The 144,179-nt window shown below is 37.7% G+C and overlaps 4 protein-coding genes and 1 long non-coding RNA gene across 7 annotated transcripts in view; all 5 read left to right on the top strand.

Annotated features, from left to right (window-relative positions):
• The window catches only part of LOC140334261 (phospholipid-transporting ATPase IC-like), a 50,486-nt gene extending 30,070 nt beyond the window's left edge, over window positions 1-20,416 (top strand). For both annotated transcript variants that reach the window (XM_072416523.1, XM_072416524.1), the window contains 21 exons: window positions 1,069-1,139; window positions 2,457-2,539; window positions 5,244-5,402; window positions 5,720-5,808; window positions 5,986-6,182; window positions 6,603-6,811; window positions 7,841-7,884; window positions 8,341-8,497; window positions 9,374-9,565; window positions 11,406-11,518; window positions 12,041-12,205; window positions 12,844-12,955; window positions 14,258-14,333; window positions 14,607-14,739; window positions 15,077-15,365; window positions 15,719-15,942; window positions 16,347-16,430; window positions 16,513-16,758; window positions 17,557-17,695; window positions 19,089-19,219; window positions 19,615-20,416. In XM_072416523.1, the coding sequence (XP_072272624.1) occupies window positions 1,069-1,139; window positions 2,457-2,539; window positions 5,244-5,402; window positions 5,720-5,808; window positions 5,986-6,182; window positions 6,603-6,811; window positions 7,841-7,884; window positions 8,341-8,497; window positions 9,374-9,565; window positions 11,406-11,518; window positions 12,041-12,205; window positions 12,844-12,955; window positions 14,258-14,333; window positions 14,607-14,739; window positions 15,077-15,365; window positions 15,719-15,942; window positions 16,347-16,430; window positions 16,513-16,758; window positions 17,557-17,695; window positions 19,089-19,219; window positions 19,615-19,848 (3,147 nt within the window). In that variant the 3' untranslated portion in view covers window positions 19,849-20,416. The remainder of the gene's footprint in view (window positions 1-1,068; window positions 1,140-2,456; window positions 2,540-5,243; window positions 5,403-5,719; window positions 5,809-5,985; window positions 6,183-6,602; window positions 6,812-7,840; window positions 7,885-8,340; window positions 8,498-9,373; window positions 9,566-11,405; window positions 11,519-12,040; window positions 12,206-12,843; window positions 12,956-14,257; window positions 14,334-14,606; window positions 14,740-15,076; window positions 15,366-15,718; window positions 15,943-16,346; window positions 16,431-16,512; window positions 16,759-17,556; window positions 17,696-19,088; window positions 19,220-19,614) is intronic.
• Window positions 20,417-24,995: 4,579 nt separating this feature from the next.
• LOC140334260 (phospholipid-transporting ATPase IC-like) lies at window positions 24,996-74,667 on the top strand. Its single transcript, XM_072416522.1, has 28 exons — window positions 24,996-25,317; window positions 36,019-36,185; window positions 37,250-37,347; window positions 40,427-40,540; window positions 40,898-40,996; window positions 41,080-41,141; window positions 43,248-43,320; window positions 44,251-44,321; window positions 44,828-44,910; window positions 45,857-46,015; window positions 46,859-46,947; window positions 48,119-48,312; window positions 50,484-50,692; window positions 52,737-52,780; window positions 54,137-54,293; window positions 56,377-56,568; window positions 57,553-57,665; window positions 59,101-59,265; window positions 61,503-61,614; window positions 62,363-62,438; window positions 62,876-63,002; window positions 64,424-64,712; window positions 65,297-65,520; window positions 66,223-66,306; window positions 68,253-68,498; window positions 69,269-69,407; window positions 71,002-71,132; window positions 72,686-74,667. The coding sequence occupies exons 2-28, from the start codon at window positions 36,020-36,022 to the stop codon at window positions 72,911-72,913; spliced, it is 3,744 nt and encodes a 1,247-aa protein (XP_072272623.1). The 5' UTR covers window positions 24,996-25,317; window position 36,019; the 3' UTR covers window positions 72,914-74,667.
• A 4,953-nt stretch (window positions 74,668-79,620) lies between these two features.
• NARS1 (asparaginyl-tRNA synthetase 1) lies at window positions 79,621-97,561 on the top strand. The gene is made up of 15 exons (XM_072416521.1): window positions 79,621-79,735; window positions 82,010-82,092; window positions 85,006-85,071; window positions 86,797-86,889; window positions 87,322-87,411; window positions 90,084-90,162; window positions 90,997-91,067; window positions 91,202-91,288; window positions 92,025-92,246; window positions 92,990-93,189; window positions 93,807-93,942; window positions 94,149-94,262; window positions 94,382-94,513; window positions 96,437-96,568; window positions 97,128-97,561. The coding sequence occupies exons 1-15, from the start codon at window positions 79,696-79,698 to the stop codon at window positions 97,257-97,259; spliced, it is 1,677 nt and encodes a 558-aa protein (XP_072272622.1). The 5' UTR covers window positions 79,621-79,695; the 3' UTR covers window positions 97,260-97,561.
• A 4,869-nt stretch (window positions 97,562-102,430) lies between these two features.
• On the top strand, window positions 102,431-122,983 carry FECH (ferrochelatase). 2 transcript variants are annotated; one of them, XM_072416519.1, is made up of 11 exons: window positions 102,431-102,572; window positions 106,095-106,200; window positions 107,218-107,337; window positions 108,729-108,877; window positions 110,230-110,364; window positions 111,529-111,635; window positions 112,204-112,302; window positions 113,294-113,401; window positions 115,973-116,137; window positions 118,927-118,986; window positions 119,397-122,983. In XM_072416519.1, the coding sequence occupies exons 1-11, from the start codon at window positions 102,509-102,511 to the stop codon at window positions 119,529-119,531; spliced, it is 1,248 nt and encodes a 415-aa protein (XP_072272620.1). In that variant the 5' UTR covers window positions 102,431-102,508; the 3' UTR covers window positions 119,532-122,983. The 2 variants fall into 2 exon arrangements, with proteins under 2 accessions (XP_072272620.1, XP_072272621.1); XM_072416520.1 differs by lacking the exon at window positions 102,431-102,572 and adding an exon at window positions 103,840-103,951.
• Window positions 122,984-136,990: 14,007 nt separating this feature from the next.
• Window positions 136,991-144,179, top strand: part of LOC140334257 (uncharacterized) — a 38,865-nt gene continuing 31,676 nt past the window's right edge. Inside the window, exon 1 of the long non-coding RNA XR_011921498.1 lies at window positions 136,991-137,231. This is a non-coding gene — a long non-coding RNA (uncharacterized lncRNA). The remainder of the gene's footprint in view (window positions 137,232-144,179) is intronic.

The raw sequence follows: 144,179 nt of genomic DNA, 5'->3' as shown, positions 1-144,179 counted from the left end.
GCTTCAGTGGGCACAGGATCCATAAAACTGGACCGTTGGTCTGAATAATCTTACTTTCTCATTAGTATGCACATGGTAGGCCAATCACCAGATCTGAATCCCAAAAAACACCTTTGAGAGTTGGTGAAACGAGAGGTTTGAAGCATGAATGTGCAGCTGATAAATCTTTAGAAGTTATGTGATGCAATCATGTTAACATGAACAAGATTTAAGGAATGTTTTGATATGTGGAATCCAGGCCACATTGAGTTGAGGCTGTTTCAAGAGCAGGAGGCGGCTTTACCCTATGCTAGTATATTGTTAATGAATTGCTCAGAGTGTAAATATAGAACCAGTGCAATTATATTGTAGTTACTAAATCATTTCGAAAGGATAACATCTGACTCCTAATAATATGTCCTACTTATTATGGCTATTCCTTTCACAGCTAACTAATAACATATAGAATACATCATAATAGTCAAAGAGCCAATACAAGTTTGTAATATCTGAGTGTAGGAGAAGTTGCAGTAATGACTGTGAAAATGGGACTCTGCAGATTGAGCGCTGCATGGCTTTCAAAGAAAGCTTTTCCTTTAAATACATAGGCAGCCATTGCTGATTTCTCTTTCTAAGAGTGTTTGCTTGTCTGGCTGCCATGTTTTTTTTTTAAATATATTTCCAGTCCTGTTTGTTACTGACCTTGATCAAGCATGCAGAACAGGAGTATGTTATGCTGCTTGCATGTGCCAAGGTGATGACTGGGAATGTGTTAAGTGCAATTCTGCTAAGCTACTAGAATTTCCAGATGTCGGCTATGGTATTGGTTTCAAGTCCATTCAGAGATTATAGGACGTGAGCCTAGAATATAAGTAATAGAAGGTAAGATAGAAGAGACACTCGGCAGGTAGGCAGTGTACTCTGAGCAAGTTTTATATGCTGATTCTTCCTGTCTGACCAGTGTTGTGTTCTTTATCGCAAGATGATATAAAAAAATAAAGATCCCATCCTGTTAATGTATGTGCCTAACCATCGAACCATCACTTGCTTAACCCTTCCAAATATCTGATTGTATTTTTAATTCCATAGGCGGATGTGCTACTTTTGTCCAGCTCCGACCCAAACAGCTTGTGCTACGTAGAGACAGCAGAACTGGATGGGTATGAATATTTTAATTGAGCCAGTGAAAGTTATGTGAATAGTTTGCCTATTTGAAATGTATGTCTGTCCTAACTGTGCTGCCCAGACATGCTCTGTTAGTTTTTATCCCTTTAATATGCCAATGATAAAGGGAACCTGCTACTGCTGAAATGTTTTCAAAGGTGCAAGTCGCAGTGAACGAATGCTTGTTCCAGGTCAGTAATTCATAAAAGGAGATGACATCTAGAGGATCTTGCTTCTTTGAAAACATGGCAGCTGCCAGTGATGACATCTTATCAGAGTTTATAAAAGTGGTATAATAAATAAAGTATAGCAGTTTGAAGTTGGCACCATATCCTATAGTACACTTATCAGAGGTTCCCAGGAGATCTGAAAGCTAAAGTGCGCTACTGTGGAAATACTAACTCAAGGAACTAAAGTTCCATCTTTCCGTGGTAGCAATGAATCAACAAGAAGACATGAGGCCAGCCTGAGGATAGGTTTAGTCCTTAGACAGTAATTTCATTACAATAACGTGGATTTCGGTGCACCTTTAGCTTTTTGAAAGTTAAGTATCCAAAGCCTTTTATGTACAGAGAGCTGGCAGGTGATAAGACACTGCTCATTTTCATTTCCACTGGGATAAGTTACACTGTACCCTGTTACTTGGTCTAGGAAGCATACACATGTACTGTATGTCTAATTTACCTTATTTTCTCGTTGAGAATGGGACCTTAGAGCCTAATATTTACCAGTATGGGCAGTATGGTGGTTTAGAGGTTAGCACTCTGGCCTTTGCAGCGCTAGGTCCCAGATTCGAATCCCAGGCAGGGCTCCATCTGCATGGAGTTGGCAGATTCTCCCCGTGTGGATTGCCTCTGGGAACACCGATATCCTCCCACATTCCAAAATATGCAGTTAGGTTTATTGCTCCCCCCAATAAAATTGCCTTTAGAATCTACTAAAGACATGTGGCTATAGTAGGGACATTAGGGTAGTAGGGACATTAGATTGTGAGTGCCTTCAAGGGACAGCTAGTGACATGACTATAGACTTTGTACAGCACTGTGTAATATGTCAGCACTATATAAATACTGTAATAATAAATTGTAAAAAATGTATTAAAGAACATAAAATAATAAATACTGTGTAATATTAATATGGAGCCTTATGGGGCATGGCCCTCGCCCAGTTAGCCTGATTTTGGTCACCTAAGTAGTTGCCCATATGCATTATTTTTAAGACTATTTTTATATACAAGTTTGTACATGGACTTTTTCAATTTCTGACGTATTTGACAATGTTAATAAGATGATTCTTTTTTTTTTGTGTTATAGAGAAACAAACCTAAAGTTTAGAATGTCTCTTGAAGTGACTGACAAGCTGCTGCAGGATGAGAAATCGCTCGCTGAGTTTGATGGTAAGGCTTCAGGAACTTGACTACACTAGACTAGTAAAGGACAAAGTAATCCATAAGTGACCCAATCCAGACCCTTCTCTGCAATACTAGGCTATGCTGGGTTCTTTTGTGTAGAGGGGTGTGCCTATTGTTTGGTTCTTGGCAAAGAACACAAGGAAGCAACATTTTCATTTCACAAACTTTAGAAAAAAAGTTTGAAACCTTTACACATATATTAGTCATGAATTATAATTTTGGGGTGGGAGTATAAAGAGATAAGTGGTGTTAGACATCAACCAGACTTTAATGCAGACACATATGCAGCTTACATGGTAATAAAATATGTTAAGTAGCTGTATTTAATTTGATACAATAACTGTAACTTTTTTGCTGGTGTTCCTTTAAAAATGTGTTTTGGATAACAAGTAATATTGGAAACAATGCGTTAATCCGTTGAGTGTGAAGGAATGCAGGGGTAACGGTGTGCATGCTGACCAGGTCATGCTGTGTAGGAACAATGGGCACTGTGCCATAGTTAGTCAGGGAGGAAAATCATTGCAGCCTGAGACCAGGAGGATAACAGACAGGTCTGTCACTTCCACTTGTCATGAATTCAAGCCCAGCCATATTGAGGTCTGCTAAAAAAAAAAAAAAAAACAACCTTTCTCTTTTGAAATGCTTTATCAGTCATTCCGAGCAAACTATCACAACTTCCAATGCCGCTTCAAAGTGACCACTTTCCAAGAGAGCTGTCGTGCCTTTGATGTTCATTATGACTTTGGCTTTGCTCTACAGATCTTTCTTCCAAAATTCCTCATATCCCTAGCTCTTTCTCTGTGTTTGAAACATTAAGCTCTTTTATTCTACTTTTAAATGGAGCAAGAAAAGTTAGAATGTCATGTTTTTCTTGCTGCCTCCATGGTTAAAAGACACAATCTAATTTAGTGATTTAGGGGCTCCTCCCAAATGTCACATTACCAGAAAAAGTGGACAAAGGAACCCCCCCCCCCAGTGGGAAAAAGGACATCAATAAAATCCTAACTGCTTGTAAAGTAAACAGCAAGTCGGCCAGACTAGGTTTTTACCTTGTTCTACTGAACAACCATTGAGGCGAGACAAATGGTCCTGCAGCACTTCAGCTATGTACACCTTGGCTGGTTTTAAAAGTTTAAAGAAAGAGTGTGAAGAAAGATTTTTAAACATTGTGTGTGCTTGGTTTTAGAATACTTGTATGCAAGAAGGGACTATATTAAAACTAAAGGAGCCTCACCTGTCTGGATGGGTTTGAACCCCTTAAATAAATTTTATAGCCAAATTTACTACAGTCAACACAGCTTTTACCTTTTTAAAGTGTAACTATAGTTATTTTTGAGTCATTTTTACCTTTTTATATTACTAGCTCTTTTGTAACTATTTTATATACTTTTTACATTTTATTTTACATAAATTTATACAGGGTTTATCTATGACCCATGGCCAATTCATGCTTTGTATAGACAGAACACGTCAGATGAATGTAGTACTGTGTTTGCACAGTTAATAAAATAAGTTCATATGCAGTTTTTTGTTTTTGTTTTTTTTAGTTATTTAAAAAGTGTTTTTGTTAAATCTTTTAAGTCTTGAGCATGATAAATAATCCATAAACTACTGTATATATGTAAAATACTATTGTTTTACTAATAATGTGTTACTACTGATCAGGTTTTTCCACCCAGCCCCTTTTTTTGGCCAATTATAGAACTGGCCTGCAGATATGACTCATGGCAACTCTTCTTTTGTCCCCAGACATGTCAAATTATTATAGCGGCAGACCTAAAACCAATTAAATTTGCCATTCAAAGCAGCCTATTAATAATAAGCGTGCAGAAAAAAGTAAATGATTGTCCTTGTGCCAAAAGGCAGGAAACCTAAGCTACACATGACATTAGTTATAAGTACTGGGTGGTGCAGAAATGGTTTCTGTTATTTTTGCTTACATTAATAAAAATAGATTATTTTTCCATGATATTATTAAATTTTTCTATGTGAACCAACAATAAATGTTGATTAAAATGCAATTGCATATTCCCATCATGGTCAGCCTTGATTACTGTAGAATTCTGTGGCAGCTTGACTCCCCCAGCTGTCTTCTAGTTCCTCAACTGTTTTGTTTACCCCTTCCTTTCTAAACTCTTCACTGGCTGCCCATTACTCAGATCCATACTCTAACTCTAAACGTCAAAGCTCTCCATGATCGGCCTTTTACATACATCACCTCTATACTTTTCAGACACCAACCTAACACTAATCCCCGTTCTGCAAACAACCTTCTTCTGTTCCACTAGAATAGACTTCTTCTAAATCTCTCCCCTCCTTTGGAAATCCATTCAGAACACATTCATCACTCGTCAACCCTTGAAACCTTTAAACAAACCCTTAAAACGTACCTTTTTAGGAAACATTCAATCTAACCCAGATCATTCCCTTCATTTACCATGAACTGCTTCTTGCAGAATCTTATCAACTCCAGATACTGTTTGCTTACTCATAGCCTTACTTTTCGTTTCCTTCCTATAACTTTAGATTTAAAGCTTACAAGTGCTATTGTTCCTTGTGTTTGCCGTCTGTGACATTGATGTTATTGGGCATCCCTTTACTATGTACTAATGTTTGTTTCATACTTGGTAGAGTGGCATGGAAAATGATAATAAATAAATAAACATGTTATATCAATTTCTCTTTCTAGGACTGGTAATATGTGAAGAGCCCAACAATCGCTTGGATAAGTTTGTGGGGACTCTGTGTTGGAGGGGAATGAGTTACCCGCTAGATGCTGATAAAATCCTCCTGCGTGGCTGCACCATTCGCAATACATCCTACTGCCACGGGCTGGTCCTGTTTGCAGGTAGAATGCTTCCTTTGGCCCTATAAGACCTTATATGAGATCTTGTGTTTGTATATGTTCTGGGCCCTATAGAAGACTCCCATTGGCTCTTTCATAATCTCAAAATAATTTATATAAAAATAATCTATGGCCTTCCTAATCTAATTTTCCCCACTACAATCATCCACAGCATGACGCTGGTTTGGGGGGAAGCCAGTAATCCTATCAATATGGGATTTAGTGCAAACTGAAATGATGAATTTACACAAACACAGGGTGACTATACAGATCATGTCCATTTCAAAAAATTAATATGCACTTTTGTATATATATTTCAGGTGCTGACACAAAAATAATGAGGAACAGTGGAAAGACCAGATTAAAAAGAACAAAAATAGATTACTTGATGAACTACATGGTGTACACGGTAAAGCAACTCTTTCTATTAGCTAAATCCATTCATAAATGGTTTTCAGTACTGCTTGTTGCTTAACTGATTTTGTAACAGTAATATAAAATGTATTTCAAACTCCCTGAATACATGTATACATCTCCTTGAACAAATGCTTAATACAAGTTTTAATAATTCTTTTTTCCCCCTTAGATATTTGTTCTGCTCATTCTGGCATCAGCGGGCCTTGCTATTGGTCAGACGTTCTGGGAAGCTAATTTAGGACCAGCAAATGTATCCTGGTACCTCTACGATGGGAATGATTACCCTCCCTCTTATCGAGGATTTTTGGCATTTTGGGGGTACATTATTGTCCTAAACACCATGGTGCCTATTTCTCTGTATGTGAGGTAAGCAACACCTCAAGAAAACATTTTCGTTCAAGTTTTGTTTGTTTGGTGCATGTCCGGTAGTAAAAAAGAAAAGACATATTTTACCCATGCTTTGTCCCTTGAAAAACTCCTAAAATTTGGCTCAATCTGCATCCAAGCTTGATAAAGGGAGGGGGTAGGTGTGGTGGCACATTTTTTTTTAATTAAATCCCAGTGTTCGGCTTAAGGGTGTTTCTATAAACATAAATGTTGTAGGAGGTGATTAGAAATCTTGTGTGATGTAAGTTTGGCTGATCCTAAAGTAACTTTCTGCTTTATTCTGCATGGACAAATTCACTTTCTAACACTTAGATATAGTGGGGACATTGGATATTCCAATGAAAGGTTAGGCACTTGTGCCAAACAGTATTAAATGTTTTTTTTTTTTCTTTTTACTAGTGTTGAAGTGATACGTCTGGGTCAGAGTTACTTCATTAACTGGGATCTGCAGATGTACCACGTGGAGAAAGACACACCGGCCAAAGCCAGAACTACAACACTAAATGAGCAACTGGGACAAATCCAGTATATCTTCTCCGATAAGACCGGCACACTGACACAGAATATAATGACCTTCAAAAAGTGCACAATTAATGGGGAGACCTATGGTGAGTTCAGTGATGCACATTGGATGTCCTGTGCTATTTCTTATATCTCATGTTCATCCCATGTAGTAGTAGTAGTAGTATTATTTTTTATAATAATACACATTATTCATATAGCGCATGTAGCACACTGTACAAAGTCCATAGTCATCTCACTAGCTGTCCCTCAATGGGGCTCACAATCTAACGTCCCTACCATAGTCATATGTCATTAATACAATCTAAGGTCAATTTTGGAGGAAGCCAATTAACCTAACAGCACATTTTTGGAATGTGGGAGCAAACCGAAGTACCACGGAGGAAACCCACACAAACATGGGGAGAACCTGCAAACTCCATGCAGATAGTGTCCTGGGCAAGATTCAAACCTGGGACCCAGCGCTGCAAAGGCCAGAGAGCTAACCACTGAGCCACCATGCTGTATTTTCTGTGTTCCTGACTTATGGTGACATCATCCAGTCAAATTAGTATTAAAGAACTTTATCAAGACCAATTGATATGCTACAAAATGTGCCTATCTGATGTCTAGCATGTGTTCTTAAAATTGATCCAACGCCCTGCCAAAATGAAATGAAATTAAATGAAATGGAGGTGGTGATCCTTCTTCAACTCAACTGATGCTGCATATCTTAGTTAGGCACGCTTGTTCCTTTTACTAAAATGTAGGCTTTGAAGATGCCTATTTAAACTGCCCTTTCACGCACAATAATCCCACTGTGTTGCAATGACACGTTATGTCTCACATGCTGTATTAAGGCAGCTCATTCAAATCAAATCAAAATCAGACATACACTATATTTTCTCTCAGCAGTATGCACTAAACTCACAATAGTGTGTTACTGTGCTTTGTAACCCCCTAAGGTGCATAATGGTAATGTGTGCCTTCCCCCAATGTAATGTACTGGAAAATGTAAATGTGATGTAAGTGATCATGCTATGCTTTTTCATACTCGTTGGTTTCTTTCAGTATACCTTGTAAATTGGCTTTTAATACTTGAACGTTGTTTTAAAAATGAATCCTTATTTTTGCAGGTGAGCAGAGGCACGTTGCTGGAGAGAAGTCTAGTTATAGCGAGGTGAGTAGATATATTCTTTGTGTGTTTCTGTGGTTGTATGCAAAGGTTTGGACAAATATTATTTTAGAAAAGTGACTTATATAAATAAAATAAAAAAATAAAATTGAAATAGATTTATGTAAGGTATAAAAAAAATCATAATCTCAAATTTGCTGGGGAGCTTTCACAAATCGAGCTTTATTGAAGTACAATAGTCTGTATGTGCAGGTACTGTACTATGGGATAACAAGAAGAATGGCATTACTGTGCCACCTGCTGCTCAAATATCAAACTGTAGTTGAACCCAAGTGAGACGTTTACCCAGCACTGCAAATAGCAAGATGTGAAGGAGAAGGGGGAGTATGAGTTGTATCCGAGAGGTCATTATAGGCTTAAAATGTCCTAGGGGTGTGTAAATATAAAGTACTTTACATGACGTGCAGGGATTTTATACTCATCTGATCTTTCTATTTGCAGCTGGTAGACTTTGGCTGGAATCCATTAGCAGACCCAAAGTTTACATTTACTGACCATTACTTAATAGAACAGATCCGATCAGGGAAAGATCCAAATGTCCGTCTGTTCTTCAAGCTGCTGTCTCTGTGCCACACCGTCATGGTGGAGAAGACGGATGGTAAGTGTTTACCTTAATAAAATGTTTGAGTACTTCATATTATACAGTACTAATGATCAATAGATGTATATAGTTGTAATTTAAAGGGAAATTTGTAAAACAAAAAATACCTGATGCACACACATGGTAGCAAGGTGTTTCAGTAGCTATTTCACTTTGTAGCACCAGTGTCCCAGATACAAATCTTAGGCAGAGCACTGTCTGCATGAAATCGATATGTTCTCCTTATGTTTGTCTGTTTTTTATGGGCATTTAAGGAAACCTATGTATTCCTCCCACTTCCCAAAAACATACTGGTATATCAAATAGCTTCTCCCCAAAAACTTACTCTGTAAGGCCCTAATCTGGGTTAGTGGATTTTGTAGGTTCTTTTGAGATGGTTATATCTGTATAGGGTTCAAGTGTGCAATACAAATTTGTATTGTTATAAAGGTTAGGGGCTGATGTAGAGCAGTGTGTGATTACTTTCCCAGCACAGCTCGGTACCCTGCAAGAATATTAAACTCTGCACCTGTGTTTTCATTATAAAATACAGTGTACATGATTTATTACAGCTCTCCAAATAGCAAATTACTTTAGAGAAATCCATTCCAGGTTTGCTGCATCACCCAGCTTCATTGATGAAAGTGTATCCTCTCCAGCCTTGGAGAGCTTTAAGCACTTAGGCCCAATGAGTGTTAAAGATTTTTTTTGTTCTGTGCATGCTTCTGTAGACAACAATTGTAGATAGGAGGAGAGACTCCTGCCATGGGACCCTTTCCTCTTTTAGCTAACTAATGAATAATTCCATTTGCTGGGATTTTCCAATCACCATTTTGCACATGGTACTATATATGTCTCGGCTGGATTGATTTGAAGTTCATGTTTGATTTATAGATGGTGAAATCATCTACCAAGCGGCATCGCCAGATGAAGGTGCCCTGGTGACAGCAGCAAGGAATTTCGGTTTTGTGTTTCTATCGAGAACTCAGAGCACCATCACTGTTAGCGAGCTGGAGAAAGAAATCACATATGAAGTGCTCGGAATCCTGGACTTTAATAGTGATCGCAAGCGTATGTCTATAATAGGTAAGAGGCTCTTCCTAAATCATATCATGCTTTAAAAAATTATGTTTAAATGGTTTTGTGCACACATATCATGTATAATTAAAGGATCTCCTGCTAGGGTGCTGGTGCCAGAGGACAGAACATAATATTTGGAGGTCTTGTGGAGGCATATGAGGCACAAGGGGACCTACAAAATTCTACATTCCTATAATTGTATTTTTCAATGCAATAAATGAGTGATTGCTTATCGATATTGATTGTCCCATCTATTGGCTGATCTACAAATATCTTATTTTTAAAATACAGTATTAATAAAAGCATGGAGATAAAAATATGAAAGTCATGAAAAATGCAACAGTAATCAATAGATTTCTACTATAGATGCACATTGCTTACCAAGGCTGGCTGAACTCCATTGCTCATACATCTTCAGCGCCTGACACCATTGAGTTGGTTGCCTTCCTAAATGAGATAAGAGGAGTTTTGAGGATTATGGAGACAATCCCTCTCCCTCATATACTAAACAATATTTAAATTAGAAACTCAGTAACATGTTCATGTACTTTCAAATGTTAAAAAATCTTTTGAACTTGTCAGTTTTTAATCAATGATCAGTGAACCTGCCATTAGGTTTTGGGCACTTATTGTTATACGGTTCTGTCCCCGTCTTACAATGTAGCTCCAGTGCTGTCACCCGGTCATACACACTGGAGATAACAAATAAACTTTTATACACACATTAAGCCGATCTAATCCACTGTAGTGAATACCAAGAAGCCGATCCAGAGCCTCATGCAGTTATTTGTATGTAGAAATTTTCTCAACCTATATTTTCAGATCGTCAGGGAACCCCCACTATGATTACTATATCCACAGCTCATGGTATTTTAGTGTGATGTTCAGGGTAGGAATGCTTCTTAAATTTCTGGCAATTGGGAAGGCTGCCACCCTTGCAGATAGCCAAAACCTTCATTGGTATTTGTTAAACTGAAGTGAGAGTCAAAACATGTTCATTGCTCAAGGAACCCCTAGCAACCTCTGGAGGAACCCTGGTTAAGAAATCTTTATAATGTGTACATTCAGACAGGAATTGGATCAAAGAGGCAGCTGGAGCACTGAAATGCAAAAATAGATTTGAAAAAAGTGCCACATGGCATATCAAATGTTAGCCTTGCTCTACATGCCAGAAGCTGATAGAAAGTATATTGTTTTTACAATGCTTAAAGTTAATCAAAGGCATATTTTTGGGGGGGGAATTCCTATCTTTAATTAGTTGTCACTGGAATACTTGCCATGCCATGGTGACAACTGTAATTTGCATTTCCTTAGGTTTTCCCCCAAAACAATGGTTTCTAGCAAAATAAAGCACGAATGTAGTCAAATTGGGCATAGACCGCAATAAAAACTTGTAATGCCTTGCCACGGTATACAAGATTGAAAAACAAAAGCTTTTGATTTTACATGCATCTTAATTCTGTAGCCATGCAGTGTTGGGGTGCAGAGTTCAGTTCCCAGCAGGAACTCCATTTTCACAAAGCTTATAATAGTAACATTATTATGTTTTTTCATAACAACTTACCAAAGTTTTTTTGTGTTAGTGTAATAGCGGGCTTACAGTTTCTCCAACCCTTTACATTTCCTGTTCCCCTGTACCGCTTGGCATGCAGGGGGCACTTCACTTAGATGCCAGGTAACCGACCAGATTGTTTTGGGTGTGAAAGAAAGCAAGCGCTGAAGGTGCTCAATGCTGCGAGGCTGAAGTGCTTTCCACCATATTAAAGATTTTCTTTGTTTATGCGAAATGTTTATTGGACCATTGAATTTGTGTTGATGTTGATATAATATTTTTTGCCCCCCTTAGTACGAGAGCCCAGTGGTAATATTAGACTGTATTGTAAGGGGGCAGACACCGTCATATACGAACGTCTTCATCCTAACAACCATATTAGCGAGGAAACTCAGGAAGCATTGGATGTGAGTACAGATATGTTATTTTTCATGTAATTATTTTAAATGAATGTCTGAATGTCTTGACTTCTCCCAGAACTAACTTGTTTTTCTGTTTCAGTTAAAAAATTGCATGTCCAAGCAAAACAAAAAAAATATTCAGGGCTGCATAAAGCTAGCACTGTAATATAGCCAATCCGTCTTCATTCATAGCTTGGAAATCTGTGTTGGGTCACTTGGCTTTTACCATTACATGATGTACAGCTAATGATTAATAATACACTGATATTTAATAATTACTCCAACAAAGAATTCCAAAATAAATTGCATTGGTTTTGAACTACTAGATAGTTACCAAGTTTCCTTCAAACTAATCAAAAATCACTCAAATAGGACTGTGTTTTTATTAAAAAATAAGTGTTTTTTTTTTTGGAATATTGCCATGACATGTCAAGAGCTCAACCTAAAATTCAATTATACAAAAATCATTATAGTTTTATAATTTTTTTAAAATTATATATTATAAGTGTTAATTGTTTACCTCCCTAGGTGTTTGCCAATGAGACTCTTAGGACTTTATGTCTCTGCTACAAGGACATCAGTGAAGAAGAGTTTGAGATGTGGAATAAGAAGTATATGGCTGCCAGTTTGTCCATGGTTAACCGGGATGAAGCTCTGGATAAAGTCTACGAAGAGATTGAAACAAACCTAGTGGTGAGTTTGAGGACAGATAATGGAGACGATCTTTAGGAATAGAGCAGCATTTCTGTAGGATGAACCCAATGCTAATTCTTTCATAAGGCAAGGTGAGAAATTGTCCTTATGTGTCCTGTATCTGTAGCCATTACCAATGTATGGGGAAAACCTACCTTGTGTGCTGTCCCCTTGGAGGTCAATATGCCAAGATTAGTAACTATATTTTAGGAATTGCCAAAGAGAAGAGTGATTTCACTTATGTCTTGGGCCAAACAAAGGGGCAGAATGGTCTATGCTGGGCTAGACCAATTTGCAAAATATCAAATTACTATATACTAGTGAAACCAACATGTCACTGAATGACTTGATCCTAAGTAATTTAAAGTCTTAATCTTTTCATCCCTCATCCATAAATCTTTGTTGTCTGTCTATGCTTGCAAAGTTAGAAGTAGCTTGCAAAGTTCGAAACATGTGAAGCAGTACTTCTAACTTGCGTTGTAGTGCTATTCTGTCTGTGTGCCTTTTTATTTCCGTTTGCACTGACGTAAGTGTTTATACTTTCTTTGTTTTGAACCTAATAAAAACATTTGTACCAGAAGTACTGCATCACTTCATGTCAATGTGACATATTTGCTATTCTTCCTTCTCTTGTCTAGCTGCTGGGAGCCACAGCAATTGAAGACAAGCTTCAAGATGGCGTACCTTACACAATCTCCAAATTGGCCAAAGCAGACATAAAGATCTGGGTACTGACAGGTGACAAAAAAGGTAGGTACAAGAAGTAACAGCAATGTCCAAGAAAGCCCTTACCCCACCAACCTTTTATTATTGTTTTGAGTGAAAACCCAGTGTATAGAGTTCCTTTTACATCAGGCATGGGCAAACTACTGCCCACAGGCCTGTTGGGCTTTTTATTCTGGCCCATCATATATTGGTACAAAATTGTCCACTGGTGAATAAAAGGGTGACCAACCACACTGTTCACACTGAAAATGAAAACTTTATGCATTCCCCCATCCCGAGTTTCCTAAAGGACAGGCAGCTGATAACCAGCCCTGTTTTTGGATTAAGCATGGAAGGTTTAAAACCCTTGTCTGAGTATATTTAGTACTAGAAATGCAACCAGAAAGGGGGAACCCTTCAATCAAAGCAAAGGGAATACTCGCCTAGGCAGGCATTTTTGGAAAATGCATCTCCATTGGAAGATTGTTTTTCCACAATTGGAGACGACTGTCAAATTATGGATTACCCATTACAATTGGTCTCCATAACAAGGATCACTAGGACAAATAGTGGAGTGAATCTCTAGAGTGAAAACACCAACACAATAACAACTTGACACGTGTTCTAATCCTAACTTCTACTGCCCAAAACTTAAAAAATTTTTTTAAATATACATACATTTTTAACCATTTCATCTTCCATGCCTTTACAACCCTGGGACAGAGTTTATTACCTGATTTGTCATTACTTAAAGCAGAACTAAATGAACAATTTAAAAAAATACTAGTTCTATTATTTATCCTGTTGAAAAACATGGCAAAATTATTAAAAATGTCATTTTTATGGCATTTGGTTGTCATGCACCACTAAAAAAAATAAACAAAATCATTAAAATTGGTAGAAAAAAATGATTGATGGTAAAAAAAAAAAAAATTTACATTAAATTCTGCTGTTCAAAGTTGTCATTCAGAGGCTTAAATAGCTTAAAATCTCAGTGTCCTGAATATACTGTGCGCTGACATGCCAAATGGTTAATCGCCTTTAATATATATATATATATATATATATATATATATATATATATATATTTAATTGCAAATTTCCAGGCTACGCATCAGCCAGTATTTACTTTCTGCCTGTGCTGGATGTACATTCCATTACCTCTGTTTAAAAAATTAGATCCTCATAGATCCCCTGACACCCTTGAGGGGTGGGGTGGGGGAGGTGGTAAAAATGGAAACTTTTTTTACATTGGTTCAAGAATTAGATGATTTGTGCATAAACTGCATACAACCCAGATTTCATGTGCAGTTTTCAATACAAACAGAAATTTTCTCTTTCCTCTAGAAACTGCAGAGAACATTGGGTTTGCTTGTGAACTCCTAACAGAAGACACCAAAATTTGCTATGGGGAGGACATCAAGTAAGCAAAGATGATACATTATATTTTATTAAGATGCGTTTTTTTTTTACCTTTTTTTTTTTACCTTGCTTTATGGCATTACATTTTAACTGCACAATATAAAATTAACACTTATATGAAAAATATTCAAGCTGCAATATTACAGAAGGAATACCAAAAGAAAACTTCTTGTCTTCTAAAGAACATTAAAATTGTTGGGGATAAAATTAGGACAGAGGTTTGCAAATGATACACGCTCATCTAATTGCAGATATCTGTCCCCTTTATCTTCAGTGCCCTCCTACAGACAAGGATGGAAAATCAGAAAAACCGAACAGCAGGCAATCCTGATGCAGCTCAAGATAACTCGGAACCGTACTTTCACACTCACCAGAAATGTTCCTTAATCATCACTGGTTCATGGCTGGTACGTAGGTCACCTTTCTTTTGTCACATTTCTAAGATACCTGAAGCAAACTTTGTCAAGAACTTTCTTGGGACAGGAATCTTCCTTCTTCTTTTAAGCTCCAAGTTCATTACTTCAAGGCTTATGCTAGTAAGTGCCCTGCTTGCAGTGTAGCAATGTTGGCCATCCTGTAGCTCTGCCCAGCTAGTGCCCACCCTTTGGTTGACAGTGGCGCTGGAAGGGAGCATACCTAACTTTGTGTAACCCCCTGCCAGCCCTTTATTGTGCTAGTAAGTAAAAAAATTACTTAAATGTCAAGAATATCATTTATTCCTTATGGTTTGCTTGTCTCTAACAGAATGAAATCCTTCTGGAAAAGAAAAAGAAGAAGAAGAAACGTCTGAAGCTTAAATTTCCCAGAACAGCAGAAGAGAAGCAGAAAGACCTGGCAGATAAACAGAAAGCGTATGCCCTTAAAGAGCAGAGACAGAAAAACTTTGTGGACCTGGCATGTGAATGCAGTTCAGTCATCTGCTGTAGAGTGACCCCCAAGCAAAAGGCCATGGTGGTTGAGTTGGTGAAGAAGTACAAGAAGGCCATCACCTTGGCCATTGGTGATGGTGCCAATGATGTCAATATGATTAAAAGTAAGTAAGAAATGGAATTGGAGGAGAGTATAGAAGTGTGTCAAAGTGGTAAACCATATTCCAGAATTATTAACTTTCAACCAAAGCTAGTCATACATGGCTCAGTAATAGCGTGCAAAGTACCCGATTTAGCCATTGCTTCTTAGAATTGCTCCACACTAACATCTTTCTTGCCAAGACTTCACAAAATGATTAGTGGTTGTTGCCCTTTTCTGATCTATATTCTTACAGTGTTTACTATATATTATGTCAATTGTATGCAAACCACAGTACATTCTCTTTAGGTCAAAAATGCTGTGAAGAACATATTGGTGTGGTCCTTAGTCTTTTAATTTCTTTTTCCTTTGTCTCAGCTGCTCATATAGGTGTTGGTATCAGTGGACAGGAGGGCATGCAAGCTGTTATGTCCAGCGACTACTCCTTCGCTCAGTTCCGATATCTGCAGAGGTTGATCCTGGTCCATGGTCGCTGGTCTTACATCCGCATGTGCAAGTTCCTCAGCTTTTTCTTCTACAAGAACTTTGCGTTCACGTTAGTTCACTTCTGGTACTCCTTCTTTAATGGATTTTCTGCTCAGGTAAGCAACCTGTATGGCAAGCTGGGTTACCAGGGCTGAATGATTGGTTGGGCATTTTGGTCAAATTTATAATACAATGAACAACATTATAGACCAATAAGTTGCTAGTTCTAAAAGCCTATAGATACCTTAGAGAATTAAACAGAATGGTATACGATATAGGAGCTATGTCACTCATCGATTTCTTTTTACTCAAAGTGTAGATCAAGATTTTTGTATGGAGAGAGTAAAGAATGGTTATAACCCCTGTTTGGGTTGGTTTTTATTTAATTTGGTTTTCTATGTCCCATTGGAGATTTTCTTTTAATTACTGTCCCAGAGATAAATCAAGAAGAGTAGATCCAGAATTTATATGGGAATAAAAACACAAGTATAGAATATTAACTTTTATTTGGACATTTCAGACGGTGTATGAAGACTGGTTTATCGCCTTGTACAATGTCCTGTATTCCAGCTTGCCTGTTCTCCTTGTTGGTCTCTTAGATCAGGTAAGTGCCTCCAAAACATTACCATTCAAGAAATCTAGCTTGGATTTGTATTTATCTTCCTGATTTATAATCTTCTTTCCAGGATGTCAGTGACAAGCTGAGCCTTCGCTTTCCACGTTTATATATTCCCGGCCAGAAAGATCTGCTTTTTAACTACAAGAAATTCTTCTTGAGTTTGTTCCATGGTATAGTGACCTCTCTGATAATCTTCTTCATACCGTATGGAGCATTCTTGTTAACCATGGGGCAAGATGGAGAAGCCCCATCAGATTACCAGTCGTTTGCTGTAACAACGGCCACTGCACTCATCATTACCGTCAATTTCCAGGTAAGTTGAGCTCCTACTGACCTACTCTTTTGTAGTCCTTTCTCTTTAAAATTGATGAACCATATCCTAAACATGTTGGTTATAGACTGTCTGAAGTGTATTCATAGAACAAAGCCATTTTACCCTCTCAAAGTGGATATAAGAAACCTAGCAATGGAATGATTTATTGGTAAAATCGTAGCCTATTTACACTATACTCACCCCTGAAAATAGGACAGTATACACTTTCTAGGGAAGTTCTATAAAAGGGAACCTATGGATATGAATATTTTTTTTCCTGATCTGACCTCTTTGTTAAAGTTGGCTGCTAATTGATTTATATGAGCCATGCAATAGAACATTTATTGGAAGATATTGTATTCTTGACAAAAAAAAAAAGAAAACTGACTCAAACCTCTATCGTATCTATAACAAACAATAATCAGTAATCAAAGATCAATTCAAAGTTCAATTCAAAGATGTATCATTTCATGTCTTTATTATTTGGATGATTATGCTCATATACAGTATATGAATCAATGCTTTCCTGCAATTCCTATTACATGTTTTTTAATTTAGATTGTCCCCATTCTGCTTGTCTAAAGCGGATCCACCTTAAAGACCTTCGGACCTTACGAAGTTTTCCCTGCTCTATCCATTTATTAACCCTTAAAACCTTTGTCATAGTTCTGCAGTAGTTTTTGGTATGATTGGGAAAGAATTCAGTGTTGCTGACATTGGTTATGGGATTTATGTGGCTGAGCACGTAAAGAATTGTGTTCCTTTTAAGATAAAGATTTTTCCTCTGTGTTCTGACAGATTGGGCTGGATACATCTTACTGGACATTTGTGAATGCGTTCTCTGTGTTTGGAAGCATTGCCATCTACTTTGGAATTATGTTTGACCTGCACAGTGCTGGAATTCACGTCCTCTTTCCTTCCAAATTCATATTTACAGGTAAGTGGTTATTTTGGGGAAAACTGGCAAGATGAAATTTTTACTCCACCGAATTGTTTATAATGTAATGGCTAACCCCCTTTTGATTTTTGGAAAAAATACATAATTTTATTTGAAAATACTATAAACTATATTAGAAAATGTCACCCTCCACCACCATCCTGACCCTTTTATTTGCATTTATCTACTCACTTCTACCACTGTTGTTGCTGGTACACAAATACTGATGTCAGCTGATGTGGGAGAGCAGATGGAAGGTTAATAGCACCCCTTTAGTCATGTGCCAGTGCTAAGGCATAGTGATTGGCTACTAGGCTCCCATATAACATCATATGGTAAGGTCACATGCTCCCATACCGCTCAGTACTGGGTATTTGGAAGGATCAGCAGGAGAGGGATGAAGTGGGGACTATAAAGTGATCTCTCATGGAGCTTTAAAGACACTGTCACTTTGCCTTTACTAGAAATGGTGACAATATCATATAAGGATTCTTCATTCTAATTGTGGTTTACCTATAATTTTAGTTTCATTCAAATGTAAACACATTCAAATGCAAAAGGCAATATCCAAAATAGCAATGGTCAACACAAGCCAAAAAACTGTTAAACAGAACTACAATTTAGCCACTTTGCACCTTTATAATCAAGTCCGTAGATTTCTGTATGCCTTATTCTGGTAGGAACTAAAGAACAAATTAAAGTCTTTATTTAATTTTGTGCCATGGGAGCACTTTATATAAAGGAGGGCCTGGAGCCTGAGAAAGGAGGCAGCTAGGCGTAGGGCCAGCATGACTGGGCGGGAAGGCCAAGCTAGGCAGGATGGGGTTTTAAAGAGGTGTGGAAATGTGAAAGAGAGGTTAAGGCAGAGTTCTAGTCAGAAGATTCCCACCTCCCCTCCCTGTTTTGGGGTGTTGGGGTTTTTGTGATGGTCTGGAGAGCTATCTATGGTATGTGATCTCCTAAAATGGTGTAATTTGTCAGCAGTGGGTGGTATGTTGGTTGGGAATAGTTTGTGTAATTGATATGTCCCGGAGGCGATGGAGCTGCACCTGTATACCAATACAGGTCCCTGTATTGGGGCACAGATCCCTGGTTGATGATGGTGAAGGAATTAATGCGTGTTAAAATGTTTAAAAAAGTGGGAATAAACAGACGTGAGGCCATTTGCACCATACCCACAGGTGTCTTTATTGAGTTGGGTATTAAAAGGGTTGGGGTTTAAAGGGGGGTGTGGGGGGCAGGCCAGCAAAAGATCTTACCTACCACAGTCAAGACTTTATTTGGTTTTTAGTTTTGCTTTTTAATCAGTTTATGTAATCTTTTACTAACAGAAAGTGATGGTTTATAGTATTATTCCTATAAAATAAATTATGATTCTGGTTCTTCCCTGCAGGAGCGGCGCCAAATGCATTACGCCAGCCATATCTTTGGTTGACCATAATCCTGACCGTGGCGGTGTGTCTGCTTCCGGTTGTTGCCATTAGATTCCTATGCAAAACTACAAGGCCTTCAGAGAGTGACAAGGTAAAGTGACCTTTTTTCTTTATTGTGTGAAAATGTTACATGTTCAGGGCTAAAAAATAAATTAATTAGTGAAAGCTAACATTACATATAGCTACATACATGAACGATAAAAGTGACCCCCCCAAAGGGCTAAAGCTTTATACTTTTCAAATAAAGAGTCTGAAAGCAAACAAATTTCTCCGTTATTAATAGGTGGAATCCCTGTTCTTGAAAGTTCTTGAAATATAAATTTTTTCAATATAAGTATAACATATATATATGGCTCATGTTGTGATATGCCAGGAGCCCTGGGGGGTCATATACAATCAGCTGGAATTTGCAGAGTGGGAAATACAGGAAAGTGTTGGAATCTTTGATATCCTGTTCCTACATTTGTATTATTTTTCCGCTTCCAGATACAAAAGAATAGAAAGAAGTTCAAGGCAGAAGAGGCTCAGTGGAGACCACGGGTCAGTACAATGAGACGTGGCGCTTCTGGCAGGCGCTCAGCTTATGCCTTCTCCCACCAGCGAGGATACGCCGACCTCATCTCTACCGGACGCAGCATCGGTGCCAGAAAACGGGCACCCCTTGACGCTGTACTAGGAGGTAACGCGTCTGAAATTATTCACGCGGCAGGAACTTCATGATTAGACGTTCATTGTTGCCTTTTAATGCAAATACTTGCACATAAAAGTTACAATTTATATTTTTTTAAATGTTTCCCCTTCTCAGGGTTTTTTATACAGAGATAAATTTATTCTTACAATCTACGGTACTGGAAGATTGTGGAGATTATGTACACAAGACTGTATTTTTTTAAAGGGTTTTTCACTAAGCCTACATCTTTCTGTGGCCAGTAGGGAGCACCAATCATCTGTATGAACTTTTGTATTGTAAAGACTTGATCTTAAAAAAGACATTGGCGGCTGTGTAGGAATGTGTACAGAACAGACTGGACTTTTTGGCAATGTTAGAAACACGGTTATGTAATGGATTTTTTTTTTTTATGACACTTTTATTTTGATCGCAGCAATCTGTGAATTGTTTACGTTTTAGCTTTTGTCTTATTTAATGCAAATAAACTAGTAAATGTTTAAACTTGACTTTCCCTAAAATCTAACTTTTTTAATTTAAGGCTTTCCAGCCTTCACTCACCCCTGGTCTATAACAGAACAATAAACAAGAACACCCAATAAAGAGTATAAAAATTTTAAATCTGTCTCTGTATATTTGGTAAAACACATTACTGTATATAGAATTTGTGGGCTTGTTTGGGTCCCAACACCCTTGCAGTGAACAGTACTTCAGTTGGCCATTGGGTTGCCTATCTGTTTAAGCAACCCCATGATCAACAGAAGAAGCCCATATGGCAGGCTAAAATTACTGTCCCAGCCTGCCACATTGGCTCCTTCAGTTGATCGTTTGGTTGCTTACCCAGGATAGGAAACCCAATGGCCAAATGAAGAAGTGCTAATAATTATAACTATTAATTGCAAATTCAAAAAAAACTATTTGCTTTAGAAGTGCATAAAGTGAAGCATGATGACAAACATACTGAAAATAGGTTAAGGGTTTGCATACAATTTAAAAGATAATTGTACTTTAAAAGCTTGTGAACTAATCCAAATTTAATCTAATCTAAAAAAATCATATATATATATATATATATATATATATATATATATATATATATATATATATATATAATATATATATATATTCCTATACATGTACCTTTTAGTTGGCTAGAATCACATAGGAAGAATAATGGGCAGCTCTTTACTAAATGTGTGCTTCTAGGACTTCTGGTATGGAGTTATAGGAGTACATGGAATCAAATAGGTATATATGTCCAGTCCTTGTTGCAGAAAGACAACATAAATATAAACAATGCAATGTTTACAGCAGTCTCCTCCGCAGCAGTGAGAAGGAAAGTATTTAATTAGACAGATTGTAAGCCTTGTGTAAAGTCTCACTCCTCTGTTGCATTAACCTCCTGAGCAGTAACCCCAAGTGTAGCTCGGGGTAAAAAAATATATAAATTATTTTGTATTGCATTCAATACAAAATAACTGTATTGAATGCAATACACTGGATTTATATGTCTAAAAAAGGTACATTGTCTTTCATGAAAATTTATTTTACAGTATAATATAATAGTATAAGTGTAATAATCATGTCAAGGTTAATTATTAATTAAATGTATTTTTTTTATTTAATTTACTATATTTTGACCTGATTTTGTGTTTCAAACTTTATTATACTCATACTATTATAATATACTGTAAAATAAATTTTCATGAAAGACAATGTACTGCTTTTAGACATATAAATCCGGACAGAAATGAATTGCCCAGGAGGTAATGCATAGTTAGCAGCACATTACAATAATGTACAGGTATATTCTGGTCCCTTTATTCTACATGGCAACCCAACTTACATATAGAGTAAGGAAAACATGGCTGCACTACAGAATACAGTTTTGATTTGGAGGCTGATGGATCAATCACCTAATGGCAGTGGGCACTCAGGAATCTAACATGCCCAGAAATGGCAGATTATTAAGCTATGTTTGCTTCATTTTCACATTCACTAAACTTAGTAGAGAATTAAATGTCTCCTTTGCAGATTTCTGTTGTTTTAGACATTTTATTTTAGTGACTCAAATATTTGCCATTTTTGCCATGTAATGTAAGCCACTCTTGAATGGTGTGCCAGTACCTGCTGCTCTATTTTCACCCTTTAGCCAATATATTCTTTGCCTGCACAGGTAATCCCAGACCTTTTAAGAGATGCATCCAGAGGATGTAGAGTAAGTGAAAGGTAAGTTTTAAATTTATCACGATGGGTGTGACTACTCACAAATTTCCACTGTACTAATTTTCCAGTGCCAGCTGTGAATATGTAGATTACCTATATTATCTTTGGTGATGCCAGCAGTCCTCAGGATGGAATGGGATTGTAAATCTCCAAAAATGAGACAGTAAATAGCAATAACCTGCAACACTTCCCCAATCTGTTAAATAAATCCGTTTTTGCAGGCAAGTTATGTATATGGGTTGTTTTTGCAAACAAACATGTTCAACTTTTTGTGCTACATTTAACAGCTTGCATGACAACTTGCTGGACAAGATTTTTGTGAAGTTCTCTTAGGACTCGTGCTATGACAACAGGTTTGTCACGGAATGGAACCTTCTTCTGAATGTATGAACTGTATACATAATGACATGGATAAGGCAGAGAAAGAAAGAAAGAAAAATCCTGCTCATTCCACCTGATTTTGTGCAGTTCACTATGGGTACCTGTGTGCAGTGTACACTTGGAGTCCAGGGGAACCTTCTCTGTACCGGAATCTGCTATTACAAATCTGTTCTAATAATAATAATAGTCACCTGGCTGACGACAATGCAAATGTTGCTGATAATCACGTCAGATTTGAGCCTTGCAATGACAGGTTTGTAGATTGCCCTGCCCTGAAGGTAAATTTCACCAGCGCATGCTGGCTAATTATTGATTATAAGTGTTAATAATCAGATATAGTACCTGCTGCCCATCCCAAAACGAACTCCAAATCCACCCGTAAAGTCATGTGCCATTCACACCTAAAACATCACAGCAACAATAAAATACCTTTCAATCACTGTGCAGTGATGATTTGTCTGCAGGATTATCAGACCAGAGCAATATTATGTATATATCTATATTTCTCAGTAAATATGTTTAATGGGGCGATTGATACAAAATCAACACCAGATGTCTGTAACAACCCAAGTAATCCAAAAATATGTCTGTAAATTAAGCTAAGTGTAATAAAGTGGAAGAGTACAGGGAATGAGTATTGAAAACAAGAAGAAAAGGAGGTGCAAAGAGGCATGGAAACCTGCTGAAATTTGCCAGTATTGAGAAATCAGTGCTAATTATAATCAGCTGGTTTAAACCTAATCAATGGCTTCTCAAGACCTTTGAAGTCTTATTGATGTAAAACAGGGTTTGGCAAACTCTGACCTTTATGCCAGATATGGCCTAGCCGGTAGTTCGTTCAGGCCTAATTCCCCCAGGCTGATCCAGCCTAATGCCAGCTGTATCTGGCAGGGGGCATTAGAAACTACCGGAGCTCCGGAGACGCCTCCTTGCTTTTGCTCCCCTTTATAAAATAGGGAAGGCTCCCTGAAGGTAAATCCCTCTCCTCCACAATCCATACGGAGGAGAGGGATTTCACTTCAGGGGGCGTTCCCTGGTGGTGGGCGGAGCCATTAGGGTGGGACTCAGAGTCCGGACTAGTGTACTCCCGCCCACCCCATAAACGGCCTAGTGGCCATAAAAGTTTTCTGACCCCTGTTGTAAAACATACTGATGGCATTGGTTACAGACATATTTCTAAGCTTCTGAATGTTCCAGTGAGCAACACTGGGGACAAAATCCGGAAGTGCAAAGAACATCATTTCACCCTAAAACAGCCATGATGAGGTGCTCCAAAAGAATAATCAGAGGTGTCCAAGAACAAAGGATTGCTCGCGGAGTTCAGAAAGACTTGAAATCCAGGCCAGTTTTTTTCTAAGAAAACAAATCATGCACTCAATTGACATGGCCTATATGCATGCCGACCATTGCTGAAGATAAAAGCATGATGAAGCTTGTTTAAAGTTTGCTGCACAACATTTGGGCAAGCCAGTGAAATACTGGGAGAATATAGTCTGGTCAGATGAGACCCAAATTGAACTCTTTGGATGTCATTACACACCATGTTTAAAAACTGAAGATCAAGACTTTGAGCCTGATATACACTTTCATCAGTAAAGCTGGGTGATCCAGAAAACCTGGAATGGATTTCTTTAAAGTAACTTTCTCTCTCTGTCTCATTGTGTTTTAGAGGAACTGAGATTGAAATAACAGCAAACAATGTAAAGTATGACTTAAGAATTAAATATTAAAAAAAAACAGCAAACACTGATTTGCATTAGATACATCTTTGCACATAGACTACATTTTCATTACAATATTGCTGAAAGCACAATCAGATGATACCAAAAAGAAATCTGTTTACAAATGATCAATTATGCCCCCAATGCCTTCCTCTCTTACTGGACCTGATTTATTAAAGCTCTCCAAGATTGGAGAAGATAGACCATCATAGAAGACCTGGGTGATCTCACAAACCTGGAATGGATCTGGCCCTGGATTGAAAACATTTGCCAACTAATCGCAAAAAAATTTAAAATATTAAAATCCATTCCCGGTTGCTGGATCATTTAGCTTGTCCCATAATTGTCTATCTTCCCGAGTATTTTAGAACTTTAATAAAACAAGCCCAATATGTCCATTCTTCCTTTCAAGTCATATCAGACAGTCTTTTGTGATTTAGAGTATGCACTGGGTTAAAGTTATTTCTTAATTATTGTCAGAAATAAACTTTAAACACATTCTTTGCAACATCAATACAGGTTTGCTATTATGATTGATCTCTCGTCATATACAATGTTAATGTTTTACTAAAAGAATAGTTGCATTACATATTTGTAGGTGTTGACTGTTGTGATTGTACAGCATAAATACGGTTGGGTAAATAGAAGTTGTTAGGTTCCTAGTCACCTGTTGGGTGCATAGTGTATAATACAATGGGAATATAGACAATATAGACTGGGGGAATGAGGGGAAGCATATACAAGTACAAGTAAAAGTCATGTTCTTTTTAATTTGCATGCACATGATTGGGTATTCTCTGCAACAGTCACTAAGCTAAGTAAAATATATCCCTTGCAAGGTGATTATTCACTTAAGCGTTTGAAATGTTCTTGGCAGTCACACAAATTGAGTGGTGGCAAATATAATAAGTAGTATTTAAAAAAAAAATAGAAATGTTACCATCTTCCAGCTGCCCTGAGCTGATGGGATGGTAAAGAAGATGAAGAATGTTCTCTTACCTGTTAAAGGAGATCTATTTCCTTCATCTTCGGGAACGTATAATGAGCTGTGGAACTTGTTTGTGTCAATGTAACTACTTTTATCTGACCAATCACCTGCACACTGTAAAGTCACAGAGCCCAGCCACACCTTCCAGTATAGATATGACTGCAGGTTATTCATACCTGGACGCTTAACACCTACAGACATACAAGGTAAGCAATGGAGGACTGCGATGGTGGGGGGTGAGGAACAAAGCCATGGAAGTTGATTTGATGAATGTTACTATGTGGCGCTTCTGATTTATTGTCAAGATGGATGGATAGAAGTGAGATCAGTCTAACCAACACTGATATTTCAGATCTAGTCTGACGCTGGTAGGCTGAGTATTTCCTGTGAGTTAGAACGAAGAGATCTCCTTGTTTTCTTTCTTGGCTCTGCCTTTTGCCATGGAGTCTAATTATTCTTGATGTAGTAGAGGAACCTCAATACTTCTACATTATCTGGCATTCCAAATAAGATGAGATAAAAAGTCTACTAACTAATGATGGGATGTGGGCAACATTTGCATTCCCTGCTTCCCTGTGGCCCTCTCCTCTTCTGTCATTGCTTTTATCTGTCCCTTGTAACCCCTATTTAAGTACTGCGTAATCTGTTGGTGCTATATAAATACTGTTTAATATTATTAATTATAAAAAATATTTTTTAATAATTCCAAACCATTCCCTACGAGGAGGGAGAACCTTTGCCTTGTTGCTATTGGTTGCCCCACGTTAGCACCAGAGATATCACTAGGTCTGCCTTTTCCGCCTCCCTTCACCCAAATGGCACTCATAACCTTAGCAGAACCCTGGATTCAATACTTTCACAATACCAACTTTCCATCCCAGAAAGAATTAGCTTTAGGTTAATTTATATGTAAGCCAATATCTACTTTTTAGTATGTTTGACATCATGCCTCAAAGTATACAGTGTTTATTAAGGCACCATGTATATGTATTTAGTGCAAAGTTTCTTATCTGGAGGTCTTGTCAGTGATAACACTTCCTAATACATGTGTGCTTAGTTGCCCATTGTCTATTAGGTCTTTAAGACAAGCAGTCCAGCAGCCAATTTAAGGAGCACGGCAAGCTGATGCTGTGTACAAGGTGTCAGCCTTTAGCAGTCTAGATAATGAGAGGAAGTAGCAGTACAAGAAGAGAGAAGAGATCATCACTGAACTGCTTCTACTTTCACCCTCCATTCACAGGCTGGGGTAAACTGCACTTGAGAAAATGGTTGAAAAAATATTGGACTTCAAAATGGGGACAGAAAAAAAAATCATGAATGGGAAATCCCAAGAAATTAAATCTTTAGTTTGAGGTGAACATCAGGAAAAAAGCTTGGCAAGTCCTGTAAGTGTTACCTAACTGTAGCTGATAACAATCAAGATCAAACCCTCCTCTGTCAGACAGGGCTGTGCTGCATGCCAAAGCTAATAATTCTTAGGACCATATGGACAGAAGTACAATTCATCTTGGCAGATAAAACTTCTCCCTTATTTATATTTTATAGCTGTTTGCCTGCAGTTAAATTTTAACGTATTCTTGAAATGTAACCCTTATTCTAACCCTAAAACTAACCATAATCCTAAAATGTAACCGGATACTTCATTTCAGTGTTTATCAACCAGAGGTTCCTCCGGTGGTTCATTGTTTAAAGGGTTCCTTGAGCAATGAAAAATATGTAACTCTCAGGTCAGTGGAACTAACACCAATGATCCTTTTGGATATCTATAAGGGGGACATTCTTCAATGGCCAGCAATGTAAGAGGCATTATTCTCAAGACCACCACTCAATACACATATACTGTGCGCAATGGATATTGTAATTCTAGCAGGGGTTCCCTGAATACCTAAAATTTATTTTGAGGGTTCCCCCATGTTAAAAAGATTGATTTTAGCCTTTATTTATAATCCTTGGCCATAATCCCAACCTTAACCCAACACTCATTTGCCAGGGCATTGTATGCTATAAACTATTTCCCCTTCTCTTTTATTCCAGTTTTGCACAGTACTGCTGTTCTCCTCAATCACCTTTCAGCCACTTTCAGCCACTGGAGAACTGTAATGCGCCTGGGCACACAAACCACAGCCAACTCCAAATGTCCTTTTATTGAGTTTTATTGTAGACATAAAACAAGACAGGGTATTTCACAGAAATCAAGTCCGTAGTACAGGAGGGTAAGGCAAAGGCAGGTCAGGAACAATCCGAGGTCAGGGCAGGCAGCAGGCAAGAGAGGTCACAAACAATCCCAGGTCAGGACAGGCAGAGTTCAGGCAAGAGTCAGGTATCAGACCAGGTCACTATTATAATGACAATTAGAGAAACGTTAACCAACACAAAGAATGCACCCAAGCACACTGTGTACACAGAGGCTTATAGCGGGCAATGGTGGTCAAGACAGGTTCTCCTTAAATGGCCAGAGTGACCAATGACCTCGCACCACCTGGGGTCATTTGATTGTCCTGCCCCGCGGTGAGGCAGCCAAGTGGCACGCCCTCGGGGGGGGGGGTACAAGAGGCACACGTGGTAGCACGCACACCTCTTCCCACAGCACCCCTGGGACGTGCACTACTTTGCACAGCCAAAGGAGTGCTGAGAACAGGACTTTCTGTAAACACATTCATAGAGATGCAAGGGATGCCGCCTGGCTGAACAGTAGTTTGGCCAGAACGGATCCCTCCGCCTGCAGAGAGAGACACGCTGCGAGCAGGGCAGCAGCCTCGGCCATGCTGCCTGCTGCAGCGGCGTCTCTCTCTGCGGCTGGGATCCCCAGGGACACCGCGGGCTCGCAGGACAGGTAAGTTCCTTACAAGAACAGGCTTAAAGATCGCATCCAGAGAGTTGTAATTATATAATTCATACTCTGAATAGTCTAAGGTTTTTAGTGGTGTACCCCAGGGTTGAGTGTTGGGATCTTTACTGTTTAACATCTTCATAAAGGATATAGAGTTTGGGATTAAAATAACAATTTCTATGTTTGCCGATGACACCAAACTATGTAATGGAATTAGGTCCATACAGGTCTATAATCTACAAGCAGACCTGAATGTACTGTTTGATTGGGCAGCCAAGTGGCAAATGACATTTAATATAGATAAATGTAAAATTATGCACTTGGGCGCTAACAACATGCATGCTTCATACTGTCTAGGGGGAATACATTTGGGGGAGTCAGAAATGAAAAAGGATCTGGGGGTTCGGGTAGATCATAGACTTAATAACAACATGCAATGCCAAGCTGCAATATCTAAAGCTAGTAAAGTATTTTCTTGTATTAAAAGAGGAATAGACTGCAGAGATGGAGACATAACCCTGTCCCTGTACAAAGCATTGGACAGACCTCCCCTGGAATATACAGTCCAGTTTTGGGCACCAGTTCACAAAAAGGACATTGTGGAATTGGAGAGAGTGCAGAGAAGAGCAACTAAACTAATAAAAGGAATGGAGGAGCTCAGCTATGAGGAGAGACTAACTGAACTGAATCTATTCTCCGTTGAGAAGAGACGTATAAGGGGGGATATGATCACCCTGTATAAATATATAAATAGTCCATATAGAGAACTTCCTTCACCATTATTCACTTTGCGATCATTACAAAGAACAAGAGGACACTCTTTGCATCTGGAGGAAAAGAAGTTTAAGCTCCGGATAAGGAAGGGATTCTTCACTGTAAGGTCTGTGAAAATGTGGAATGTAGTTTCAGCAACTACTATAGATTACTTAAAGTAAAAGCTGGATGATTTCTAGAAGCACAGAATATTACTGGGTATTAAGCCTTTAAAGTAAAAATACCAGTGACTGTTGATCCTGGGAACATCCGATTGCCTCATGGAATCAGGAAGGAACTTTTTTCCCCTGTTGAAGCAAATTGTACCAGGGTTTGTTTGCCTTTCTCTGAATCAACTATGTCTTAAGCTGCGTACACACTTGCAATTTTTGTCGTTGGAAAGGATCTTTCACGATCCTTTCCAACGACAAGGGAGTGCACGATGCATGAACGGTGTTGTACATACAGCACCGTTCATGCTCTATGGAGAGGGGAGGGGGGAGAGCGACGGAGCGGCACCCTGCTGCGCGCTCTCCCCTTCCCTTTCATTACGATCGGCTGTCGTCCATCGTCCGTGGATCCGGCAGGTCGGTCGTCCGGACGATGGACGACACCGACTGTACACACGGAAGATTTTCGCCCGATAATTGGCCGATGCCGATTATCGGGCGATAAAAATCTGCCGTGTGTACGTAGCTTTACAGGGTTTTATATCTGGAATATGTTTATTTCCCTAGTGGTTAAACTTGATGGACTTATGTCTTTTTTCAACCTAACCTACTATGTAACTGTAACTTTCTGTCCACATGCACTCACTCAAATGGTGACTGCATGATGTTGCTCAGTGTGCACTTCCTGGAGATAAAATAGAAGAACAAACCTGTAAAATGAGCATCTTCACTGGGTGTAGGTAACAGGTTGACAACATAAGAGAACAATTGGTAAATAGTGACAGAACGTTCTCACCAAAAAAGGCCCTTCATGATAATATCTCTAGGTAAAATTTGTATGAAAGCTATAGATTCAAAAATAAAATTATTTTTGAAATTACATTATACAATATGGTAAAGACTATAAAAAAAATTTATTTACTGAGTTAAGATCTTCAAACGTTGGCTGAGATTTAAATTTAGATGTAAGTCTGTGTCCTGTTGAAAAGATTTACCCTCACTTCCTACACAGGGATGCAACTGTAAAACAGGAAAAGTCTATAAAAATTTGGGAAAATTACCCTCGTAGACTATCATCACTGGAAGAATTGTCCCGACTGGAAGATTTCCTCTCAGTTATGGTGACTTCTTTGAAGTTCTGATTTTCCATCCCAGTAACAATGGTCACTCAGAAAAAAAAAAAAAATAAATATCCCCCAAGGGAGACAGAAATACAAACCAAATAGGTTCCAATGGATCAACAAAATTTTAAAAGTTTACACATAATGTTTTGGGGTTAGATTGAGATTTAGGGTTTGGCTAAGGGTTACGTTGATGGTGTGTAGATGAGATAGCTTTTCAAATACAATAAATTAATATTTTAGGTATAAAATATACCTAAAATAGCAGACTGCAATAAAGGACAAGACTCTACATCAGAAAATGACAAAAATTAATTTACAATTTAAAAATAATATTCTGAAGATCTACAGAAGCTAAAGAGCAATTTTTGTTGCAACTTTTAGCAACTGTAGCCGCCATCAGGGGCCAATGAATAAGGTGATTTCTGTATCTAAAGGGGTTGCAGGGTTTAGGACAGCAAAGTCCCCATGATTGGCTGAAATGCTGAGGATTGTAGTTCTTTAGCTACAGGCTACCCAGCTCTAACTATAGTCTCTGACGGATTTTCCATTGATGGGTTTATGGTGTTTGACACGTTTTTCCACATGATGATGATGCAGTCTGTAGAACATCAACAAGGGCCTTAAGTCAATTTTACCAACCAGTCTTTCTCGTTTCACATACTGTGGACAAAGTTCATTTTCTCTTGTTCTAGTACAGAAATAGTCTATTTACAGCCTTTGAATGCAAACAATGTGACACTGAAAAGACAGGGACTAAGTAAATATTTTACATTTAGTGTGCTATAACAAAGAGCTGAGGTTATGGGTAGGGTCTTCGTAACCCCTGACTCAATCCCGAGTTCCGTGTACTGCGTCATTTCATGTGATGGCAATGGTGTGCTTTCTTCACTTTCTTAAAAGAGCAAAATCATTGAAAATCCCAAGTTTAGAAGTAAAAATTAATTTTTTGAAATTATGTGCCACTGTGTTAAACTTAGTCACAAGAAGCTCACACTGATCCATAATTTTGTATTCATAACTTTGCTTATGTGAACAGAGAACTAAGGCGGTGGATATTTTTTTGTAACCTTCGACTCTGGGCATCAATACTTGCAATGTACTCAAACTATGTCATGTCATGTGATAAGTTGGTGGTAGACTTTGTGTACTTTCACTAAAGGGAAAACAATTGTGATGTTGTTAGACATCCTATTTGAAAACCATGGGCATGAATATAGTTCCCTTCATATCCCTATTTTTGGCTATAAGTGCCTCCTCTGGGGAATAAGTTGAGGGTTGCTCATTTGTACCCATACAATGGAAGGAGCATGTGTGAAGTCAGATACTGATATTGAATAATAGGAGTTCACCCCAATGGTTATAAGTAGAGTTGGTAGCTTTGGACTCTATTTAAGCTGCTCATATTTAGTAAATTACTAAAATAAATTAAATAATGATGTTCTTATAAAGCTGAGATTCTGCACGGGGAAAAAGTCATGCTGCAACAAAAAGGAACCTTCTGGAAAGTGGAACCAAAAAGTTGGAAGCACAAAATTTTATATATATATATATATATATATATATATATATATATATATATATATATATATATTTTTTACAATATTATATATGCATGATTTGCTTACTACAACCCAAAAAGTTGGAAGCACAAAATTTTATATATATATATATATATATATATATATATATATATATATATATATATATATATATTTTTTACAATATTATATATGCATGATTTGCTTACTACAACATCAGAGTTTGCTGTAAATAAAAATGTTTATCATATTTTTGACTAGGCTCAATTTTAGCAGACTTACTGGATATATTTGAAAAGAAGAATGTTTTTTTAAATAATCACCATTTGGTAATATTGTTATGTGCTCTAATAGTTGATTGTGAAGTGTGAAGTTTCATAAAGGTTCATATTTAAGTAGGACACACCTCATTCTAAGATATTACAGTTATGCTGTAACAAAATACCAAGTCTGACTGCTATAACAATGTGTTCTTGACTTTCCCATTATGAAATAAGATGTATTCAGTGTACTTATGATATGTGGTTACAGGTCAGTAGTAAAAGATAACCATGGACTACATGAAATCATATTATGTTTCTAACTTCCGCATATAAAAATGTATCTTCTTTATATTTCTACTAGAAACACGAACACAGGTCAACAAAAAATTAGTTTGGATACTCATCAGAAATCACAGCAAACTTTTGTAAATCAGTTTTTCGAGCAGATTTCAGATCTGTTTTCAGTTTTTCCCTAACACGTGCGGTTCCTGAGTTATGAGTACTTTTATAGTTAACATTGTATGTGCATGTATTTTGTAGTAAAACATAAGCACCATTGAAGTGAATGTTAATACATCTTTTCTTGTGTACTTTTTGTCTGGATTGTTGCGGTCCAGCATCCAGCAGTAGTCAGCCATCATACTTTCATTCCAGAAACCTTGGTAGCGGTGGTCCATTAACTGAATGTCCTGGTGAAAACATTCTCCTTGTTCCTCACTCACCATACCAAGATTTTACTGGAAGAATTCTAGATGTATTTTTTATGACATGCGACAACCCAGTTTCTGGTATGAATGAAGCAGATTCTGAACTCCGTATGCAGGAGACTTATGGCTGCCCAGGAAATTTTCACACAGCCACTTGAATACATCCCAAGCTTCTAGCTCAGCTGCTGAGAGAGATTGTTTGAAAACATCATCCTGCAAAACAGACTTGATCTTTGGCCCTAAAAATATTCCTTCCTTCAAATTTGCAGTGCTTACGTTTGGAAAGTTCTCAACAAGGTACTGAAAACCCATGGAGTTTGATTTACCCATGGCCTTTACAAGGTTCTTCATCAAGCCTAACTCGATATGGAGGATTTTATGCGGATCAACCAGAGGCAGAAACTTGACACTACTGGACTACTTCAAGTAGTAACTTCATGTTGTCACAGGTCTCCTTTAGGTTAACGGAATTGGCAATTGGTAAACTTGGTTTGGAATTACCATTATGCAGTAAGACTGCTTTTAAGATTCTTTTGGAGGAATCAATGAAGTTACCTCATTTAGATGGAACATGCTCTTGTGACAAACTGTTTGATGCATTTATATCATGACAGTAGCACACTGAGCCATCACTAGTGAAGAATGTTGTCAAGTTATGATTTTGTTTTCTGTAGAGTTACAGTTACACCCTTTGCAAGCAAGTGCTTCTGTTTAAGCCTTGATGCAAAAAGTTCTGCTTTGTCTTTGGAGAGATTTAGATCACTAACTAGATCATTCCACTCTTGTGTACTGCTCCACTCTTTACACTGCTTGTGTAAAGGTCTCTGGTTCTGAATCTTCAATCGGCCAAGTAGTCAGGATCAGATGATTTGGGGTTGTAACTGGCTGCAACTCCAGCGCAATTCTCATCAACTTCTACAGAAGCAAGTCCATCATTGGCGGTACCGGACCTGGCAACGAATCATTATGGGGAACAGGCCTAATTGCAGAATCGAGGCTGGCATATACAATTTTGTGCTTAGTTTTACCTGAGAACCCACCTTTGTTAACACAGCAAAAATAGCAGTCAACTAAATGGTCTCACGGTTCTTTCCACACCATCAGGATTGCAAATGGCATTGCTGCTTTACGACGATTTAGCCAGTCACGCAGTCTGTTGGAACAACTGGTACAGATGACATGTGGAGCCCAAGATTTATCCCGGTCACCAAGTGGACAGCCGAAATATAACTTGTATATCTTTTTAAGTTTTGTGGTAATTTGGCCACGTTGTGCTTTTGTCATGAATGAACCACACACGTAACAGAAACTGGATCATTAAGGCAATTTCTAGGCATGATGACAAATGAAATCAATCGCAGTTAGTGCAGTCTCTATCCTTAACAAAAGAAAACTGTTGTTAAATGTTGTAATATGTTAGGGCTAATTATAATGCATTTCACACAATATATAATTAGCTGCATCACAAAAACTAGATGTGCTAGAGAAAAACTCAACACAGATTTGAAATCCGCAAAAATACTACAAAACCCACATAAATTTATATCTGATAAAAATGACATGTTGACCTGTGTAATAGGTGTAATATTACTGAAGGGAAAATGTCTGCAGAAGATAGAACCAGAATAATCTGCTCACATTTGAGTCAGATTAGTCAAATACTTTGTGGGGACTCTGAAGCCTGATTCTTGGGATTCACCGGATTCACCATAAATGTAATGACTCACTATGGACTTAAATATGTCGGAAATTCAGACTAATCAGAATTCATACCTACTCAGAGTACCCGCTTTTTCTCATCTTTAGATGTAGAACATTTAGGGTCTATATCCATAATGATCATAATGTGGTAGGATCATAGAGATTCTTCCACCACTGGACAACGTACAAAATATTAAAACAACTGTAAGAATTCAAGTGAATTGAATCCCATGACATTTTACGTTTAAATCCCTAAACAGTTCTTTAATTTACACAAGGCAGTTCCATACCCTGATAGCTACATTCTGAACATTTTGTTCCATAGTTCCAATGATACCACTGAATCCACTGCAGCCTCACCAACATACAATGAAACACAGAAGGGAGCATAAACACAACTGAATCCACCATTATTATTTAGTCTTTTTTTTATCATTTATTACTTTTATACAGATTTTTTTTCAGTGTCCCATTAAAGAAATGCACAATTTTTTATTGTTAAGAAAAGTCCTTTTATTTCCGCTATGAATCTGCTGGGTTGACGGATTTGATATAGTTGACTGACAACAATAATACCACAAAATGTTTAAAAAATCCTAAATCGAATAAAATTCCTTGTCTCTACAATGTCTTATTTAAAAAGAATTATTTAGAAATAGAAAGGAAAAATTGAATTAAAAAAGTTAGCATAAAAATAACAACTAATGAGAGGTGGGAGTTAGTAAGTGCTGACTACTATTAATTAAGGTATAATTAGGGGTTAAATAGGAACAAAAAAAAAGAAAAAAAGGAAAAAAATCCCTAATGGTGAAGTTGTTTTAGCTGATGTTATATGTAGAGCAAAGTTCATCTTTTTATTCTACACATATGTAGAGGAGTAACTACAATAAAACAATATCTGTTTTACAGTTTACAACATTACATTTACAGAAGCTTCATTTAACTCACCATAAATGCAGCTGATCCTGTGATACAGAACAATACCAGTCTAGATTTAGTGGTGGTGGTGCAAGGGACAAGAAGCTAAGACCCGGTTTGTAACTGGATGGCCATAGTAGGATACACACATTACCATGCATTGTGCCAGGCATGGTGCCACACCGCGCTGTGTGTGCATCCATGTACAGACACTGTTAATGCTACATTATAGGAAAATTTATTATGCTCACTATAAATTACAATTAGACTACACAGTCTTTTATTTAAGACCAGAGACTCTGTAGAACATCTACAGATTTATCGTTTTGTTTAGGTAGATCATATTATTACATTTACGTACATTTTGTTACATCTAAAAAAAGATTGTATAATCAAACTGGATCATTCATGGTGAGCAAAAAACAATTATGTTCTTTCAATCCTTGAAAAACTGTTTGGGGAAAGTTTTTTTCTGTTCCAATATGACTGTATCCCTGTGCACAAAGCAAGGCCATACATCATTTGATGAGTTTGGTGTTGAGGAAATAGGATTCCCTGCTCTAACCTCCACTGAACACCATGGGATGGGATGGATTAGATCACTGATTCTAAACAGGGTATTCTTTTGTAATATCAGTCCCTGATCTCCCAAAGGCTTTTTTGGCTTCTAAAATTTGTAGATTGTATTGCCAGAATTGGGGGGACTTATAGCAGCTAAGTGGGTAAGGTGGAAAGTCAACATGTTTTTGGATTGGGATGTCCAACAAGCTCATTTAGGCATGATGGTTAGGTGTCCACAAGCTTTTGGGTATATATTGTATAAAACCAGACAGTACTTGGTCCTGAAATATTGATTGTGTGTGTATTGTATCAACATGGTAATTTTCCTATATTGGTTAGCAGCATGGAAAGAGATGGACAACTGTCCAGTGAGATCTCAGAAGATCCTAACGATGAGGATCTACCATATTCTGATGATGAGACAGATGATGATCTAGACAGTCCCCAGGCCCTGGAACCAGAAGAAAATGAAATCACGAGAGGACCGACACAGGAACAGACATCCAAAAGCAAGTGTTCCTTCTATATGATTTCCATTTTATCAGTTTGTATAAACAAACAAAATATTTTTCACATAACAACATGCCTATAAAGCTTAGCTAAAGCTGTGCAAACTATGATGTCATTAATCAGTAATCCCCAACCTTTTGGAGCTCACGGACCACTAATCTCACTGACTCCAGACCACGCATGCGCGGGGAGCCATGTGTCACTGAAAGGGGAAGAAACTTCCCCCAGAATGACATCATGATGCCAGAAGCCGTTTCGCCAAGAGACACACCCGCCCACTGCCTTCAGCCTGTGATCCGTACAGGGGGGACTTATGATAAATAACCATAAATTAAATAAATGGTGAGCCATTATCATAAATTCTTATATTTCTTTCGAGATTCCGCTAGGGATCGATGTACTACTTAGAAGAAACATTTAGCTTGGCTGTAAATCCAGTCTTTAGATGGCCATATTCGCAGTTTTCAAAAAAAAGCAATTTTCGATCAATTTTAGCTAAACAAACTACCACAGGACCAATCAAGCATGGAAACTTGGGAAATAAAAGCTCTTTCAGACCCCTGGTGTCAAACTGCAGCTGCTAGGCACACGGCAAACTGCTGCTGTGTAGCCAGGAGAGGCAATCACTGCGAGCAATCAGTCACTTAAATGGGAGAGTTTGGGAGCAAGGCTAAGCCGATGGCAGAACATGGACTGTCTCACCACGGGTTTGAAACAACCTTAAATTGACAGCATCAATACAGTTCATTGAAATCGAAAAGAATTCAAATTGAAGAAAAACAATTGCTAATTTGTAAAAGTGATCAGTTTTCCCCTACATTCGATTAGGGCATTTTAAATCCCTCTCCAGTCAACTGAAAACCACTATTCGGTGACTTTGATTGTTTTGCAATTTGGCCAAAAATATTAACAGACGTTAATTGCTTAGTCAAATTACCATGTGTGTGATCAGCTTTAAAATCCAATAGTGGTACCAAAGAAGGTGTAGAATTCAATCCCTTATCTTGGAATAACTCTCAAAATAAAGAGATAATTATTCTAAAATGTTCTTCTTTTCTTTCAGCTTGTAACTGGCAGGTGAAAGCAAACGATCCTAATTTCTGCCAGCAACCACAATTCATGAAGAAAAAGTATTTCTTCTTTAAGAAAAGTAAATATGCTGTATGTATTTTGTTTTATTATTTTTATGTGAGAAACAAACTTTTTCATTCATATTAGTATCACTAAACCTTTTTATAAAAAAAAAAAAAAAGGCTGAAAAGTAAGTGTCACACATGAAGGTATATGCATAAAAAGTTGTACTCTGCAGCCGGCAGCTTATTATAGAACATATTTCATGATACTGAAAATTTGAAAACAGATATAATAACTCCTTAAAAGAACAAAGCCAGGGTCCACCAAACTTAAGCTCTGAAGAGTAATCCAAAATGTCACTTACCCTATTTTTTGCCATATAAGACGCACTTTTTCTTCCCCAAAACTGAGGGGGAAAAGTTAGTGCGTCCTATACGACAAATGTGTTAAAAAAAATATTTAAAATATTATACTCACCCGATACCCGATCCTGCGTGTGTCTCTGCAGCAGCGTGTCTCTCTTCTCTCCTCTGCCAGCATCGTGTTTTCTCCTGTCTGTAAAGCAAAGCGAAAGAAGCCGGCACAGCGCCACCTGCTGTTCCCTGTCCTAACTGCCGTACAATAGAAAAAAAGCACAGAGTGATCAGAAGGGGAGTTTGAATGACAGAGTGATCAGAAAGGGAATTTGAAAGGTACAGAGTGATCAGAAAGGGAATTTGAATGGCACATGAGTGATCAGAAGGGGAATACCGGTATGAATGGCACATGAGTGATCAGAAGGGGAATAATCTTTCAGAATCTTTTTTTCTAGATTTTCCTCCTTTAAAATTGGGTGCGTCTTATATTCCGGAGCGTCTTATACGGCGAAAAATACGGTAATTGTGCAGGGTTACTTCTTAAATGAATCTCAGGACATTTGTACCTAATTAACACAATACCTAAAATAGAATGGGTGTTTTATCTATGCAGAATCAATAATAGTGGCAATAAAATTGCCATTTCATGTCATATACTAATTGACATGACCACATAATGGTAATGTGTAAACACATGCTCTGGATCTTATAACACAAACAATGTCAACTGCAGAGAAAGCTTTATTCTGAAAGATTATGAGAGGTTCCACCATAAACAATACATATAATGACCCTTCTAATGACACATTGCAATAAGCCATTGATGCCAAAACACTGTTTCAAGTGCACTTGGTAACAAATGACTTTAAGTAACACACAGGTTGACTTTTTGACCTCATCAAAGGCCTCAGCATACAGATATGACAAGGAGTGCCTAACCATTTGTGAAAGTGCACACAATTTACTGTCCAACAAAAACCAGACCAGCCAATGCATTTTGGGGACTCAATATTAATGCAGGGTTCTCCCCAGGCTCTTTTAGCTGGACGCACCACCCAGCACTTTTTAGCACCCACCCGGCTGTTTTTGGGTGGTTACTGAAGCGTTTGGTCACAATACAGGGGCTGCCACCCACCTACAATTTCTTCCCACCCAGCTTAAAAAAATTTCTGGGTTGAGCACTGCAATGTATAGGTAAAGCCCGTACAATAGAGTTATTGGACAGAAACTGTGGATCTTTTAACAAACTTTTTTTTATTCCTGACATCCGCAACATGAGCTGGCTTACTGGAGCCTTTGCACTGTGAAGATTATGTATGGTATTTTTGGGGATTTGAAGCTCTTGCATTTCTGCATTTCTTAAGTTTCAATATAAGATAGTCATGTATTGACATACTTGCACCATTAAACAACCAACTGTTGATTGGGCAAATTAAAATAATTTTAATGCTTTGGTTTCTTACATGTTTCTGCGCTAAAGTCTGTCCTAGAAAACAAATACATTTTATGAAAAAAAGTTTGTGGATGCCCAACTATTACACCTACCTAGATGGCCAAAATAAACACACCTCTCAATTTGTGAGTTTAAGAACTGGTAATGGTACTGTTAATTATGTAGACGTCTTGGACTATTTTGCACTTACACTATCCTTTATGAAAAAGTGCTTGGAGAAGATTTTTTTTTCATTTAGCATGACTGTGAGCTTCTTTCCCTGAAGCCAGCTTTATGAATACATGCAAACAAAGTCCTCCAAAATTAGTAATGTCTGTTGGGGGAGATCATGCATTACAAGACATGTTATTATAATAAAGTTTATTGGGAAGAATAAAATGGGGAGCACAGCAGAGTGTAACCTAAATGTGATTATTTCCATTAAAACATGGTTTGCTGAGTTTGGTGTGAAGGAATCCTAATGACCTGCATAGAGAATGGATATTGATATGCTAGATATTGTCATCCAAAATGAGTAGCTGATCCCTCAGCTACTCCTATGGTTAATTGAGGGCAGATTCCAATAAAACCCAATAAATAAAACAATAAAAACTGCAGCCAGACTTATTAATCTTTCCCACCACTCCTCTTCTCCTGCAGCTCCTTATTGGCTTCCATTTCCTTAGAATCAAATTCAAGCCTCCATGCTTTGCCTTCAAATTCCTTCATAGTTCTTGTCCCGTTTACTGTTCTGACCTGATGGAAAAATCCACCCCTAACCGTTCTCTTCACAGCTCCAATGACCTACTAATGACTTCCTCAACACGCACTTCAAGACTTTTCTAGAGCTGCCCCAACTCTCTGGAATGGTCTTCCTCATCCTTTTCGGCTTGCTCCTACTTTCTGCTCATTTAAAAGAGCACACAAAACCCATCTTTTCAAACTTGCCTACCAGACTTCTTCTGTCTCCTAAACTCTCACTAGTTACCCACCATTCTATATCCCCCCTACTACTCTGTGCTGCTTCCCCACCCCTTAGATTGAAAGCTCTTCAGGGTAGGGTCTCTTCCTCCTGTGTCACTGTCTGTCATTTGCAACCCCTATTTAATGTACAGCGTTGCGTAATATGTTGGCTCCTTATAAATACTGTAATAATATTGTCCTTCATCAAAGGTAATATTCCATATAAAAGTTCCCTATTGTTCTGAGAGAGATGTTCAAAAAGATGATCAAACTTTGGCCATGTACATATACTTTAAATAATGCCGCAAAATGATGATTATTTAGAAAAATGTTAGTGATCATCCCTAAATCACATAAATATTGTTTATCACATCTCTACTTTTTTCCAATGTTTAATTTTTTCTCCTTTATACAGAACAATGAAATCAAGACATCCAAATACAATGTAATCACCTTTCTACCACTAAACCTTTTGGAGCAGTTCAGGAGGATTGCCAATGTATATTTCCTGTTTTTACTTATTCTACAGGTAATAGAAAATATGGTATACAACAATCAGTAAATTATGCTAAAGTACAGATAGGGTAGAACTTTTCGGGTTTGCAGGGAACATTCTGCTGGCTATGTATGCTTGCACACTGCATTACAGCTCATTTCCTTCATCTCTGGATTAAGCTGATTTTTGCCCAAGAGGAACATGATCGGGTCATCCAGCATGTGTACACATCATAGGATAAGGCTACTGTATCTTGCTGAAATAGCTTAGGTAAACCTCAGATTAATGGTGTAATTTATAGACCAGTTTGACCAATAACTTGCTGATTTTAGTTATTTTAGTTATTTTAAGTAACTTCTAACTTCAATGGTTTCTATTTGTATTCCCTAGTTTATTCCACAAATAGGCACAGTGTCATGGTACACTACCTTTGTACCGTTGGTGATTGTTCTAGGAATCACTGCAATTAAAGACCTGGCAGATGATATTGTAAGTACAAATACATTTAAAAAAACCCTACTATCTACACTTATAATTTAACTCATACAAACCATACCCCTTCATTTTTGTAGGCTCGTCACCAAATGGACAACAGGATAAATAACCGAACATGTGAAGTTATAAAAGATGGAAGGTAGGAATACAAATTAATGCATATGTCTATTTTGTCAATGTTGAATAAATTCTTTGTTAGAGATGTTCATAGATTCCTCATTTTATCAGTCTCCTGATTTGGCTGATACAGCCTAATGATCATGGGGAACATCATACAGACCTGAATGTCAGGGGATAAAGAGATTGGATAATGAACCAAATCTTGTCTGATCAATAATGTTTCCCTTGAGATAAGCCAGTTGTTGTGGAGATGACCCTTCTGCAACAAAATAACCTTACTTGTCAGGTCACAATTTTTTAAATACACTCACTGGTCCCTGTTTCCTCGAAAGATGTTGCCATATTCTTCCTTCTTCTCCTCCTTTTTAGTATCTTTGCCCATATTCATTAACTGGGCACTTGATGAAAAAAGAGTAAGGAGAAATTACTTTCACCACTGGACAAAGTGAGAAGTGGTCCCCAAGATGTAGGCAGTTTAACCCTGTAAAAGTTGGCTCCACATCTTGAGCCTTTCTGGGACTTTCCATTGAAATGCTGATCTAAAAGAGTGCAAACAAACTTTTTTTTACACAACAGGGTCAATAGCCTTGGAACTTTTCAGGCATTAATTCATTCACGATCCAATATGTATCTTTTGGTACAAAATATAAAAACATTTACATGCCCTTGCACATGCTAAGATTGGAGGTGATTGCATAGAGGAGAATGTCAGTATGGGGCATATAACTAAGACTATTTCAATGGCTGGATGCCACTGGAACAGGATAGAGCTCAGCCAATGATCTATATCAACTTATGCATATGTTCCAATAAAGAACTGACCCCTTGATCTATCTGTCCAATCGAAGAATTTAATGTGAAAACAGAAGCTAATATGTTCCTGAAGAAGCGGACTATGTTCCAAGAAACGCGTTGAACTGTTATAAGCCTATTTGTAACAACCACAGATTGAATATTGGAGCATGTTTTTATATTTTTATTTGTTTAATAAACATGCCTGCAGAGTCTCAAGGCTGCTGACCCTGTTGTGTAAAAAAATGTTTGTTTGCAAATTTATTGTGGCATATGTTGAACAAGTTTAAAAAATAAGAGGAGCGTCTTTCTGTTTTTAAATCAGTGAAATTAAAATAGATGGCCAGAACAAAATGATTTAGTGGCAATAGCCATACCTAAAATTCAATGTTCTACAGACATAAATAGGTAATTTTATTTTAAAAAATTTATTTTAAGACCTTAAAAATCATTATACACAAGAGAATTTCATCAGAGGTATAAAATCTACAATAAAACATTTTTACAGTCCACTCAATCACCTATAGGTCCCGTTTTGGTCCTGTACATAGGCTTGACCCTTGTTGGCCTTGTTAGTGCCATATCTGAAGAACCTTGACCTTTTTGTAACAGAAATTCTTTAATCTGATTTAAACACCCTACACTAAAGGAACAGGATTCTTTACTATAATTCTTTACTAGTAGAAGTGTCAAACTTTAAAGATTGCATACAAATTTTACAGGAAAATTCATATAAAACTTAAGGTGACCTTAACTCTACCTATTTTTCTCATTTTTTTAATTAAAAATAACCTACCTGTGTAATTTTTTATTAATATTTACTCTTTTTTAAGAGTATTTGCTTTTCAATACTCCTTGTAACTATGACCCCTATTGTTATGGCAATCTCCTATTGATCCCCGATCAGCTGTCCCTCTCTCTGATGGCTTCTGTTTACAGCAAAGCTGGAAGAGAACGTAACACACGCAACTTAAGCATGTGGTTAGATCACTCCCAAAACTTTGCACACAGTTTATATACCAGTTCAAAGGCATGATCAGTGCATGATCACATGACTACAGACAATTAGCAGACATGACAAATGTCCTTGTGTTTTTCTTAACAGGATATTTTTGTCAAGGGAACAGATACATAGACTAAGGAGGAAAGGGAGAGTTTCAAGCCAAAAAGGGGAAGAAGCAGATATTAGTTTACTATCTGATAAGAAGTGTACAACTAGTTTCAACAAAATTCAATCATCTACAAAACATAACAAAAGTACAAAAAATAATTATCTTCAAGACTCAGCAAAATTCCACTTCTCCTTACACCTATTAATCTTATTTGCATAAAGGTTTAAAAAGAACAAATGGAAAGACATTTGTGTTGGTGACATCATACGAATCAACAAGGATGAGTTTATTCCAGTGAGTACTATTATACAGTGTATATGTAAATCAATAGTATCTATCTATCTATCTATCTATCTATCTATCTATCTGTCTATCCATATGTCTATCTATCTATCTATCTATCTATCTATCTATCTATCTATCTATCTATCTATCTATCTATCTATCTATCTATCTATCTATCTATTCTATCTATCTATCTATCTATCTGTCTATCTATCTATCTATCTATCTATCTATCTATCTATCTATCTATCTATCTGTCTGTCTGTCTGTCTGTCTGTCTGTCTGTCTGTCTGTCTGTCTATCTATCTATCTATCTGTCTGTCTGTCTGTCTGTCTGTCTGTCTGTCTGTCTGTCTGTCTGTCTGTCTGTCTGTCTGTCCTTCATGAAGCTATATTATTGTATCATTCCTACACACAGGCATTTACTTAGCATTTCTCGTTTGAGCTCTTGCTGGTTAAAATAACTGCACACGATTGCTCATATAGTTAGTAGTAGACAAACATTGAAACACATGCTAAATACCCTTTCTAAGTTAGCTTTAATGCACATGCAGGATTATGTAATTATTTCAGATTGAATATACAGACTCATAAATTCTATTTCAGTATCTAGCACCTTGGATAGCAGTAGTATGAGCGAGCCGTTGTCCCTGGCCAGCATTATCACTGATCTCTTCAACTGCAATCAATAGGGTCACAGTGTAAGATCTTTCGCTAAGTATGGCTAATTCTGGGTCCTGAATCAGTGGTTATGTTTCAAGCAGGTGCCATCATTGGTATAATCCATGAGAACCAGTAGGATTATTATAGAATTGCTTTGGCACTATATTGGACTACAGCTCGTATTTTTAAGAGTAATGCAAGTGATGAAAAAGAGGGTTTCACACTTTTAGGTGCACTACTGAGCAAGAGAATTAACAAATTATTTCTATGTTACAGGCAGATGTCCTGCTTCTCTCCAGCTCTGAACCAAACAGCCTTTGCTACGTTGAAACAGCTGAACTTGATGGGTACTGAACCTTGATATTCTTTACCTACAAAAGTAAAGGTCAAGCCCTTGAACACAACAAAAATGCAAGCTAATTTTTCTTTTTTGGTTGCATAAATATAAAATATTGCATAAGACTCTTATGTCATAGGAATTCTTGGATTTTTTTATCCAAGCAGCAAGTGAAGCTTTGCCCCTTTCCTGTTTAGCTGCTAAAAGATGGATTATGAAGTTTTAAAACAAAATGAGAGAAAGTCCAAGGTAAACAGCTTCTGCTCTGGTCTCTCTCTTAAGGAATCCCACAATGCCACTGGTAATAAATCCTGTATAACATTTTTAATGTAAAACATCAATTTACATAAATAATGAAAATATTGCAGGTTGTACTGTCTACTAGCCAAAACGTTAATTTACTTAAAATCTAGAACATCAGAAATGTAAAATATACAAAATCACGTTCAACATAAGTTTTAGTAAAATGGTATTGCTCTAAATGTTGCTGTTTCTAACCAATGTTAATCATTTTAGAGAAACAAACTTGAAATTCAAAATGGCCCTAGAAGTGACAGACAAGTCCCTTCAGGAAGAAAAGGAATTGGCTCAATTTGATGGTAAGATTGAGTTTGGAAATGAGTTTATTTGTGGACAAATTTTTTGTTGTTGCACTGTAGCTACACACTAAAAGAAAACACATCAACATCAATATTCACCAAATCAATTTACTCATCACTAATCTGTTTTGTTTCATTATGCCTTTGTAATACATGGAACTGATTTTTGCTTGTGCATGATTCAGATTAAACTCTGCTGAAGATAGATTAATGAAATATGTTTTACAAGGTATAATTCACTTAAGTGAACAATATTTCCTTTGTAAATTAAATCCAGTCTTACTTTTCTTTTTGTAATGTGTATCAGTAGGTTTCACACTATTATGCAGACAACAATTCCTCATTTATGGATTTTTTTTTAGATATTTTTGCACTTAATATACTCAAGTATAAACTTTTTTTGCATTCACAGAGCCATTAGAAAGGGAGTCCAGGTTTATACTCATGTGACTCCTACTGGCATGTCCTGAAACTGCATTTATTTCAGATATCTCTCAGATCAGATCAGTCAAAAACAAGCCATTTGTAACATTTTACATGAAGACACAGCACTATCTACCTGTTGCCAACAATAATGCAGAAAAGGTCATTTGAGATCAAGTGACCCACAAGAGCAAGTAAAAACTACTTTAACCTGTAAAAATGGTGGTGGTGGGGGGGGGGGGGGTTAAAAGTCTGAGCCCACGTGGTTTTAAATCTTTCCTCTTTTTAAACATACAGTTTTAAAAATAACACACAATTATTTTAGTAATTTATATTCACTGATTGAAATGTTAGTAGTGATAGCCACATTTTGTGCCCTAGGTTTATACTCAAACCAATGTGGTTTGCCTGTTTTTTGTAAAAATAGGTATTCTTTCAATTCTTACATTTGCCCCAAAATTGTAAAATTGTCCATCATATTTTTTTGTGTTCTATCTTCACTTATTTCTGCTTCTGTTTCCAGGGATGGTGGAATGTGAAGCGCCCAACAACCGTTTAGATAAGTTTGTGGGCACTTTGTTCTGGAGAGAATCCAGTTCCAGCATTGATAATGATAAAATTTTACTACGAGGCTGTACAATACGCAATACCCTCTACTGCCATGGACTGGTGATATTTGCCGGTAACTGTCACAATTATGTTTAATTTGATCAAAATTACCCATAAAAATATAATAGTTGTTTTTTTTAGCAACAGGGAAAAGTTTATTTTAGCTCCACAGTTTGAAGATTTGCACTACAGCCACACATGTGAAAGGCTCCTTAATCTGCAAATCATGTAAACCCCTATTAGTTCTTATTGATCCATAATAAGCTCTAATTAATTCCCCACAACCTTCATTCTCCCAATAACTAATAAATAATTTTAAAAATATGTAAATATTTCTTATTTATAACAATATTATTTCAAATATTTTATTAGTATAATTCAATTTGTTTTCATAAAATGAAAAGCAAATAAATATGTTTTTTTCATTTAGAACAACTTTGCACCAAAAATCCAAATATCATCATAAATAGAACAAATTATAGAAGAAATGGCACACTTTTATCTACAGTAGTGTTTCTCGACCAGGGTTCCATGAGCAATGAGTAATTTGTGTCTCTCAGTTTAACTGATACCATTGATCTCCTTGGCTATCTGTGAGAGTGACATTCTTCCCAATGGACAGCAATGTAACAGGCATTCTTCATACTGACCCCTACAATATAGTGTGCACTGTGGTTATAAAACTAGATAAAAATACATTTTAATTTGTAATTTGTTGTCAATATATATTGTATAAAAAATAAAATAACACATTTTTACAAGACAATACAATTGTCCCAAATAGTGTGTATCATGTAAGTAATGACAAAGTTATCACCAAGAATCAGGGCCTCTAGCAGTAATGCTTTGGTTATGAAGAGATGTAAAGGAGCTGAAGTAGTTAAGGTTTTCCACATAATGTTATGTTATTTTCTAGGTGCTGATAGTAAAATAATGAGGAACAGTGGAAAGACTACTTTCAAAAGAACTAAAATTGATTATATGGTAAACATCATGGTGTACATGGTAAGTACTGGCCTTTAAAATGAATTATACAAATATTGCACTTTTTGTTAGATGCCTAAATTATATGTTTAAAATGCTTGAAAGCTGCCTATGAGCTCCCATTCAGTAACAAAGATAGAGATTATATCGTCAGTTTGCTAAAGACGTGTACAGTTGTTCTACCCAACACCGTTCATCAATCCTTACTGGTGGATCAATGGACGACCAAGCAGAGAAGACCACTGTACTTTCCAATGGGGCTGAACACAGCAGGGTGCCAATCTTCCTTCTCTTTCCTCTCTCCATAAAACGGGACTGCGATGTATGTACAGACTCGTTCATTCTCCTGTAACTGGAAACAATCAGGGAAGAACAATTCCAAACCCATGATAATTTAACATCTGTACAGGAACTGCAAAGAAGGAAATTTACCAAAAATGACTCCGATGCTTTTTAAGGATAATAATTGCCCAGCCTTAGTAAATCTATATTAGAAGCACAGGAGGGGAGTAAGCAGGCTTTTGCGGGCAATCTTGTATAAAAGATACGTAGGTCAACTAATTCTTACTGTATGGTATACAAATAACACAGATCGTGCATAATAATACTTAGACATATATATCAGGATGTCATAAATAAATTAGGAAGTAGGATCTCAGACTCCCGATGCATTTCGCCCCTTCGGCTTCCTCAAGGGACAATGAGATCAAAGGAATATCTTAAAAGAATAAGTTCTTGTCACTATTTAAAGTAAAGCAATGATATAAAACAACCCAGAAAATGTCTTCAAACAGACAACATACATTTACACAAGTCTAATTACTTACATTCTAAGTAATGCCGTGTAAATTAATGGGAGACAGCTAGATCAGAGCATCCCTGAGAGTTCAAGTAAATATATTCTCTGAAAGTATAGGACAATTAATGATAATGTTATTAGAACTAAATACTTTTGTCATGAAATTTCACATTCACAAATTTCTTACATTTCATGACATAAGTAATTAATTCAAATAACATTACTATTATTAATTAATTGCAAAAATCTTCCCCTAAAAACCCAGCAAAGGATAGTAATAATAAAACATTCAACAATCATCTGTACTTTTTATTTCTCAGGGAGATTTTTCAATTATTAGATCTTAATACAAACCACAATTTACCATTTTAAACATGTCCTTCTCTCTTTCAGATATTTGTGATGTTGATCCTGGCAGCAACTGGTCTTGCCATCGGGCAGACAGTTTGGGAAACTAACAACAACGGAAATTCATCTTGGTACCTTAATGATAAAAATAACTATGATCCATCCTACCGAGGATTCTTAGGATTTTGGGGATACATAATTGTTCTGAACACTATGGTGCCCATATCGCTCTATGTCAGGTAATATCTCTCTACCATACACATAAATACAACTTTAGGCCCTATCTGTGGTGAACAATTAACGCATGCCCCAGACTTCTTCTCCCCATTACAATTGAATTATGCAAATAAAATAGGGTATTTTTAGACACATTCATACCTCATCTGCTTTGATTGAGGCAATAGTGTTGATGTTCCAATTCGGGTTGTCCCTATATTCGACCCGAATATGGCTGTTCGAATTCGGATAGACCCGACCCGAAAAACACAGGATTCGACAGCAAAAATTCGGGAGGAAAAAAAAAAATATATATATATTTTTTCTTAAATTATTTTTTTTGTATGTGTTTTTTATTTTAAACTTGTTTTTTTTTTTTTTTTTTTACAGGTTACAGGTTATCCGACAATGACATTATGAATCATAATGTCATTGTGGGATTCCTGGACCGTGGGAACTTTGCGGTCACAGCTAATTGAAAGCAGGTGCCTTCAATTGAGGTTTTACATTTCTCAGCCATTCAGCACTAGAGATGAATGGGGAGACTTGTGCCCATTCATCCCTACTGCTCTGTGATTGGCTGAGAAATAGGAAACCCTGATAAAAGCTCAAGCATCATCAGGGTTTCCCTTTCCTCAGCCAATCAGGGAGCAGAGCAATCAGCGAAGCTTTTACTATGCTGACAGCTCTGCTCCCCTGATTACTCCCGCAGCACTAGAGGAGCTGTGACATGTATTCTGTATGTGTAATACATGTCACAGCTCCTCTAGCCCTGCAGGAGTGATCAAGGGAGCAGAGCTGTCAGCATAGTAAAGTTCTGCTGATTGCTAAAATTGATTTGACAGGTGCTCTTTAATCTTAATGTGAAGTACAGGGGTATGTAATACTGGTAGTGTTATGTATCTTTTTATGTATCCTTTTACAATGTATCTTTTTACAATGTATCTTTTTACATCTGTTTGGAGGCTGTAGAAGCTCTACATGGTGCTGGAAAAAACCCGATTTTTTCCTCCCATTGACTTTAATCATGTTCGAATTTGATGTTCGACCACCCGAATTTTTTTGCTATATTCGAGCGAATAGCTGCCGAATCGAATAGTGAGCTATTGGACCAACACTAATAAGCAATGGTGATTGGATGATGTCATTAAAAAAATGAGTTTGAGTTTATCCAGGTCATAGTATAGCAAGCAGCTGTTAATCATACCCAACTGGACTTGACCTCTACACTTGAAGGACGTTTTGCTACTCCATTTAACTTCTATATAACTGAAAAAGATATGTGGAAAAAAGTAATGCAAAGTCTTTGAAAGTTTCACAAACTTTCACCTCTCCAATCATGTTCTTGGGCATATAAAGCAGACCTATCATCACTTTTTTTTACTTCATATAAAAGGGTAGATAACCCTTTTATATACGGTAACAAATGCGTGTTTATATTTTTTTAACATTTGAAGGGGAGACTTTTCCCCCCCCTGTATTTACTGCTGTGGTGATAAAGGCTGAATGGGAAGCCCACAGCCTTTTGGGACACCTGCCCCACATATCCCAGGAGGCTGCAGGCTTCTCCTTCTGCGGGGCTTTCTTCTATTGTAAAAAAAAGTGTTGATCTCAGACACCAGACAGGGCGTCACCTGTGCAGAGAGAATTCAGATGACTTAGGAAGAAGAACCAAGAAGAAGATGGTGGTGCCTGGTGTCTCGCCCACACTGGCATATAAAGAGGAGGATGGGATGGTACGGGACCAACTTAACTAAGAATCCACGACTTTCCATCTGTAGTGTTTGTTTTTGCTAGTGATAGCTCCACCATAACATTTACCTTGACACTTACTATAGCAATTGGACTAAAATGACTTGTGTACCAATGTGGCTGCAAATGCTGGGATTTGTTTAGGGACAATGGGTTCTTGTTCCCTCTCACAATAATATATTATCCAACCCTTATGTATATGAACTATCAAGTGATTTGATTCTGAAAATCATTAAAGCTGAGGAAGCTTCTTTGATAAAATATGAAAGTTCTCCATCAATACAGAACATATTCAGCTAAATATAAAAAGCTGCTACTTTATATGTCAGTTTATATTTGGGACTTCATTAAGGAAAAGGTATATTAGTTATCTGCATTTTTTTACTTTGTTTACTGTATCAGCCTAGTTTATAATGATTTATCTTTGGTTTTCATTGGGCAGTATTGAAATGATTCGATTGGGACAAAGTTTGTTTATTAACTGGGATTTACATATGTACTACCCAAAGAAAGATACACCAGCCAAAGCCAGAACGACGACACTGAATGAACAGTTGGGTCAAATTGAGTACATCTTCACCGACAAGACTGGAACACTGACACAGAACATCATGACATTTAAGAAGTGTTCTATTAATGCAAGAACTTATGGTGGGTATAGCATATGAGACTCAAAATATGTTATTAAAAATCCCATGGCTCACTATCAGCATTCTAAATGATCCCAGATAATGTTCAGCAGGGTTTGAGTCAGTGCTTTGTCCATTCCACTCTAGTTCCTCCACCAATGAACCAGTCAAACCTTTATGGAGCTGGGTTTGTGTATGAAGCCAATCTCAAACTGTTGCCACTATATTGGAAATGCACAGTTGTCATTGACATGTATAGATGGCGACACAATAACTTATATATCAATTAACATTTTAATTAGTATTATTTACTAATAAGAAATAGGGCATTCCCTGCATGATCGCAGGTTTACCCCAAAAGGGGCCAGATTTGTAAATTCTTTGCTCATAGAGCTGTTTCAATCCCCATTCAGTAATCTCTTCAATACATATTTAAACTAAAGCTAGGTACACATTCGCAATATTTATCATTAGAAAACAAACGACTAACCATTGTGCACGATTATTTTGAACGATCGTGTTGTGCACAATTCTGTACATGTTGTAACAATATGATGGTTCAAATATAATCCACCAATAGTGTACACACGCTAGATACGATCGTTTGAACGTTGCAGGAAGTGACTTGTAAAGGAAAAAGTGTATTGCAGAACCATCCACGATCACTGAACGACCGTACACACAATAGATAGTGAAGATTGTCGCTATCCTCGTTCGTCGACGTTGATGGTCAATCGTTCTGCACTTTTTTGTTAACGATTATCGGAAAATCAGTCGTTAGTTGTTTGTTTCCAACAATAATTAATGCAAGTGTGTACGCACACCTAGTAGCCAGTTATCAAAAGAGCACAGCCATCAGAAATGTCTTTTCCATGTATCAAACAAACAAAAAGAGCCTAATCTTGAGCAAATCGACAAGCGAATCATTTAGAAATACAACCCATAAAGTTCAATCTAAAGTTTCTAAGGGATGCTAACATAGCAATGTTCCTTATTCTTGGTCTGATCATGTTTTTATAGCAAAGGTGGTATGAATGATAAATATAATTATGTTCTATAAATATTTAGGTGGTTGGTGATATGTTTGATATTACACAATGTCATTCATTCAAGTAGTAAACCCTTCCTCCATTGCAATTTAACATGTAAGCTGGCCAGGTATCTCACTGAGAATTACTCTTGGCCATCACAGACTTAGAGGTTAGGCATCCGGATCCACTGTGGTTCTTACCCAACTCTTAAAGGAACACACATATCATTCTGATCCCTTCCTCTTCTCCATAAAGTGAGGTCACTAATCAGCACCTGCTTACAAGTACACCCTATGCAGTAAAAATGATTTGGGATTGATAATCTACTGCTTTGCCTGCCATTGCCTAAGGAGTTACTTCCAGCTGATCATGACCCTCTATGAGTTACATAGTTACATAGTAGGTTAGGTTGAAAAAAGACATAAGTCCATCAAGTTCGACCACTAGGGAAATAAACATATCCCAGATATAAAACCCTATAGGACATAGCTGGTCTAGAGGAAGGCAAAAAAAAACCATGGTACAATTTGCTTCAACAGGGAAAAAAAATGAAATGGTTTTTAGGCACTTTTGGCTTGCATTTGAGAAGAGTTTGACCTCCTGTGGACGTCTTCTGATCCCTTTGTAAATTAATTCTGACCTCTATCTAAACCTTCTGAATTTCTTCTGACAACTTCTGTTGACTTCTTTTGACCTCCTTGTGAATTCCATACCTTGACCTGACTTCCTTTTGAACTACGTCTGACCTGCTCATGATCTCCTCCTTGGTGGAGTTGGATTGTTTGGCTGTATTGCATTCACATTGACTTCTAAATAAGGTGAAAATATGTTGCACACATTCTCCCACTCTCCCACATGCTTGATATTTCCTGATATGTAGATTGTAATCTCTAGTGTGCAAGTATAGCTGCAATACATAATAAAAAAACACAAAACTTAAATAACCCAATATTCTGTATTTAAATGTTTGCTGGCAATGTTTTGTTGCCAAATCTAGAGAATGTTTAAATACACTTTATGCTTTTTTTACCTCAGGTGAACCAAAACCAGCGACTGGAAGGACAGTGGGTGGCAGTGCCGTAAGTAGACATAACCTCTTACTCTGTCCTATACCCATTTACTAATTTCTCTGCAAGGACCCTTCTTTGCTGATTATTCATTCATCATCATTATTATTATTTATCTGGTGGTAGATTTTGCATGGGATTGAATTACAAAAGCACAGATAATTCTTTGTACTGCTTTCCCAATACCTGTGAGGATGCAATGTATTATCTGCTCCTGCAGACTTTGTTATAAAAGTGTCATCATAACCCTGGTTTTACCAACCAGTCATTGACACTAAACAAACATGCATCTTAGAAATGTAAACAGATTCCTGCATGCTTGCTGCAGGTCAGGGACCCACTGTATACTGAAGCCGGGATGAGGATGACATCCCGATAAAACAAGTGAGCAGTTCCATCTGCTGCATTTTTATCTTTGCAGGTTCACTTTATTCTGATCACACCATTTCTTGTTTCATTTTGCCCCAGACAAAGAACTAAATATAAATATAAAACACATACAATATGTGACTTGTCTTATCTGCCAAAGCAGATCCTTTCTGATGAGTTGTATAATCCTACCAGATGTGTGGTAAGAAATAGTAAACCTTGATGACAGCCATATGTCGTATGGGGACACTGAACGAGCAGTCCTAGCAGAGCATTCACGTGTATTCTGCACCCATGTGGGTAAAAAGCAACCATGTGGGCCTGATTTATTAAAGCTCTCCAAGGCTGGAGAAGATATACTTTTATCAGTGAACCTAGGTGATTCAGGAAACCTGGAATGGATTCCTTAAAGCTTGTTAGCAAATGTTTTCAATCCTGGACCACATTCATTCCTAATTTGCTGGATCACCCTGGTTCACTGAGGAAAGTATATCTCCTCCAGCCTTGGAGAGCTTTAATAAATCAGGAACAGTGTCCCCATACAACGTCTTTCTTGATTGGCTAAGGAAAGGTAAACCCTGATGACGGCTGAAACGCTAAGCCCAATTACAACCACCACACTAAAGGATACAGTATGTCTCTTGACAGTAAAAATAACTAATTGCATCCAAAATGATGATGCATTGTTTACACGGTTGGTGCAGTGCTCTATTAAAGCACATCACAAAGGCCATCGTGCTCCTAAGGGACCGACATCTCATTAATCTGGATAACAAGTCAAGGAATTCACAAGTTGTTGTCACCAATAGGATCATTCAACTGACATTCTCTGTGTCACCTCGTATCATTACAAATTTAGGCATTTTTTGCGTTTGTCCCAGTTACACCTCACCCTGTATTGTAATTGCTGCATTTTTACCTTTTTTGTTATACAACACTGTAGAACACATTGGTCCCTTTTTGGGCAAACATTTTATTTCTGATGTGTTTTAATTTCAGGAAGTGGACTTCAGCTGGAACCCTTTAGCTGATCCCAATTTTACTTACAACGATAAGTACTTAGTTGAACAAGTCCGCTCAGGAAGTGACCCATATGCACGGGAATTCTTTAAGTTACTTGCTCTGTGTCACACAGTGATGGTGGATAAGACAGAAGGTATGTACTATGGTATATGATAAGGTATTTAAAATCTTATATGTATTGTATATTTATCTCTTCCTTTCTCAGTAGTATGAGATTTAGTTATTAGCCACTCCTTAGTGGTCATCATACAGACAGATATCTGTAGGGCAAATAGAAAGGATTTGTTGGCTAAAGATAATTAGTGTGTATTATTTTTCAATGTGCATACAATATAACACTTATTAAATGCATTAATAAATGGTATATTATGCCCATTACCCATTAAAGCATCAAGGGATATGGATTGCCAAACTAAACAATAAGCAACTTTGTAGGAGACAATCCCATATACCTGGGATGATCGAGGAGTTTGCTCTCTATTATCTTCCCTAAAACCTTCTCCATGCACCAATCTATCTCAGCAGATTCCTTTATGCTTTTGTCAACTAATAATTCATTTACAACTACTCCTAAACTATTGTGTCTTCCACATACCTCTGAGGAAGCCAAAATGTGAACGTGTCAGATAACGAGACACTTTAAAGTTGATCTCCTAAACAGTTGTCTAGTTCGGCAATCCATATCCCATGGTGCTATAATGGGTTATGAAAATAAAATACCATTTATTTATGTATTTGATAAGTGTTATATTGTATGCACATTGAAAAATAATACACACTAATTATCTTTAGCCAACAAACCCCTTCTCTTTTCCCTTTTTTTCTTTCTGTGTGTATTTAAAATGTTAACATACAACTACAAACACAATATATAGCTTTCAGTGATTTCTAGGGAGCTATTGGAGTTTCCCTTAAAACTCAATGCACAGCCAAGAAGGTTTTATTTTTCTATCATAGAGGAGATTGTATTCTTTGAATGTGTGGTTCCATTTGGCAGATGCTATATGGCGGCTATTTAGGGATGCTGCTTGGGCAAACAATACCAGCACATTATTTGGAAATTCTAACAATGGGAGAGTTGAGCAGTTCTGCATATGTTCTCTCTATGTTTTTATTGAAAGGACATCTTTATGGCAGGCTTGTAAAACAGTGACCACAGTCCATCTGGCTGTCATGTGCTATGCAAATAAAATATCACAAAGTACATATGAAGATTTCAAAGACTACAAGCAGCAATGTTTAGGATACACTAAGATTTTGTACATTAGTTAGAAGTATCATGTGTATATAAACATTAAAACATAATAGGTTTGTTTGGAGCATTCGCAGCAACTAGTCAGGGAAGGGAGCTGCAATATGTGGAAGGTACTTGTTCCTGGTACAAACTAAGAAGGATTTTCCCCAAACTTTGCAGAGGTTTCCCTTATATTACTTGTTGTGCCCCCTGGCAGGAAGTAAAAAAGAATCTTTCCAAATGGACACAGATATTGAATGTGACAGTTGTTTGAAACATTTCCTATTTTATTAAATCAGTTTTGTTACTAAATGCCCTTAAAAAGCCCATTTATTTATTTTTAAAGAACTGCCTGTGTAAGTTGTTGGAGCAAACACAGATATTTTAGTTGCATACATTTGCAAATACATGTGGAAGTCACACTGATTGGTCAAGGCCAAGTGTGGTTCACTAACTTTAATCCACGAGAACTCCATCTTGGAAGATTTGAGGCATTGAACAGATTGGAGTTGATATGCCTGGAGACCACCCATTCTTCTTTTTTGTGCAGGGGCATAGCAAAGGCAAGCCTAATTATCCACAGGCATATAAAATCTAACAAGCACAACACAAATAGCAACTACTCCTAACTTAATCACTAACTTTTTGATGCATTTAAATAATTCTAATATCTTAGTAAACCCCTACTAAAACCATTTTTTGAGGGAATTAAAGGAAACCAAAAATATAATTAGAGTTATGCAGCTGGTTCTACAAAATGGCACTGACACCACAACTATGCAGGCATCATCAATACCCCAAAAGTCTAGGAACATGCAACCTTTGGAGGAACCCTGGTTAAGAATGGCTGTGTTAACCAGATTTCTTGTCTGATCTGACAAGAAATAATACCTCTAATGCATAGAGTATTTTGGTGTCTAATATAATTCCTAATGTGTTTGTGTTAATGGATTAAACCTCTTTCTGCTTATTGTAATATTAGATGGAGATTTGTGCTATGAAGCAGCATCTCCCGATGAAGGAGCGCTGGTGACAGCAGCCAGGAACTTTGGATTTGTGTTCCTATCAAGAACTCAAAGCACCATCACCATTAGTGAGCTGGGAAAAGAAGTCACATATGAGCGTCTCGCCATCCTAGACTTTAACAGTGATCGAAAACGGATGTCTGTGATAGGTATTCTGTCTTACTAGAATGTGTCTTCATCATTGGCCATGTTTAACTACCTATTGGAAAGAGACATCAGTCAACTAATTTGCTGATTACGGGTAACTTGCTCAACCACTGGCTGACCACTCTTGGTGGAAACAAGTAGACCCGCGCTGCTCTTCCCTGCCATTATAAGCTTTTTCTTCCACTCCTCTGTTCATCACTTTATGTGTATTTAACAATTTTTATAGAGGAGATGCTGGTGAGAAGGCAGATTGTGATTAGAAAGCAAAATAAAGTGAACCCATGTTTTGCGGGCGCAGCGAATAGTAAAAGGCTGCCCCCTCACCAGCTGCACATACTCACCATTCCTTTTATTTCCCTGCTACTCTGGCCAAAGGGAGCAAAAAAACTCATTCTTTTACTTCCATCTGCCAACACTGTTTCCTGGCGATTGGTCACTCAGGCACCCAGAGCTGTCACATGGGGGTGTGGAGAGACTTGCCAGGTCCGTGGAAGCTCCAAGTCATAATTTATGTGGTCATTGTCAGTATTCAGTTCAGATTTCCTAATTGTTCTCATTCCCATACTCAAAAAAATGCTGTTTGTCACAGGAAGTACTATCAAAACATCATGAATCAATAGATCATAAAAATATCATATGCCCACCTTGGTTTTCTTTGTGGCTCTAAAATACATGTTATACCATATCAATTCGAACAAACCACTATAATAGATGTGACTGCTATGCATTATACTGCAGACATATGGCAATGCACAGCCACCCCTGCTGCTATCCCTTGTAATGCTGACCCCATTCATTACGGCATGCGCCATTGCTTATAGCAATGTATATAGTGAGAACATCAGGCAGTGGATGATGGTCCGGAGTATTAGCAGACATTATGTAGGGCACATTGTACTGCACCACACTGGCCTTACTGTACTGCATTAGTGTAGTTGTGTTGTTTTTGAATTTACCAAAAATCTCCTTGTTTCTGTGTTTTGCAGTTCGCCATCCAGATGGGAAGATAAAACTTTACTGTAAAGGTGCTGACACAATCATATATGCTCGACTGCATCCAAACAACCCAATCAAAGAGGCAACTCAGGAAGCCTTAGATGTATGTGGATTTGTATTGCATTACATAGTGATAAAGATTTATTAACAAGGATTGCACACCAAATGCAATTTTGTTGGTTGGAAATGTATACCATAGTCAAGAATATAGAACATGGATCCAAGGAGCTGCTAAGGATCAGGGAAGAATTTTTGCTTTTTAAAACAAATTGGATCATCATTTGTATATGCATCTGTGTTAAACCTGACCAGCTGCACAAATATGTTTTTTTCGTTGCTGTGAGTTATTGTGGTTTACGTAACCTTCCTAAATAGCTTTTAAATTGTGGAGTGTTCCAAAAATACAGAACAAAGGCACTTGGTTTGGGTATATAATGCCAGGTTGAACCACATAATTGTTTTGTCTCAAGAATTCTGCAATATTGAAAACATTTTTGTTGGCACCACTACTAGCTATGTTATAATTGTGTTGCCTAAAGCTGAATCACATTAGCAAATGTTGTCTTGATACAAGAGACACGTGTTTTTTTTACATGAACCTTGATGAAGTATTTCTTCTGGATCTATGCAGTAATCTATTGTGATCCTTTGGGTGGGAATTTCCTGTAATGAAGACTGGTCACTGCTGATCTTTTTCCTTGTTCAGGGTGACCGGTCTTGTATCTTCCAACCTCTTGTAGTTTACTCCAGGCAGCCTATAGTTAGTTAACCTGCTTGGTCCCTTCCCCAGTCTTTCCCTCTGTACAAGTCATATGCAGCACAATGATATCACATGGCACTTGGTGATGTCTCCATTGGGTCACCACTACTTGTACAAGGTAGTCTTGAAGCTTACAAGGGTGTTTTGTGTACACAAAGTCAATTTATATCATTTGTGGATATTGATAAATATATTATAATAAAATGTTTTGTGAGTTCAGATTTAGGGGATAATTGTGTACAGACTGCAACCTTGTTACATAAACTTAAATAAAAACAGGGGAACTAGAAGGACACAGGAGCATACAACATGAAACTAGTTGAAGGGTATCAACCCCATGTGCATTCGTAGCCCAGTTTTCAATCCTGGTATAACTGGCTGCTAGGAACTAATGATTTCCAGCGCACATGAGCAGGAGTTAAATCATTGAAGCCTGGCCAGTCAAGATGCTTGAGGATCCCTAACCTTGAAGAGGACCAGGTAAAGATGGTGGCACCATTAATGGAGGAAAGGTGAGGTTAGGTAATAAGTTGAGAACAGGCAGATTTATTTTTTTATTGTAGAAAAAGCCTGTCCCACCTGCAATGCAGAACTCGCTTGCTTGCATTTTTTTTTAGGTTGAGTTTCACTTTAAAGGAAATACAAAGTGTGAGAATCCTGACCCTTGAGCACTGGCATTGAATTTCTCTGATCCACTATATCTACTTGATAAAAAATAATAATTAAATATAAAAATTTGTATTTGAGCATTTATTTTGTACCATACTATAATATACAGGTGTTTGCCAATGAGACTCTTAGGACCCTGTGCCTGTGCTACAAGGACATCAGTGAGGAGCAGTTTGACATGTGGAACAAGAGGTACAAAGCAGCCAGTATTGCAGTCAACAATCGTGACGAAGCTTTGGATAAAGTGTATGAAGAGATTGAAACTAACCTTGTGGTATGTGACACAATCTTCTGTAGAAAATCATTATTATAAAATACATCCAGTTAGGTTGTCTACACCAACCAGCAATCATTAGCAGTTATTCATGTTCCATATTTCCTGTGAATATTCTATATTACCAAAAAATCAGGAATAGGTCAAATGCTAACACATGATTTGTTGCTATAAACATCTCATCTTCAATGGAAAATGTAAATTCAGTTGCAGAAGAGTTGCAAAAGAGAGAGCCTTGCCATTGTGAATCCAATGAGTGGGAAGGGTTAGGATCTCTACCAGATTTTCAATTATACCTGGGAGATTTTCCTTATCTGGGAGATTTTCCTTTACTCCATAGACCTAGAGACATAACAGAAAGTAGGTATATACCTCGAAAATCCCATGGCTGATAGTTGTCACTGCGACCAGTGTAACTGAAAGATATGCCCTTTACTCCTGCTACTGTGATAACCCTAAATTTCTGTCCTCCCATATTCACATGGCAAATCTCTTCTTTAGAGAGATGTATAAAAGTGTATAAGATTTAGGAGAGTGTATATATGTATAAGAGAGTGTATAAAAAACTAACCGTGGCTCCTCATTCGATTCAAAGCTAAAAAGAAAAGTATGGCTTTTTGCTAAAACTTACCGTATTTTTCGGCGTATAAGACGCTCCGGCATATAAGACGCACCCAATTTTAAAGGAGGAAAATCTAGAAAAAAAAGATTCTGAACCAAATGCAGCATCGCGGGATCGCGGTATCGGGTGAGTATGAAATTTTAATTATTTTTAAAACTGTGTTCGCTGTATAAGACGCACCCACTTTTCTCCCCCAGTTTTGGGGAAGAAAAAGTGCGTCTTATACGCCGAAAAATACGGTAATCATTCCCAAGTAATGGAATCCCTTGCCTCTGTTGATTGGCAGGGCTGGTATTCTCAAACCCTCACCAAGCAGCTGTTTAATGGCAGACCAAAAATTTCTCTGAGGTTACTGCCCATTGGCAATGCTATTTGCTTAGATAGGTAAATATTAGGTGTCATACGTAGAAATTTAGAATGTCATCAAGGCATGGAACCAATGGTCAAATACCATGCATTACAACATAAATCAGAGTAGTAGTAGTAAAACCACAGTAGTAAGAGTAGTAAAGCCACATACACACGTGCAATATTAGTCGTTGGAAAGGATCTTTCAAGATCCTTTCCAAAGACTAATATTGCACGATGCATGAACGAGTGCTGTAAATACAGCACCGTTCTGCTCTATGCAGAGGGGAGGGGGAGAGCGATGGAGGAGCACCCTGCTGCATGCTCTCTCCCTTCCTTTGCATTAGGATCGTTAGTCGTCCCTCATCCGTGGATCCGCCAGGACGGTTGTTCGGACGATGGGCAACTGGCGCTGTACACATGCCAGATTCTCACCCGATATCATCCCTGAGCTGATTATCGGGCGAGAACCGTTGGACGTGTGTACGTAGCTTTACTCTCCTATTTCCTATCCTAAAGAATTTCAATCTGACAAGCATGTGATATTAGCCGTGGTTGAAACGGTAAAAATAAACTACTATGATCACCTTATAGTGATTTTTTGTTCATGTTTTCAGACTTAATTTTCCTGTTAGCCATCCATCCATTTCTCAGACCTGCACTTGCTTACAGAGTAGTAGAATCTTTGCATTGTAATGTATCAGATGCTTGGTTCCATCATTGGGCACATACTTGATTAGAGCACAACAGTCTGAAAGCAAAGAGTTTATTATGAGCATTCTCTCTAAAAATCCTACAAACTTCTATGCAATCAGTGCTATGATTCTGATTGTATATAAATAATATTAAGGTAGAAAAATATCTACTACCACCATGGCTACAGTGCCCGATCTTTCACTCCACTAACAGTAAATGCACAATACCAGTAAATTAAAAAGAGAAAGAGAACCAGCAGGTACTTCTACAGAGGTCACTCCAACACGTGATTCTGAATCCTTCCAGAACCTGGGGATGATCGGCATCACTCTATACTTTGGCCCGGGTCACAATATCTGTACGTCTGGTAATTAGATAGTACATTTGTCCAATAGAATAGGACCATTAGAATTAGGATGGATAGTTGACAGCTTTCTGACATATGATCAGATATTACAGCAAAGAGAGATATGTTTACTTTCAGTGGAAGACTTTTATTTGATTCATATTCTATAAATTAGAATTTGTATTTACATTGGGATCATGCAGGGTTTTTTCTTCTGTTTTTTAGTTACTAGGTGCCACAGCAATAGAGGACAAGTTGCAGGATGGTGTGCCACAGACTATCTTCACTTTGGCCAAAGCAGACATAAAGATCTGGGTTCTAACTGGAGATAAGAAAGGTAAATATTTAACAGATAGGGAAGCTGGGCTGCATAGTTATCAAAAAACATATTGTCTAGTTTATATGGAGTGATTTTCATGTCCGATCCAATTAACAGGGGCAGAATCTTATATGCATGTGCTAGTGTTTTGGAACTTCTGACTGGTTGATTGCATTATTGATCAAATCAGTTAGTAGAGAGCAAAACTGTCAGCAGATCTGCTTGTGGGCATTAAGCCAGAGCTAAAAGTCCCATTTATTCCCAAGAAAAGGCTGTCCACTGTTGAGATGCAAAATGGACACCTCTCCATAGGAATGATTAAAGTTTTTTTTAGACATGGAGAGAAGAATTAGGTTTTTTTTTTGGACTGTTGTGAATGGGTCATCCTAGCCCTGGGCACAGAGGGGCACAATGTAAAGTTGTGTCCATCTATATAGGCTGTGTGTATGGGCCCTAACCCTTTGGTGGTGCTGGGCAGTTAATTGACTCTCAAATTAACCTAAAATAGGATTAAAAAAACATGGTTGTATGCAGTATGCTGCCTAATTTTTGCATTACAAGGTACACAATATTTGTTTGTTTGCTTTAGTTGGTAAGCTATTACAGACCTCTGAACCATTTTCCCCCCAATCTGTACGTCCCCTTTAAAAATCAATATATTAAATGTTACTTAACAGTTACAAAATTTGACAATAATTTGTTTTACACCCTGCCTTGTTCTTGTTTATAAGGTCTAATAGGTAATTAAATATTTTATTTATTTTAGAAACAGCGGAAAATATTGGCCTAGCTTGTAAGCTTCTAACAGACGAATCTGTTGTAACCTATGGAGAAGAAGTCAAGTAAGTACAGTTGGCAACACTGTAAGTAGATCTGTCAGTTACCTAAAAACCATTCAATAAACCAGATCAGTAAAATAATACCAACTTGTACATTGTCTACCATCGCATTGTTCTAGTGTTGCAGTTTCTATCAGACTTTTTATTATTCAATAAATCCGGTAGTGTTGGATATCCCAGGTCTCTACTTAATCTCTGGGTCCTGTAGTGATTTAGAGTTTAGAGGGGATGGAGAAAGGAGCAGAGACACAGGGTGCTGAAGATTATAATACTTCTATAAGAAGATAAAAATCTGCAAGACTTAGGTTTAAATATTCAATTAAGCCCAGTTGTGGTGGCGTTGTTTTACATTGAATAAACTCTGTTGCCAGGATTCAATCTTGCTAATAAGAAGTAATAAATCCTGATATAACCTTTCCTTCTTGTGTTTGTTCCGCCAGCAATTTAATACAGAGACGAATAGACTTTCAGAAGACCACTGTAAATGCAGTGGAATTGAGAAGACTTAATGAGCTGGATGCCCAGGCCAACAAAAAGCGTACATTAATTATAACAGGATCCTGGCTGGTAAGCCATGAATGCTTATATAGATGTGTACAGGAAGGCATGTCTATATTGTTAGTAACAACTGGTATTCTTTTTTAATTTCTGTATTTATAAAGGTTTATTATTTACTAAGAGTTTACAATTCTTATTTTTTGCTAAAATGTACAATCTTACACAATTTATCCCCTGCTCTGACTGTGTGTAGCTTAAGGGAATTTGGAGTTGTGCTGAGACTTATGAGCAGAGTAATTCCTGATCTCAGTCCTGCACTGCCATTGGCTGTTAGGGCTTTAAAGCCTCTCTGCTCCCAATAACCTGTACCTGTTGTAGTGTTATGCTAGGCTGAATTGGTTTGGTTTACTGTTGCTTACTTTTCCTGTTCCTGACCCTTGGATTGTAAGCTGCCTGGACCAAACTTTCCTATGACCCTGACTCTGCTTTATGTTTACCCTTGGATACCTCATCTGGTGGACTGATCACCCATGTATGAACTTCGGCTTAGTATTCTGGATTTGCCTTTGCAAGAACTTTGTACTGCTTTATCTGTGGGCTTTTGGGGGCAATAGTGTGCTTGGAGGCGCAACCAGTCTGTCAAAGCTAAACAGGGGCTTACTAAAGGTCCGGTGTTAGATTGGGGGACTGGCAAGCACTGGTTCTGGACCAGGGCCTTACAGCTTACAAGTCTTTGTCCACTTCCATTGGCTAGATGGGGATGACAATAGCTCCCTGCGCATGCACCCAGGAGCCACTTCATCTCGGAACAGAATCTTCATCTCAGTATTGTTTCTTCTGAAGTGGAAAATTCAAACTTTCTTTCTGCTTTTCCTATATGGTTTGATCTCAACAGGATTTTTACTTATATTCAATTGGATTATTGAACCAAACACAGTAAACATTTATAATACAAAGTGAACATGCTCGATCCCTTGGGAAATTAAGTCAGATGCAGATTTTCTATTCATTCCCACTTTATTAAAACAGTTTTTCTGTCTTTGTCCCTCTTGGAAGGATGTAACATCCTGGCCTGACATGGCTAGAGTTAATTTGTACATGTTTTGCCTTTATCAGAGGGGTCTCCAAACCCCGGTCCACTAATGGGCCACGGCAATCTGACAGGTAGGCTGTGGCTCTGGCGGTGCACCCACCAGCAGGGTCAGGAGAAGGATCCTGTTTGGGGGGGCACACTGGCCAGAGCCACTGCCCATATCTCCCAGAGACATCACTGGGTTAGAGACACAACCCGCCCATTCTCTCATGGCAGGCTCAGACCTGTGATGGTAGCGTAGGTGGGTTCTGGCAACATGACATCGATCTGGGGGGAAGTCTCTGGGGAGAGACAGACGGCTCCCCGCGCATGCGTGGTCCAGGGACGTGCCAAAGGGTGAGGACCACTGCTTTATAATACAAATAATCTATATTTTACTGAATTATTTAACATGTAGAATGAAATCCTCCTTGAAAAGAAAAAGAAGAAAAGAAGGCGCCCAAAATTTAAATTTCCCAGAAGCACAGAAGATAAGCAGAACGCCCTGGAAGAGAAAAGAAAAACAAATGCTTTAAAAGAAGAGAGACAAAAGAACTTTGTGGACCTGGCGTGTGAGTGCAGTTCTGTCATCTGCTGCAGAGTAACCCCCAAACAGAAGGCCATGGTGGTAGACTTGGTGAAGAAGTACAAGAAGGCAATCACCCTGTCCATCGGAGATGGTGCCAATGATGTCAGCATGATAAAAAGTAAGAAAAAAAAATGATCAAAGGATTTTTGGTATTAAACTGACAGAAGAAGAATAAGGAAGAGAGGTCCTATCCAAAAAGCCCTGATGATAACTTCCCTTTGAAAGACCTGAAATGTGGGGGACTTTTTTGAATGCAATGGCAACTTTGGCAATGAGTGAAAGTAAGAAATGTATGTACATAAAATTACATAATTTCACTAAAATTCATGAAAAAGGTTGCCAAGTTTTTTGGTTAACTACAAAGCCCATTAACATTGTTTAACATTGCATTAGCACCAAAATCGCTGAGGGCTTAGGGGGCCTGTGGAAATATCCACATTACATTTTTTATAGCATGCAGTTTTTCTATAAATAAAAGTTAAAGTATAGTCAGCCTCTGCCTGACTTTACCCCCTAAACCTAGTATTATTAAAAAAAATGAATAGGGGTATTCAGGAAAGCCCATAAAAACATACCCAAAGTGAAACATTTTTTAGAGAAACTTATAGCTATATCATAAATCAAGGGTAAAATATATTCATGAAAATATGTTGGAATTACTACACTGCTTCCTTTAGCAGTAATTCATGTTTTCTGTCTCAGCTGCCCATATAGGTGTAGGTATCAGTGGACAGGAGGGCATGCAAGCTGTGATGTCCAGCGATTACTCCTTCGCTCAGTTCCGATTCCTGCAGAGGTTGATCTTGGTTCATGGTCGCTGGTCCTACATCCGCATGTGCAAGTTCCTCAGCTTTTTCTTCTACAAGAATTTTGCTTACACTCTAGTGAACTTCTGGTTTGCCTTCTTTTGTGGATTTTCTGGTCAGGTACTGTGGATCATTGCTAACTTTTACAGTTTGTAGTGGGAAATGGTATTATTGTCTGTAAAAAAAAGAAAAAATAGAAAAAGTACCGTACAGTGGCATCCCATCTAGTGAAACAATCAAATGTTTTTCTGACCTTAGAATTGTGTCAATCTGAAATTTGCTGTCGTATGTTACTAACAGATCAGTCTACCAAAATGTGATATGTTAGTTATATGTTTCTCCTGGTGTGTCCTAGATCTAGATCCCACTATCATAATTACATAATCTGTTACTGTACACCTGGGAGTTTGTTCTGTCTCTATACACCATTGAGTGTTTCAGCTCCTTCCATCCTTCCATCCTTTGTACCCTGCATAAATGTAATTAAATAAAACCATTGGGTATGAAGTGTGGGAGCCCCTCCCAATGTTCACATCAGGTATGCACACCTGACAACCCAAGAGAAAGTACCTTACCTTACCAAACACTCCAATAGAGTATAATTTTCAGGTGTACTGACAAAAACGTGGTGCCCCCAACATGCACCAATTTGCATATATACAACTATTATAACTTACTATAGGATCTGTTCCTTGCCTTCTGATAACACTTAAAGTACTTACTGTGTGCAGTTTATTCCTAATTATTTCCTAAATAGATATTATGCTTGCCTTTTTCTCATTTTTATGCAACACGGTTTAATTTGTTATGTTCTACTCCTAGACTGTATATGACACCGTGTTCATTACTCTCTACAACCTGCTATACTCCAGCCTTCCTGTCATTATTGTTGGCCTGCAAGATCAGGTAAGGTATACAGTTCAAATAATTTACCAAGTTGTGTTGTGCCCCCAGCAATCAAAATGTTTGTCGCATTATTTGTCCTATATATGTGTCTAAAAAGTTGATGACATGTAAATGTCATCAGATGTCTGTGCTTTTCTGACTGTAGACACAAGATTGCCCAATTGGTAACTGGTACACTAATCCTGTATGGCAGCAAAAGTCGTGCGACTTGGTCTCCTGTCCGACCTAAAGCTACGTACACACTTCCAATTATTATCGTTGGTAAACGAACGACGAACGATCCTGCACGATATCTGCGAACGATCGTATAGCACCGATCCTGTACATACAGATAACGACACGATCATTCGCAGATATTGTACACACAATAGATGCGATCGTTTGAACGATACAGGAAGTTACGTGCACCACAGGAACATTCGTTCATCACGCATGCTCATACCATGGACGATCAATGAACGATCGTACACACGAACGATGGTCAACGATCGTCGTCCAATCCGATCCGCCGGTCCGGTCGTTCATTTCCAACGACTTTCCTCGTTCGTCGGCGTCGTTGGTTACTTTTTTTACGAACGATTTTTGCCCAATAGATCGTTCGTCGCTCGTTCGTCGTTCATTTTGAACGATAAAAATTGGAAGTGTGTACGCAGCTTAAGTCGCCTAATGAACGACTTGCGACTCGACTTGGGGGTTTTGCCCAGGTAACTTGCAACTTGACTTTTGTCTTTATTCTCTGACAGCTGAAGGGGACGGGGAGGAAGGCAGTGTTACAGAAGCCTCTCTGCGTTCCTCCCTGCCCCCTTCGGCTGTCAGAGGAGAAAACCATGGACTTACATGTGATCCTGTGCTCAAGAACAGGATCAGAGCTCTCTTTCTTTATGTGGACAAATGGGAATAAATGAAGTGACTTGACTTGGGACTCGACTTGGAAGAATTCTTAGTGACTTGAGACTTGGTGTCAATGTCTTTGGACTCGACTTGGACTTGAAGGGTGACAACTTAGCCCAACCTCTGAGCAATAGACAGGGTCTGCTGACTTTATTTAGAGTAAATCAACTCATAGAAATATCTTAAACACTCAATTATTCATTATTATTTCCCATGTGATGAGCTGTGTCACTGCTGTCTGATCTTAGGTGCATTTGTGTATCCTCAGTATGCATGTCAGTATCAGAACCAGAGTCTGGCATTATGGCTGGAAAATGGTCAGATAGTGCCTACGTGTCCTACCATTCTATTAGGTCCATAAAATCTATTTGCAATGCAATGCAACATCCACCTAACATAAATTAACCCTCACCAAGGCCATACACTAGTAGATTAGTGCATGTCCAGGAGTGTGTCCTAACAAATTCCAGCCAATAGGATTGCTCGCCCACATTTATATTGACAAGTTCCATATTTGTGTTAACGTAAACTACGGGAACCACTCCCATTGGCTTGCACTGTTAAGGAGTGCATACTGCTTATCTGCTGTTAAAGTTAATATTGATTGAGAATGCCCTACTTTTTATAAATTAATTTATTTAACACAATCTTTATTGTGATAATACAACAATTAATCACATAATTATTGAACATTCCTCTTGAAAAAAGTATAATTGTTAAAATGGCCAAATAAGTCTGTACCTACCTATCTGATCAGGTGCAGAAGTGATTCCTATTTAGGACCTGCTTTGGTAGATAAAACCAAACTCTATCTGTGTACAAGCTTATTTAGTATTCACAATAGCAGATTTAGATAAACAGGCAAACATGTGAACTATAGCCTGGAGCGCCTCATGCTGGAAATTAGATACAAAATCTACATAATAAAGAAAGAAGTATAAGATACTAGCATTCTGTATGTAATAAAAATTAAACCACATACTCCTACAATACTCTTAATATTAATTGTATTATTAGCTCACCCCACATTGTTGCATTTTCTCTTTGTACATAAGGACGTCAGCGACAAGCTGAGCATGCAGTGTCCGAGCCTGTACATTCCGGGGCAGAAAGGCCAACTGTTCAACTACTGGAAGTTTCTTCTAAGTTTGCTTCATGGCATCCTGACCTCTGTTGTCATCTTCTTCATCCCATATGGAGCTTTCTGGCAAATGGTAAAACAGGATGGAGAAGTGAATTCGGATTATCAGACATTTGCCTTCACCACTGCCACCGCTCTCATTGTCATTGTAAATTTCCAGGTATGTTTATTTTACCATGGAACATCACTGAATAAGGGGGCCCAGGAAGAGTTGTTCCTAATAGAACATATGGTAAGATTTGTGTCTTAGACAAGGCCAACTCAACTTTGTGCCATAGAGGCTTCCGATATATTGAGTGGAGCAAAGGGTCCTGAAACACTATGAAGGAGGGAGTTGTAACTGCTAAACAAGTTGTGTTTCTGCAACTCTAGTAGTCTTGCAATATTTGGAAAACATGCCTCCACTGCACCACTTAGATAAGCTTCAATAAAAATCATCATGACATGTAAGCCTATTTACACATATAGTAGAGATAGTGTCCTTATTATTAGCCCTGCTTAGGGGCACATAAAGCTCATCAGTTTCCTATTAATGGTCCATCAGCATACCTGTAGTAAATATTTTGCATAGGCTCACAAGTCAATTTTGGCAAATTTATGACATGTGTTGGCATTTGCTTTCCAAATAATGTGTTATCTCACTAAAACTACATCTACTAAACTGATATTCATCTTCATAATGCATTGTTTCAGTGACTGTCAAGTGTGCAGATGTTTAGTGACAGATAAGAGGCAATCAATGCTATGTTACATAGGAGAATAGGGAGCACAGGAAAAAATAGTCGCCATATTAACAAACCACAGAAAAAAAACGATGGTTTCATATAAATTTAAAAAAATGAATTGTGCACCCCTCTTAAGTAAGGATATGCCTTATCCACTTAACAACTATGGCACCTACTAACATGTGACTCATGTTTTCACCTGCAGATTGCGATAACTATGGCATTCTGGACCTTTTTATTTGCATTTTCAGTCTTTGGAACCATTATATTATACTTTGCAATTACATACGACTTACATTGCAGTGGACTGCACATCATACTTCCCGATACTTTAACTATGACAGGTAAGTTTAATCTGAATGTAGGTATTATGAATGCAGCTTTATAGCAATCTAAATGCACCATATCTGCGTCTTTGCGGATTCATAATAAGCTATCTGAAGTATGTCTGCAACTCTGCTGTTTTATAGTATTCTACCTGCAGTGCTTCTGTGTCTTTTTATCTTCATAATAATCAGCATCTCTGCAACTTCATAGCAACCCATCTACAGTTGGACTGCTCTTCTGCAATTTAGATTAACCCACCTGCAGTATGTCTGTATCTTTGCAGCTTTTTAGTAACCCAGCAGCAGGAAACCTGCATCTTTGCAGCTTCATAAAAACTCATTTACAGTATGTCTGCATCTCTGCAGTTTTATGGCAAACTAATTGTACTATATCTGCATTTTTGCAACTTCATGGTAACCTAGCTGAAGAATGTCTGGGTCTTTGCAGCTTCATAGTAAACCAATTGTGCTAAATCTGTATTTTGCAGCTTAACAGTAACCCAAATGCGCTGTATCCGCATTTGTGTAGCTTCATATAAACCCAACTGCAGCTTGTCTATATCTTTGCTGCATTATTAGAACCTATCTGCAGTCTGTGTCTTTATGAGTTACTCTGTTCTTTTATTTGGGTGCATTTCTTTTCCTATTGTCCACCTCTCCATAACCTGTATGGTTGTACTGTCTCAAATCTTCCAAAACCATCATCCACAAAAGCTATACTCTCTGAAGAGCATGAGGCCCTGTGCTTCCCTGAAGACATCTGGAAAATATACCGGTATGTATAAAAAAAGAAAGCATGCAATTTTGCCAGAGGACTTTTACCTCGAGAGGGGGGGATCACTGCCAGGAGCTCAGAACCTAGAGTTGGGTTTGAAAAAGGTAATGATGTCCCTATGCTCTTCATATTATAACCAGAATGCAGAGTATAACCAGAATGCAAAACTACCTGACATTCACAGGAAGAGCGGACAGATACCTACCCATCGCACAGTGCTGGGCTGGGTGCTTAAGTTACTAATGCACTAATGGCTATAATAAGAGAAAAGAATTACAGCAAAGGGGGGGGGGACACAAAGACATGTGTAGACTCCTAGATTGTAAGCTCTTCAGGGCAGGGTTCTCTCCTCCTGTGTCACTGTCTGTATTCGTCTTTCATTTTCAACCTCTTTTTAATGTACAGTGCTGTGTAATATGTTGGCGCTATATAAATCCTGTTTATTATTCCTAACATTATTATTAATAATAGACCCCCCCCCCCATGTTACTTATCATGTACGTTAAAGTGAAAAGAGGAAAAAAAATATGCAACCTTGAGTTCAGGCAGAGGTCATGCTCCAGAATGAAGACATAAGACTATAGAGAAAAAAATGTTAGATAAAGACAAAGCAAATGCACAGATTGAGGATATTGTTAATAGATATACTGACATCTGCACAGAAAAGTAATAATTGCATGCATAGGCATAGGCCATTGCAAAGATTTAAAAAGTTTGTTCTCTTTTATATTTGAAATGTTTGTTCCTTACTTTGTAATCTATAAATAATAAAAGAAAATGCAAATGGTTTGATGAAGTCATTTACTTTTTTTTTTATTTCTTTTTATGCCATGCCAGGGGTGATCACAAATGCTTTAAGACAACCCTATATCTGGTTAATCATCATTTTGACTGCTGGCATATGTCTGTTTCCTGACCTGGCAGTGAGATTTCTTTGGAAGACGATCAGTCCTTCTGCAAGTGACAAGGTGAGTATGGAACATCTAGGAAACAAGTTAAAAGATTAATAAGTATGTCCAAAGTTTAAAACAAAAGGTCCTTGGATATAAGATAGCCATCTTATATATTAAACTAGCCCACCTATGGCTAATGGAAAAAATACATACATGGAATAGTCTAACAATAGTAATAACACAGTACTTATTGTCTGAGTTCTACTAGTGACATAGTTTTACTAGGTTTTGGTTAGTATTCCTTAGACATGCCGCAATATTTAGCTGAACAGAAGGTAGCGTTAGGCTTTAGCCGAAGCTAAACCTGACCTGATAGTTTACATTAGATATTGGAAAGTATTACTGATAATGACCATTAATTCATTTCAATTCTGAATGAAAATGGCAGTGGACATTTCATTATCTGGTGGTCCTCAGGGTGTACAATCAGTAGCACCGGTTAGTTATTGTACACAGTGGTCTTCAGCTGCCCACTTAGAGAAGACTTTAAAAAAGAACAATACAGGCCGATCTTCACCAATATTTAAACCAAACAAAATTGAACCAATTTAGGGGTTTAAAATTCATCCATGCATGTTCTGCAGGTAAATCCTTGTAGCACTGTCATCTGTAGTTTTACACTGACTTGTGTGTTTTTTGACTTATGTGAACCCTAATATACTTAAAGCAGACCTAAAGTGAAGAAACAAAAAACCACCAGGAGGTAGTAATATTTAACAAAGAGACATGCAAAATAACAAATTCCCTAGCTCCCGGCAACTTCTTATTTAAGCTCTAAACTACATGACGCACGTGAAGGGGTTACATCATCCAAGGAGTGAAGAGGATCGCGTCTCCACAGAAGTCCGCCATGGAGCTGGCGGTAAACATGGCACCTTCCATGTTTGCAGTGATGAGAGTCATACGGTAGTGTGTACTTGCTGATTATGGTAGAAGCTCACCACGCAACAAATTTAGCTATGCTTTAACTTTTTATATTGGTAGAAAAAATGTGCATATTGGCATAGGACTGCTCCCCTTTTCTATACATCCCTATAGTTATACCTTAGAGGAGCACTTCTGATGCATAGAACTGCCCCTTATCACATGATGGCTTGCCATTTACAACACATCTGTATCTCAGTAAAGCTAATTATACTCAAAATAATACTCGATATAAATAATCTGTACACAAGGTGCTTTCCTTTCTTTGAAGAGTAGGGAGGATGAGCAGGAGGCCCCCTGCTACCTCAACCTTATGAAACAGCAGTGGTAATTAGCCGTCAGTCATTTGGGGATCTGGAAGAACAGGTCTATTCACCACCTGGAAGCCAAGACAGAACCCTTTTTTTATACATCCCTGTAGTATACATTGGAGGAGCATTTCTAATGCTGGGAAAGTCCAGAAATGCACAATGAGCAAATCTTTGCCCATTTATTGATCTCTCTGAGCTGTGGTCATAAACATTAGTTTGCTGTATAAAGATGAATGAACTGGTTGTTTCTTTTTTAGTTTTACTCTTTTGTTAATGGTGCTCTTTACTATTAGTAACTTGTGACTGGATTAAATATATTTTGCTTTTCTGAAGGTTCTTAAAAATCCAGAGAAATACAAAGTGAGAGAACCCCAGCCAGAGAAAACTGCTGGCACAATTCAGCGTGGCACCTCTGTTCGTCGTTCTGCGTATGCCTTCTCCCACCAGAAAGGTTATGGCGACCTCATCTCCAGCGGGCGCAGCATAAGAAGAAAAAAGACAACACTAAATGGAGTCTTGGAAAATGGAGAGGAAACAAGCTCATCACCTCAACCTCGCTAATATAAAGACTACCAGTTAAAGGAACTAAACCCAAAGTGCATTAGTATGGACAACCCAGAGAAATGCGTGCACTTGTGGTCTTCTAACAGTGACCATCACTTTACTGAAGTCGTACCAGTTCAGGATAGATTGTGAATTGTTACATTGTACTTTGTACTTTGTGTTTTGGTCCATGGACTGTTTAGTAAGCAAAAAAGTTATTTTCACTCTATCCTGTGTCTTCACTTTTACCTCCCTGGAGGTATTCCCGAGTGTGGCTTGGGGTAATTTTCAGTACCAAAAGTGGTAACCCCAAGCCACACTCGGAGAGGCATTGTATTGGACTTACCTGGGTGTGCTGGAGCGTGACCGGGCAGGAAATTTAACTCCAACTACACAATGAGGGGAAAATTCCTGGATCTAAACTGCATGTTTAAAGTAAATGTGGACAGGAGTGAAATGTGTAGTCCAATTCTATAAATGATTCTTTTTGTTAAGGTCCATGAACACATACACAACAAAAAAGTCCACTGACAGGTCATTTGATGTTTACAAATGTTTGTCTTTGTGTCTTAGCTGATCATATTGCTTTTTGTCTAATTAATGATCTTTCCAATGCATCTCTTTGTAGTTCTCTTCATTGGCTGCCATTTCATCTTAGAATCAAATTCAAGCTCCTGTGCTTTGCCTTCAAATCCCTCCACAATTCTTGTCCCACTTACCTTTCTGACCTGGTAAAAAAATACTCCCCCTGCCGCTCTCTTTGCTCCTCCAATGACCTACCAATGACTTCCTCACTCATAACCTCATCACCCGCACGGCTCCAAGACTTCTCTAGAGCTGCCCCAACTCTCTTGAATGGTCTTCCTAGTCCTATTCGGCTTGCTCCTACTTTATGCTCATTTAAAAGAGCACTCAAAACCTATTTATTCAAACTTGCCTACGCGTCTTCTTTTGTCTTTTGAAACATCACTACTTCCCGCCACTACATATCTCCACTCCTATTGTGTGGTAATTCCCCCACCTACTAGATTGTAAGCTCTTTAGGGCAGGGTACTCTCCTCCTGTGTCACTGTCTGTATTAGTCTGTCATTTGCAACCCCTATTTAATGTACAGTGCTGCGTAATATGTTGGCGCTTTATAAATCCTGTTTATTAATAATAATACTATTAATAATATTAATAATAATAGGTTGAAATCAGACATACTGTAAGTCCATCAAGTTGAACCACTAGGGAAATAAACATATACCTGAAATAAAACCCTATGGAAATAGTTGGTCCAGAGGAAGGCCTTTGCTAGCCTGAAGGCTTGTATCTTTGCACCTCTCTGAAACTAGTTTCTAACTTTATAACTAGGGACCTGGCTTCAGCGGTTCTTCCCCTGTCAAGTGGGATGGACTTACTAATGAAGCATTCTCATTTCACGGTAATTGATAAGTCTTAAGTTATATACACACAAGCAGTTGAGCTCATTTCAAGTCATTAAAAATCTAGAATGTACATCAGTCTGCCAACATCTTTTGTCAATTTACCCTGGCAGATCGACAAATGACTGAGTAGGGACAACCGCTGTACTTGATGGTGCCACTTACTCCTCCACTTTCTCCTTTGGCACTGTGAAAAAGGCAATTGTGTGCTCTACAGTCTGCATTTTACCATATTTTGTTTTATTTATTGTAAACTTGTTTTTATTGTGATTAATAATTATTTTTTCATGCTTGCTGTAAAATATTTTTTTTTGTCTGACATAAAACTATGTGTTGGTTCTCCAAGTAATCTCTGTTATTGTGTGATTTGTGTACATGTGTTTAGTCTCTTTTAGTGTTTTCTCAACCAGGGTTCCTCCAGAAGTTGCCAGGGGTTCCTTAAGCAATGGGCAGTTTGTGACCCTTAGGTTAGGTTAACTGACACCAATGATCTTGTTGTAAGGGTGACATTCTTCCAACTGACCTGGGGTGTAACAGGCATTCTTCCCAATGACTTTCATTATAATGTACTGTGAGCTGTGGCTATAGCAACTATAGCAGAGGTTCCTTGAGGACCTGAATAATATTTTAAGGGCTCCCCCATAATATAAAGATTGACAAAGGTTGCCCTATCTGGTGGCTCTGTATAACATACAGCATATAGTTGTGTTGGATCTCCCTCTAGTGGCCACCTGTAATATTGTATGATATATACAGAGGTGGTAAAGCAGAATTAAACATCACTAGTTAAAAATTGTGAGCAGGCAGGTGGTTTATTGTAGAGATTACAAATGCAGTATATCAAACCTACGTGCCTCAAATAATTGTTTAATTTAACTCACTTCTCCTTGCTCCATCATGTGCATTGACATCTTCACTCAGTTTATTCCAGATTCAGGAGCTTCAAAAACCTGAATTGACCATACTAGAATGATGTAATTACCGTTGCATGTGAACAAGAGTTTATTCATTCCTGGCAGATGCGGGTTTGCTGGAATATCTGCGCATGTGCAGCCTAATATACATTGAAAAAAGTTTTTTTGCATAAAAGACATAGCCTGTCCCTTCTAAAATAAAGAACTTGCCTGCTTTTTTCTTTCTTCTGTTTAGCTCCACTTTTGAGTAATTGCAAAAAAGAAAGGGCACTCTTTGCACCTGGAGGAAAAGTGGTCTAACTATTGCACACCGAAGAATATTTTACCGTAAGATCTGTGAAAATGTGGCATCTACTGACAGAGGAACTAAACTGAAAAAAACACAGTTACCACTGATTCCGCAGATCCCACCAGAGATATCCTCAGATTGGGTCCAGCGTCGTCCTGCTATCTGTCTTCGTCCTGGTGCAGAGGAAGCGTCAGGTGCTGCCATCTTTGTTGGTCTTCTTGTAACTACGTCATCCAATCTCACACTGTACAGGCGCAAGATTAGGTGACATAGCCTGCTGTAAAGGGTCGCCATGCCGGGAAGGGACTTTGCCCTTTTTATTTAAAAAATAGGGTGTTGTAAAATAAAAATTAAATTTTTTTCTTTATTAAAGGGTTGTCTACCCCTTTTATGTAATGTAAAAATTTTGATGATAGGTCCACTTTTTATTGATGCTAGCTAACTGGGGAGATTGATTGCTAACAGATAATAGATAGAAAATAATGAATAGAAAATGTTCCTAAATGCACAAATTAGAACCGGATAATTAGAAGAAGAAATGACAGACAAGACTGCTGGATCCAAGTAATATCCAAGTGCCTTTGGGAATCATTGTGACTTATTTCCCTGTTAGAACAAACATAAGACCATTTCCCCTTTTGGTTGTGTCCTGTTGGGAAGGTTTTACCTCTGTCTAGGAGGCATAGCTGAGAGTATGGGCCTGTTCACTATGGTAAAAGCATTGGGCTTATTATTATTATTATTATTATTAATAATATTATTAATAAACAGGATTTATATAGCGCCAACATATTACGCAGCGCTGTACTTATCCAATAGGAGTGGACCATGGTAACACAACACACTGCTCTGAGTTTTACAGAATGTGAAAAAAAATGCAGTACACAAAAATGTTGACTTGTTGCATTTTTGTGCAGCATGTTTTGACATTCTAATAGTCAAAAAAAGAAATGAAAAAAGAAAGCACTGCAATGTGTGTTATTGTATTGCAGTACATGGTAACACACACATCTGTGTGCAGTCAGTACAGTAATAGTGTGAATGGGCTTTAAGATTAAGTTGTTCTTTAAATTATAAATCCATTCAAGTTTTTTTTGTAATTTTTGACATTGTGCAAAAGCGTTTCAACACAGATGGAAATGCAATGTTAAGCATGATTTAGATTTTCTACTATTCTATAAAAGAATGTGTCCCTGCTTCAGATTTTCTTTAACTTCCCTCCCAGTTCACAAGTTGTCCCCATTAGGGCCACACAAAACAACAAAGGCTCCCGATGGGAGTATTAACCCTCCTCCACAAAACAAGAACATTTGTTACTAGTAATACACATAGCTCTCACATTTGGATGGGCTGTCTTTTCCACCTGAATGCCCCTCTTCTAAAGTCTATGTAAACCCAAAATGAATTTTGTAGAAAGAATGTTTGGTACCATTGTACCAGTTTCTGAAATTTTTATTTATTTATTTGTTATCTGCAACAAGTTTCTTATTTGGATACCCTACCAATACCAGCAGTTCTTGTTTTAGGCTAATAACACTAAGCCGCTGCTTTACGAATAGCAGCAATGCTACCACCCTCTCCCATCAGCCCTATCATCAACTGAAGTCACCTGCACAGCACTCTTATGCTTACCAACATTTACAACAAAAAGGGATAGAAGAAGCAGCACATGAACCATGCCATGGCAAACAGCTGGCACGGTCTAGTGGGCAGGGTGTGGCTAAAGCATGATATCTATCATACATATAAAGCTCCCCTACATTATTAGTGCCCAGGGATTCTCAGAACTTCAGTATTCCACATTTACCTTCTGCAAAAGTTTTTATTAAACTCATGAGTTAAGCTACGTACACACTTCCAATTTTTATCGTTGGTAAACGAACGACGAACGATCCTGCACGATATCTGCGAACGATCGTATGGCACCGATCCTGTACCTACAGACAACGACACGATCGTTCAAAGATATTTTACACACGATAGATGCGATCGTTTGAACGATACAGGAAGTGACGTGCACCACAGGAAGTGAGCGAACATTCGTTCACCGCGCATGCTCAGACCATGGACAATCACTGAACAACCGTACACACGATAGATGGTCAACGATCGTCGTCCAATCCGATCCGCCGGTCCAGTGGTTCATTTCCAACGACTATCCTCGTTCGTTGGCGTCGTTGGTTACTTTTTTTTACGAACGATTTTTGGCCAATCGGTCGTTCGTCGTTCGTTCGTTGTTCATTTCCAACGATAAAAATTGGAAGTGTGTACGCAGCTTTAGTCTTAAATCCTTCTCTCTTTCTTACATCTTGTAGTCCCACAGCTGCATCATTTTGGAAGCATTTCACAGATACATTTAGGAAGTATTGGGAATCACTTTACCTGGGGGAGCTCCAGACTTCATCTTCCAATAAGAGCAGAGTTATGATTAATTAGGGTGATCCATGATGGCTTCCATTACTCCTTTGAGTTTACCTGGCTCTCTTCTCAAGCAGTCGCAGACCCCCAGCCTAAAGCATTCTCTTTTAAACCATAATATCTGTCACCTGTCTCCTCTGCTTGCTATGCTGCTGTTTAATGACCCATTGCAGACTGAATGAGTATAAGCCAGCCAATCTAAGCCCTGGTAAGGGGGTAATTTGCACCTGGAGCATGCTAAGGTGCTGTCCTAAATGCAATCTCATCATAATCAGGAAACCACCTTGAGTAGTGGACCATCTACGGGATATTGCTGTCCTGGGTAACCAGGCTCAACAAAGAATCCTCTTGATCTGAATATCAGGGCCCACCAGATGATACTCCAGTCATGAGTAACAGAACCTAATAGAGGATACTCCGGTCATGAGTAACAGGGCCACAAAAGTATCCTCTGGTTCTGAGTAACACGGTCTATTGGAGGATCTTCTAGTGCTGGGTAATTCGGCCCAACAAAGGATCCACTGGTCCTAAGTAACATAGCTCATTAAAGGATCCTGCAGTCCTGACTAACTGGGCCCATTGGTGGATCTTCTGGTCCTAAACAGCATCATTAAACAGCATCTTCATAACTGAGCTCGCCCAATGATCCTCTGGTCCTGAGTAACAGTGCCCACCAGAGGATCATTCTGTCCAGGGGATGAGCAATAAAAGGGGAGCCGGGATACCATGAGGACTACTGGAAACCAGCACTGACATGATGAAACTGGTTGGGAGCTGTCCCTTTGCTTTATAAACACTTTAATCCTTAGCCCTGTAAAAAAAAAAACAATACATTTATTTTACCTGAAGGATTTTTATCGTACTAAACCTTTTTAGGTTTATGTTTTAATTTAACATTTTAGTTTATGTGTTTTTTTGTTATCACTTTTGTGCTTAAAGTGAAATTAACTAACATGGAAGGTCTGTTTACCCTCACTAAGTCCATTCCCCTTCCCTTGATAAGCAATAAACCTGAAAAAAATTAAAAGTTAGAAAAATTTAGAAAAGTTAGAATTATACTTCCCTTACCCCCCACCTCGGGCACATGGGTCAGGATGTTGTCACCATTTTTTCTGGCAAGATTCTTGTAAAATCTCACTAGAAGAGACTCCAGTCTATATCAAGATCGTCTTTTTCCAGAGGTTTGGGGAGCATTCTTCTTAAAAGAACGATGAAAGGAAGGGTTGGGAAAATGCATGTATTCTTCAGGTAAATATTTTATACCCTTTTTACTCTTTTATCCTCTCTCGATCCTCTTACTCTTTTACCTTTCTCTACCTATTAAATATTTCATACCCCCTTTTAACATTTCAGAAAATTAGGAGGTACAAATACATTATAAAAGAAATTAACTAAGTTCACAGTTAACATAATAATATTCACAGTGCTTTTAAAGCGTACCTAAACTCAGAAATTTCATTTTACATAAAAGGTTAGACAACCGGGATTGAAGGTAAAAAGATTTTTTTTTAGACATTTTTGAGTTTAGTTTCTCTTTAAGCGATTTTGAAATGTTTCCTTCCAACAAAATGGCTGAAAGAACCCCTATGAGGCGACAGAATATCCACTTCCGGTGTTCTCGCAATAGCTGCAATAGAGCAACTACGGCTGAATCAGAGCTCTGACGTAAGAGGGAAGCGCCCATTCTGTGCATGCGCATTCAGCAAGAGGCAGACAATCTGATGCAACCGGCTGACAGTCAGTGTGCGAGACATGGAGTCGATCAATGAGGGCACGGCTCAGCTGAAGCTAGGTAAGAATGGGGATGGAGAGGATGGATATAAACATGGGAGATGTAATGACTGACAAGACATGTTCTGTGACTGTATGAAGGGGCAGGGAGCTGGCCAGTACCAGGACATATGGATGGCAGGGGGTGGGCATGACATGGGCATTCTTTATCAATGGGCTGTATAGGACTGAGCTTTATTTACAGCAACATTTCATTCATTACCAAGTCAGTACAGGTGACAGGCATTCATTAAAGAAATATGTGACAGCAAAAAGCATTATAGTCTTAAGTACAGAGGCAGCATGGCAAGTAGGGGGAGAGCTGCCCATACTGGTTGAATATGCCCATAGTATAGATGAATATTGTATGTGATGTGGGATGGGATGGGATGTGCTGCAGGGCAAATCTCATGTATGATATCTGGAATTTGACCTTGGGGGAGTCCCAAAAATAAATATTTTGGATTTTCTCATCTTTGTTAGGATAATGTTACATTTTCATACAGTAGATATGAGCCCTTTGCCTTAAGGCCAGGTACACATGTGCAATTGTTCTCGTACAATCAGCTCAGGGCCGATATCGGATGAGAATCTTTCATGTGTACAGTGCTCGTTGTCCATCGTCCGAAGGACCGTCCTGGCCGATGCACAGACAATGAACGTTCGTAATATTGCTGTGTCGTTCTCCCCCCTCTTTATTGCTCTCCTTGATTTTGTTGCAGATTCACCTCTTGTTTCATTTTCTGTAAATCTGCAGAACAGAAAGTAGCATATAAGGGGAAATTCTCCAGTGTTAGTAAACCCAACAGAGATTTTAATTCATCCTCTATCCAAACCTCAGAAGAAAAGTTTTGTATGGACACATGTTAAGTCCTATTTATAAAATAGTTTACAGTTCTTGGAACTTATCATAACTTATAATATAACCTGGATATCCAACAGTGACAGTCCTTCTTCAGACATTTATTGTATTAGGGTGGCAATTCTTCTAAGTGTTCCAGATTGGTCAAAGGCTTCAAAAAACATCAGATTTATAATTCTTTTATTTGGTCTATATATCAGTTACTTTTCCCTGTGAAGAGCTAACATTCCATCCACAAACTGAGCCCAGCAAGTCTTATACTGTCTCTTAGATTGTAAGCTCTTTGGGGTAGGGTCATCTCCTCCTGTGTCACTGTCTGTATCTGTCTGTCATTAGCAACCCCTATTTATTGTATGGAACTGCGTAATATGTTGGCGCTATATAAATCCTGTTTATTAATAATATTAATATTAATATTCTTTCCTCTTCTATATTTTTCCTCTTCATTTTTGGCACTAACCATCCATCCAGCGCTGCCGTCTTCCTTATTCGGGGTTCTTCCTCACATCATCCTAATTCGCACTGTGCATGTCCAAGATTGGATGACGTTTCTACAAACGTACATCAAAAAAAAAGTGCCAATCTCACTGCGCATGTGTGAGATGGAGCACGTTTTTGTTAAATTACAGGGAAGCTCTTTGAGGATGTGTGAGCCTACACAAAAATAGCAGCCCACAGCCTTCTTGGATATGTGATGCAGTGTCCTCCCCAGCCCCTTTTAGCTGGGCGCACCACCTGGCACTTTTTAGTAACCGCCCGGCTATTTTTGGGTGGTTACTGAAGAGCTGCGTCACAATACAGGGGCTGCCACCCACCTACAACTTCTTCCCACCCAGCTAATAAAAAATCTGTGGAGAATACTGTGATGCAATTATCCCAGGAAGCTGCAGGTTTCCCCTTCAGACTTTACCACCCTGGCGATAAAGACAGAAGGGGAAGAGCTCTCCCCACCAAAAGAAATTAAGACAAAAACATTTGTGCTGTGCTAATTAAACTCAAGCCCAGGGAGAGAAAATCTTTTTCTGTTCTGTTTCAACCATTAGCCCCTGTACACAATGCCAACTTTGTGCCCAACCAACTAGTCTAGTCAATTTATCAAATGTTGAAACACATGGCACACACATATACAATATTCAGCCACTGATTGCTTTGTTCAGTGACCACAATTCTTATCAGATTTGATCCATCGTCCACACAAGGTATTATATTTACCCATATAATCTGTCCCATTGCCCCCAATTTGATTGAGAATAGAATCAGTTGTTTACAGTTGGCTGGTTCATGATTTCACATAACTTCTAGTCATTTTTAATGGAAATGAAATGTGATGTCACAGTTGCTGTTATACTGGATTCACTTATTCACCCAAACTTAATCTTCTCATGTTGTGTTTATTAAAGCTCTGAATTAATCATCTGCATTCTCTCCACACAGAAGAGATGTACGTGTCTGACAAAGAAGGGGATGATACCACTGGTGATGGGAGCAAGGAAAAACCCTTTAAAACTGTTCTCAAGGTAATTAACCCAATACAGGTTACTAATCAGTATTATCCAGCTTTCATAACTCAAGCTCTAGATTGGTCAGATTTGACTTTTTTCCTGTTTTCAGTTTTGTAAGTTTATGTTCTATTCACAATTGTTGGAATATTCTTGTGATGCTGTGGACCCCTTACAGTAAACACATTAATCCTGCTCAGGATTTCACTGTGTAATAATGGGTTGAGATTGGGGCTAGATTAGTATTGGCCCACACGAGTCATAAAGTCAGGAAGTTATCTTGGTTAAACATTTCTATTCAAGCCATGTTACATTAGCGAACATTTTTATTTAGGGTTGGTCAATCACAACAGGACTTTAACTATATTGATTTTGTACAACTCCATACATTAATAACAATTTCATAATATTTTCACAAAATGGGACATATGGGACTTACAACAGCTAAAATGGAAAGTCAAGGTGGTGAGAACTAGCGGTGCCTATGAAAAAAAAATGGATGGCAACTAAGCACCACAACAAATATATGCAGAAAGCCCTTTGACTTAGTGCTGCATGGTTTTACACTTCAAAGCGATTGGTTCCTTGGTCTGTATGTCCCAGTGGAGGATTAAAATGTGGAGATGGAAGCTTGATTTGTTCCTGTTGAAGCGGACTTAGTTCCGAGAAACGTGTGGAACTCGAGCCTGAAAGCCTATCCACAAAATTGCAAACCTGATTTGTTGAACACCATTCTTGGTTTTATTATCAGTTTTTAATGTTTATTTTTTCAATACATTATGAAATTGTTATTAATGTATGGAGTTGTACAAAATCAATGCCGTTAAAGTCCTGTTGTGATTGACCAACCTTAAATAAAAATCTTTATGCTGTAATTTGGGATGTGGCATATGTAAAATCATTTCAAAACGAGGACGTGCCCTTAAAATATTTTACATTAACGAACATGTCACCAGTGACCAGTTGGCTAGGAAGAGCGAAGTACATAACTCACTCGGTTCCAGGCATTGCTTCCTTGCTGATGGAAATGCTTCAGACCATCATTCACCTGCAATGGCCCCTCATCTGGACAATGGATGGAATCCGGTGAGTATTTGTTGCTGGTAAGTTGTAGCCAGCAACAGCATCCCTAGTCAAGCAGGTATGATAGACTAAGAGGAATTCATGACTAACAAAGCTTCAGTGTTGTCTTATTAAGATCAGCCATTCACCTATTGGTTTCCCCTGTCTCCTAGAATTGCTCTTTAATGTGTGTTGTACAAAAGCACACCATCCCTAGTGCAACAGTATGAATTTGACCTGAAGTCTAAGTTTACTATGGCCAAAAATGCTTTTTTTTTTAAATGTATCAATATATTTCTACACAGTATTTATAAAGCGCCAACATATTACACAGCACTGTACTAAATCCATAGTCATGTCACTAACTGTCCTTCAAAGAGCTCACAATCTAATGTCCCTACCATAGTCTTATGTCTTTAGTACAGTTTAAGGTCAATTTTTGGGGGGAAGCCAAATAAACTAACCTACTTAATGTAAAGCACTGTGTAATATGTTGGCGCTATATAAATCCTGTTTAATAATAATAATAATAATAATAACAATACCTGGAGTACCCAGATGAAACCCACACAGACACAGGGAGAACCTGCAAACTCCAACTAGATAGTGTCCTGGCCGGGATGAACCAGGGACCTAGCGCTGCAAAGGCCGGAGTGCTAACCACTAAGCCACCGTTTTGCCCATTCCTACATCATTTCTCAATTCCTTATCCAGGGTAACAGAATCCAAAGTCTCGTCTCAAAAACTAGCTTTTATTTGATTGTGTTTGGCTACACCTAGACTCGGCAAACAGCCAGAGGTGAGACAGGTCTATAGTATGTGCCACAAGCACAATATCTAAGTGGTCGTTATCCTCTTGTATATATGATAGAATAATATAGTGAGTAATGTGGACATAGTGGTAGGTATAAGGATTAGGCATTACTTGTGTTCACTGACCAGATAAATATATGAGGTTGTGGTCTGTGTAAGACTTTAGGGCTCAAGAACTCTTCCCCCTGGGTTCAGTGATATCCAAGGGTTGATATCAGAGAATGTGATTTAATGGTTCAAGCTACTTCTGAGTGAACAATGCCTTATTGGCACAGCAGTTACACAGAATCCATTTCTTGTCTTGAAGAGAGCTATTTGTGTTCATTACCTAGGGAACAATTACTCTAATATCCTAGGTACATTGGTTAAATTAATGAATAAATGAAAGTTTTATGGAAATACACCATACAACGGATCAGCAGCTCCCTTCAGATGCTTCTGTGACAGTGTTTTTTGTTTTGCATTGTTACAGATTGTAATAATAATGCAGTTTAACCTGTTGCAGGTTAGGACAATTTAAATTGCGCCCATGAAAAAAAATGCTGATACTACATTTATTGAAAGCACATCAAAACAATCCAGGTCCAGAAAGATAGACAGCTAAATTTAAATGCTTAGCCTCCCTATTGGTCAGTGAGGTCAACCATCACATTCAAGAATCTAGAGTTCAGATTGTGCTGGGTGGTGTGCCCAGCTAGAAGGAGCTGGAGAGAACACTGAGGAAGCACAGGAATGCCTATGTATCCCACATACCTGGACGTTCTATCTTTGATTTAGTGAAATGTAATGACAAGTTACACATTTACCATTTATAGATGTTCCCTATAACATATCAATATAGTCTTATATTCAATAAATTTATATACATTAGATTCTTAGTTTACATTGCCTTGTCTTGTGAACGTTTCACTTTAACCCACTATAGTGCTACTTGGAAATATTCTTTAATTACCTATAATTATTGATGTTTTCCTTTGGTTTTTATGGCATTTGTACTGGAGTAATATTATTCTATTTTGGATTTAATGACCTTAATCTTCTGTTTTTATTTTTTAGGCCATGCTCACTGTGGGGAAAGAGCCCTTTCCAGTCTTCTATGTGGATTCACAGAAAGAGAACGAGGTTGTATGCCACATTTAATTTACAGTCTATGTCACTGAAGTGTATATATTACTAGGCACACAGGATGCAGATGTCTTTATTCATTCAACTGCTGCAACTAAATCACACTTCTTTGCACTGATTTTTTTTTTTTTAAGAAAAACCCTAGGCAGACATCCATATGTATGCTTCAACCTTCAAACCCCTTTTCCAAAAACAAATCAACCATGCTAGGGGCATATAAAAAAAATGACTTTTTATGTTGTGCTTTCTTAGTCCCCTTATTGGACTGATTGGACAATAAAGCAATCCTAGTATGTTTCTAACCTTATCCTTGTGCTCCCCAGGGTGGTGTTGTGGACATAGCTTATCTTAATATCTTAATTTAAGCAAAGTATTTGGCATGGGTACACACAATTATCAAATAAAAAAGTTCTACAAGCTAGCACTTAACCCTTTTGTAGTTCAAGGGATACACAAGTAAAGATATCAGAATATGAATATATATAGGGTTCATTTGGAGGAGAGACCAGTGTACTGCGTAAGGTATAGAACATTAATACTGAGGTTTAGTGGGCAAGATTTGTCATCTTATTAATCACACGAAGGTTTTGATATCCCTGGGTGAGTTTGTAACATGGAACATGGTTAGCCATTGCTGGAAAATTAGACAGTGAAAACCTCAGTTTTGTGTTGCTGGATATAAAATAATTGCAGTGTATTTCCCAGTCCCGTCTGGCAGGACGCACTACGCTGCACTTTTCAGTAACCAACCAGCTGTTTTTGGGTGGTTACTGAAGAGTTGGGTCGCAATACAGGGGGCCATCACCTGCCTACAATTCTTCCCACTCAGCTTAACAAAATTTTTGGGTTCAGCACTGAATTGCACTTGGGGATAAAATAATCTTCCAATAGATAATTGGGGTGCAGTGCTGGTCAAAATTACTAAGGGAAAGGAGTTTTGGCACTTTATTAATATTATTGTTATTTATGAACGGGGATGTTGTGAACAAGTCGGCTGCAATATATGTAATTACTACAGCAGTGAACTGGCTTCTGGATTGCATTCTGCAAGTGATAAAATGCCTTGATGGTGGATGTCAGTCTTGAGGATTTTTTTTATTACTCAGTAATTTTATAGTGCCACTGTATTACGCAGTGCTTTACAAAGTCCATAGTCATGTAACTAGCTGTCCCTCAAAGGGACTCACAATCTAATGTCCTTACCATAGTCATATGTCTTTAATACAGTCTAAGGGTAAGCCAAATAACATAAATGCATGTTTTTTTGGGATGTGGGAGGAAACCCACACAAACACAGGGAGAACCTGCAAACTCCATGTAGATGTCCTAGCTGAGATTTGAACCTGGGACCCACACCGCTGCAAAGGCCAGAGTGCTAACCTCTGGGCCACTGTGCTCCCCAAATAGCTTATTCTAATGCTGACTTGCCTAGGTAATGTACACATCCTGGGGACGAAAGGGTTAGTCGATGCTGGATGCCTGTCAGCCACATAAGGAGGTCACTATCTGGCTTTCCTAAGCTTCTAATGCACATTTTTTGTTCAGATTTGAATATAAAGTACTTGCAGATTTGTAACTAAATGTGTTTTATTAGGTGTTCACTAAGCTAGCAGTGTCTGCATTTAGTCCTATTGCTCTTTTATGCGGAAAGTGAATATTGCAGGTCTCCTAGCATCCAAGCTAAGGTGGTTTTACTAATCTCAGGTTTTGTCTTCTATGTAGAGATGGGATGTAATCTCAAAGTCTCAGCTGAAAAGTGTTAAGAAGCTTTTCAACCGCGAGCTGGCAAAGAATGAGGCCAAAGAGAAGAAAGAGGTGAGAACGTATCTATTGGGATAAAGAATAGAAGTCCATAGTGTATTTTTAATTTTTTAGTTTCATCCAGGTGTTTTTTCAATTTTTCTACCTGTATGCCACTAGGGAAATTTTCAGTCACTTTTCCTGAAAATGCAACAGCCAATGAGAGAAAATCACTCCAAAGTAAATGGAATTCCCATTCTAGACAGTTGTCACTGCATTCGATGTCCTTCCTAAAGGATTTTCCCTTACCACTTGCTCTGGTGACAACTGTTTTTTTTTTTTTATGCATTTAGCAACACTTGTAGTGATCACCAGGAAAACGGAGGCATGACCTGCTTAGGTGGGCACACAGACGGCAATAAAAACTTGCCAAAGCGTCTAATCCTTCCCTACTTCAGACTTTACATAGACTAGGAGTGTGTCCTGAATTTTTTTTGTCACACACAGGCTGAGGACAACATGAGACGTGAGAAGAATCTCGAAGAAGCCAGGAAGATCATCATCGTGAATGATCCCAACCTCCCAGAGCCAAAAACAGTAAGATCTTTATAAACTAAATCCAATCATATTTAGCTCTGTTTGTGAACGTAACAAAGAATGCCTTTATTGGCCACAGCAACCAGAATATGCATTTGCACTACTAGAAGTTAAAGGAAGAATGTGATTGGTTGAAATAGTTTCTCATTTTAGTAGACTTATCAGTGTTTAACCCAGCATTTATTTTAGGCTGGGTGGTAAGAAATTGTAGGCAGGTGGCAGCCCCTGTATTGTGACCCAACTCTTCAGTAACCACCCAAAAACAGTGCAGGGCGGTGTGCCCGGCTAAAAGGGGCTGGGGAGAACACTGCTTATTGTGAGCTCTAAGTGCATATGTACTGAAAGAGACATGAAGGTTGCCATTGCTAACCTCCTGCTAAATTTGTCTTTTTTTTTTTGTAAATTTGGCCTGAGAAGTGGAATTGAGCAAGCGTGTAAATCGAGAAAGTTGGGTAAATTCCTAATTTACATTCGTCAGTTGTTTTGAAAGACTGCAGCTGTAAATGAATCAGATATACAGCCAGGGACAGATAATTTCCAGAATCAAAGGTCAGTGATGGAATTCTCTGTTCTTCCTCACTGCAGGTACCATGAAACTCCAGACAAAACTCTAAATAAATAGATGAATGAATAATGTGTTGACTGTTTAACCTGTCAGCCAATCTATCATTCTGTTCAGCTAGTCTTGTAGTCCCCCTCTACACAAAATAATCTGTTAACAACCTTGTTTAAGCTTTGTAGAAAAAAAACTTCTGTTGTCACAGGTGTATATTGTATTACATCCAGGACGCTTCTGATTTTTTTAATGCACCTGTTTGATTTACACTGTCTTATATTGAGCCATTTTTTTAAAGTTTTATGGCACTAATTAAAGTTTACAAAAAGAAGAAATGTCGAATGGGAATGCCTTGTGTTTGCCAGTGGCTCAGTAAACTTCTGTTTTTTTGCTTCTTTTTGATGGGTATATAAAACTTAATAAAGTTAATAGTATTTTGTTAATATAAAAATGTCATATCTTTATTTGATGATTGCTAATAAATAACAACTATACCTGTCAGAATTCCATTGCTGTCCTGTGTACAATACAGCTGCTACAGCCCTATCTCTGATATTGTTATAAATATGTAAATGAATACTACATTATCACCTATGTTATGCAGAAAGAGGGGGTGTTCTATATTCCTAACACTTCCTATTCTAGCATGACAGTATCCCATAAGTATATTTCAGTGGTTCAAGGTTGTCAACCTAAGACAGTAAGTACGTCACTAGCATGGTCTCCAGGTTTGATGCAGGCATTATACCTAAAGACTGGTAACTGATTTAAATGTAATCTTTGTTCTTGTGTTTGAATATAGTTTATTATTTGGACAGTGTCATAAAAATATTTCCTTCAATATCCTGCTAATAAGTGTACACAAAGTCCCTGGGAACAAAGTCATTCATACCCACCTTTTAAAATTCAGAAAATCTGATTAAATGGCAACCCAACTATAAAATGTACACTGTGGTACTATAGCACATAGGTGTAACACTGGCTTGAGGGTTATCAAAGGAGTAATATTCACTTTTTATTGGGATTGCATTGAGCAATGCTGCCTAACACAGCCCAATGCACATAGTAAGAAGTGGTCATAGCTAAAAAAAAGTTGGAAAACTCGGAGTTATAAAGAACATAATTTAGTCATAACTTTGCTGGCTGCAATGTATTGGTAAGATGTAGCCTGTAGATGATTTGAGTAAGTTTATCATATTTACTATTTTTTTCCCACATCTAAGACACCTGGCACCTAGGCTTTTGGTATGCACAGTCCCAGCCTTTCCTTCTGCATTGCATTCAGTTTTAGTGCTGAAATCACGCTCAGTCTCGTATACTGTGATTCCATTTCTGAGTGCAGATTAGCTACTGATTGGTTGGAGAAGGAAAAACACTACTTCAACCTAGCTCTCATTTCAATATGCAGGTTAAAGATAGATTTACCGACTGGGCTGTAGAAATTTCAGCCAGGTGGAAACATTACATAAACATTCCCCTGAAAAACCAAATTGGGAGCCACTGTTATTGCTCTTTTCCCACTTTACCTCACCACACTATGTAATGTACAGGTATATCCCCCTAACAATTTTATGACTTTGATTATGGGCCCTGTTTGCTCTGATGTCATTGCCCTCTGTGTGTCAGAGATTTTTTTTTGGCTGAATGAATTGCATACAAATCCTGTTTTGCATTGTAGTGCAGAGAGGTATACGAGACCACCATATGTAGGTGTAAGGAGACGAGGACGTAGTGGGGTCCTGATGTATTACATACAATGTCTTGTTATTTTTTTCTGTACTATAATATAAAAGGAGAATCTTGAATGCTGCTGGGGGAAACAGCCCAACCTATGCAAAAAAAAAATCTCATTCTTTCTGCAGTATCAGGATAAGCTTAATAGGTTTATTTTGAAAGACAATGCAAAGTGCAGTAAGTCACAGCAATAAATCACAATTTAGGTCTTTCCTTTTGGGTCGTTAAAAGATAAAGTTCCAAGGTTTGCTTTCTTTTTTAATTAACATAAATGTATTTCCTAGAAAATTTCAGGTAATTTTTTATTGTCTTGTGTTGTGTTTTTAAATGTTTTATTATCCTTGTAATGGCATCTTTTAAAAGCACCTGGTTTCCCTTACAGCTGAAAATTCGAGAGTTAGAAGCTTATCGTGGTCAGAGAGTAAAAGTATTTGGCTGGGTCCATAGACTGCGTAGACAAGGTATCAATGTCCATTTCCTATTTTATTTCATTTTTAATATATTTGAGCATTCTCAGACTTGACCAGATCAGTTTCTATAATGTTGCTCATGTGTTTTGCTTTCTTTTAATAATTACGTTTTTTAGCCTGTTATTAACCGATCCCTGATCTTTATATTGATTTGCTTGGGTGGCTTTACAATAAACGGCTATCAGTATACTGTAGCTCTCTAAGTGGACACTGCATACCACATTCATATGACTAAGATATGAGGAAGAGTTTCCTTCAGGAGAACCAGAAAAATAAAAAGTGTGACATTTTATGTTTTTTCTAAAAAAAAAAACATAAAATGACAGTTTTGGTTTTTAAATGTCTTTAAATTAAAATAGAAGATTCTTGCATCACTTGCCTCAAATCAAAATGGCTTTATTTTTTTTTGAGCATCTGTCTTTTTTTTTCTGCTCCCTGGGACTCCAAAAAAAAAAAAATCTTCTTTCACATCTGCTGGTTTACCAGACAGGAAATGCTGGATAATCTCTAATGGGGACACTCACAGCTTTTTTGTGAAAGCTGACAGCTCTTGTGGAAAATATATGGTAAAAGTATTTACACAGATAAGAGGAGATGGGGTTTATAGCTGGATTTCCCTGTTAACTGTGTGAGAACCATCTGGAGTTAAAGGTTCATTCTAAATCTTTCACTTGTAGGGTTTGTTTTATATTATATTGTTGGAGCCGTAAAAAGCCAAAACTATATGTGTGTGTGTGTGTGTATGTATGTATGTATATATATATATGTGTGTGTGTGTATATATAATTATACAGATAGTTTATCTTCTTGCTTTATGTGTCTTAGGCAAGACATTAATGTTTGTGGTGCTCCGGGATGGTACTGGATATCTTCAATGCGTCCTTAGCGATAAATTGGTAGGTTTAACAGTTCTTACTTTTTTCCTTCTAATGTTTTTTGGAAAGTTCTATTATAACACAGTCTGACAAAATACACATTTTATTGTACGTGAATGTGACACAATACCTTATGTTTATGTCTTTATTTTCAGTGCCAGTGTTACAATGGACTTGTTCTGTCTACAGAGAGTACAATTGCTGTGTATGGAACCCTGAACCTGGTACCTGAGGGAAAGCAGGTATGAGTGGAAGGCTTTCATAACAAAAGGATTTGAAGTTTCTAATGTTTAGTTTTTTTTTTAGTTAGGTGTTTCTTGCATGTCTCCCTTTTGAAGAGATTAATCTTCACTTGTCATGTTACTGATACAGGAAGTGAGAAATATTCTTTGTAATGTGGGGACTGATGCCTTGATTAAGGCTGAACTCTAGTTAGAATCTTCCAGTTTGGAAGGCAGCCTGCAGAAATTTACTGGACTGGCCTTCATTTCAGTAAGCTCCTGCACAGAGGAAAGCTTGATGTATAATTACTGTACAGATCTGGAATAAATATACAGAACGCGCCAATACGCAAGTAGAAATGCACATCCTGGAGTTTTGGCTTTTAACATTTATTAGTAGCATATGGAAGATTTAGAACCACATTTCATTCTGATTGTACAATCTTGTTTAGATTTACCAGCAACCCTGTAGTACTAAGAGGAAGTACACAATTACATACAGTAGGCTAACAATTCTGTAGCTAACTGTGAGTCAGTGGCTTAGCTTTGTCAACCTGCAGCAGGAAGTGCTGTATACAGTAAAGCATGATGCCAAATGTATGTAAAATAGATTTAGAGTGTACATACACTTTGAGTGTCAAGTTGTACCTTACTGCAGATGGCCATTGTAAGAACATTTACTCCCATATATGCAGGAATTGTGTTTCAGATCTGTTCATATACATATTGGTTTTTCACTGGTCTCGGTCTCTTGTAGGCTCCGGGTGGACATGAACTGGCCTGCGATTACTGGGAGCTGATCGGTTTGGCCCCTGCCGGAGGAGCTGATAACCTCCTAAACGAAGAGTCCGATGTAGACGTCCAGCTGAACAACCGTCACATGATGATCCGTGGAGAGAACATGTCCAAAATCTTTAAAGTTCGCTCCACAGTCATCAACTGCTTTAGAAGCCACTTCTTTGACCGTGGATACTATGAGGTATGTTCATTGGTCATTCTAAGAACAATTTATTGTATAAAAATTAAAAAAAAGTTGCATTCTTCTTTGCTTTGAAGCCATCAGCCCTTTTTGCTTGAAAGAGGGTTAACCTCTTTTGGCTGATATAGTGAAGGTTGAGAATCGTCACTTAAAGTGAATCTTACACTAAAACGCAGTTCCACCTACCATTCCTTCCTTATCTAATCCTCGTATATTTAGGTAATAATGTACCTGTAAAAGCTATAGGCTACAATTCTGCCTAATTTACCACTGCCTTCCACATCACTGTGCACGACCTCACTGTCTGTTTAGGGTAGAGTCCTGTGGAACCCAGGGCAGGTAGAATCTGGTACTCCAGTCTATTGCAAGATTGTCTTCTCATAAGATTTTACCTGTTGTGCATTCAACAGGACCTTTACCTAGAACGATAATACCCTCCCACCTCACATTACAGGAGGAAGACAAGAGTAACTTTACCCTATACAACTATGTTTTTCAAAAAGAAATGGAGAGAGCCCTGGTCAGTGTAAGCAGGCGTTCCATTTCAGTAAAAGGTCCTCTTAAAAATTATTTTTAATAAATTAGCCTATTTGTGTCTTTTGTTGCCGTTCACATCTTTGCAGTATATTACTTATTCAGGTATTTTAATTATCCATTTATATAGCGTTATTATGTCTTGTAATACTGTGCAGTGTAAATAATTTATTTATAGCACCGTAAAACATGTTTGACTTTGTTCACAGGTGACGCCGCCAACCTTGGTCCAAACACAAGTTGAGGGAGGCTCCACTCTTTTTAAGCTGGACTATTTTGGAGAAGAAGCATACCTTACCCAATCTTCTCAACTGTATTTAGAGACCTGTATCCCAGCGCTGGGAGACACATTCTGCATAGCACAGTCCTATCGTGCTGAACAGTCCAGGACGCGGCGTCACTTGGCTGAGTAAGAGCACTGAACCCAGGGTTCCTTACACATTATTTCTTGTTAATATTAATAAACAGGATTTATATAGCACAAACATAAATATGCAGCGCTGTACATTAAATAGGGTTTGCAAATGACAGACAGTTACAAACTGTGACACAGGAGGAGGAGAGGACCCTGCCCAAAAGAGCTTACAATCTAGGAGGCTTAGCTTAAGCCTTCAATATTTGTTATGCACCAACCTAATAAATATCCTATGTGGACACACAGTATTAAAAACCTAAAGGAAGCCTTGTACTAATGCTTATTGTTGCTCATAATGGTCGCTGGAGATCATTTTGGGTAACAGAAGTAAACAAGCTCTATACAAACAGGCTACTCAGCTAATGCTAAGTTCTGTTCTGTCTAGTAGGATGACAAGTAGGTGTGCCCAGCTGCGGTAATTACTTCTAGTAGTAGCATTGTCAGTTTTTTAGTGACCTGTAATGATGGATCGCTAATTAACATTGTGGAATACCTGGATTTTTAGCTGAGACAATCACACTGATCATCTTCAAGGATGAAAATCTAGTATCTGTTTAGAGATTTTATGATCTGATTGGACCACTTATTATATTTTTGTGTTTTGTTTTTAGATACACACACATAGAGGCTGAATGTCCTTTCATGACATTTGATGATTTGCTGGACCGCCTAGAGGATTTGGTGTGTGATGTTGTGGACAGAGTAATGAAGTCACCTGTGGGCTCTTTGGTTATGGAGTTGCACCCGGTAGGTGTTGTGTATGGAAACAGCTTTTCTTGTAAGCTTTGACATTAAGGAGAAACCTGAAGGAAACCATATTGGTTTTGTCATTTTATGCATTTGTTTAACAAGAAAACTTTCCTGGATGTAGTGTCGAGATTCACAGAATTGTCACATGCAGCAAGTTTTTTTTCTTTTTTAGTTCTAACTCTAACTTAATATGTTCTGTGCAGGAGTTCAAGCCCCCAAAGCGTCCCTTCAGAAGAATGAATTACTCTGAGGCCATCACCTGGCTCAAGGAACACGATGTCAAGAAGGATGATGGCACCTACTATGAGTTTGGGGAGGTAAAACATTTTGCAGATTTTTGGCATGTCATTCACCTTTTGGTAAAAAATAATATTATATTAGCAACACACAAAAAAAAAACTTTTAATAAGCAGACATAACTTTTTTTTAACTTTAGGATATCCCAGAGGCTCCAGAGAGACATATGACAGATGCCATTAACGAGCCAATCCTGTTGTGTCGCTTCCCAGCTGAGATTAAGTCTTTCTACATGCAGCGCTGTGCTGAAGACCGCCGCCTCACTGAATCTGTAAGTCCGACCGTTATGTGCATTTGTCCATTTTTACACAAGGAAATACGACACATTTAGTACAAATACAGAAGTGCTTTGGTATATTGGTACATATAAAAAAAGAAACAATCCTGAATTGCACTTAAAGCCCTAGCATATAATCCAGGACTGCATGTGGGGACATGTATACATACTATTAGAGGATACCCTTTTCTTCCCGTCTCTCCAGTGTTTGATCCTTTGGTGTTTTGATTATTCCTACATCCCAGAAGTCACAGGTTATTCTTGGGGTATTGTGTTTCTTCTGATGAAGCTGTGGGCGAAACCCATAGAGAGACATACATGTAAGATATGTAATGAAAATATTGCAATAGAGGGATGTTGTAACCTGGTTCTGTTACTGTGTACCAAGAATTTTTTTTCTCCAACAGGATAGGTACCTAAAAAGGGGAAGCACAGTTACAATTTTATTTTTTTTTTTTTTTTTTTGTGCCCTTTTTGAAAGTGTGATTTTGATTAAATGGTAGGCTTAGTAAATTTATCGGAAACTATTGTATTAGTAATATTAAACTTTGGTACCACCGAAGTGCAAGTTTTTTTGTGTTTTCCTTGTACAATGTCTTCCTTATGATATGTGTTACAACCTATTGATCATTTTCTAAGAAAACCATGGGATCCTTCTATTGTAAAACCAAGACACAAAGTTAAAGGATAGGCCGCATGACGTTATTGGTCTCTGGTGAACCAAGACAATCGCAGATCAGACACAGTTAGATGTTTTTCCCCCAATGTAGATTATTTGTATAGCCATATGTAAAACCCAATGTCGTTGTCCCCCTTTTCATCCTGATGCTCTTATCTCAACCAGAGTAAGAACTCTAAGATAATTTTATGGCTAGGAGAAACTACACCTCCAGAGTCCCACGAAAGGTTAGCAAGTAACTTAAATAGCAGCACCTGTTAGAAAAAATAGAGAAAGATTAACCAGTTTGTTAGATCCTGTAGTGGTTCCTCCTACTCTCTTTTTGGATTTTTCCTGCCAATTAAAATATTATATTTTATTTTTTAAATATAATTAGATTTTATTTTTATATTCAAGGGTTTTTTTTTTTACCGTGTTTTTATTGAATTTTGTCTATCATTTTTGTATATAATTCTCCTAAACAACCTAAACAAACTGATGAGGGCAATGATTATATAAATGCCATAGATTTCCTTTAACCTCCCTGGTGGGGCTGGAGGTTAATTTTCAGTACCAAAACAGGTAACCCAGAGCCACACTCGGGAATGCCGCATTGTAAAGGGCTTACCTAGTCCCAACGAGCCCATGGCGTTGGGACTAGGTGGACAGCGATGTCCGCCCGGCATCAGTGTCCCCTGGCCTCGCCTCCCCGGCGTCATCAATGGGACGTTTAGCTGGGGGGGTGTCTGGCAGGAATTTTCAAAAGAAAGCAGCACTTGGACAGCAAAAATGCTGTCATATTCAGACCGCTAGGGAGGTTAAAGAACAGGAAGTCAAAGCAGGGAAATTTTATTATTCATGCTACCCAAAAAAAGTTTTAAAAAAACTTTGTTCTTAAAATATATATAAATAAAAAAGCCCTCCTTGTGTAAATAAGAAGTTTTGTCACCTGACTATAATGTTGGATCACGCTGCAGATATTTAAATTAGCTATGCATAACATAGTCATCCTAGGACAACATTTTTTAATTTTTAAAATTGATATCTACAGTCCAGTAATGGAAAACTTCGGAAATAGCAACAATTTAGTTAAAACTACCATGATGTAAATGTGCATACTGGATCATTCAATTAAATTTGATAGCCTGGTGACTAGCATTTTTGCAGGGAAGTCAAATTTGCAATGGCAGTTTGCATGTTTCTCCTATACAAATTTCTTTATTTTGGTTCACTTTTTCCCACTGTTTTGTCTATTTAAGGTGGATGTACTTATGCCTAACGTTGGTGAGATTGTTGGAGGCTCCATGCGTATCTGGGATAGCGAGGAGCTACTGGAAGGTTACAAGAGAGAAGGAATTGATGCTACACCCTATTACTGGTATACAGACCAGGTATAACAATTGGCATTTTGTAAATATATATTTATACAATAAAATACAGAACCCTGTAGGGCATACCCATTAAATAATTGGCAACAAATAATATCTGCTTTAAGAGGATCTTTATCTGATTTTTGCAGCACATATCCAATGCATTGGTGTGCGGAATTGCCATTTGTTCTTAATGAAACCCTAAGTACACCATACAAGGGCAGTGTTTTTTTCAGAAGCCTAGCATGTGTAAATTTTTTGTTAATGCAACGCATGCCAACACTATTGTATAACTATAGTGGGAACCCGGCTTTACAAGTTGCTTTAGCAGTTAGGGTTTGCTGAAAACTGTTTGCCCAGTAGCCAACACTGCCCACTATTGATCCAGTAAGGCTTGCTGGCTTTAGTTGGAATAGATGATGAAAGCTTAATATGACCCTACTAAAACATCTTAATATATTTTTTATAGAATATTGTAATACCTTACATCCACCAGAATTTCAGTGTAATTTATTCTCTTGGTGTAGATTCGAAGTCATGTAAAGTATTGTAATAACCATTATTCATTCTTCTCCCACAGCGCAAATATGGCACGTGTCCTCATGGCGGCTACGGTCTGGGGCTGGAAAGATTCCTCACTTGGATCCTTAACAGACACCACATCCGAGACGTGTGCCTGTACCCACGATTTGTCCAACGCTGTAAACCTTAATTCTTTCTCCACGATACTAGTCAGTAAGCCACACCAATAGACGGAGAGCCCACCTTGTATCGTGGATAAGGCCACTTCCCTGCTGCTGCTTTTATCAGGACATCTCCAGAACAATGTGATGTGTTCTGTATTGTAATCATTCAGCTATTTCCATCTCAGAAAACGTTTTTTTTCTTATTCATTCATCTACAATATTCCAGTAATGTGGAGAAGTAATTCTTACATAAATGCATCAAATCATCCTATTTAATAAATAGAAACATTTGCTGTTCCATCCCAGCATATGTAACCAGTGTCTCTTATATATTGTATTCTCTGTTTCTACTTGTGTCACCACTACAAGGAGCTATATTCTCTGTTTGTTCAACAATGTTTAACGGGTCAGTCAACCTAAAAGTATGGGTACCAATTGCTCAGTCACTGGCTTATATCTCTGTACCGAAAATTCAAGCTTCATCTATATCCATGGTAGCATGAACATTCATAAACTTTTCTTCACTCTTTCTTTGGTGTCCTCTAGATCAGCCTTTCCCAACAGTTTTATAGTTGAGGAACCCTTGAAATAATTTTCGAGTTTCAAGGAACACTTTTTAAAACCATATTTTTGGGGGTCAGTGGGGAAAAGGCCTCTTAAATTGGTAGCCAGAGGAAATTTAGCCCCCCACAGTGGAAGCCGGAATACCACTTTTATAAACATCAAAAAACCTCATTAGCCATGCTGCCTGTGTTGGCTCCAGATATATTAAGGCACCATGAAATGGCAGATTAATCCGCCACAGTTCAAGAAACCCCTTTTCAACCTTTGAGGGTACTTTCGGGTCTATGAAACCATGGTCAAGAAAGGCTTTTCAAGATATATTTAATAAGCAATACTAATAAGCTGTTAATAAGCAAGGACCTGACTTATAATGTTCATAAATTAACCCAGACTGGAGGAAGACAGGCTAGATGGGTGGTCAGTATATATATCTGCAACATTGTGGTTTAGGGTTAATTGCACTGGGGCACTGACATCAGTGGTATGGCATCACATTGTAGAACTGATGCTGCATCAGTTCATCGTGGGCACATGACACAAAACTGGAACCATGTGCTTTTTGGTTATATCTTTACAGCCTTCCCACACCAATGTGCATGCTGCTGCACTCCTGTTTGTTGCCGGAAACTACTTGAAAATGCCTAATCACTTTCTTACTTACTATATGTAAACTCATTACATAGTAATGAATGGGATTTCCACTTAAAACCTGTTTTCATGTAGTAAAACACATCACTTTTAGGCTGGCTTCATCCAATATGCTAAAGCAGACATAACGCTGGTGTTTGTTCTTGATGTTTGTTTTCATTCTGCAGCTGTCAGGCTGTCCCTTATATCTGTTTTAGGGAACAACTTTACTGTAAGTTGGAATCAGTGGCACACCCCTTTCAGACCAACTTTGGTAACCTATTTCCTTATGCTGCCAAGTAATATCACGTTCTAGCTTGCCAGCTAGCATGTTCTAGGACTTGCAGCTTAAACAGAGCACATTTTCTGTGTAAATTGCTTCATATAATGTCTTTAATAAGAGAGTCATTAGGAGAGTAGTGCACCCACAGCTGATACTTGAATAACCTTTTAGGTGGTTTCATTTTACCTTGCTTTCTTGAACATACTGTAATTTTTAAAGTCACCCCCACCCAAACGTTCTACCTCACAAGGATCAGAGCATCCCCACATCCATCCATCCAGACCTGAACTGGCTGGCATGTGATCAACATCCAAGTGATAGCTTTGGGTGCTTTCAGTTAATAAACTGTTAATGTGATATTCTGTTTCCATGTTAGGAAAATATTATCAACATTGTAAGTTGCAGTAATTCAAAAACCAAGATCTCGTAGGGACAAAAGGAACACATTCATATCCATATATTAAAATATATTTTACCTGGGAACTAGTAATAGGACTGTGACAGCATGTTCTCTTTTATCTATTGTTTAGCCCTAGTATGTCATGTTCCTGAGACCAACCTGTAACATTCACTCACTGAATAAAGGTTATGTATTTATCTGGTAAAGAATGCGGCTTTATTTCTAATGTGTGGAGCATCTGCATTGAAAATGATTTCAGGGAAAGCAGAAGGCTACTCAAAAACCCATTACGCCAAAATTCACGATATACTAAATTTTTTTGAAAAAAATGTTTTGAAAAAAACGCTTCTTTCTTTAGTGTAACAATAGATATAAAGAAAGCAGCAACCCATGTGGTCCCATAAAGGGCTAGAATACAAATAAAAGCATCAATATACACTTGTATTTCGGGATAAGAGGCTCTTAGCTGAGAAAAGAGTTAAAGGAAGCCTGCAGGGGGTTAAAAAGTGCAGGAAAGTCTGGTGTTTTACTGTGCATGTGTCCCTACTGCGGAGGTCACTCAGTGTCTGCTCTTACACTGCCCCAGTGACCCATAAGGTGAGGGAAAGCTTATCCATGGGGGCAAATGGAGCAAAAATATGTGCCTTGTTGGTGCACATGCCATCCCACTATTTATTGAGAGTGCTCTTCTATATCACTGAGGTATTTTATTGGATAGCATCCAAAGGATTAACACCCAATACATTTTAAAGAAAGTATCATGAAGGAATACTAGATCCTGCTGTTGTGCCCAATGAGTGGATGATCACCCTTCATAAATATTGGTTGCTTGGTTTTATCCCTATGGATTATCACCCTTCGAGAATATTGGTTGCCTGGTTTTATCCTTTTGTTTTGGGTTCAGTGTTTAATTGCTTGTTACTGACATAGAACAAGTATAGAGATAGAAGGTTCTAAAACTCATTTGCAACTTGCAAGTTCTGGTTCAGTGACCTAAAAATGCTGAAGTCAGACGCAGTAAGGATCTATCATATCTCTCATAAAAGGGCCCCTTTAAAGCTTAACTCTCAGTATTCATCTGTATTCGCACATGCTGCAATCAACACCATAGACCAGGAAAGGTTACTAGTTTGTATTTCTTTAGTTTATATTGTTTTATTTTATGTATATTTAGTTTGTATTCACAAACACCTGAATACTTCACTGTAAGTAACCATCATCCTTGCATTACACTGGCTATCTCAGAAGCAAGGCTGATACTGAACCCAGGTTACATGGGTGGCACAATACAGCATCATGATGTGCTATTAAACTCTTTATAAACTTTAATCCCTGAAATCTTGTGGGCAGTCAGTAGCTGCAAGAAATATGTCAAGCTCTCCCTTTTAAAGACCATACAGATAAGGTCTAAACACAATCTGCTGAATTGTCTTCTTTTATTTTTTGCTGGGTTGGCATGAAACAATCTTACTAGTAGCTTATCATCTTCAAAGCTGCTGGGGTTTTTTGTTGGTGTTCTTTGGTGATTACTGTATGTCTGACAAAAATTGCAGTGGCCTTAATAAATTATCTTAGGGACGCAGTTTGACCCTTTTCAGATGTAATCAGTCAATAAAGCTAAGTAGCTTTATTGTAGCTCTAAAGTGGCAGCTCAGATAACTTTGTATTTGTTTGTATATATACATATACATACACATTCATTCTTTCATCAGACTTTGTTACATGGTCTTCAGCTTGAAAAAACAGAAGTATGTACAGCAAACTTTGTTAAATATTATGACATAACAATGAGTGCTCAATGTCATTTTAAACAAAATGATATCAGGTTTACAAAGCTACAGGGTTAGTAACATTTACTAGATTACTAACTGGATTTTCATTGTGAGATGAGTGCAAGCAATGGATTTTAAATAAAAGTCTATCATCAGTTAATGATTGACTCCTACTTCTCTCTCCCTGCTCCATAGAACAGAACAGGCTGTAGGACAGCCACCTGTCTGTTCAGCAATTGTTCCTAAAACTGTCACCTGAAATGATCACTAACAATTTATTATTTATTAAGCTTCTGTATAAGGGGAAATTGGGGAAATTTCAGAAACCAGAGTCAAGTACTTATTGCTCCAAGCTGGAAAGGCTGCTAATACAGTAAATAGTACAATAAAGTAAAGAAAGCTGATCTAGTGTCAGATGTAAATATATTTTTTAAAAAATATTATAATAATAAATTTAAGGGATGTGTCATCTTTGTTCAGGTAATATATAGGGTCACCCCCACTTCTAGGATTAAGGTGACAGCTCAAAGGTGACACAGCCATGTAAATCCCAGTGCCTGTAAAGTCCTTTGCTGTGCCTATGACAGAAAAAGCCTCTGGTTAGTTACAGTTATAGCCCTCTAAAGCCCCTGGTTATCCCAGTCATCTGCCCCCATAAAGCCTCTAGTTCCTCAATCATAAAGCCCCTGGTTACCCCAGTCATAAAGCCCCCGGTTGCCCCAGTCATAAAGCCCCTGGTTACCCCAGTCATAAAGCCTCTGATTACCTCATTTATCTGCCCCAATAAAGCCTCTAGTTACCCCAGTCATAGAGCCCCATAAAGCCTCTGATTACCTCAGTTATCTGCACCCATAAAGCCCCTGGTTACCCCAGTCATAGAGCCCCATAAAGCCTCTGGTTATCCTAGCCTTTAGGCCCAATAAAACCTCTAGTTACCCCAGTCATAGAGCCCCAATAAAACCTCTAGTTACCCCCAGTCATTTGCCCCACAAATCCCTGGTTAGGCCCAGTCATAGGGCCCCATAAAGCCTCTTGTTGGCCCCAGTCATAAGATTTTTGTGCTCTCTGATGGGCCCCTGGCCCCTTCTTCCTTATACAATGATGACTCTATTTTCACTTTCTCTGCTTGGCCCATTCCCCAATCTGGACTTGTGTATCTGTCACATATCGGAGTTGTAGGTTTAATTTTAGGGCCATATTTACAGATCACCACATGGATACGGACATAGGAATGTGCAACCCCCATACATATTATATTTTAATGCCTGTGCTGGCACTCATGAACACGTAGAGTTATACTTCAAGGTTTTTTGGGGGGCATCTCTTTATTTCTAACAGGGCTAACAGGTATTGTTTTTATTGCACTTATTGAACAGATATCATAAAACAGGAACAGGTAAGAGATGTTTTTATACATTGTTATATCATATAGGAGGAGGCAAGCAGCCATGTACACAATTCATGAATGACACAGCCAGAAGTGTCACCTCATCACCACACATGCACCAGCCTGCACTCTTCCTATAGGCCGGAGCTGCCACGTGATGTCAGTGTTGTGGGCGGGGCTCCGGCACTCCATGTGAGCGGTGCTTGTGTAACGTGCGGCTGCTCCTTCCTGACACTGAGGGAATGCTGCGACCAGCAAACATGGCTGCCGCCTTCAGAGCCGCTCACCGCCTGCTGCTACCTCACTGTGAGTGCCCTGTACTGCTTCCTGCTCACCCCGCCTGTGTTCACTGACACTGGGCGAATACTGAGTGCACCTTCCTCACTTCACTGCTGTGCTTCATACACTACACAGTGCAACACACAACACTACCCCACACAACATAACACAACACTACCCCACACAACACAACATTACACAACACTACACCACATAACACTACATAACACAACCCTATAACACAGCACAACACAACCTCTCTGCGCTGCCTCCTGTCATTGTTGTGTTGTCACTCTGTGCTCTCTCTTGTGCTATTGGGCTGTCACATTGCGCTCTCTTGTGGTGTTGTCACAATGCACTTTTCTTTCATTGTGGTGTCATGCTATACTCTCTTATTTCATTAAAATGCCACATTGCGCTCTCTTCTGTCCTTGCAGTCTCACGTCACACTGTCTTCTTTCATTGTAATGTCATGCTACTCTAGTTTCTGTCTCTTAGTGTTGTCATACTGTGCACTCTTCTGCCGCTGCAATGCCACACTGCACTCTCTTCTGTTGTCACATTGGCACGCTGCGTTTTCTCTTACCATGCCATGCTGCCCCCTTCTGCCATTACAATGCCCATGCTGCCCTCCTGTCATTCTGATGTCACACTGCATGCTCTTCTTTCATTACAATGCTACCCCGCACTCTCTTTTGTCATTGCCTTGGCACGCTGTGCTTTCTGTAGTATTGTGATGCCATGCTGCGCCCTATCATTGTGGTGTCAATGCTGCACGCTCTTCTTTCATTTCACTTCCACCTTGCACTTTTCTGTCATTGCGTTGTCTCGCTGCACTTTTCTGTCATTGCGTTGTCTCGCTGCACTTTTCTGTCATTGCGTTGTCTCGCTGCACTTTTCTGTCATTGCGTTGTCATGACACGCTCTCTTTTTCATTGCGATGCCTTGTTGCACCTCCTCTCTCATTGCGATGCCACTCTGCACTCTCTTTCTTTTTTCCAGTTGCTCCCACTCTTTACTTTTTCTTTCCAGAAGTGCTTTAAACACTAAAATAAATCATTTGTGTTTTTTTAAAAGTGATTGTTTTATTTTTATGCATCTTGTGTATGGAAATGTATTTGACTTGGTCTCCCTATACACCCTCGCTTAGTGGGAGGGCCAAACAAATGCAGTGTGTGCACATGTGCTGACAAGGAACATGCTAAAAGCATGAGAAAGTAGAGAGGGGAGCTCATCCGTCCGCTGCTGCTCCTTCCTTGGCTGGCTGGGGGTTGGGAAGTGACCAGGCTGTGTTGCTTTTCCTGCACAAAAGTAAAGTCCGGTCACCCGCCTGCCTCTGCTATCTAGTGAGTGCATTGTATTGTAACCCTCAGGACTGATGGACAGACTTAGGAATCTATTGCCAGGTAAAACAAGCCCCTTGTACATACATATATATATGTGTATTTATCTGGAGATCATCTTTATAGTAAATCTGTGGTGAGATACCTGTGGGTGTCAGCGCTGATCTCTTTTAGGAAAAGTGTCAGGACACTGGGTGCTACGCTGACCCACTTCATGCTCACATATACGCAGATCAGAGGAGTCAGAAGGATTCTCCGCATACAGTGAAGTAATGGAAGATGTGGTAAGCAGCCAGGAAGCCGGCATTTTTAAGGGAGCCCTGCAGTGGCGGTCACTAAGCTGACCCGTTCATTGAGCCCATACACACACATAGCATTTATGCAATCCTGGAGACATTATACTTGATTGGAGCATGCAGAATTCTCTCTAAAGGGTGCAGTGTGCTGCATTAGTGTAGAAACCCATGTGGTAATGCAATGCAGTTGGTGAGCTTGGCTCCTATTGATTCTTAATGGCACAACAAACACACCTTACACTGGCACTGTAGCATGTGGTGCTGCGCATTCTAAAGAGAAGCATGCACTCCATTTCTGTGCAGTGTGTTGCTTTGAGCTGTTGTCGAATGCAGCACATAGAATTGTGCGTTGGAATGTATATGTGTTTTGGAAAATGCAGCGCCCAGTAGTAATGGGGACCAATCCTAAATGGAAAATGCACTGGGCTCCTTTTAGGAAAGTTTGACTAGTTGCTTGGTGGCTTTGGGGAAATCTTGCTAGACTGAGGACTTGTGTTTTTAAATCTCTGTACATGAAGGGTACAATATGTTGTAATTTGCAGGTATTGTGTTAAATTGCATTTGCTAACCCATGGAAGGTAGTGATGGGTTGTATGTTTTAAGGGTTTTACTGTGTTTTATTACTGCTCCTGTGACTTCTCAGTGACCTTGAGAGCTTGGGAGAAGCATCCATTGTTCTTGGTATCCCAGATTCTTGGCACAGGCAGCTGATGCTTAATTAGTCACTTACTATAGGTTCTTAGTGTTACATCATGCACATTGTATAACACCTCTTGTGCTCTGCTCTTGCATTCATGCATTGTAGTTCTGCAACTTTAAATGCCAGTATCCCATAACTTTGTTGGCAATGTGTTGTGAAGCTCAGCTGCATGGTTATATGTGCTTGTTATAGGGGTTCAGACTTCTTTCTGGATCAGCAGACCCTATATACCATCAGCACAGACAAGGAGCAGTGTTGCTGGCACTGATTCCCGGCACTTATCTCTACTGCATGGGCTGAGGCCTAGTACACATAAGCAGAGCCGCTGGCAATTTTGCACTTGACTGTCCAATCCAATTGACATTCAATCCAGTACTTCGTCCCAAAACAGCACAGACGTGTGTACAAGAATCTGTACTTCCAATCCCATTCCAAGGAGTTGCAATCAGATATTCTCTTGTTCACAACTTAGGTGATCTCACTTGACATATACCAACAAGTCCGATATATCCATAACTGATCAAACCTTCCCCCCCTATTGTATCCTACACAATTGTTATTTAACAATCATTATTCAATAAATACTGTTATCTTTTTTTTTTTTCATTCTTTATTTTCTTATAATGTCTTTTATTGATCTCTTTTAGCCTCTTTGCAGTCACTGCTTACATTCCAACAAGTGTTTAAAGTGCATTCAGGAGAAGTTTCCTTACAGGACCATGTGTGTGCATTTATTTTTATGGAAAGGCTCACTACCTGTTGTACCACTGTACATACATGAAAACAAGTTCACTTGTATTGTTAATGATCTGGGTTTCTGTAATTAGGAGTCTCCCCTGCATGACATTGCTGAGCCAATCACCAGGCATTGTCACAATCTTCTCCATACCTGAAAGTTCTGGGTATTTTCCTCGCTCTCTGATTGGGGTGGAGTGGGCAAAGTTAAGGTAAGTTTGTTCGGCTGGTGAGGGGATATTAAAACAAATCTGAGGATTTTGTCCTGTATGAGGTAGCTTGGGTTCTCTTTAGGGCCCCATACACCGGGATCTTCTTGCAGTAGTTCATGGAAAGGCTGGGTCTCATATAAAGTATGAACGTATGATAAAATGAATTGCATTTAGAATTATAAAATGAATACTTTCTGGTTATAATTTCCGTTATGTTGCTGAAATTAATAAAAGTAACTTTTTCTTTGCTTTTGTTTGGACAGATATGAAGGCAGAGCCTACAGCTTCTGTAGTGACAACACGATGGAGCTCCGCAGCAGCAGCTGCTGCTGCAACAACCTCGAAGCCTCAAGTTCAGCCTGATAAGAGGTACTTCTCCTTCTGTGCGCCCTGGGTGGGGTGCCTGGAGATGGCAGATTTAGGGTCTCTCTGTGTGATCTCTTCATAGCAGAAACGCTGGACGACTGATCTGTTAATGTCATATTGTGTTATAGCATGTGGCTCCCTCTCTGATAATTAAAAACTCTCCATTTTAATTTATGAGAATAAGCATTGCCCAGTAAATGCATTGTCTTGGATTTTATGCAGGTTCCCATTTCAGGACTGTTCAAAAGTTGGGGTGAGGGGGGGTATTTGGTACTGTAGAGAGCAGTCGGCTTCACCAGTACTATAACTACTACAGTAGTTACTTCTCTCACTGTGCAGTACTGGTTTAAAGGAGTTGGTGTAGTACATCCCTACAATATATGTATATTTTCCATGCTTTATTCCTTTTAAGACCCAAAAATACAGAAAAATACCTGTTGCTCTGCCTGAAAATCACAATGACCCTAAGTTCTCTTGTGGGCTGTGAACACACGGTATTTTTGTGAACTGTGTAATAATCTACTTATTTTTGATAGAACTCGTGAATGGAGTTGAAAATGTGTTAAAAACTCAACCCATTTTTGTTGCCATCAATGTCCTATGTGGAAGATTTTACCTTGTTTCCTGTCCTTTAGACGTAACAGAAAGTGAGGGAAAAGCAATAGAAATCCCCTTTTAGGCAGATGTCCCTAAATCAGGTGTCCCCTTTGAAGATTGTCCCTTTGTTGCTGTTTTGGTGACAACTCAGAATCTTTGCATTTATTTTTTTTCGGCCTCAATGATTGTGGTCACCTGCAAAATAGAGAGTGATAATCTTCCCACAGCAGACAGCCACACAAATCTTCCTCCTTTCTATCCAAATCTTAAATTGATGATTGTTGTTATATAGACACCTGATTTTTGGTGATATTGAGCAACTTGAGTTTCATATCAGAAAACCCGAGATCAGTTTTGAATATACGTGGTTCGATGTTTTAAATGGCGGATTTTTTTTAATGTTTGCTCTACATACCGTTCCAGGAAACCTAAAACTGGGATTCTCATGCTGAACATGGGCGGCCCCGAGACTGTGAATGACGTCCATGATTTCCTTCTCAGGTTGTTTTTGGACAAAGATCTCATGACGCTTCCAGCTCAAAAGTATGTATTAGTGTCAGATGGTTTACCTTTACATTTTATTTACCGCTGTAGAATGAAGATTCTTCTATTCATCATAGCTAAAATGATCATTTATGATCAAGTTGGAAAAAGTAAAAATACCCACAGTGACCCTATTGAGAGATGTTTCTTCACCTGCTCTACACTTATCAAGGACCTGGTGACCCATATAAGGTTGCAACTTTACTTTTCAGAAAGTAGTCAAAATTTTCTAGAATCCTTCCAGCCATCCCCCTGACTTCTCACACATGTCTGGAAAGTTTGAAGTTAGATTACTGATATCTGCTTGCATAAATTCTGGCATCCCTATTGATATCCTTTAGGTTCTGACAGTAACACTAGTTGTATATACAGATACAATTAACATTTATTGAAGTTAGGCTTTTCAATGATTTTGAAAGGTTTATAAAGACCCTGTCGGGTCTCTAGACAAATCAAAAGACCAGTTCTCTGCAAGAGAAGGTTCAATATACTTGCCTCTCACGTGGCCTGTAATTCTTACCTCTGTTCCAGCACCCAGCCTTTGTATGTCTCCTTGGCATTTACATTTTTGAAAGGATCGGATCCCTGTCTTTATCACTGGCCGCTGATTTTGTACATTTCTACAAAAATCAGCAGTGAGGTAGGATGACAGTATCAGCATGGTGTTAAATGCATATGGCATTCCCTGGAATAATAAATGCTGAGGAGACTGATGGAAGCTGAAGTAGTGGAATGAAGGGTAAATAGGAATTACAGCCCACCATGGAGGTACAACACCTTCTCTTGCAGATAAGGCTTGGTACAAATGTCCAATGATTCTCGTCCAATAATTGGCTCAGGGCTGATATCGGAGGAGAATCTTGTGTGTGTACAGGGCTCATCATCCAAATGACTGTCCTGGCGGATCCACGGACGACGAACCATCGTAATGGAAGTGAAGGGGTAGAAAGGGCAGCAGGCTGCTTCTCCATCATTCTCCCCCTCCCCTCTACATAGAGCAGAACGGTGCTGTATGTACATTGCGAAAGATCCTTTCCAACGACAATTATTGCACATGTGAACAGAGCTTAGCTCTCATTTTGATTTGGGTGGAGGACTGCCAGGGGGTTTTTATTCCAGTGAGTGCTATTTATATCTACTCCTCAAGACTATGCCCCTGCAATAAACAATTGTTAGTTTTTGATTTGCATTATCATTAAACTTTGTACCAGTGATGGTGGCACAAGGCAAAGCTTTCATCAGTTTTGATCTTAGCAATTCTGACACATGGACCAGAGCTGTAGATTGGACTAAAATCTGGGTTATGAATATAATGCATTTGATGAAATATTGACTTCGGTTATGTAAAAAAAAATTTCTATTACAATAAATTTAATGTGTTTATTTTTCAGTAAACTTGGGCCTTTTATTGCCAAACGGCGGACGCCAAAAATTCAAGAACAATATCGAAAAATTGGAGGTGGATCTCCTATTAAGAAGTGGACAGACCACCAAGGAGAAGGCATGGTGAAGTTGCTGGATGAACTGTCCCCAGCTACAGGTATTTTTATGGGTTTTTTGTTTTGTTTTTGTTTTTTTTTTTACCCAGTTACATTTCCACTTTTTTTCCCTCTTAAAACTCCATTTCATACTGAAAAAGTGTATGTGCACTTCAAAAATCAAGCTAAAACTGTTTTCAAACATACCCACTACAGCATCCCTGCTGTTTTTGACCATGTACAAAGTCCAGATAAACAAAAATACTATTCATTTTTTTATCTTGTTCATTTTGGATTGGAGCTCTGCTCTAAAGCTTCGTACACACTTCCAATTTTTGTCGTTGGAAAGGATCCTTTTCACGATCCTTTCCAACGACAAGGGAGTGCACGATGCATGAACGGTGCTGTACATACAGCACCGTTCATGCTCTATGGAGAGGGGAGATTTTCGCCCGATAATTGGCCGATGCCGATTATCGGGCGATAAAAATCTGACGTGTGTACGTAGCTTAAGTGTGGTAGAATTTAAGTTTGCATAGAATATATAACAGAGATAATGGGATCCCTGGGTGCAACAAGATCATTCTTTGCCCAGGCACATTTTATTGAGTATATAGAGTCATTGCATCAGCTCTTTGTTTTAATACCATCTTTCTCTCCTTTAGTTAAACTGGAAGGAACTTGTCAATTTATATAAGTGCCACCCATTTTGCATCGATCTGTGCTTTTGAGATAGCAGAGGTTTGGGGCAATGTTTGAAGCTGCGGGAGGAGATATTCTAGCGTTGTCTGGATTGTGGTAGCTGGCTTGTATGTAGTAACAGGGAGGGAGCGTCTGAATACCTCCTGTGATGATAAGATAGCCATTCACAAACTCCCTCTCTAATTCACTTTGATGTTTCTTGCTGATTAGGACTTTCCACACAGTGTATTCTTTGGTCATGACATTTCTGTTACTGTAATCATGAAAGGAGTTGCGTAGGCAAAAGTTTAAAATTATGTTTGTAGGTGGCAGAGGCTTTATCTTATGACCCTGTCTGTGTTTCTACTCATTGCTACCTGTATTTACACTGCTACATGGCTCTCCACACCAATAAGTCACAGTAATTAAATGCCTATGTTGCTACCTTATAACCATTATCTTGTGTATTTATACTTCTAAAATACTATGACACCATAGTCATGTCACTAACTGTATCAATGTAATGTCCCTACTATCAGGCCTATTGGGCTTCAGATGTGGTGGCTGCATTTTTTTTTACCAGGTAATTTTGCCCACCACACCTTAGACCTGATAGTCTGGCTCTGCGGACTTCGTCAGAAATCTTCTGTGGCACTTGTCAGTTTGCTGATTCTTACCTGTTGCCACTTTTTTATTGTCTCTTGTAAAAGATATTGTGTTTATCTTCTAACAGCACCTCATAAATATTACATTGGTTTCCGGTATGTCCATCCGCTAACTGAAGCCGCTATAGAAGAAATGGAGAGAGATGGTGTAGAGAGGGCAATCGCCTTCACACAATATCCTCAGTACAGCTGTTCCACCACCGGTAAGCATTTACCATGCAACTTCACCATGGCTGGGTATATTTCACATACACCTAGTAGCCCTTCATGGCTCTCTATGTGTTTGGGAAATTCAAAACATCTACTAGACTCATTCCCATACGTGGTTACATTTTATTTCATAAATATTATTAAAATCACAAAATGACTTCATATTGACCTTGGCTCCAATATCCTTTACCCTAACTGGTTGCATGTCATACTGTCAATAATGTCAATAATAGGCTGTTTGATTGCCTATTATTATTTTATTGTCTGGTATTTATATTTTGCTGACAATTTATGCAGCAATTTACAAAGTCCATAGTCCTATCACTAACTGTCCCTCAAAAGGGCTCACAATCTAATGTTACTACTTTAGGCATATGTAAATAATGCAGTCTAAGGCCAGTTTTGAGGGAAAACGGGCACTGTCACTGGCTTTAACATTATTAGATAAGTCCACAAAACACCATATTAAAGCACAGCGACTGAAATAATTGTGTTGTGCAGATTATAGTTATATTTACAGGAATTGGTTGATAGTCATTTACACACATTAGGATCCATTCACTAAGCTTTAAAGTAGAGCTACTGACAAAAATAAATGATTAAATTTATTAAAAAAACTGTTATTAGTGCATCTATGCTCTTACATTTTTTTATTAGTCCCCCTGTAAAAACCTTACAATGACCTGTTATCCGGTCAGTATAGTCCATGTAATGCAGCTTCCTGTGAAGGGGTTACAACAATAGTGCACATGTCCTTAATTCAGAACAATGTTGTTGCTGTCATCTAGGTTCTGTCTGTTTATTTACACTAGGATGCTAAAAAATATTGCAGATGAAGTGGCTATCGGTATTGTCACTGCTGACCCACAAGCCCGTAGCGGATCAATCAGCACCTGGCAACACCAAGTTCTGATCACTGCTTTCTAAATTGAAGTTGCCACCACTGTGTTCTGCAGTGTCTGGGGAAGGAGAGGTGTTTGTGAGACACAAAGGAGGATTCGACCAAAGAATCTTTATTTTTGGCCATGTGGTGTAATTTTTAAATCTCGTTGGATACAGTAAATTTTTTTTACTCCTTATCCTCTTATCCAGGGTTGCTATATTTGTGAAATCCTGTGTTCATTTGGTTTCTAATTAAATATCTCATGTGTGGACAGGTAGCAGTTTGAATGCCATTTATCGGTACTATAATTCCAAGGGAGTTAAACCCACAATGAAGTGGAGCGTAATTGACAGATGGCCAACACACCCTCTCCTCATACAGGTAAGTTGTCATCAAAGTTGGTTTAAATGAAAATTTTCTAGCTTAAAGCAGGTCTATTGGGTGGCATTAGGTTTTCTGAAGCACTGAGTATCATAAATAATAGATATATATTAGTGTAGTATTTTTTTGTCTTGAGATCCGGATTTACAAAAAAGCTAATACTTACGTAAAGTAATAGGGTTAGTTTAAATTGGATATAAACTCGGTCACAAATCTGGTCAATACAAACAGATGACATAACAAAAAATCCTTGTGTAAAATCTATAAGACTTTATTATTTATTTCCTATATTGGCCAATAGAAGGTCCCTTTTGGCCTCTAGAGGCAGTGGTGCAAACTTGAGATTTTTATGTTCAGCTGCTTGAATCTCTGGTTCTGAATATTTTGATGTTTATGCTTTCACTACTGAAGGTAACCTTTACATATGTTTTATTCTGTCATTTTATTTGATGTGTATCTAATGTTTAATTGAATGCAGGCACCAACAAGCTTCTTATACTCACATCTGTTTTTGGGGAATATCATTTTTATAGACTCTTAACTCTCTCTGACTTTCTTTGGATTTTAGTGTTTTGCTGACCATATCCAGAAAGAACTGAATATGTTTCCAGAGAACAAGAGAGGAGACGTGGTCATTCTCTTTTCTGCTCATTCCTTGCCAATGTCAGTAAGTACCAACTACTTCCCTTTTCCCCATTGTCATTTGTATGACTTTTTTTATCCATTTTGCCATTTTACATCTGGAATAGAAAATAAACAAGGAACTTTTTAGGACATTTTCTTTGTGTTTATATTCTGATTTACATAATGCAAATGTTTATTAAGAATCTTATATTGCCACCTGAGTGGTAACTATTTCTTTGAACTAAATTTGTAGCAAATTTAAACCCAGTTTGATTAACTGGGTTTAATAATAAATATATGTTGGCTTTTTTACAATAACAAAGGGAAAAAACATACACTTTTCTAAATCTGATTGCATTAGAAGGCTCTAAAACTGGATGCAGATGATGGCTTCCAAGATACATAGTTAGAGCTTTAGGACCCATGCTCCTACATCTTACCCTTACAGCAACTAATTAATAATAAAAAAAAGAAAATCAAATCGCTAAGAGTTTTGTTTTCAGTATCTCTAAAGGTCTTAGAGCAAAACAGTAGGAGCTTATTAGACAAAGTTTACACTGGTAAACTAGTCTTAAATTGGAACCAATTGTCACTTCTTTTACAAGCATTTATTTTTAAAAAGGAAAAAGTGCAAACACCACTGAAAAAGCCTAGTAGCTTTTGCCTGTTACTGCCCCCCAATACGTATTGACTGCCAGAAGGAGTCCTTGAATAGTTAATGCTGCAGTTTTTCACCACCATTGAACTTGCGTTTGCAGTCAGACATTTGATAACATAGCTAAAAATTATATAGGCCACCTTCACAGCCTAGGAAGTATGTGGTGACCCTGGATGTTGCTGAAACAAAGATGGATCCATCCTTCTAGAGAGAAAAGCAAATTACGCTATTGTCAGGAGAGGTATATTGGTTTTTAAGGAGGGGTAATAGAATCATGAAGATGTTCTATGAAGGTGCACACAACTCCCCAATATTTGGAGAGATTGACTATTTTATTTGCCACCTTACACAGTCTGCCTTTCTTTCCTGTTTGCAGGTTGTAAATCGAGGAGATCCTTACCCACAGGAAGTGGGAGCCACAGTACAAAGAGTAATGGAGAAACTTAATTTTTGTAACCCTTACAGGCTAGTCTGGCAATCCAAGGTAGGTCTCATCGCTAAATCTAGAGCAGTTACTGTACCCCACAGTACAGGTTTGGGGAGTTCTTGATTTGTGTCATCATGCTACTTCTGAACTTCAGTTCCTAGCATGTGCTGCAAACGCATGCAAGCCAACAGGAATACATTTCATTAAAATAACCTCCAATAACACAAGATTTCACAGTGCTTGAAATCATCAAGTTAGTCCTACTACATACAAGCAGATCAGCTGTGAATTCTGTACCTGATCATTGATACAAAGTAATCAGAATTTTGGTGTGCACACTTGACTTAAATTCTTTTGTTTGATATTTGCCAAACAAATCAAATTTATATTTACCAACATGTCAAATATATCAATGTTTGATTGAAAACCTAAAAATCTTACAATTGGTTAGCTTCTAATTCTAGATCCAATTGTTTGATTAAAAAATCTATTTCACTATCATCGCCCATTAAAACTGGAACTAAAAGATCACATGTACTTTTATTTTTATTGTTTGCTATACTATTACTACAAGCTAAAATTTTACCAGTGTGACCTCTAAAGCAGAGCAGTTCAGATACATGGAATTGTACTGCAGTTAGTCTCTTATTCAACTTCCTATTTAAGAGAATTCAAGACAACATTATTTCTTGTTTTAGTTCAATAAGGGTATTGTGAAAGGTCTTAGAATTTTGGGAGAAAACATGTACACGTTTGGTACATCCTCCATGCAAATCTTCAGTGGATCATAAACCCAGTACCTAAGCAGCTTATACTGGTGTTTTTGTTTTTTTCTTCTGTATATTAAACAATAGAAACACTTATTGTCTATATGTGGTACTTGTGTTATTGCACATGCTTTGGAGTAAGCATGATTTACAAAGCTGCTCAAATCTCTGAATCTTTAAGGGATTTAAAGCTCACTTACAAAGCATCTGAATGGAAAGTACAAAACCCATACAGCACATTCTATTATTTCTGTATCCTGCAGACCCAGATAAATACAGCAAGGAACGTCTGTGATTTCTAATAAGATATAGAATGAGTTTCTGGGGACTGGGAATAGTATTGTTTCCCAAAAAAGCCAATTGACGCCCCCCTTTTTATATCCATTTGCCAAGCTTTCTTGAGGGGCCCAGGATGGTGTTTTACCATGGCTGATGTACACATGCCTAGCGACCCATTAAAAAAATAGAGAAACAAGGAGCAAAAATAAGCACCTCTAGCAGTGTTCTAGTTTGTCCCAATCTATTACTGTCATGTTTCTGGACAGCTTGGTCTGCATGTAAACATGAAGAAAAATAAAAAAAAACATCATCCAACATCCATAAGGTATCAATACTCTATTGCATCGTTTGAACGATCGAATCTAGCGTGTGTACACTACTGGTGTCTTATATTTTAATGATCGTATTGTTACAGTATGTACAGAATTGTGCAAAATATGATCGTTCAAATATAATTGTACATAATCGTTGATCGGTCGTAATCGTTCGTATTCTAATGATAATTATTGGAAGTGTGTGTACCTAGCTTAACTCTTTCGCAGCCAGCTCTCAAATGTCAGCCACCATGTTACGGAGATATTGCATGTTTGATCATGTAACTGCTCTTTGGGGAAAATGCGGGTATGCTGAATAAAAGTGGGTCAAGGAATGCCCTATGGATAAACGCTGCCACTTTGCCCTTTATAGGCAGGGCAATGGGGTTTCTTCAAGTCAAAATGAAAAAAAAAAAATTATTATAAAGATTCTGCATACAATACAAACATAATAGAAGCTGCAACCTTTCCCTGTTTTGTGCAAAATGAAAACATTTTGTTTGGAGCTGTAATTTTTCAGAGATGTCTAGATTTTTTTTTTTTTTTTTTGGTAACTTTTCATCTGTGATGATATTTATAACAAAAAACAAATCCAGGATTAAATTTAGAACTTTTGGCCAGCAGATGGCCTCCCACACCACCACTGCAAAGGATCGGTCAGTAAATTTATAAGTAATAGGTTTCTTTTATAAGCTGTGTATTTTATTATTTTCAGAAACATGTAAGATACAACTATATAATGTTGGCCTCTTATGTGCCCTTACAGATCCGGAGTTTTTTGATACTGTTGATTTGTTGCAAATTTTATTGGGACAGTCTATGCAAGCTGAAGAACAACTAATTTTGTGATCAGAGACTCTACTAAAATCATTCGTAGTTTGATGAGTGCATTTTTTCTTCACCTAAGCTGAATCAACCTTTTTCAAGCTGTTTTGGCATTCCCATGGAGAGTTGCAGGCTGATAGCAGCATCTATTAATGACTTTAGAAGTGCTCTGAGGTATTGTTAAAAGCAAGCCCATATACAAAAGCCTAAATCTAAATGATGGGCACTAAGAGTGAGACTTTGCTGACGTCCATTTACACCACTGTAATCCATCCAGCAAAGAGCCAAAGCTTCTGCTGAGACTTAATGGCTTTAGGCATATGATCACTTTTATGCCTTGAAGTTTACTCCAAGTTAGTTATTTATATCTTCCATTGTATATTATTTTTGTGTTTATTGAAATGTCTACTTGTCACAGTTGACTAAGATATTGTTTGTTTCAGGTTGGTCCCATGCCCTGGTTGGGACCTCATACTGATGAAACTATTAAAGGCCTCTGCCAGAAAGGAAAGAAGAATATTCTGTTGGTCCCTATTGCCTTTACCAGCGACCACATTGAAACGCTTTATGAGTTGGATATAGAGTATGCCCAACATTTAGCAAAAGAGGTATGATTATCTGAAAAGATACTGGGACAGTAACATGGAAAAAAAAATGTGTATCTTGTTAACTTTCTTTTCCTGCTCAACATTACTTATCCTGGGCCAGGATCATAATCTGCTCCCAGGAAACTTATCAGTCATAAAGACCTTCAAGTAAAGAGAGCACATAGCCACAGCTGACCAGCATAAACTTCCCCCGTTTTAACCAAAATAAAAGTTATATGTGAAATTTGGTTTTATATATTGTTGAGCGGATAGTTTGGAGGATGCGCACACTTTTAACCTCCCTGGCAGTCTGATTAGATCAGTTATTTTGAATGTCAAAGCAGTACATTCTGTTTAAATTTCCCGCCCAGACACGCCCCCCAGCGCACCGTTTACTCACATGTCCCAGTGATCACACCAGGGACGCAAGGCCAGGGGACACAGATGCCTGGCGGACGTTGCCGGAGGACGCTGCAAGCTTGTCGGGATTAGGTATATCCTTTGCAATGCCACCCTAAATGTGGCTCGGGGTTACTGCTTTTGGTACTGAAGATTAACCCCGAGCCACACTCAAGAATACCTCCAGGCAGGTCAAAACACATAGTAGCACGGTAGCTCAGAGGTTTGCTCTCTGGTCTTGGCAGCACTAGGTCCTAGGTTGGAATTTTGGCCAGGATAAAATCTGCATGGTGTTTGCAGGTTCTCACCATGTTTCTGTGGGTTTCCCCTGGGTATTCCAGTTTCCTCCTACATTCCAAAAACATGCAGTTAGGTTAATTGGCTTCCCCCTAAAATTGACCTTAGACTGTATTAAAGACATATGATTGATGTATGGACATTATATTTTGAGCCCTTTGAGGGACAGCTAGTGATATATATGATTATAGCCTTTGTAAAGCACTGCATAATATGTCAGCGCTATATAAATACTGTGTAATAATAATAGGTTTTGCAAACAAAAAGAATTAGGTGTATAGCTTTTCCATTTTACCTTTTGGTGATAGCTGTCAGGGATTGTAAAAACCTATCAGTAATCAGGGAACACCTTTTTAAACACACCTGGAAATGTAAGATCACTAAAAATATCATATAAGCTGTAACAACTTGTTCAAAATCTTTGTCCTTGATATCACTGGCATCATCACAGTGCTTTTACGTCATTATTCTACTGATCACAAGTAATAACTAAGCAATCAAGCCTTTCTTTTGTGTTTGCAGAAAGGGCCTTTATCACTTTGAGATCAGAGAATAATTTGTGATTACTGCTTTGTAAAAGGTTGTAATGATTGCAGATAAAGGCTGCCACAACGCATTGGGGCACTTTTAAAGCTGCAGAGGATACAGTTAAAAACCTATCAATAAATCTTGCACTACCCAATAAATCATTAAATCTTGCACTACATACAGTTGTATGAAAAGGAAAGTACACCCTCTTTCTATTCTAAAGTTTTGCATATCATGACATATTCAAACCTCATCTGGTCCTTAGCAGGTATTTAAACTCCAACCTCCAATGGACACATGACATATCACACCCAGGTGCTACTAATAAAATGCACATGATTAATTGATCATCACCTGGAGCATTTAGGTGTGGGTTAAGCAGGACTCATTTAGCATGTTAAATAACAAATATCTTGACAATTTGCAAAATAAAAAAACTTAATGTCTATGGCTTGTTTGAAAGAGTTGCCAGGAGAAAGCCTCTTCTCGCTAAAAAGAACAGGGCAGCATGATTTAGGTCTGCAAAGCTGCATCTGAACAAACCTTTTGGAACACTTTCCTTTAAATAGAGAAGCCTAAACTAGAAATGTTCAGCCATAATGCACAGCTCCATGTTTGGTGAAAACCAAACACAATATATCCGTACAAATACGTCTTACCAACTATGGTGGAGGGTTGATGGTTTGGGTGTGTTTTGCAGCCACAGGACCTGAGAACCTTGCAGTCATTGAATCAACCATGAACTGTATAACAAAGTATTCTAGAGTCAAATTTGAGGCCATTTGTGTGACCGCTGACATTTGGCTAAAATTGAGTCATGGAACAGGACAATGATCCTGAGCACATTGTCAAATGTACAACAGAATTGTAAAGAAACGCATTAAGGTATTGCAGTCACCAAATCCAGACATCAACCCAATTGAAATAAATTGGTGGGAACCTTAGAATTAAGAGGGTGTTTTATTTTCATGTGGTTTCACAAACCCTCTCTGACTTCCATATTTACTTGGTCATTAGGAAGCAGAAGCTGAATATGTAATAAGTCTTTCCGTACATTTGAATGCATATTGTAAGAAGCTTGCAGTGTACAGTGAAATCGCAGAAAACAATTTCCATAAAAGTGAGAACGCTGTATAACTGTAAGACTGGCATTCAGCTTTTAAAGGTGGTCTTAGAGGTGATCTTAGTAGAGTGAGATTTCTGAGGGTGTCTGTGTCCACAAGGTACAATGGTAAAGCTTTAGCTCCGACCACTAAAGTGATTTTGCGGAAGACTTCCCAACCCAGCTTTTTCAAATGTTTCTATTTTCATATGTGCATTTTAAAATAAAACAAACTTAACAAGGAAAGCCACATGACTTGATCAGTTCTTTAAAACTTTCAAACAACTTCTTTGTTGTCAAAGAGAAATCCCCCGCAGAGTAGCCAAGGTACATCGACAGGGTCTGAAAATTAGCTATACATTTCCTTGCATTGTAACAGCATTTTTACATAATAAATAATCCATTTAATAAGCCTTGTGTTCTGTGCTGTGCAGAACGATCGGCAGGAGCCAGAGTCATTCTTCTCTCTCTTCCTCTGTTTCAGTGCGGAGTTGAGAACATCAGACGATCGGAATCCCTTAATGGAAATCCATTGTTCTCCAAGGTATCAGTATTGTTAAACCAGCTTTAATGCTATTGACTGCAAGCCGGTGATTATTGGTTCTTAGTTCTAACTGCGGCAACAGTGTGAAAAATCCATTCTTTTTAAGTGGGGAGAAGTCTAGCTAGGATAAACATTGTCAGACTTTGCATGGAGACTATACATACCTTGAAGAATTGAAGGAGGCAGCCTGTTGGGTTTAAAGTCACAAGGTTTCCTTTTGTAGAGTCCATCTTCCCAGGGGTGCTGGTGGATTGAGAGATGGAAAACAGCACGGAGGAATCGATCGGGGAAAAAGTTAGACACTTGCCTTAGTTTTGCTTTATGCTTTATCATCGCCAATGTCTTAAAATGTATTTGGTTTTCTTTGGACCAATGTGTTTTTTTTTTTCTTTTTTGTTTTCTTTCTCCAGGCTTTGGCCGATTTAGTCCTTTCACATCTCAAGACCAACGAGACTTGCTCAAAACAATTACCTCTCCGATGTCCGATGTGCGTCAATCCAGTCTGCGAAGCAGCAAAGTCTTTCTTTACAAGTCAGGACTTTTGAGCCAGAACTTGGGTTACACACCTGTGCAAATAGAGACCCAAATTTTGAGTCTGATTTCTTTAATTTAGTTTCCATGGAGCTCCAAGCTACACAACATATGCATTTTTTTTAAAATATACACCTTATGCTTGTCTTATTTCTATGAAGGGTTTTTTTTTTGTTCTGCTTAGGTTTATTATACATGTGTGTTCATGTTAGGAGGATGTGCTCTGTTTAATATTAGGCATACACTATGTGATTTTCATACTTTTAGTCAATACCATGATCGTAAATACAGTTGATTTAAACTTATTCTTGCATATTCAACTTACCATTCAGTTGTATAATATTGAAAACAATAGCTGATTGGTTTTTTCATTATATCCAATTGAAATATAAATTGTGGTACAAAACATGAGTTGGGTTTCAATGTAATAGATAGCCAGTCAAAAAAAAATGTATCCATATTCAGACCAAAAATCAATAGTATATGAAAGTAATCTTAAAAAAATTCAACAAAAATGTTGAATTGTTAAAAGGATACATTGCATAGTGTATGACTAGCTTATTACAGGAGGAATTTTGGAGTTTTTGCCGAAAAAATGCATGTATTCTCTGATTCATTGTCTGAATACTATTTTAGCTTGTACATTTGTTGGTGCTACTAAAATTAGTGGGGCAGATTTATGTTCTACAGTTACCAAGTGAATGTAGGAATGGTTGTTCTTGCAATCGCTTATATTGTATAATTTAGCAGTAGTATTCTATACCTACTGCAGCATTAGGATTATAATGGGTCATCACAGCACTGTGAATATGATACAGACAGGAAGTTTCACCCGGTGTTTCCCCATGTGCTCTTCCCAGCCTTTGGCTGCTATAACAGAACACTGCAGGGTAGCATACTGGTATGAAGATGTCCTATGCGTTTGTTGGCTGTGTTAGGGTCCTGAAGTAAAAGCTGCCTTTTCATACATTTGCCCCAGTGTTAATTATGCTCTTCCATCAAGTGGTAAAACCACTTAAAAAATCTTGCAAAACAAAAATGGTTTCTTTATAGAAAACCTGTGTAAAACAAACTAAACAGTTCAGGAAAAAGAAATTACCATTGCAGTGAGGCTACCCCTGCACAGAAAGGTAAATGTGCATGTATAGGTCAAAGGGAAACAAAAGTAGCATTATACTTACCTTGTCCCTCACGTCTCTGGTAGATACAACACTCCTCTTCCATTCAACCACTACAGTCTCTGGGTGGGCATCTATGATTTTCCCTGAGCAATTGGTCTTGTATTTGGGGGGGGGTGCATCAGTGCCTGTAACTTTAGCCTGTTACAGAAAAGGCTTCAGGGAATAGGTCACATGGTAATGGAACCTGCACGAGTGAGTGAATAATAAGTAAAATAAGTGAAAATCGGTAGTTACATCCTTATAAATGAGAAAGGAGCATTTAACCCTTTTTAGGGGGGTCTAGGGTTAGCCCCACTGTAAAGGAATTTGTATATGTTGAGATCATCTTAAACACTTGAAATGAGGCATCTAGATGCTCTTATAGGGATTTCAGTGTCCTTCCAAACACCCAATATGTATTTGCAAGTTGAAACTTTGTTCAAGTTCTTCCATTCTCCACATCCTGTATTTTGCAGTAGTTTTTCCTAGCTTTCTGCTTGTACCAGTGCCTGCTTTACTATTTTATTATATTTATGCTTTTTGGGCATATCATACAGTAGTCGGTTTAAAAAGAAGTAATATTGTTGGAATCATAGTTGGCTTCAAGCAACATTGTTAGCTGGCCATACTTGCTGGTGATTAACTGAGTTATGTAGACGTTAACTGGCAAATGATAACAAGCAACTTGAGGCTAGATATGTTTAATGCATCCTCCAAAATCTCTCATATTTTAGGCAACTCCTATTCCCTTATCTCATAAAAAAATTTTTGCTGATCTTTGTGTTCATGAGCAGTAAAATAAAGCATACACTTACATTTTAAGTAAAAGACAGCCTTTTCAAAGACTTGCCCTACTTATTAAGCATGTGATGAGCAAGCATTATGCAAAACAAAGAGTTCTGTTTAAAGCTGATTGTAAAGCACAAAGAAATTTAAAATATTTTAGGTGTGCATATGTACAATGTCTCTTAGGCTGGAGACCACCTCTACTGGTAGAGTTTTGGGGGGGTCTAAGAGAGCTTATCAAGTAGGTTCTGTGCTCAGTGGTACAATCATACTGCACTGTTATTATTATTGCAAAGTAAGATTTTATAATGTTACCTCCTTTGCTGTCCTCTAAATGTGGTAGTTACAAATATTATTTACTTACCTGTACTCAGAGGGGAAAAAACATGCTGCTCCTGTCTTCCTTTGAAGGTGCTCAGGTTGAGCCAGTCAGCAGCAGCTTATTCCGGACATGTGTGTATTAAACAATATTTGTTGTACCTAATAGGATAGAGTGTGTTATAAATATACTATTTATAAATAACACATTGTGTTATCCTTCTTTTAAATAAAAACTTCTATGGCATTTACATAAATAAGGGTTACAGTGCTTTCATCCATGCCACCTCACAAATTAGGGGAGATTAACAACTGGCATACCGCTCCTGATGAGGATGGGCATAGTTTTTTTTAATCCTGTATAAACTTGTTGGACATTCTGTTTCATTATGGATAATATGGATAATTCAATCAAACATGAAAAATCCTTGTGTACATTTTCCAATTCAGGTGTTTATTTAAAGAGTACAGATAATGTGCAGAAACCTTATTTGCATTAATCCTTTGCAGTGTTTTTTAGGTAAAATAAAGCTTTTTGCCAGTATTTATAAAGACTATAGAAGGTGTGAGGTAGAGTTGGGATGAGTAGAGATGACCATCCATGGATTTTAGAATCCCCCTTCTGGAATTAAATGTTTCCAGAACATTGAAAAGAGAATTTTACACCCCGCAAGGATGAAAATAAAAAGCTAAGTAGGTGAGCTGTGTCTTCTGGTATACTGCATTGCTGTAGTGCAACCCTCTGTTTTTGTTTATGTTAACGAGTAATTTGTGATTCAACTTAGCTTTGCTCTTTGTAATGCAAAGTTATTTACAAATATTCCCATTAATGTGTAATACAAGAAGAGAGATCAGATCACACAACACAGAAGAATTATTGTATTTTCCCACTGAACATGAGACCCTGTGTCATCTCTGGCCTTGATTACCGACAATTCAGATTTAAGGTTCTGATTTTATCACACTTGTATTAGACGTTTCAGAATTTCACTGCTTACCTGAAACTGCTCTTAATATTGTGCACTGCCTGTCAGGGAGCACAGGGAAGGCTCCTGTCCCAGTGAGGAGCTCAAATCATTTTGCCATTGAACCTACTGTTTAACAATATACAATGCAAGAATTCTGGTTTCTGTTATCATTGTGTCTGTTGAGGAGAATGTGCCATATCAGGGAAAAAGTCCATAAAAATTTTTTTGCACTAACACGTATTTCTGTCTCTGTCCTTTTTCTTTTTCTTGGTGATGTTTGTATTCTCTTTTCAGTTGTAAATTGTATTCAGGGAAGATCAAAGGACTTAGTAATGAGTAGTTTAGGGTCAAAGCCTCATTGCTCTCTCTTTAAATGGGACTTTGGTCTTTGCATAAAGAGTTTCCCACTGCAACCTGAACTTTTTTTGAGAGGACAGATCAGAATGAACTCTAAACTGTGAAAATATTTTAAAGTTGGGAAAGATGGTTTTCTTATGTAGAGTACTAGGTACAAGAATCAAAATAATTGGTCCTAGGATAATAAAATTGTGCAGACTTATTTGAAAGATTTTATTATCTATCTATATTTAGTTTTACTTACACTTGTGGGTGACTTGATGTGTTTTTGTTTAATGACCCTTTTACTACTACACACAGGCAGTTTTTTTTTTCAATATAACCAATATTATTAAAAATTAGATAAAATCTACTTCTGAGCATTCATAACCAACCAATTTCCCTCTTTTTTACCTCGTGAAGGGATTGGACACGTTGCTAAATCTCAATTGAAATTCAAATGTTGTGTTGTGGGTACAATAATAATGCATTCTAACTTAGATTCCCAGTACTTTTTTCATTGTTTCAAACAGTATTTTAAAATATTGTGGTATAATTACATATACAGGTAGTCCCTGACTACCTGTAGGACATCTGACACACGGGACAACTCCTAGATATGAACGGGACTTCCCTGCTCACTCCTGTGCAGAACAGAGGCTTGAGGAGGGGGCCGGTTTGCATGGATTGCAGAAGAAATCTTTTGCTAAACAGGGCTGAGGTTGTGGGTGATCTTAGGAGCTGAGCTGATCTGTAACATCTTGTAACTCTTTTTAATGATCAAAACAAACTCTGCAGTTGTTTCTTTTTTTTTTATATATCAAAGCACAGTTTACTCCAGAAGTTAATGAATGTCTAGGTTTTTTTTTTTTTTTTGCTTTGTTAGTGATTAGCTTACAGTGAGGATTTTATACAGTAACTGACACCTCACTGCCTAATAATATGTTGAGACATACATCTGTCCTAATTGTATTTACTAAAATAATGTACCTGTCCTGACTTACATACAAATTCAACCTAAGAACAAACCTACAGTCCCTATCTTATATGTAGCCCGGGGACTACCTGTACTTTTAAAATATAGTGATCTATTATTTAGTTTATTGGATGTTGTTCCCTAAAGATATTGAGGACTCATTTCTCATCTGTGCTTCCTGCCTATAAGTAGCCCATATATAATAAACTCAATTTTAAGACTTGCATGTGACCAATGGGATCTATCTGACTATTATTGCAGTTATGCCACTTGTGGGATCCCCTTTTAAATCAAAGGCTGATTTATTAAATAGTACCAATATTTCAAACTACTGTGAATGGTTTAGGGTCAGGTTTGTAACAGTCCCTGGCACGCTGGAGTCTCATTTAAAGCTGCCCTATGATATTTTTTTTATTTATGTAAAAATGTATTATATTAAAAGGGTTGCTAACACTATATCTAATAAAACAAAAAAGATGAGGACTTTTTTTTTCTGACCGGTAAACCCAGAGCCTCCTGGGATACATAGGTTTCTGGCATGCACAGAAGGGGTTTTCCTGAAAAAAATCTGCAAAAAACATCCACATGCACAGATGACGGGGCATTTGTGAAATCCTCAATCACAAATTGTTGAATGGTTTCTATCAAATTGAGAAAACATTGGCTTTTGCAGTTCTTGTGATGTACACATTTGTAAAGTACTAAAAAGAAAAAAAGTTTGAATAAACATGAAAAAGTTGAGGTGGGCTGGTTGGGATTTAAAAAAAAAAAAAAAAACTGTACTGTTTTACATACAATTAGAAAAAATGTATTCATAGTGAACATAAGTTATAGAGAAAGCATACTGTACATAAAAAGGTCTTCGTTTAGAAATAGCATGTAGAAGGAGATTCCAGTACTACAGAAACAACTTGAATTTGCTGAAAGGAATCGTTTCGCCAGTCCTGCTGCCTTCTCCCCCGGGCCTCATGTTACTGACCACAGGCTTTTTGGCTTCTCCAGTCCAGCAGTGAATTAGTCTGTATCTGGGCGCTGATAGTGCATTAGAAGAATTAGAGCCCGGGAGTAGACTTGACTTACCGTTTGAATTGCTAAGCAGCGTTGGTTGAGCACACAGCTGTATTTAATTAGCTTAGTTATGAATTGCATGGATTATCCATAGTGCTAAACAATTATACGCATTGGAGAATAGTGCAGAGTATTGACATATCTATGAAGTTGTTTTCCAGGTGATCAATTATGAATTACAAAAGATTATCTACTCCAGAAAATAAATAACTATCGTCCGGGGGAGCCATGGAGTGCTTGCGTCTCGGTAGAAGGACGCCGGGCTTTTCCAAATACTCTATCCGTCGAAAGCTGGCCGACAAGCTGACTTTTATATCCAAGATACTGCTTTTCATTAACTTGATTATCTATTAACTGTGGCTCAGCAAATTACGTTTTATGTTTGAAACCGACTGTGTGATTGATTACTCTCTGGGCCTGGCCTGAAATGTTACACTGGTCAATCCATTAGCAAAACTCTTTGTCCCACTCTGTTTCAGTGGCTTGATGAGTGTCTGTCATTGTCCCACTTGTGAAGGTTGCAGAAAGAGCTTCTACAATGTAAGTCCACCCAAAACCTATTAGGGCTCTATTTATAAAGGGGTGAGCAGGCTCTTCTACAGAAACATGGCAATATTATTACACAAGTAATAACATTTTTATTTTTTTGCAAAATTTGTGATTAACCAAAAAGAATGAAACCACTGATCACCACTTTTATGATAAGTGGTACTTTTGCTTTTATATGTCCTGTTCATCATATTTATAAAGTGCTGGCCAATATTGCTTTATAGGTCACCATGTTAAAAGAATGGAATGGACCACAATCAGTTCACCACTTTGCAACCATTTGCCACTATGGAAAATGAGTAAAGAATAATGCATTCAGGTAAATGGAGCTTCTGATCACCACTTCTGAGGTGTTAAATTACCTCTGTTCTCAACCTAGAAGTCTGATTCCCAGGACACAAAACCTGTCACTACTTTTATAAATACACCGATCAATTGGCGTATAGCAAAGGGGAGAATATTTTTCCATTTTAAATTTTATTTCAGTTCCTACTTTATTCTAATCATGTTCATCAGACTGAAAAGCTGTGACTTTATAAATATGAAGAATGAAAAATGGTGTTACTAATAACGTGATTTTGCTGGTAAAGCCCTGTAGCCCTTTATTTTTACATTTTTAATATTTTGCCTTGTCATGAAGATCCTTGCTCAGTTATTTCCTGGTATTCCTGTCTGACAAGTACTATCCTTTGTTGTTACACAAGTTTCCGATAATGGGGCAGTTTCGACACACATTATACAGCCATGGTTGACTGTTGTTACCTTCAGAAAATCAACTCTGAGAGATATCACACAGCAATGGCTGAAGCACAGGTATGACTGGTTGGATAAGGGCAGTGATACTATAATATTGGCCCTGACTTATTAAAACTCTCCAAGGCTGGAGAGGATACACTTTTCATCAGTGAAGCTGGGTGATCCAGCAAACCTGGAATGGATCTGGTCCAGGATTGAAAACATTTGCTAACAAATAGCAAATTACGTTTAAGAAATCCATTCCAGGTTTGCTGGATCACCCAGCTTCATTGATGAATGTTTATCCTCTCCAGCCTTTATTAAATCGGGCCCGATTCCCACATAGAGAGTTCTCTTACCAAAGCCCACACCTCCCTCAAATTTTATTCCCCTGTGCACTGTATGTGACTCAGTGGCCAAAAGGACGCTCATATTGGATGGGGTAATGCCAGTTAGTGAGGCCCAGCCTTAAAGTTCAGACAGACACACAGTGGGTGGTTTTCTGGCTGGGTCTACAGAATGTATAAAGAGCCTTTTGTTCATTGTAATGGGAATCTTTTGCTATGAAGATGAACCACATAAGAGATAAACACTGAATATGATTTGAGTGCCGAGAAACGTAGGGATCACCATATCGCAGTATTGAAATGTTTAGTCTTTGCAGGGATTACTGTTTCTTCCCATTCCACATATTTATGCTTCCACTATGGGAAAGAGACATGTCCTACCCATTGCCTTTACACCACACCATATGAGTGTTTTGTGAAGTAGAACTCTGCTATTGGATTAGAAAAGCCACTAATGTGGGAATAACTACACCCTCTATATAGGCTTGTGAAAAGTAAGTACACCTCAAGGGAATACAGTTGTAGGATGTCTATGCCAAGATCAAATGAGCTCTCCAAGGCCCTCAGAGGGCAAATTGTAGATACCTAGGAGGTCTATTTATTAAGTGGTGAATCTGACATTCACTGAAACACTCCCTGGTGGAAAATTGATTACTGAAATGCATAGACCTAGATGATTCCCCACTAGGGAATGTTTCGGTGACCCTGTCTGTCAATGGATTTAGAAACATTGACAAAATATTTGAATTCATTCATTTCAAAGTAAACTAAATATTCTTCTAGTGTTTCAAATGATTACTACTTGGTTCAGGACAGTCGTCACAGCAAATTCAACTCAAACACCAACCATTTCATGTAAAAGTCTAAAAGGACCTTAAAATTTCAGGAAACATTTGCAAAAGTTAGTTAAAGTGCATGCATAAACAATCAAGATGTGATTGCACCAATTGAACCTGCTTAGTGGATGTGCCATTAAAAGCATTTGCTGTCCAAAAGGAATCTTAGAGCTAGACAAGACTTTACCATTTAGACAAAATTAAAACCATCAGGGACAATGTGCTATGGACTGATTCAAGATAGAATTGATATGCTACAGTAACAGTAGGCATACTGTGGAGCAAATTAAAGACTGTGTTTCAGCAGAAAAGTCTTGTACCAACTGCGAAACGTGGTGGTGGAAATGTTAGTTTGCGTTGCTGCTTCATGTCCTTGACAGCTTGAAGTCATGTCTTTTATAAATTCTGGACCATAATGAGAATGTGAGGCAATCTCTCCAAAAGTTGATGTTGAACTAATAATGAATCTTTTAATGTAATAAAAATCAAAAGCATGCTAAAAAAATCTTCCAAGTAACAGTTCTTAAGAAAAAATGGTGGATTATTGTCCAGAAACCAACTAACATATACAGTAAGCTTTTATGGAAAAGTTATCAAACATTATTACCAATTTGATGCCAGAGAATGGTGGATCAGTTCATAAAACACCCACAAATAGTACACCATTACAAATACAAAATTACCTTTATGTGTAGGCTTTTTTTGAATAAAAATTTATTATTGGCTTGTTCCTGTGTCAACAGGACAAATTAATTTTCACGGCTGAATTCTGGCAAAGTTTGTCAACTTACACAGGTGACATAGGTGTCTTACAGTATTTTAGACATGCAATTGTGAGCATTTGCTAAAGAGGTCAGATGTCTAAATAAGCAGGACGAGCAGCTAACCAAAGCATTTCAAAAACTGTGCCATTTCCAAACATATATACAAAAGAAGATCTAACCTATTAGTTTCAATGATAACCAGGGTTTTTGGGCAGTTGTCTTTACTTACAATTACTTCCACAGATCTCTGTATAGCGCTATACTTTCTTTGTAATATTATTAATTTTGCTTTGCTGCAGTTTTTGCAGAAGACCACAAGTATTTTTGGACCATCCACTTGTTAATTATTTGATCAGTATTACTATCATTTCCACCATTATGTCTAATTGCAATATAGATTGTGATACAAAAATTGGTTTTGAATTCAATATATTGGTTAGCCAATCCAAAAAAATAAAAAGTTATTACAATAATTTTAATAGATTCAACAGTCTGTAGTAAATGTTCTTTCTGCCTGGGCACTTACACAGAGAAAGGTTTCCCGGAGTTCCTCCATGGCTCTGCAATATCAAACCTGTAACATAGGTAAAGCCTGGGAACATGTTGGATCTCAGTCTGCACAGGTTGCATGCTGATGAGGAGCTCAGAGAAAGTGCAAGTTCACAAAAGTGTGCAAGCTGAAAAAGACAAAAAGGGTTTATCTCCAGGGAATTCATCAGATCACTGGCCATAGGACATGAAGACATAATTAAATCAACCTCCAATATCTCTGCACACCTTGTCTATGGGCACATTTAGTCTTCTGTAGGCACAAACTGGATCTTCACAATCTCAATGTTATAATTATAGTAACATCTTTTTTAAACTAAATCATTTAACTGAACATTAATGATTTACATAACTTTTTATCTTTTGTTGCAGCTCATGGAGCCTCTTTGCAACCCACAGACACTACAATGATGGCATTTTTAAGGGTATGTTTTCTAATGGTAATATTAGTGGACCATACCTGCATATTGTGTGTTTAAACCTATATATACCAGGGTGACAACACTGGAACAAAACTGAGACACAGGAACAGAATGTTGTCATCTATAACAAGGATTCCCTAAACAAGGATCTTCATGGATGCATCTGCAGAATTATAAATGTTAGAAATTACTTTTCAAATTTTATTACCAGGTTGATTTGGGTTTACATCTACTTTATTGCTAATCTGTGCAGTGGCTGTCTGCATTTACTGACAATGCAGAGCTAAATTGCAAAACAGACAATCAGGATTGCAGGGATTACAGAGTGCAGAGAATACAATTATATTTGTGGCAGATTTTTTATCCAATGTAATTGGATAAATAAATAAATGGATGGTGTGGATACACTGTAACAGTCACTCTTTTATTAGTATTAATATTATTATTATTATTACACAGTATTTATATAGCGCCATCATATTACCCAGCGCTGTACAAGGTCCATGTCACTAACTGCCCCTCACAATCTAATGTCCCTAACATAGTCATATGTCTATATTACAGTCTAATATTATTATATTGATTCTATCTTATTCTATCATCTGGTTCAAGCTTTTTAGTAGCATCCATGCAAATGATTGAAGCTGGTAATTTTTTTTAATATATAATATATATGAAATATAAAAATATTTTATATTAATAAATTTAAATTTAAAATGGAATTTTGGCTTGGTTTGAAGAATTTTGTTTTCTTTGCAGATGATTTTTCAAATGTTGCATTGACCAAAATGAGCCTCTAGGGGGCAGCCAATTGCCATGTTAAACTTCTGTCTCCTTCTGACCTAAATTATTATACTAGAAAAAAAGAAAATGTAAACCATCTCACAATTTCATCATCTATTGCACTGAATAACTGAAGAGCCTTATATTGCAAAATGTTAACAATTTCGCTGCCTTCGGGTGATATGTAGGCTACCGTAAAGCAAACCTGATATTTTATAATTAAAAATGTTTCCCTGCAAAATATGTGAAAAAACATAAATATTTAAAATAATAAATACTTGTCCTGCCACTGATGATTCTGATGACACCGATGTATGATCTATTGGACGTCTGCATCCCCCACTGTACACTGTGGTTGCACCCGCCAGCCGCTGTATCACTATTGTGTCCCTGTAGGTCTATAATAGCCAGCGGGTCAAACCACAGCATGCAGCAGGGTTAATGGGCATCCAACATAACTGGAAGTGTGCTTGAGGTTGAAAATTATTAGCCATTGGACCTCTGCAAAAGAAAAAAGGTTGGAGTAACCAACAGATTGGATTTATAACTAATTTTGCTTTATTATGTTAACTTATATAGAAGCAAACTAACTAATGCACTAATTGCTGCTGGGGACACTACTAAAGTCATTTGGCACACCTATGTGCCAACTTGAGTCTGGTGATTGGCACTACAAGGACAAGCAAAGTGTTACATGTTCCACCATATCTGTACCCAGCAGTAGGGATACCTAAGGGTACCTAGAAGTAAGGATCTCAGACTGCGGTGCTAAGGTCTGGTCTATTCATTAAAGGGGCTTACAAAGAATGAAAGGGTTTGGATTTTTTTTAGTATGTCTTCTTTTATTTTAAAAAGCAAAAAGGACAGCCTTTTAGCCTTCTTACCTGATGCTTATGTTAGTAGAAACATCCAGTCCTGGACCAGAACAGAGCTGATTGTTAGAAATATGGTGCCTCAAAAACATTTGCTGAGCCATGTGCACAAAGATGGAATAAAGCAGGAAAGGTCCCAGGGCAAGGTAGCAGCTTTTGCCCCCCATTCTCTAAATCAGTTTTCCAGCAATTGCCTATACTGGTGTGGTTCTTGTCCATCTTCTTTTGTGAAGTCTTTTCTTCTAGTTCTCTGGTTTACTATGGAGGTTGTAGCTTGGCATCTTGGATATCCATGAGTCCCAGGGACTGCCTAGAGTTTCATTGTGGATAATGAGGATGTGCATGACAAGTAGAAAGAAAGAGATTGCATAGCTAGAAAAAAATACTTTGCAATGGGTTTTCTTCTTCTTACACATGGCCACTTATTTCTCCTTATGGCATACACAGGAAAATTAAGTAAGACTCATTGATGTAACAGAAAACTGTGTCCCTGCATGTGTTTTACTATGAATTGACATTATGGGTCAAAGTCTCATAGGGGTTTATTATTATTAATAAACTGTATTGATATAGCGCCAACACATTAAGCAGCGCTGTACAATAAAAAGGGGGTGCAAATGACAGACAGTGACACAGGAGGGTTTACTTTAGCAATAAAAGTGAAGATTCCCTTTGCATGGAATACTCAATCACTTGCAAGGAATCTTTTTTCTCTAAATAGATTTTTGCTTGATTAGAAGAATAAATTCTGCACAACTCTCCTTACTCACTAAACTTTGTTAGTAATTAAATTTTCATTTTGAAAAAAGAGAATTCTTTAGTAAATCAGGGTTGATATCAGAATGTCAGGTAGTGGAGGAAAGCTGCTTTTAAACATATTTAAGTACACCTGTCATAACTGCAATATGGCAGCTGCTGTCTGTGACCCTTCTTGCTTTGTCTTCAATACTTTGAATTACTGACCTTTGGTCTCTGATTTAGAAGTAATGAAGCCAGATGCAGCCAGGCAATCAGATATTCCCGCTATACTGCACCGCACCCCCACCTCCTACATTGCAAAGGGGTTAATTGTGTATTTAATTTAGGGGTGTTAAAAAATACTTTATTCCTCCCACCCATAAGCTTCATCCCTGCTGTACAACCAGTCCCCCAAAAGCAGCAAATCTTTGCAGCTCAAAAGGTCAGCGCTCTTCAATGTCATGTCATCACATAAAATACAGGAGCAGCGGTTCTGCATTGTATATGGGGACGCCAAGGGCTCACCAATATCCTTGGATCATCGGAGAGTGGAGAATAGTGCCAGCTGCCAGGGGATGGGGAATAGGGTATTTTACTTTATTTTCCCTTGAGTAAGCAAGACTATAATTAATACAGTACAAGGGTGGGTGGGGGTATGGGGGGGGGGGGTCAGTGCAATGAAAACTTTTCTGTTCAGCTTTAAATGTAAACTTTGACATGCAGTGTTTGCTGCTTACTGTTAACATTGCATTGATGGACTTCACATGTGGCCAGGAGTTGCACTTTAAGAGAGAAGATAGACAACCCTATTATATATATCTGGTATTGATCCACTGCATGTGCTTTATATATATATCGATACTTAAACCCCTATCAGTGACTGCACCTGTAGTTGAAGATTCAAAGGACACAATGAAACTTGCTTGCTAATGAATTTGTAACAAGTGCCATACAGATGACAGATCATGCATGCGGCTATTATTCTGATATACTTTACTGAATGACCCTTTTCAATAAGTTTTTAGCAGCGCCAGTTGTACTTGTTTTGGGTAAAACAGTTAAATTGGGCATCTATCACTCTCAATGATTGCTGCATGGATTCTCTATTTGTGTCTGGTGGTCCTTTGACCTCCGAGGGTCAGGGGTCACGGCAAACACATTTTGCCTGCTGCCTGCAATAACCTTTTAACCTTCACGGCTATCAGAATATAAGGAATAGCTTATGTTTACCAAAGAGATAAAAACATCAAATTCAGAATCATGGCAAGACATTGTTGTGCTGCAGCATTAACTGCATTATTTTAATCAAATAAAGCTCAGGGATACTTTATGCATGCAGAGTACAGATTAGGAGATGAAAGAGAAATACATTTAATCTGAGATTTATTTAAAATATATGTTACTCTTTCAAAGATTTTTGTTAGCAAAAGAACAAAAATATCTTCTTTTCATTTTCTTTTATAAAAACAGGAAAGAATAAAATAAAGAAAGAAAAAGAATAAAGAATAAAATGTTATTCATAACTGAGATCTAAAAATAGAAAAGGTTTTTTTTCTACTTGTTTAACACTAAAGAAAGTATTAACGCAAAAACCTGTTTTATGGTGACATTCATAGTATTTTATAAAGCTGATTACTTTTAATGCTATGAAATAGACAGGGAATGATAATATTTTGATAGTCCATGTATCAATTTTATCATACACAATATAAGGCATTGACTATACAGATTTGTTTGTATAAAAACAAAAAAATTACATATAAATTATTTGTATTATATGTATATGTAGTATATGTATACAATAATAAAAAAACATAAAATATTACAATACAATATTACAATTTACCTATATACGATATAGAGCTTTATATATATATATAAATAAATATATATATATATATATATATATATATATATATATATGTGTGTGTTTATTTATATTATGGATAATTATATTTAATACAATATTTTGACATATGTGCAAGGCCTATCCTCCTATTTGATTATTTATTTTTTAGTATTATTTTACAGAATTCTGATTTTATGCCTTCTGGGTATATCCTTATATTAATAAGATATATGTCTAATTTTCAGTTTTGGTTATATCTTTACCTTGTGAAATTTGAACACTTGTAGGCCTAAAGTCTCTATATCTAAAGACATATACATATATATATTTATTTTCTCCTCCCATGCCATGATTTTATGATTAGAATATAAACTAATTATTCTTTGCATTACTAAAATATCCTCATTTAAAAAATAATTGGTATTAAATTACATTGCATTAAATGTTGAGCAAAATTATGACGTGTTTTAGGTTTTCCAGATGTTACATGAAGAAGCACTGTAAAAAAAAAAAAAGAAACAAAAAACAAAATTGATCATGTTTCAGTCCTTGTTGTTGTTATTATTATTATTATTATTATTAATATTATTATTATTAATAATAATAATAATAATAATAATAATATTATTAACCTCCTGGGCGTTACACTGGTGTCTAGATTTCTGTTCCAAAAGCGGTACACTGTTTTTCATGAATTTTTTTTTTTTAAATTGTAGACCTGTAACTTGTCCGAACAGGGTTCTAGTAGATATCATGAATATAAAAAAAGTTACTTTTAATAAAATTAAATAAAAGACACAAAAATCAGCTTAAAGAAGAATACATAAAAAAATGAAAAATACTGAAAATGCAATAATTCGGTATACTGTATAATAATATATTTTTCTAAAACACCTCCCTAGTGTCCGTCACATACCTATAGACAAAACCACATAAATATATTTTCTATTATTTTGTATTGGACTGGATAGAGGACTTTGTATTCAATCCAATTCAAAATGAGAACAAAATTCAAACTCTCATTTTGTATTGGATTGAATACAAACTCCTGTATCCAATCCAATACAAAATGAGAGTTTGAATTTACCAATTACATACTTTGTATTTATTTTGTATTATTTTGTATTGGATTGGATACAGGAGTTTGTATTCAATCCAATACAAAATGTGTTTGAATGAGTTTCAATTTGAATTTCTCGCACACGCGCCGATGTCATCGCCGAGGGACACGCACACGCTACGGACGGAGAAGAAGAAGCCGGCCGGCTTCTTCTTCTCCGCCGGCCAGCTTCTTCTTCTCGGAGAAGGCACCCGACGCTGGAGGACAACACTGGAGATCGACGCTGGAACACGACGCTGGAACACAACGCTAGATGATCGCAGCGGGACCAGATAAGTGATCGATAAACCCGAACTTTTCTCACTGTATTTTCATACAGTGAGAAAAGTTCGGGTTTATTGATAATTGTAATTTTTTTTAACCCAAACTAAGGTCGGGTTTATCGCTAGGGTGGTTAATAAACAGGATTTATATAGCGCCAACATATAACGCAGTGCTGTACATTATTAGGGGTTTCAAATCACAGACATATAAAAACAGTGACACAGGAGGAGAGGACCCTGCCCTAAAGAGCTTACAATCTAGTAGGTGGGGGAATTTACACACAATAGGAGGGGGATATGTAGTGGTGGGAAGTAGTGACGGTTTTAAAAGATAGAAGAAGACGGGTAGGCAAGTTTGAAAAGATGGGTTTTGAGTGCTCTTTTAAAAAAGCAGAAAGTAGGAACAAGCCAAATTTTATGAAAAAGTATCTAGATTCAGCTTTTTATATTTTTTGTAAAAATAAAAAAAACTGTGCTAATCTAAAGTTATTTAATTGCAGAAAAATCTTCCTCCAAATTTAATATCAATATAAGTATAAAAGGCTGATGCACATAGCACTCATTTTTGAATCTCCATCGGATAAGTTGTCCTCTCTGAGCTCCGACATTAACGCCTATGTTTATTCTAGTAAAGCATAGAAAACAGCCAAGGGAATGCTTTGCTAAGTGTTCGCGTATATTGAGCCATTAAGCTTTCCAGTCCTGGCAGCCAAAAAGCGCTCCGTTGCCCTATAGGATGTCACATTTTGACACCCATTTGTACATGACCTGAGAAAATATATGTGTATGTAACAGATCCTAAAGGATTGCTTTACTGAAGAAGAAGAGGCTGATCACTTAGGAAGGAAAATGATGTCAATAATATGACCCTGGTTTCTCTTTAAATATCCTACCAAGAAATAGTAAAGATTTTTTTTTTCCGGTCCTCGATTGGTTGATTGAAGTGAACACAGCTTCATTTTATTTTCTAAGCTAAATGAACATTTACTTTTTTGTGACTAGTCTCTATTCCTTTACTAAATCATTTTCAATGTCCTATTGATTTATTGACTGGAACAGACTAAGAGCTGGAAATTCTAAACTAACAGCTCTTTACCCAACTGCCGATCCTCCCTGGTCCATAGACTTCCCATTTCTTGTCTTATCCTGCCTATAGCAAAGGAAATGGGCAAGGGGATCTTACCTGTGAAATACATGAGAAATATGACAAACCAATTAATGGCTAAGCCCAGAATTATGAACATTTTGGTGGGTTTGCTATGAAGAGGTTCCATAGTTTAAAGCCATCAACTCTAAATTCCAAGAAGAATCCAGGAGACGGTGGGCTAAACCCTCATCTGAAATCAGCTGTACCAAGACATTTTAGGAGGGGTGATGGCATAATTCTATTTAATTCTCTAATAAAATATAAATGTAACTCCTTGACCTAACAAATAGGTTCATGTGTTTTCAGGTTAGACCTCACACAGCCCCTAACTATACATAGGAAGCGTGAAAATCATTAAGGAGCCACACTTGTGTAAAAAGTTTCATATTAGGGTTTTATTTTAAGAACATTATGTCTCACATTAATATGTGTCGTTCTATTAGGCCAGCAAATGAATTTTTGCACACAAAAACATTTACAACATTTGGGTCAAATTCTGCAAAATTAATTTACAGTCATCTTCATTTCATGGAGGGTCAACAAATGCCTTTTTTAAATGTGATACATTTCTAAAACAAAATGCAAACTACTCTTGTAAGGAAATATGTAACATTTTACATATTGTTTGAAAAGCTGTACAGTGTACTATTGTTGAAAGCATGCAAATGCACAAATCATTTCTATGAAGAATTAAGTCTAGTGCTGGGAATTGCATATCATACATCTATTTTTACAATATGTTTTTTTTTTCTCATTATACATATATATACATACACAATATGTCAACACACAGCTAATGTTCTGACAATGTCTTACTTCATTTTACAGAATGTGCATGGTCTGTCTCCCTGTGTCTGTATATCCATAAATATAGATCATCAGCACATTCCACTCTGCACATAAAAGCCAATTTTATCAGGATGGATTCAGCAAGTAAAATGTCTTGGACAAACCAATTTCTTGAGATGTAGTGTGTTTTAATAAAAGCCAAATTTTATTTTTCATTTAAAGACTCCGGTCGTTATTGGCTTACTGTTTACCAGCAGCTCAGTCTACATGGAGGTCAAAGTAAGCCCAGCTGTGCAGGATCACAGGACTGGTCAAACAGAATTACAAACCATTTGGCAGGTAGGACAATTCACATATAAAAATTCCAATTGTTTATAAATCCTTGTGTCTGGTGTTTAGCTATGATAAATAGAACAACGTTATGGCAATATAACAAACTCAGGTTTACTGCAACCCGTTTTCTTTTATTCCCCATAAGCCAGAGGAGCCTTTAAAACAACCATATTTAATACGGAGGGTTTATTCCAGATATGGATATCGTTTAAATTTTAGTGTATTTTACAAGCTGCAGTTAGTTCTATATTAAACTCCTTCCAAGCCATACGTTCCTATTTTAGAGGTTGTTCTGGCAAATTAATATTTTTATGTCAATACACAGGAGGAGGGGAGGACTCTGCCCCAAAGAGCTTACAGGCTCTAACACTGGAGAAATAACACAGTCTTCAATGTAAAAAAGCTTTGACAGGTCTTAATTGCAGTTCACCCATTGGAGGTGGCTCCACCCACTAGGATCCATCATGTCTCTTTTTCCAAAACCCACATATCTATGTATATATATCTATATCTATGTATATTTTATGTTAAGAGGCAGTGATTGGCAGCATATACATTTTCTTCTTCTTCCTGTTTTTATTATTATTAATATTATTATTATTATTATTATTATTATTAATAAACAGGGTTTTTATAGCACCAACATTACGCAGAGCTGTACATTAAATAGGGATTGCAGCTGACAGACAGATACAAACTATGACACAGGAGGAGGAAACCCTGCCCCAAAGAGCTTACAATCTAATAGATATATTTTCTACCTTTCTACCTTTTTTAATATTCACAGTGCTAATGAATTTTCTTACATACAACTATTTTACACAAGCTGCTGTGAATATGCTTTCATTATTCAAAATAAGCATTATTTATTCTCCCTTTTCAGGGTAAGAAAGGTTAGCATAGAGTGTCATCCAATGGCCCTTGACAATCAAGTGGACTAATTTATGGCAAGTGTTCTTTGCCCTATAATGCCTAGGAAATGTAAAAGATGGCAGTTCAAGAGGTCGATTAACCTAGATAAATCTGAGAGAATTTACTTTAATGGGTTTCAGAGAGCTGTACAAATTTGTCTGTAATTATCTATCTATCTATTAATCCCATATCTATCTATCTATCTATCTATCTATCTATCTATCTATCTATCTATCTACCTACGGTATCTATCCCATAATCTATCTATCTGTCTATCTATCTATCTATCTATCTATCTATCTATCTATCTATCCATCTATCTATTAATCCCATATCTATCCATCTATCTATCTATCTATCTATCTATCTATCTATCCCATATATATCTATCTATCTATCTATCTATCTATCTTTCTATCTATCTATCNATCTATCTATCTATCTATCTATCTATCTATCTATCCCATATATATCTATCTATCTATCTATCTATCTATCTTTCTATCTATCTATCTATATATATATATATATCTATCTATCTATCCCATATCTATCTATCTATCTATCCCATATCTATCTATCTATCTATCTATCTATCTGTCTGTCTGTCTGTCTGTCTGTCTATCTATCTTTCCCCTATCTATCTATCTATCTATCTATCTATCTTTCTATCTATCTATCTATCTATCCATCTCTCAGGACTAGATTCAGCATTGGCTGTAATTCTGTACACATCTTTGCTGTTTGCTGACTCACAGTACATTACTTGGAATATTCTAAAATGAAAATAAAACCTCCACAAAGGTTCCTAAAGGTCTTCTAGTGATGCAGCTGAAGAAACATTTACACTCCCTGGTGGTACAGAAAATGTTTTACTGCAGCAAGAAGAGCAAAACACTACAGCTCATCTGGAAGCTGATCATCAGAAAATAAATCTTTCTAGGCCCATTATAAATAGCCACCACTATTAAAGGCACGCAAAGTGACCCCCCCAACCCACCACCACATGCAAATATAAATAAATAATTTAAAAAGCAGCATTTTTATGTTTCCACTTAGAAATGCAAATTTGACCTGGATGAAGCAATTTAATCCAATCCTAAATGAAAGGGAAAAAAGTGCGGTTTAATAAAGCCATTAATGATAAATCATTTAAAACAATTTGTTTGAGATTGCATTTGAAATATGTAATAATAATAACAATAATAATAATAATGACAATATTACCAATAGAGCTCAATGTATATAATAATAACTATTACTGATTTCCATAATTAATCTTTAATCTATTCTGTATTGTTTTTGTTGTTGTTGATAACATTATTTGCTATATCTTAAAAACAAATTAGTTCAGATAAAGGACACTTTTTATATTCATTTTTTTATAATATTTATATATACAGTATATAGATATAGATATAATAAAAAATTGAACTTGTTGCGTTACTGACAACATTTTTGCTAGTAAATGATAACACATTTCACCTACTCTATTTAATTTTACCTCATTTGTGTAATTGTATTGCAATAATAAAACAATCAATGTAAAAAAATAAATAAATAAAAAAGGAGATTGCCTTTAATTTTCTCTTCTTATTGCAGGGAGGTGCTCACAAAATATATACTTTAATTAGAGTAATTTTTTTATGTTTATGCTGTTTTATCCAACATAATACTTGATTATAAACAAACATCTTAACGAAATAGATATTTAACCTTATACATGAATAGTAAATTCCCCTAATAATGTTTGTTTAAATAAAAGCTTGATGCGACAATATTAAGGTGAATAATCTAGAGGTGTAATTTACATTTCTGCACATGTAAGTTAAAAGTAGAACAAAAAAATATAGAATCTAAAAAGTATATATATATTAAAATGATAAAAATGGGAATAAATATTGGAATTCTATAAGTGAAATTTAATGTGGAAAGCTGACATATTTTTTATGTGCAGAAGTAATAACGTTTGCTGTGCGTGCTTGCTTCCTGCTGTGCTAAAGTCAAAAAGAAATGCTACTAACATGTCCTGGTCATTTTGGGGCTGATGAAGTGACCCTGTGCTATTGTGAATGAAGCTTCCAAGAAAATAAAGCCAGGATATCAGAGGCCTGACATCTGTTAATGGGGGGTGGGGGGGAGACGCCTTCTGCTCCTTCCGCTTTCTTCTTTCCACTTCTCCTCTACTGACAATAGAAGATTGTGGGTTACTCCAATGCTGAGGAATCACTCACACCTTGCAGACAAACCATTCTTCATCATCATGCATTTTTTAAAGATATAAACCTTTACCATAACTATCCTCGTTTGCACTGACAATGCTTTATCCCGCATGCTTTTTGCTGCAAAGCAATATTCATCCTGGCTCAGATACAGCGAAAGGTTACACAGGGTTAAAGCAGCACTTGGAGGAGGGGGCAGAAGTTTTTGTTCTGTACAATATTGCTGATTGTCAGCTTTACTTTTATGTTTCTATTGGGTTTTCTTTTTTTTTTTAATTAGGGCAATGAAACAACAATTTATTGCAGAATAATACATTCTTAAATACAAGATAAAAAGAATAAGAGAGGTTGGAAAATAAAAAAAACATAATTTCATAATTGTTTGGTTGGCAGAATTGACAATAATGGAAAAGCATCAGAATAAAACACAAGAAGCGAAATCTATGTGTGCCCCAACAAACACCAGTAGTTTAGGAAGAATTACGGTTCATATTCAAAAACCAAAACTTACTGATTAAAAAAACATACAAAATTGTATTCATTATTCCAAATATAATAAAACACCAATAGATGTTAAAACACTATCCTAAAAATTTGTTTTTGAATGGTTAATATGCATAAAGTATCCCTTCATCGTATTTCAAATAGGTGACGTGTTTCGCGGAAAGACTGCTTGCTCAGACCAATCGAAATACATACTCAAGATTATTTAGATAGAATGTATAGTAATTAGCACATTTTTTTTTTTTTAAACACATTTACAAACCAAAACTGGGGAAAAAAACTTTTATATGCATATATATAGCACAAAATATTATAAAGATTATGACGAGAGACATATCACTGGGAGTTGAAGATGGTTAAAATCCAACAACTCCAAAGTGTTTGGACCTTTGGGTCTCCACTAAGGAGTTTTCTTTACTTCCTGGAACTAAACCTTTTTTTTTCACCAATTTGCAATCAGATCCTTTATTACAAACAATGTCAGTGCAATAAAATAACTTAACCTGTCTGATCACAATTTTTTTAATACATTCACCTGTCCCCATTCCGCCGCTGTCCCCACCATGTTTTTTTTTTCTCCTGGTTTTGATCTTTGCCAGTCTTGATTGGTTTGAATGATGTAACATAAGTTCATTTAGTCCCAGCAGCTGCAAGGGAAGGTTTTTGGCAGAAGAAGACACCAATTAGGCAGATAGGTTTCTTGTATTGTAGAAAGGACATAGCCCTCTCAAAAAAAAAGAACTGTCTGATTTCTTTTTTTAAGGAGTTCTGTGTACAGTAAGACAAATCAAAATTCATGTTCAGGATGTATGTATTAGAATTTTAATATAAAATATACTGTTGTTTAAAATGTGCTGCACAACTCAACAACCTACTGTACTTTTAACTTTAATGTTTAATGTAACTTTTTCATTGCACTAACAGTCAATTTTTGATTCACATTTTCTTACTTCCCTCTTCTACCATTTGTATCAATAATAATCCCAATGTTCAGAATTTATCTAAACCTCTGGCTATAATTTTTCTAAACCTGTATGTATCAGTACTGCTGAGACTAAAAGGAAGGAGTACATTTCCCAAAAAGTATCACACTCCTTATCTGAAGATCATAGGGCTACCCATATCTATTACTTGAAGCCTATGTGTCCTGAACGTGATTTGGCCAATTAAAGAATATCTGAAACAAGAATGTATTTATGAATGAGTCCTGATTTATTAAAGCTCTCTCTACGACTGGAGAAGATACACTTCCATCCGTGAAGCTGAGTGATCCTGCAAACCTGGAATGGATCTGCTCCAAGGTTCAAAACATTTGCTAGTAAATAGCAAATGACTTTGAAGAAATCTGTTCCAGGTTTGCTGGATCACCCAGCTTAACTGATGAAAGTGTATCTTCTCCAGCCTTAGAGAGCTTTATTAAACCAGGCCCATTGTATTGATTGTGATGAAAGAATAATATTATGATTTTGTATTGTTTTAACCATAGCTGTGCTGGATACTCCAAATAAACTTGTTGAGTGAGGGCAATAAATACTGTCCTACCTGCGATTGATGCATAAAGCCAATCACTTTGATTCACACAGCATGGTAGAATATTGTATTGTAATTGGTGGTTATGGCTGTAATATTGGAAGCAGTTTTTAAGTTTCTAAGACATACAAATGGATTCATTCATTTTATGAAGATTTTAAATATGATTAAATACATTATTATTTATTAAATGTATCTTTTGTGTCTGCCTTAAAATCACATTCTGCTTTGTGGGATAATTAATCTGGATGTGTATGTGAATCTATTTAGAAAAATAATAGAGACTGCTTTTTGTGTCCCCGCTGGGGTGGTTTACCATGTACATTTTTTCTGGAGATCATTTTTTTGAGGTGAAATTTTAGAAATAAAATTTAAATTTTGAGTCACTTGTATAGAAACAGAAGTCTTCTTTTTAGGCTACAAATGAATGAAATAAGCACGATAAACACCGTTCTCAATCCAGATCCTATATACCGGGTCTCTTCTGCTAGTCGGGAACTTGGGGTGTCCTAGGATGGGGGACATAGGGGATTTATCTTACTTTAAAAAGGGATCCCCATTTCTCATCGGGCCTGATTTATTAAAGCTCCCCAAGGATGGCGAGGATACACTTTCATCAGTGAACCTGGATGATCCAGCAAACCTGGAAAGGATTTCTTGAAAGTCATTTAATATTTGCTAGCAAATGTTTTGAATCTTGGACCATATGTATTTTCAGGTTTGCTGGATCACCCAGCTACACTGACAAAAGTGTATCATTTCCAGCCCTGGAGAGTTTTAATAAAACAGGCCAATTGTGTTTTGAGATAGGAAGTAAAGTAAAATCTTCCCAATAGGTTAAAAATAAAAATAATTTGATAAGGGCTGAACACTAAGCAGGTAGTTAATATAAGTACCTGATTGTGACTATGTCAGTCTCTATATAGCAGGGCTGGAGTGTGAGAGGAAGAAGCAGAACAGAGAGCTAATAAAGTCTTGTGTTGACAAGAATGACAAGAGTGGCATGTGATGAGCACAAAATTGTTCTACTTTATCTTGTTTCTTCTTTAACCACCTAGCCGTTAAGCCCGACCTTCGTACGGGCAAAAAAAAATGGCTAGGATGGTTAAGCCCGTATTTTTGTCACATCCTTACCTCCAGTGTCAACATATTAAGGAGCACTGTACATTAAATAGGGGTTGCAAATGACAGACAGATACAGACAGTGACACAGGAGGAGGAGAGAATCCTGCCCTGAAGAGCTTACAATCTAAGAGGAGGGGGAAGTAGTTCTCTTTCTTTTCACAGTCCATCTACAGGCTGGGGGTCCAGAATGAATGATGATTATTTAGATAATTAGATGAAGTTGAATGATGCTGGGTATCTAGCAGACATCCATTGGCAGTCAAAAAAGTACTGCAGGAGAAACCTGTTGGCTGTTCTGCTTTAAATAAACTTTAGATACACTTTGCAATTTACCAAGCAGCAATAGTATTAAAACCTAAAAAAAAAATAATAAAAACACTGAAAATCTGTATGTAAAAAATAATGAAACAGAGCAAAGCCAACAGCCAGACAAGACTTTATAGGTGAAAGTGTAAAATGGGAGAAAAAGTATGAACCTGTCCATTTCCTTTGCGAATAGGCCCATAGGAATTCCATTATACTGTAGCGTTATATTACAGCCGGTAGAGAGCTGACACTTCCTCAGGAGGTTCAGGGAATCATCTCAGCAAAGAATTGACAAATGCTGGAGTATAATTAATCATAGTAATATCCAATCAGCGAAAGGATTCAAATGACTGTT

The sequence above is a fragment of the Pyxicephalus adspersus genome, chromosome 6, assembly GCF_032062135.1.
Source record: "Pyxicephalus adspersus chromosome 6, UCB_Pads_2.0, whole genome shotgun sequence".
Classification (NCBI taxonomy): Eukaryota; Metazoa; Chordata; class Amphibia; order Anura; family Pyxicephalidae; genus Pyxicephalus; species Pyxicephalus adspersus.
Note: the sequence above shows the minus strand (reverse complement) of the source record. Positions and strands in the feature narration are given on the sequence as shown.

What these genes read in the sequence shown, in the direction of transcription:
- FECH (XM_072416519.1), top strand. Translation starts at nt 102,509, where the DNA reads ATGCTGCGACCAGCAAACATGGCTGCCGCCTTCAGAGCCGCTCACCGC. An exon ending in TGAACTGTCCCCAGCTACAG is followed by an intron (nt 108,878 to 110,229) that starts GTATTTTTATGG and finishes ATCTTCTAACAG; the next exon opens with CACCTCATAAATATTACATT. An exon ending in GTACAGCTGTTCCACCACCG is followed by an intron (nt 110,365 to 111,528) that starts GTAAGCATTTAC and finishes ATGTGTGGACAG; the next exon opens with GTAGCAGTTTGAATGCCATT.
- LOC140334260 (XM_072416522.1), top strand. Translation starts at nt 36,020, where the DNA reads ATGGAAAGAGATGGACAACTGTCCAGTGAGATCTCAGAAGATCCTAAC. An exon ending in TAAACATCATGGTGTACATG is followed by an intron (nt 46,948 to 48,118) that starts GTAAGTACTGGC and finishes TCTCTCTTTCAG; the next exon opens with ATATTTGTGATGTTGATCCT. An exon ending in TTATAACAGGATCCTGGCTG is followed by an intron (nt 63,003 to 64,423) that starts GTAAGCCATGAA and finishes TTTAACATGTAG; the next exon opens with AATGAAATCCTCCTTGAAAA.
- NARS1 (XM_072416521.1), top strand. Translation starts at nt 79,696, where the DNA reads ATGGAGTCGATCAATGAGGGCACGGCTCAGCTGAAGCTAG. An exon ending in AGGCCAAAGAGAAGAAAGAG is followed by an intron (nt 86,890 to 87,321) that starts GTGAGAACGTAT and finishes TGTCACACACAG; the next exon opens with GCTGAGGACAACATGAGACG. An exon ending in GCGTCCTTAGCGATAAATTG is followed by an intron (nt 91,068 to 91,201) that starts GTAGGTTTAACA and finishes CTTTATTTTCAG; the next exon opens with TGCCAGTGTTACAATGGACT.